Consider the following 144,179-nt stretch of genomic DNA (forward strand, 5'->3'; position numbering starts at 1 on the left):
TAGGAACAGCAAGAGTTAACTGAGAGGGAATTCTACAGGGTTGCTGTAATAGTAAGTGAAGTACCCATTCAGTGACTCAGTTTCAAATCTTCTATACTGTCTCAAGCCAATGTATAAACTCATATCTGCAGATAATTGGTTGGGGAGGTCCAATTGGACCATATGTTTAAAATGTACAGTATCTCTGGTCTGTGCCCCTGCACTATCCCTATTATGTTGGTAATAAATTTATAACCTTATGTCATGGTTTTATGATTTTTGGTCATCAGTATTCCACACCATAACATCATGTAATGCACTGGGGGTGGGGTTTGATATCTGCCGAATGTTTGTCCGTCGGGGAAGAACTACATTTCCCCAGGAGGCTTTGCGGTCAGCAAGGGGATATAACTCCATGCAAGGTCACCTGATCTTTCTTCTTCACCTGCGCTTCGCCGCCTGCGTTTCGCCATCTGCACTTCGCCGTCTGTACTTCAGTCACTCAACTGGACTGCACTTCTCATCCCAGCATTGTGGTGAGGTCTACACAATTCAAACAGACTCTCTCTCTCTCTCTTTGTAGTTTACTAATACTATATTTAGTAAAATCATTTGTTCCACCTCAGATCAGTGCTGTTGTTTTTCAAGTATTTTGGGGTCCCCTGCTTCCCCTTTCCCAGAGGCGCGGATCCGCAGATCCCTCCGCCCTGCTGGTCACGGAACTGGGCCGGACCAGCCCATAAACCGTTGACACCTTAAGAAGCTTTCACTGTACATCATGCAGAACTGCAAAAAGAACTGGTGGGAAAATTAAAAAGAGTGCCAGGAATGTATAATACCAGATCAGAATCCTGCCAGAATCACTACTTTTAGTGACTGAGCATAGCTAATGGTGGTGACTACATTGAAAAATAGTGTTTTCTAGCTGATAAATTGCTCCATCAAATAGCGTTATCATGCTCTTCATAGTTGTTGTAGTTTCCAATGATAGAAATGGCAGACATTACTTGCAGTTCACCCTACAAATATGCTTTCAAATATTAGCCCGAGTGAGAGAAAACAAGATACACATATGAGTCCTGGGCATGAGGGAAATTAGTGTAACAAATTCAAAAATTACACTTGGTAACAAGCAAAATACGGAAAAAAAAAAGTAGAATATATATATTCATATATAGGAGTAAGTATGGTATAGTATAGTGTAGTATAGTATAGTATAGTATATGAGTAAAAGAAATACTGCCATGGAATAGAAGATAAAATAAATAAACTGATGAAAATGGGAAAAGGAATAAATGTAGCACTGTGAATCAATTAATTATGGCTATATTAATATGCGGTTCATACCTAGCAAAAATTTATATTTAGTTTCCTCTTTGATCCACATTTTTTACCAAAATGTAGCTAAGACAGTTAAACAACATCAAACGTAAATAATGAGAGGAAAAAAATGCCTGCAGACTCTTGTAACAGTGTGACCTGAATCAAAGGGAAGTCAAATCAGCAGCTTCAAAGTGCTTACGATTTTCTGCTTGGATGTTCTAGGCTATTCTAGGCAAAAAATGGAACAAGTTGGATTTTATGTTTTCCCAGTCAGCAGATGGCTAAAAGGTACTTGGCTGCCCAGCATTTTGTCCTTCTTCAATCTTTCTCTCTGCAGTAAAGTGAGATACACATCATACAATTTATAATAATCTTTTGTTGGATAACATATTGTAACAGCTGTTAAGAGTTTATATGATGAAATTTTATTTCTGGAAGACAGTCAAGGGAGACATTTAATTCCCAGGCTTCCCTTCCCTAGGATACCTTTCAAAATATAGTTAGGTCCCAGTTAGCAAATAAATGACAAAACAATATATTTATTTGGATTAAATGAAACTATAAGAAATGTGAATCAAGATGAGGCTTCAGATGGGAGAACTCCAAATGATTTATGTGATTTGTAAACTGTATTTTCAAGTGTTAGGATGAAGCAAAACAAAGAAGCGGTCTTTCTACTTGTATGACATGCTCTAGCTTCTGTCAGAAGGCTCTGAGCAATCTGACAATATTAACTATGTTTAACTGGGGAGTAGTCAGTATGCTGGAGGGCATGGATTAATATAATCATTTAGAAGGTTCCCAACACCTAATGAAAATAGAAACTCTTTCACCTACTGTAGGATTTCACCATGTGAACATTTAAGCTGGAAGCTTCTTATTGGCTTGAAGGCAACTTTGCAGATAAGGACCATGGATCCATATTTTTTATACGGTGACTATGTCAGCATAGAGCCCTTGTAATAATGAAGGTCTAGTAATGCCATAACTCAACTGCATTTTGTAAAGACAAAGCAAGAAGGTTGAGAAAAGTGATTATGTCTCACAGCTTAGTATTTGGAAGACTGAATCTCAAGTACTGTGTCTGGGTTTAGACAAACTACATTGAATGCACCAAAGGGACACTAAGATAGTGAGGGACTGGAGTGTATGACACAAGAAAGTTTGTTTATTTAGCCTAACGGAGAGAAGATTAAATGAAAGAATTAATGTCTTTCTTCAGTTAATCAGAAAGCATTTGACCATTCTTCTTACATTAAGAATACAAAGATGGATTCTTCTTGGAAATGTACAGTGAAAGTAAAATAGCACCTACAATTTGCAGCAAAGAAGTTAGATGTAAGAAAAAATTCTTCACAGTGAGGGTAATAAAATATTACACACATTACTTTAAGAGGATGTTGAATCTCCCTTGTTAGAGATCTTTGAAATTTCTAAGGATAAGGCTGTAAGCCTTATATTAGGAAAAGTTTGAACTAGATGACCTCCAAAGGTTTTACTCAAGCTAAGCTGTTCCATAAAGATGTAATTCTCTGATTAAACTTAATCTGATTATCCCTGTGTTATATGTAAAAAAAATATTATTGGATTAACATGTTCAAATCTTTGAGGATGGAATTCATCTCCTTCCATGGTAGAGCTGTACATTTTAGATGCTTTTACATGAACAAGGGATTAGTTATCCCAGACAAAATGAATAATGGTAGTGAATGATAAATTTTGCCACTAAAATGTCTATTTATGAAAACAGAAAAAAATTATATTGTCACAGTTTTGTGTTTTTTGGTTTTCAGTATTCCACATCATAATATCATGTAGTGCACTGGGAGTTAAAGTGTTAATGCTCCAATTGTAGGTACCTATCCCTATACATTACGGAAGTCACAGGATCTGGCCCTTCCAGGTGGGGCAGTCTCTTAGTGCCTTGCAGTGGGTGCTGGAGGGTGCTTTCCCAGCTGTTCCAAACTTTTCAGGTTTGACTTGGTCTCAGGAACTCTCTCTTTTTTTTATCTTATTTGATTTATTAGTCTCAATTTCAATTAAATTGTATTATATTATGTTATCTTACATTCCAATATCATAGTAAAATAAGTTTTCCTCCATAGATCGTTGCCACTGATTTTTTTCCTTCCTTGAGCCCAGCTCCCATCTCCCTATCCCTTTTCCCTTTCCCTTCCCATTTTGTGGGGCTGGGTGGCGGGAGGGGGGCAGGGGCCTACTACCCCCATGTCATGGGCATAGATTGATCTAGCTAACTCCATGATGCATATGAATCATTCTATATGAATAGACTGCTACTAATACTTAATTGAGGCCTAGAATTATTTACTGCTTTATTACTATGATTATGCCAGTAGTCACTGACAGAGATGTTTGCAAAATAAACATATAAATTAAAGCAAGAAATCTCATAAAATGAAAGATGCATTTTATTTCACATTTGAATTTGCCTGTCTTAATCTTCAACACATATGTTATGTTGACCACACTAAGAAATAATCATCCTAACATATTTTTGTGATGTTAAAGATTAATGTGATATTTTTGTGATGTTAAAGATAATTTAATAGAGCTTGTCCAGCAGGTCAAGGGAGGTGATCCTCCCCCTCTACTCTGCCCTGGTAAGGCCTTATCTGGAGTACTGTGTCCAATTCTGGTCTCCCCAGTACAAAAAAAAAGAGAGAGACCTCTTGGAAAGAGTCCAGTGGAGGGCCACAAAAATGGTGAAGGGCCTGGAGCATCTCCTCTATGAAGAAAGGCTGAGTGAACTGGGTCTATTTAGCCTTGAGAAAAGATGACTGAGAGGGGATCTAATCCAGGTTTATAAATATCTGAGGTGTGGGGGCCATAGTGGTGAGGCCAGTCTCTTTTCAGTGGTATATGGAGACAGGACAAGGGGAAACGGACATAAGCTGCAGCATAGGAAGTTCAAATGAAGGCAGTTTTTGAAATACACCTATTATTTTATTTATTTATTTTAATATTTTTTTTCTGTAGTAGTAATGATCATTTAAAAGATATCTAGTAATGTTTATTTTAAAATACCTGATGTTTCATTATTTCTCCCTATTACTCCTTAGAAATTAATTACTTAGGAGGAGAACATATGTTGGATCCCTTACATCGTATCTTTACAAACATTTTTTTTTTTTAATTTAAATTTTAAATATAACTCATTCATATTTATCTTACAAACAATCTCTATTTCCTTCCTAAGTCTTTGATTAGCTGGAAAGAGTATGTGGCTTATTCTGTTTCCAGATGTTTTTAGAAATAGAGTAAATAGAGAAAAAATCTTTAAATTGAAGATTACATCAGATTAATTCTGTTCATGCAGTAGGTTTTAGATTAGATTGGTACAGCACAAAAATAAGCCTGCATTACTCTTTAATGGAAATGCATATATGAATTTATTTTTTTCATTATTCTACATCTGTAAATAGGTGCCTATGAAGTGCTCTAATTAATCTGCAAAGAGAACAAGTTTAATTAAAATGAAATTCTAGAACAACTTCCAACTAAATAAGGCATTTACCACTCGAGGAGACTGGGACTCTTCAGAACTCTTGTTCCTTTCCCCGTGACTCCCAGGCAGTACTTATGGAGACAGGAAGACAAACAATCATCTTCCAAAGCCTTCATGTGAGATCAGCTGATGTGTGAATAGGAAATGGGGGTATGTGTTGGATAGGAATTCAGGAACAGTTTAAGAACTGGAAAACAACTCATCTATCTGGGAGTCATAAACTATATATCAAAGTGACTTCTAGAATTTCTATCTGGGAATAACAGTAGTAATTTAGAGATGAAGGAAACTTTCATTTAATGTATAACCGAGGTATAACTGACTGAAGAAAATGAATGACATTTTTCTGTAGTCCAGAAATAGAATTATCTTAGAGATAATTTTTATAGGGATGCAGACAGAGAAGAAGTAAAACTTCAAAAGACTTCCTTCCAAAATATTAAAAACTGAGATTTTAATATTTTACTGATAACAACTTTTTTTTTTTTTTTTTTTTTTTTTTCCCAGTACTCATTTTAAAAATATCACATCATTGCAGAAAGATTGCCATAAAAAAAATCATGCCCAACCGGACAGGTTTAGAACACTTTTTTTTAAAGTAAATTCCAGCAAAAGAACAAATTACTGAACCTCAAAAAATACAGACTATAACTTTTCCCTATAATATTCTTGTATATGAGAACATGTCAAAGAAGTAAAAAAAATGTAGTACACTATTAATAGAACAGATGGAATATGCTTAACATTTATTTAGTATCGGGACAATGCAATTTGATGTAAATTCATCAACTGTCTATATAGATTTTGCTTTTGCTTATCTTTCTGTTATTTTAGACTGTGCTAGTTAAAATGGCTAACATCATCATATGAGTAGAAAGAAAACTTTCCCTCATTTCAGCACTTAATCAGAGTTTAACTGGAACTAAAACTTCAGCAATGAAACTTTAACTTTCATATTGTAAGCATTTTTCCTCATTGTCTGTGAGTTACAATTTCTGGCAAAATAAATATTTTCTCAAATTAAATTATTATTATTTTTTAAAAACCTTATTTTTTCAATATGCTGTTTTTACTCTCTAGTACAATTATGTTACAAAAATATACAGTGATGATTCCTTAAAAAAATGCATTTTTTAAATATACTTTTATAGTCTTTTTATCATCAAACTGCTTAAAAAGACATAGGCTGTATAATATACATGTAGCAACATGAGTGCCTTGGATATTTTATTTTTTATTTTTTGTCACTTTCATGAATATTGACAAAAATATCTCTGTGTTTTTATTCAAGAGGAGCTTTAGTGGTAGATTAGTGTAGAATGGTTGGACTCTTTTATACTTCATATTCCCCCTTAGAAAGAAGTTGTTTCCATTTTTAGATTCTTTGACCAGAGATATACCTTTGGTGGTGATGAGAAGAACTAATATGTGCCTTTCTCATCCCTTGAAAGGGAGACATGGTCATCATAAGAAGTTTCTGAGAAGTGTTAGTACATGTGACAGGGACTAAAAAATGGATATCAAGAAATGTGTCTCAAAGTATTGTAGCAGTTTCAAGTGGGGAAAAAATAATGGTTATCTGAGTGTTACATTTGTAAAAGCTTAGTGTGAAAGATTATTTTGATATAAATATTATTTATCTATTTCAGTATACCTCATGGTAAACGTTATGCTTGAGTTACAAAAGCCTTCATTGTGTATGCACAACATAATTACTGATTATCTCTTGTAACAAGTTCATAATAGCATAAGGATTTCACTATGTTGATGTTATAAAGAGTTAAATGAATTCTGATGCCATTTCAAGTGTAGATTAACAATCATGACATATTTTGCTGTGGTTTAAAAATATAGTTTTAAAGCATCTGAAAGGTTAAATCAGGACTATAATCTTCATTCAGCCAACACAGATGATAATAAAATTTCTACTGTTGGGCTAAAACAGTCATGCCATAAAGAGTTTTCCTATTAAATTCTAGGGGTAAAGTATTCTATAAAAATGCTAATTAAGGTTTAACAAAATCTGTTTTGCTCTGCATTTACTTTTTAAAAATGTCTGTTCAGCATGGCAAAATAGGAACATGGCAGATGTTGTGGAAAAATCAGCTTCTATTGAGAGATTCAAGTGTTCCTAAAAAAGAAGCTTGTGGCCTTTCTGAATAAGATAAAAAGAAGATATTTTTTCTGGTTAAGAAAGGAAAAGGGAAGTTATTCTAGTGAACAGAAAATCAAATGGCATATGCATCTGTTTTTAAATAATCAACTTGTGAAAGTGATTTTCATTCTATTCTTTTAGGAATAGCTTGAGGAATTATTGAACTTCTGTTTTTACTGTTTTATATTGTAAGGGAAAGAAAAGGAAAAATGGCCAAAAAATTCCTACTGATTCTCAAGAATTAAAAAGATTGAAAATGACGATTAATATTCTGTAGGAATTATATTAAGCACAAAGGGAAAAAGCAAACTGAATTTCTGTGCATTAGAGAAGGTAACAAATATATCTCTGTGCTTACAGAATAAATAGTTGTGGCAAGTAACTGCACAAAAGTACCTTTTCACACTCTCACACACTCTCTCACACACTTTTTCACACTCTCTTACTCTTTCTTTCATTGTCTCTCTCTCTCACACACACACTCTATCCATCTCTCTCTCTTTCATACACATCAATCTCAAACTGTTTCAAATAAAAAAAAGAAAAGGTGAAAACTATTTTGCATCCTCTCATTTGCATTCAAACTAGCACACAAAGATGTATTTGCATAAGTCATTATAAAACTCTGAGCTTCTGGGAGTTTCCATCTCAGAAGTCACTGATATTTTCCGAAGAAACTCAGGAAAAGGGATGGCATTTTCCTGGCTTTGTTTGTTTGATCTTCCAATATTCCCTATACTCCTTACAAGTGTTGAGATAACAGAGACAAAAGCTCTTAGAAGTTTTCCTGCCTTGGTTCTGCTTAGATACACCATTGTGATATTTGCAAGTTATCACCTCTCTGTGGTAGAGATGTGAAGAATCTGAAGATGAATAGTAATCTCCCTTGCTTTTAGTGTTCCTTCTTCTAACTGTGTTTGGTCTATAGTACTCCAGATTTGATTCTGTAGAACCACATGATTTAAGAGAAAAGGCGATGGGAATAAGGATTTTGTTTCCATATAATAATGGAAAAGAAAACCCTAGTGCTTCCAGCTCACCATTTTCTGTACTCTGTTTTCTGCAGATATCTACTGAATTATTGAATTCTTAGTGAGATCACAAATAGAAGACATATTTCCACCCAAGATCCATACTTCTTTGCCTTAAAAGTATAAGTGTATGCAATTCTTTGTGGTGGCGTTATACTTGCTCTTTCTTCTAGCATGTAAAATAATTGAGTCAAATATATTATAGTTGCTGGCAGAAGAATGCACTGGCAGTATAATTTTATTTGTAATGTTCTTAATACATAGAGATTCCCAGATTTCCATTTTACACAGCCTAGAAATCTAACTGAAAGAAAAAAAAAAAAAAAGATATTCCGCTCAGATTTCAAGATAGTGGGACTTTTCTCCCTTAATTTTAATTCAGTACATTTTTTTTTCCCTGCTGCATCATTTACATGTGCATCTGATACTCCTGGATTGATTTTGTTTTTTTGTATTTTATAAAAGAAAAATAAAACTTAACTGTCACATGGATTTCATTCATATTATCTTCTTCTGAATGATCAGCTTGGCATCTGCATTTGGTCTCATCACTCATCTCATGAACTAGTTATCTCTCTTTGCAGAGATGTAAGTATTCTGTTATGCAATTTATCTTGTTGTATGACGAAAATCTAAAATGGAAAACTTTGGCATAGGATTACCAGAATCTGATGGCACATAATGCATTTTTCCATTCAAGAATATTGGAGACTGAGAAAGAGATCATCTCTGCTTTGTCAACCAGTAGTAAAAAACAAAAACAAAAACCACAGTTGTTCGGGAAGCTTTTCTTACGTGAATCAGTGTCATGTTGAAAACATTTGATATTGCAAGTCTTGACAGACTAGATGTGTTTATAAGGAGAAAACCTGCAGTCCCATGATGCAAAAGTCTGAACTAAAAAAACTCAGGTGGAGAAAAAGACTACATATAATTATAAAATCTGTGTTTACTTGCTTAATCTGAAGCACAGACTACTAAAATCGAAGTGTAACTCTTTGGGTTGGATAGTGATCAGTTTAATGCCACTTATCAGCTGCAGACTATGTGTGACTGCTGTTCAGGAAGACAGTTGACAGATCTCTGTGATTTGGCAATTGCAACTGCTTTACTATAAAGTGTTGCAGTTAAGGAACTGTCATGACAAGTAGCTTATCAAAAAATCAGTTATCATTATTTTACATTGAAAATGACATTTGTGATTATCACACAGTATTTTATTTACATACCTATCATCAAATTATTTCCCTCTCTAAAGTAGATATTTGTCTTGATATCTATTTCAGAGTGAATATCAAAACAGTTTATTTTTCTAAGTTTTTGAATAAAGAAAATGATGGTTCTTGAATCACTACTTATAAGTGGCCCTACAAAATTTACCTGTCCTTGGTAACTACCAGTCATGGTTTGACAGAAGAATTACACATTTAGAAAGCCAAATCTAGTGGTAGATTTTTGTATCATGTAAATCTAAAATGAAGTGAAATGAAATCCAAAGAAACAGCTGGGAGAGTGATAAGGGCATGCTTGAAGCAGCTGCACAGCAATATGGTTATGGATCAGAACCCTGCAGAGTACTGTGATGTATGTTAATAAACAAGTGTAGACATGGTCTAAATGCCCAGAAGATGTTGATAAAATCCAGTTCAGATAGTTCTCAAAAAAGCCTTTGGCAGCATATGACAGAGCATTGCACTGAAAGGATAGCAAATATGGTCAGTATTTGTTGTCAGTTCTGGATACTTGTGAGAGAAGAAAACAAAGATATATACAGGAGAAATAAAAGGAGATTGCAAATAATCGTCTCAAAACTGAAGAGATAAAATATCAGTTTTATAAATGTAAGTTTAATCATGCATAAGGTTGTTGAGTAACAATGATTAAAAATACTTACAAAGGTATAATAATGTATCCAGGACATAGAAAATGTGTACAAAACCTTCAGAGAACAGGGCTGAGAAACATCTAGTCCCTGCAATTTCTAGGGAAAACTCCTGATACAGTCTCAATTACCAGTCACTAAAAGCATTTCTGAAACAAACTGATATGGCACTATCAAAATGCCTTGCTCAAGATGCCAGAGACCACTGAAAGGAGAATGCTGTCACGCTGCAGCATCTTGTCACTGTTAGTCTCTCCTTAGAATCTTGTCTAGTACTACAAATTCCAACAGATTTCATAAACACTACTTTATTGAAAAGAAATGTTCACAGAAATTTCAAGAATTTATCTTTTTTGCCAATTTTTCATTTTTGTTAAGCATTAAAACAAACAAATTTGAATGCAATTTTAAAGCATCATCATAAAGATGTTCAGCTTTCACTATCAAATTTATATAAGTCTTAAATTATATTTAGACTCCTATCATATACTAAGAAGACTTGTATTATGAATCTCCAACAAAAATTGTCATGGCTAACAACAGCCTTGTAATATCTGTGCATTTACTTTTCCAAAAGTATGGTTTATATGCTTTTTAAGCTTGAAGCAGAATTATTGGGAATGATGACTGAAGTCAGATTTAATGACTTGATCGTGTCTTTTCCCTGTTTTTTATTCTATTGAGATACTTCATATTTTCTCATGATTTTTCAAGGATCATATTTTGATTTTGACCTCGGCTATCACTCCTTTTGCTCTTAAAGTATCTTCACTATGGTATGACATCCAATCTTGGACTATAATCTTACTTATTGTTTTTAATTATTTGTACCCATATTTGTACTGCCTGAATTCTATCATAGTATCATGGAATCCTGAGAGTTGGAAGGAACATTTAAAGGTCATCAAGTCCCACTCCCCTGTAATGAACAGGGACATGCACAACTAAATCAGGTTGCCCAGGGCCTGATCTAGCGTAGCCTTTAAAGTCTCCAGAGACAGGACACAGAATCATAGAATCATAGAATCACAAGGTTGGAAAGGACCTGCAAGATCATCTAGTCCAACCGCCCTCCCACTATCATTGCTACCATAAGCTACTAAACCATATCTCAGCTTCTCATCCATACATCTCCTCAACACTGCCAGGGATGGCGATTCCACCACCTCTATGGGCAGGCCATTCCCATGTCTGACCACTGTCGAGAGAAAAAGTTTTTCCTTATGCCTAAACTAAATCTCCTCTGGCACAACTTGCAGCCATTTCCTCAGATCTTGTTGGTTGCCTGGCAGAAGAGGACAAATACCTCTTCACCACAACCTCCCTTCAGGAAGTTGTAGAGTGCAATGAGGTCTCTCCTGAGCCTCCTCTTCTCCAGACTGAACAATCCCAGCTCCCTCAGCTGCTCCTCATAAGACTTGTGCTCCAGATCCCTCACCAGTTTCGTTGCCCTTCTCTGGACACGCTCCAGGGCCTCAATGTCTTTCCTTAGTGAGGGGCCCAAAACTGAACACAGTACTCAAGGTGTGGCCTCACCAGTGCTGAGTAGAGGGGGATGATCACCTCCCTGCTCCTGCTGGCCACACCATTTCTAATGCAGGCCAGGATGCCACTGGCCCTCTTGGCCACCTGGGGACACTGTCAGCTCACGTTCAGCCCAGCATCAACCAACACCCCCAGGTCCCTTTCCTCTTTACAATCATCCAGCCATTCATCCCCAAGGCTATAGCACTGCATGAGGGTATTGTGGCCAGAGTGCAGGACGTGGAACTTGGCCTTGTTGAACCTCATCCCATTCATGTCAGCCCAGCGATCCAGCTTATCTAGATCCCTCTGAAGGGCCTCCTTACCCTCAGGCAGATCGACACTACCTCCCAGCTTGGTGTCATCTGCAAACTTACTGAGGGTACATTCAATCCCCTCATCTAGGTCATCAATAAACAACAAGATGGGCCCCAATACCAACCCCTGGGGGACACCACTTGTAACAGATCGCCAGCTGGACTTAACTCCATTAACTACCACATGCTGGGCACAGCCCACTAGTCGGGTTTCTTACCCAAAGAAGGGTATGCCTTTCCAGGCCATAAGCAGCCAATTCCCCAGGAGAATACTGTGCGAGACTGTGTCAAAGGCTTTGCTGAAGTATGAGTAGACTACATCAACAGCCTTTCCCTCATCTACCAGTCTGGTCACCCAGTCATAAAAGGAGATGAGGTTGGTCAAGAATAATCTGCTTTTCATGAAGCCATGCTGGCTGAGCCTGATCCCCTGGATGCCATGCATGTGCTGTGTGATCTCACCCAAGATGATTTGCTCCATAATTTTGCCCTGGTACTGAGGTCAGGCTGACAGGCCTGTAGTTCCCTCGATCCTCCTTACAGCCCTTCTTGTAGATGGGAGTCACATCTTCAAGCCTCCAATCCTCTGAGACCTCTCCACATAACCAGGATGAGTTATGTGGAGAGTGGCTGAGCAGTCACCCTTACCAGCTCCCTCAGCAGCCTAGGGTGGATCTTGTCCAGTCCCACGGAGTTGTGACAGTCCAGATGAGAAGGAGCTCTCTAATCATCTCCACCTGAATCACTGGGGGTGTATTATGCATAGCATCCCGGACTTCCAGATGAGAGCTAAAAAAGGGGGCCCTGAGGATAACTGGTCTGCTTATTAAAGGCAGATGTAAAGAAGGCGTTGAGGACCTCAGCCCTCTCCTTATCCTCAGTGTTCACATTCCCCGCTGCATCAAGTAAAGGATGGAAATTCTCCTTGGTTCTTCTCTTACCATTGATATATTTGTAAAAGGATTTGTTATTTTTTTTTTACTGCAGTAGCCAATCTGAGTTCAAGTTGGGCTTTTGCCTTCCTAACTTCCACCCTGCATACCTTAGCAACTTCCTCCCCAAGTAATCTCCCCAAGCAGCCTGTCTCTTCTTCCAGAGGACATAGACTCTCTTCTTCTTCCAGAGTCTCAACAGTAATTCTTAGATCATCCACAGCAGTCTTCTTCCCCTACAGCTCACTTTACGGCATTCAGGAACAGGCTGATTTAAGATTTTAAGATTTCCATCTTTAAGATTTCCATCTTGAGGTGCATCCAAGCTTCCTGGACCCCTTTACCCTTAAGGAGTGACTCCCAAGGGACCCCTGCAACAAGCATCCTGAACAGGTCAAAGTCCAGCCTCCGGAAGTTCAAGATAGCAGTTTTGCTGGTCACCCTTCTGACATCTCCAAGAATAGAGAATTCTACAATTTCACGGCCGCTCCGCCCAAGACAGTCCCCCACCAGTCCTTCACTGTTAGTGAAGAGCAGGTCTAGCAGGGCATCACCCCCGGTAGGGTCTCGTACCAGCTGCCTAAGGAAGCTATTTTTACACACTCTAGAAACCTCTTAGACTGCTTCCTCTGTGCTGTATTATATTTCCAACATACATAGAATGCCATGTCCTTCTCTTCATCCTGATTAGGTGGTCTATGACAGACCCCCAACAAGATGCCCCCCTAACTGCATTTCTCCCTAATCCTTATCCATAGACACTCAATTTTATCATTCCCATCCCCAAGCTCTTGTCAACGGTTTAAAAGGCTGGTTTGTCCCGGTTCTGTGACGAGCGGGGCAGAGGGATCTGCGGATCCGTGCCTCTGGAAAAAGGGAAAGTGGGGACCCCAAAATAATTAAAAACAGCGACAACAAACAACAGGAGAAACAAACTAATTTACTAAATATAGTATCAGAATGCAAGATAACACACCGTAATACAATATAATCAGAATTGAAGCTAATAAATCAAATATAATGAGAGAGAGAATGTCCGAAAGGGTGGATAGGCCTCACCACAATGTTGAGGTGAGATGCGCAGTCCAGTTGAGTGGCAGGGAGACAGGAGCAGCGCCCACGATGAAGAGCAGATGAAAAAGAGCCCATCAGGTGACCTTGCCAGAAGTTATACCTCCTCTCCCTGACTGCAAAGTCCCCTGGGGAATGTAGTTCTTCTTCTCTTCTGGGCAAGTACCTAGGACTTGAGCATTAACAGTTAAATTCCCAGTGCCCCACATGATGTTATGATATGGAATACCAAAAACCGAAAATCACAAAACCATGACATTCCACCCCTTATTCTACATCACTACATCATGCTTAATATATATACAAACAGTAATTACCAAACATTAAACACGCACACATGCAAACCTATATATATACATGGAATTACTGACTGCACTCCCCTAACATCAAATTCCCTTGTGGTACACACTGAACATCCCTGTTTCTCTGCATCACCCACCAAGAGTACCCAGGTCCCTGGGCAAAAACAGTTCCGCGAAGAGGTTTGCCCTCCCCAGAAACTGGAAAGACCCAAACTGCTTTTCCTAACATGTTCTTTACATGTACTACAGGGACCTTATCTCCCTTGACAGTATGTAGGGAGCGAGCAGGACCATTATGATTGATCGATCCTCTAGTATTGACTAACCAGATGGCTTCTGCCAAATGTTTCTCCCAATGCTTAAATGTTCCGCCATCCATTGCTTTTAACATGGTTTTTAGCAACCCATTGTAGCGTTTGATCTTACCAGAAGCTGGTGCATGACAGGGAATATGATAAATCCACTCGATGCCATGATCTTTGGCCCAAGTATTTACAAGACAATTTTTGAAATGAGTCCCATTATCTGACTCAATTCTTTCTGGAGTGCCATGTCGCCACAGGACTTGTTTCTCCAGACCTAATATGGTATTTCGGGCAGTAGCATGGGGTACTGCGTATGTTTCAAGCCACCCATTGGTTGTCTCTATCATAGTAAGCACATAACACTTTCCATTGCAAGATCGTGGCAAGGTGATATAATCAACCTGCCATGCCTCCCCATATTTGTACTTTTGCCATCGCCCTTCCTCCCAGAGAGGTTTCATCCTCTTGGGGTGATTGATGATGGCACATGTCTCACAGTTATGAATAACCTGTGCAATGGCATCCATAGTTAAGTCTACCCCTCTGTCTCTAGCCCATTTATACGTTGCATCTCCTCCTTGATGGCCCGAGGTCTCATGGGCCCACCAAGCTAGAAATAATTCACCCTTGTTCTGCCAGTCCAGGTCTATTTCAGCCACTTCAATTCTGGCAGCTCGGTCTACCTGATGGTTATTTTGCTGTTCTTCAGTAGCCCTACTCTTGAGCACATGAGCATCTACATGGCACACCTTTACAACCATAATCTTTATTCTGGCAGCAATGTTTTTCCACAGTTCAGCAGCCCAAATAGGTTTACCCCTTCTTTGCCAGTTATTTTGTTCCCACTGCTGTAACCACCCCCATAAGGCATTTGCTACCATCCATGAGTCAGTGTAAAGATAGAGCACTGACCATCTCTCCCGTTCAGCAACATCTAAGGCCAGTTGGACAGCTTTTACATCTGAACCTCTAGTTCATAGGCTTCTCTGAGCAATTTCATTGCTGCCCACCTGAACTATGAGTAATGGAAAGTAATCAATGAACCTAACCATCTTTGGGAGTTTGGGAGATGTGGCATCCACTACATTACTGGACAACCTTTTTCAGTACCTCACCACCCTCAATGTAAAAGACTTTTTCCTTATATCCAACCTAAATTTTGAAGATTGAAATCATTCTCCCTTGTCTTGTCACCACAGACACTGCTAAAGAGCCTGTTCTTCTCTTTCTCTTTCCTGTATCTCCCCTTTAGATACTGAAAGGACACTTTCAGGTTACATGAGAGCCTTCTCTTCTCCACAGTGAACAGCCCAATCTCTTTCAGCCTGTTCTTGTAGAAGAGTTGTTCCATTCCTTAGATCATTAAATAATAATAATAAATAAATAAATAAATAAAATAAAATAACATAAAAAGTAAGAAATTTTGCCAGGAATCAAAATAGCTAGAAGAGTGATGATTTGTACATTTTGTTTCAGTACATCAGGCAAAATCTAACGTAATCAGTACAATTGAACAAAAACATCTTTGCTTGGGGATTACATTTTCTCACCACGGGTGAACAGCAGTGTTTATTCATTTACACTTACTCTACCATCTGCCTCCTGCTGAATTGTGCTTGCTTAGAAAAAGAGAGTTTCTACAGGTAGGGAAAAAGTCTTCTGGGACCGTGTCTGCTGAGAACGATGGAAGGATGTAGGATTAGATACTGTTTCACTTAGGAACACAGACCACACAGAGAAAAATAGACAAAATGAGCAGAGTCACCTGCTAACACCAGGATTATGATGTGATGACCTCATCTTTTCTGAAAGAACAGTACAATTAGTAGCCATGGTGACAAATTCACTGGCTGTGTATGAACATAAACCCTTTTTAAAACAAACTCTACAGTGTTAATTGACCACACATTCATAACAGGATATGTCATGGACTGTCCTTTAGTGAGCTATGCTTGTTTCCTTTTATGCTTTTAATTCATAGGCGAAACTATTTTTAAGATAGTTATTTTAAAATAAAAGGTGCTGACCTTTAAGTTCTTGGCTCAGTAATCACTAAATTGTCAGTAATTGCTAATTTGACTGCTACTTAACAAGAGCAACGCTGCAAGTGGTCCCATTTCATGTGGTGCTTTCCTTTTGATAAGATGATTGAGAACTTTTTTCTGTTTAAGATTCATGTAATGAACCTGGATAAAATATCTTTCTCAAAAATATACTTGTTCAGTTAATCTAGTTTCAAATAAACAACAAACGGAAAAATTAAATTCAAAATTTTTCAAATTTAGTTTTGATTACAGAAAAGAACATGAATCGGTCATTTTATAACTCAATAATAGCATCGACTGACTATTGAAAAATAAAATAATGTCTGTGAGGGTTTATCTGGTACAATTACACTAGAAATCTTCAAAAATTATGACTGTCTTTTTCTGAGACCAAATGAAAAATATTTGTTTCCAGAAGTGAACATAAAATGAAAAAACATTCCAAATGCTTTCAAAAAACTGCATTCCATAAGTAGTTGTAGGGCCATGGTTGTTTGTCTGTAACACTTACTACCTCGAAGATAGGAAAAAAGCACGCCTTAGGAAAATTTAGATACAAAATAGATCTTCTATTTTGCTGATGCTGTTATTTTATTATTTTAAGTAATAACCATCATAATTAATACAGCAGCCAGTCCAAAGAATGACAAATGCTTGATAAAATTTCCCTCAGTTAGTTTGGAAAAAAAGTTTTAGAAAATACTTATTTTTCATTAGAAAGTTAGTGAAAATCCAGATTTATTGAAATATATTTTCATGTTCAGGCTGGAATGGACCTCTGGTGACTTGTGTATAGTTCAACGTCTAGGCTAGGAGCAGGATGCAGATTGTGCAGATTCCTCAAGGACATTTGCAGTCAAATTTTGTATATCTCATAAGATGGAGAATTTACAGCCTTTCTTGGCAATATGTCCCTATAGCGTAAAAAGTGTTCTCCTATGTTTAGGTAGCATTGCCTGTATTTCAAGATGTGCTCATTGCTCCTGTACTGTCATGGGATACTACAGTAAAGAATCACAATCTGTATTCTTACATTATTATGTATTCTTATATTATTCTTATATTCTTATTCTAACATAAATGGTAGATCCTATGAATGGTAGATTCTGTATGACAAAGCTGATTTCATTCTATGACAAGGTGACCCTCTTAGGGGGTGAAGGTAAGGCTGTCAATGTGGTCTATCTGGACTTCAGGAAAGCCCTTGACACTGCCCCCCACAACATTCTCATGGAGAAGCTAGCTGCCCACGGTTTGGATGGGCATATGCTCTGCTGGGTGAAACACTGGCTGGATGGCCAGGCCCAAAGAGTTGTGGTCAATGGAGTTAAATCCAGTTGTCAGCCGGTCACGAGTGGTGTCCCCCAGGGCTCCACTTCTACTTAACATCTTTATTAATAATCTTGATGAGGGGATTGAGTGCACCCGCAGTAAGTTTGCAGACGACACCAAGCTGGGAGGGAGTGTTGATCTGCCTGAGGGGAGAAAGGCACTACAGAGGGATCTGGATAGACTGAATTGATGGGCTAAGGTAAACTGTGAGTTTCAGGAGGGCCAAGCGCCTAGTCCAGCATTGTGGTCACAACAATCCCAGGCAACCTTACAGGCTTGGGGAGGTGTGGCTGGAAAGCTGCCTGATGGAGAGGGACCTTGATGTACTAATGGACAGTCAGCTGAATACAAGCCAGCAGTGTGCCCAGGTGGCCAAGAAGGCCAACGGCATCCTGGCTTGGATCAGGAATGGTGTGGTGAGCAGGACTAGGGAAGTCATCCTGCCCCTGTACTCAGCACTGGTGAAGTCTCACCTCGAGTACTGTGTTTTGGGCACCTCAATACAGGAAGGACATTGAGGTGCTAAAGCAGGTCCAAGGAAGGGCAACAAGGCTTTAAAGAGCTTGGAGAATATGCTCTATGAGGAGACACTGAAGAAACCGGGGCTGTTTAGTCTGGGGAAAAGGAGGCTGAGGGGAAACCTTATTGTTCTCTTCCACTATCTGAAAGTTCTTTCAGCGAGAGTGGGGTTTTCTTCTCACTGGTGACAGGTGATAGGACAAGGGGAAATGGTCTTAAGTTGTGTCAGGGAAGGTTTAGGTTTGGATGCTGTTTGGATGCGGTACTAAGGGACATGATTTAGTGGAGGGCTGTTAGGGTAGTTTGGTTAAGTTGTGGTTACATTCGATATCCTGAAGATATTTTCCAACCTGAAAAATTCTATGATTCTATAATTTTATGATTCTTTTCTCCTTTTTTTTTTTTTTTTTTTCCCTAGAAGAATTGGTAGCATCCCCCTTAATTCTCCCTTAATTCTCCCTGAATAACTAGTTTTCACCAGGATAAATCACTCCAGGCCCTGATATGGTCAAACTCTCAGCAGGGATGAGAGACTTAATTGTACAACAGGCTCCCTCTCACTTGTATGGTATTTTGGTCTCTATATTAAATCCCCTGGTGGCCTCAGAAGTGGGAGTCCAGCAGGCTGCCCAGTTAATAGCTGACTTAGGAGAAAGAGAACACCTGCGGACGAGGAGCAACATTTGGACTTACAAAGAAGCTGAGGTCCTGCTGGTTACTAAAACCAAAATACCTGCTACTCAAGCTCCTCAATTGGGACCCATAAGGGTCTCCTGAAAACAAATGTTTAATGGTTTAATTCAGGCTGGGATTCAATTTGCTAAGATTGACTGCCAGTCCAACTATATCCTTCTCCAGCTTTGGAGACAACTAAAGGACAATCAAAAATTTCAGAACTACCCTAAGAAACCAAGGGTTATAGAGAGAATACCAACAACGACCTGGAACATAGAATATTTCATTGTTCCTAATAGAAAAAAAAAAGAAAAAGAAAAAAAAAAAAAAAAAAAAAAGCCTCCTCAGGCATCTCGGGCCATGATGCCTGAGCCACCAGAAGCTAAAGAATTGGCCGTAGCACAATTCATGGTGTGACAAGGGATGTTAGTTCCCCTAGGGCCTCCAGATGGGACTGGAGGCCCTATGCAGAATTAACAATTTATTGGTCCTGAAAAAATACTCAGAGAGTTATGGCATTAGTGGACACTGGACCAGAAACATCAATTATCTATGGAGATTCGACCAAATTTGATGGAGACAGAGCGATGATTGGTCATTTAAGGGGACAGACTATTCCTGTCACACATACATGGTTGAAATCGGGGGTTGGGCATCTCCCACCCCGGGAATGCAACGTGTCTATTGCCCCAGTCCAGGAATGCATCTTGGGCATAGATATTCTATGGGGTCTGGCTCTCCAGACAACCATGGGAGAGTTTAGACTTCAACAGAGGTGCATTAGTATCTGAGCAGTGCAGGCAATATTAAGAGGCTATCATTGTGTCCTAGATTTAGCAAATGAGTTCTTCAGTATCCCAATTGCTGAGGAATCACAAGATCAGTTCCTGTTTACGTGAGCAGGCAGTGAGTCTTTCAGGTCCTGCCACAGTGGTACGTGCATTCACCAACGTATTGTCACAATCTAGTGGCACATGATCTGGCTAATTGGAAAAAACCTGATGATGTTAATTTGTATCATTATATTGATGACCTCCTGTTGACATCTGACTCACTGGAGGCAGTAGGACAGGCGGCAGATTCATTAACTGCCTATTTACAACAGAGGGGATGGGCTATAAATCCCCAAAAGGTGCAAGGTCCAGGCCTGTCTGTAAAATTCCTGGGGGTGGTTTCATCAGGAAAGACAAAAGTACTTCCCAGTGCAGTCATAGATAAGGTTCAGGTGTTCCCAGTCCCTACAACATCGAAGCAGCTGCAAGAATTTCTAAGTATACTGGATTACTGGTGTTCCTTTATACCTCACCTAGTGCAGCTGCTAAGGCCACTGTACAGACTCAAAAAAAAAGAGGCAACTATGGATTGGGGGAAAACAGAACAGGATGCTTTCTAACAGGCAAAACTTGCAGTTAAACAAGCCCAGGCATTGGATACATTTGATCCTACCCTCCCAGCTGAGTTGGATGTTCATGTTACTCAAGATGGCTTTGGCTTGGGCCTGTGGCAACGCCAGAGTTCTGTTCAGACCCCCATTGGTTTCTGGTCTCAGGTCTGGCATGGAGCAGAAGAAAGATACAGCATGATTGAAAAACAGTTATTGGCTGCCTATGCTGCATTACAGGCAGTAGATCTGATAACTCAAACGGATGAAATTATTGTCAAGACCACTCTGCCAATTCAGGGGTGGGTGAAAGATCTGACCCACCTTCCTAAGACGGGGTGGCCCAAGCACAAACAGTGGCACAAGGTGTCACCCACCTCAGCCAAAGAAGCAGTCTGTCTTCATTACCATTAAAAGAAGAACTTCAGAAGATCCTAGGCTCAGTAACATATCACAGTGATGCTCCAAAAGAAACATTGGTCTCTCCACCAGAGAAGAGTCGCATTCAGGAGGGAAAATACCCTATCCCTGAAGATGCCTGGTACACAGATGGGTCCAGCAAGGGCAATCCGAGCAAGTGGAGAGCAATAGCATACCATCCTTCCACCGAGACAATGTGGTTTGATGAAGGGGATGGTCAGAGCAGCCAATGGGCAGAACTGCAAGCTGTGTGGATGTTTATAACCAAGGAATCCAGTGATAGTATCCTGAATATCTGTACAGATAGTTGGGCTGTGTACCGGGGGCTTGCTCTTTGGATTGTGCAGTGGGCCACCCAGGAATGGACTATCCGCGCCTGACCAATCTGGGGCAAAGGCATGTGGTTAGATATATTATACCTCACCTAGTACAGCTGCTAAGGCCACTGTACAGACCCACAAAAAAAAGGGGCAGCTATGGGACTGGGGGAAAACAGAACAGGATGCTTTCCAACAGGCAAAACTGGCAGTTAAACAAGCCCAAGCATTGTCAAACACAGGACTGTACTTGTCTACCATGTCTGGTCATCAGCCCCAACAGTCACTGGGAAACGATGAAGCTGACTCTCTGATCAGAGTTCGATGGATTGAGAATTCACTATCTGAGAACATTGCCCGCTGGTTACATCAGAAGCTACAGCATGTGGGACAAAAGACAATGTGGACAGCTGCTAAAGCATGAGGACTGCCCATTCAGCTACCTGATGTCGTCCAGGCATGCCAGGGTTGCAATGCTTGCTCTAAGATGAGACTGAGATTGTTGCTCGAAACAACAGCCCATCTGGCTAGAGGACAAAGTGATGGCAGGTCCTTTATACTGGGCCCCTTCCATGGTCTGGGGGGGCAAGATATGCCCTGACCTGCATCGACACTGCAAGTGGGCTACTGCAGGCCTATCCAGTACTGAAAGCAAACCAGGCATATGCCATCAAGGCACTCACTAAACTGATGTCTGCCTATGAGACACCTCAAGTCATCGAGAGTGACCAAGGGACTCATTTAAGGGTGCAACAATACAGTACTGGGCAGAAGAAAATAACATCGAATGGCGATTTCACCTGCCATGTAATCCAGTGGTGCAGGCATCACTGAACATTATAATGGTATTCTTAAGGCTGCCCTGAAGACAGTCTCCCAGTCCCTGCAGAGAAGGACTAAAGGAGTGTATGAAACCTTGTGAGACCTGAATAAAAGACCCCGAGACAGCAGAACCAGTGCCCTGAGAATGTTGCAGACGACATGGGCCACCCCACTTAGGATCCAAATTATGGGCACTGATCATCAGGTAAGACCGCAGATCGGTAATGAAAATAATCTTCTGCTCCCTGCCCCCAAGAATTTAAATCCAAGTACCCATAAAATAAAATGGCCTTGGAAGGTGAAGGTAGGACCCAAGTGGTGTGGCCTACTTGCACCTTGGGGGATTTTATTGGAGGTGGGAGGCTCGGTAGTCCCTCCAGTAATAGGTACATGGCCTAATGATATTGTGGTCAACACTCCAATCTTCTTTGCTAAAGGGACTCCCATCATGTCCCTATGGCAGATCAGGACACCTCCTTTGGTGCCTGATATCATTATGCAGCCACAGACATTCAGCCAGAAGGTGTGGTACAGGCAGCCAGGACGTGCCCCAGTACAAGTGGAAGTGTTGACCCAGGATAGAAATACAGCCTATATCTTGCCCTGAAGAGCAGACCTTCCCCTCCTGGTGCCCCTGAAACATCAGTATTACTCCATGTGAGTCTTTGAGCCTTAAGGATCACTGGAAGGAACAAAATGCCATCAAAGCATTCCAGCATTACTGTCAGATCACGTACAACACCTGGTGATGGTCTACATGGGACTCATGGAACACAGGACGGAGCTGCACCTCATAACCACATGCCTCCAGGAACATCATCGAGCACTGGCCCATGAAGGAATATGAACCCTCACCGATCGTCGCATGTCTTGAATTGTACCAACATGCATCACTATGGAAATTGTGTAAGTATTGCAATATAGCCAATCTCTGTACTAGGAAAGGCTTACCCATTAGTCAACCAGATCATTGGTTTGTACTGTGAAGGGGTGGAGTGGATGGGGACTGCTGAATCACAGCCTGAACCTCTGATTGATCACCTGAGGTGAGCAATGAGTCAGCCGTGGGAGAAGAGGTGAAGGGAATTCACTGTGCTGCAGTAAGGGGTGGAGCCTGGCTCCACCTCTCCTAGACCCATTTAAGAGCTGACTACCATGGGAAAGGATCTCTTCTGGAGATCTCTGTTCTGGAGGTTTGCAGTAAGCCCAGGGTGTGGGTAAGCTTTTTCCCTGTTGTTGTTATAATCTGCTCTGCCAAACTCTCTTGTTTATTTCATAATTATAACTTCTTTATATTAATTGACTGTACAGTTTACCTTATTCATATTATGAGGAAATTAACACTTGTCTAATGTGATTGATCTTGTTTTGTGAGAAGCTAACATGAATTAGATTGATCATTCTGTTAGTGACTGTTTCTTGCCTTTGACAGTAAGGGAAGTCTAGTATGTATAAACAGATTAAGATATCTACATTTTTTTTTACATGTAAAACAAACTGAATTGAACTCTGAGGTTAATTGTTAAGGATGACTATGATCAAGACTCTGAGTTACTTGACCTAGTATCCTGCATCGCTGGTTTACTATGCTTCTAAATATTCTCATGCTAACTAATGTAAGCATGCAGAGTAAAATTCATCTTGCCTATAGCTTTCCATCTGCTTCTTTCTCTAGAGGAAAATTAAAGTATATGAACTAGCCATCTTAATTCGTATTTTACAGTGGGTACCTAATAAGAGCAGATAACAGCTTTTAATCTATGAGGCTTTTGTGATTTATTCCCCACATATCTATCTTTCTAAATCACATAGAGACATATCCTGTTAGTGACATATACTGCATACATCTACTCTTTCTGAAATTGGACAATTGATCTGAAATATTTTGCCCTCAAAACCTAGATATTTTGGGGCCAGATTCTCTTCAGTGGTATGCAGCAATAGGACAAGGGGCAGTGGTTAGAAAAAAACTGGAGCACAGGAAATTCCATATGGGTACGAGTAAGAACTTCTTTACTGTGAGAGTTACAGAGCGCTGGAACAGGCTGCCCACAGAGGTTATATAGGCTTTTTCTCTGGAAATATTCAAGACCTGCTTGGGCACCTTCCTGTGCAACCTGCTGTAGAGAATCTATGTTAGTGGGGGGGGTTGTACTTGATTATCTCCATAGGTCCCTTCTAACATCTACTGTTCTTTAACTCTGTGATTTCTGTGAAATTTTCTGCATGTTGAATTATGAAAGGACTGCAGATTACTTAGAAGAGTTATCCTCACTTTTCAGCCATATGCAAGTTAAATATTTAGTACAATTTATTCATCAAAGTTCCTTAAATTACCATAGAGTAAAAATCATTATTTCCAAAAAGGGGATCAATGTGGAATCATAGAATCACCAAGGCCAGAAAAAGCCTCCAAGATCATTTAGTCCAACTGTCCACCCAGCATCAATATTTTTGCACTAAACAGTATCCCTTGGTACAATATCTAAACGTTTGTTGCAGGAGCAGTGACTCAGCCACCTCTTTGTGCAACCCATTCTAGCACCTGACTGCTCTTCCAGAGAAGAATTTTTTCTTAATATCTGACCTGAATTTCTTCTGGTCCAACTTGAAGCCATTCCTTCTAGTCCTATCACTGAACAGGACTATCAGTAATATGACTATTACCTTATACTTTTTCACAGTTAAAATGAGACAAACCCTAAGCAGGTAAGTACTGTTAATATACATATTGTTTACTGCTCAATAAACTTATTTAAGAGAACAAACAAGCACGCACTGAGTTTCAGATTTCCATTTTCTCTTATCTCAGAATATGTATTTCACGTACAATGGCTATTTGTGTGATACTTTCCTTGTTCGGAAGCCAATATAAAGACTTGTGACTTGTTATGTTTATGATATCAAAATTAATGGTGCATAAAAGGCATTCAGCTGGTAAGAGAAGTTATCTTGCAATGGAATTCTCCTGCCAAAAAGTTAGATGTTTTTTTATTTATGAGAGATATTTTTAAAGTCAGTTAATTACACTTTCACCTTTCTAGCATTAGGACATTTGGTGAAAATGGGGTGTACTTTCATTTTAAGTGTGTTTGTATGCATGTGTGTGTATATATACACATTTGGAAGTATGTTTATTGTGGTATTTTTATATTCAAACTGAAACAATACAAAAACAACCTACAAATAAAGTTAGAAGGTGACCTGATGACCTGACATTTTCATAAGATGAAAAGTAATGGCTAATAACTGTTTCCTTTAGGACTGTCTTCCTTCAATCTGTTTTAGTTATCGCTATCTTAATTGTTATAATTTTGTCATAACGGATACGTTGACAGAAACAGCTGAAAGACCTTGTCTTCTGAATCTGCACAATATTTGTACTTGATTTCCAAAAGATGAAGATCTTAGTCATCAACTAAGATTCATGTATTCCTTGGCTATGACAAGCATGTAGACTCAGCAAATATACTTCAAAGAACGTGTAGATGCTAAAATGGAAATGTTGTGCCTTCAAAGACATTTGTAAAAGAAACTATGCTCACCAAATTGCCACACTGAATTCAAGCAGTTTAAATAGCTTGGTATGAAATTTAGGACCAAAATTATTTGTTTTTGTTTTTTTGTTTTGTCGTCTTTTGTTTCAAACATGGATTTTGTTTGTTCATTTGCTTTTTTACTTATTTCAGGATGAGAGTGGCTAAAAAGTATTTACTGTTGAAATGATGATAATGTACATAAGACTTGTTATTTAAGTGCACAATTAAACAGCAAATTGGAAGCATACATACTTAGTTTGGCATAAATAGTATTGTTAAAGCTCTTTCCCTACATACAAATAATAAGAAAAAACTGGCTTTAGGCAGGGCTGCAATGCAGCCATTTCCCTTTTAGTGCCTGTATAAACATTCTGACCACCAGACCAAAACCCAAAAGTCTTTGAATAGAGTACTAAAGGATCTCTGAAATAAAATTGGATCAGCTGCAAGAGGAAGAAGTCACTAATCTTTACACTGTTGCTAGTTTATTTAGAATCTTCACAAGAGACACTGATTCAAATCCTTTTCTGCAGAGAAGAGACTTTCTACAGTCTGCTGAGTCCTCAAACTGCTGAGCTAACGAAGGGGGGATGAGCTATTTCTTTTTCCTTCCCTGTAGCTCCAAGTTATTTCTTCCCTTTTGTTCTCCCCCACCCCCCCCCAAAAAAAAAAAAAAAAAAAAATCTAGCACATATCTTTGTCATTAAAAAAGACAGAGATTTGTAATTCTTAAATAAATAGATATCAACTTATATCTATACAATTATATATACAGTACCTGTACTGGTTGGGGGGGGGGGGGGGGGGGGGAACCTCAAGTTCCTCAGCAAGTGAGTAAAGGGGGAAGGGCTCACTGGTGTCAGGGTACAGGGATAAAAGAGGGGCTGTGTCCCACAACACTTTGAGAGAACCCGCAGGGGTTTGCCCTTGTGGACTCTCCCTTTATTTGAATGAAGAAAAGGTGAAGATTCTCCTTTGACTCTTTTTGGGATAAAGCAAATCAAGCAAAACTACTGAAGTAGAAATTTTCCTAAAACAATTGATAGTTACACAAATGTTTTGTTCAGTAGTGAGAAATTACACTATGATAGCAGTTTAGATTACTGTTTCTGGCTTGGCTTTTCCTTATATTATTTACAATCAATATTGCAACATGTCAAATATTCACTTTCTACTGAGAACTTTGAGAAATATGAAGATGATTCAAATTTCCTTAATATGTTGAAATTATACTTGAAAAATAATCTCCTGTGCAGATGTTCTAACATGTTCTCATATGAATACATGTACTCAACCATAAAAATTAATTCCATTGTTAGACTCAACAAACACGAATCACTGTAAAAGAGGGAGAAATGTTCTTTTTCCAACTTTTGTAATGATTCATTAAAAAGTAATCTTAAAATCTAAAGATTTTAGATTTTAAAATTCATATTATCTATTTATACACCTTGATAAAAAAGATTGTTATGTTTATGTACTGTTGCTATTTTCTTTAATTCTGCATGATGAAAAGAAAACTTCAATATTCTAGTAAGCTGAATATGTAGGAATTATATGGTTCTGTTTTATGATGCATTTACTTTTTTTTTTCAAATGGCCATGGCATCACTGAAGGTTGAGTCCTGACAGATCCATTGTCAATTGTGGTCTCCGTATTTGCATAAAAGAGAGACAAGCTTTGCTAGTTCGTTACTAGTAAAATGAGATCGTGGATAAAATGTTCTTTGTTTTCAGATTAATTTTTTCCTGTACCATAACATGCCCATTTTAATAGAATTACAACCCTGCTATGTGTCATTCACATAAATTAGGAATTAAATTCCTTCTCTCCTGTCACTTAAATTTTTGGACTGTTACTCAGAAATCAATTTTCAGGAAGTCAGCAGATTTCCCCTGAAGTAATACCTGTGCTTCAGGGAGCAACTGATAGGCACCTGAGACTATCTTCTGTGGGAAAGGCAGCTGAGAATTTTTACTTTTTTCCTCATGTGTTATTGCTTCTCTGCTAATTCCTTGTGTGCACCATATCTGCATAATGAAGACAGTATTGGAAGAGAAATGTGTCCACCAAACAGCAGACTTTTACTCACCTTCTCACTTAGATAACTGTCCTCTCATCCATTCTGTTGGAATGACAATTGAGGGCAATAAAAAGAGAATGCAGTACAATTTCTTCTTTTATTTTCATAGAAAAGTGACTTCAAGTCCATCAAATTCAATTTCCCCTAATTACAAGGAGTATGGGGAAAAAATAATTTACACACTTTGAGAATTGTAATCTGCTTGAATGTTCTGCTTGCTGAACTTTACAATGAGCTACTATTATTCATATGATACTGGAAAACAAAGAATTTTTCTCTGATATTCAAGCCAATTCTGGAAAGCCAAGAGCTGTTGTGTGGATGTAAAGTGGTACAGATATTTGCTATTTCTTTTATTGCAACTATAATAGCATTACTACAGGGATCTAAGGGCCAAGCTGGAGGGAATGGCAGTTATGTATCATAGTATTCCGTCCTCATGGTAAGTATGAAGGAATTGAGTAGGATAAAACTCATCCCACAGGTCACTTCTTGGCTGTATGACTTCTCAGCTTTTGTCACAGGTAAGGATTTCAGTGATCCTGGAGACCTCTCTGAAGAACAAGGACTGCAGCCAAAACACCAGATCCCTCTGAAGTAGGACAAGAATACATTTGACAGCAGACGAGTAGCTTGAATGTACAGATGTTTTGTTCCTACCTAAAAGACATATGAAATGCTGTGAAAACCCTTCTTTGTTTTCTGGAACAATGCTTGCTTCCTGAGATATTTCTTGTGATAAGACTGACTGATTTATTGAGGAGACAGTGATGGGTGCTACCGTGTGACTATTGACATCACTTTGTGGACATTTGGAAGCCCCTTCCTTCAGAGCTGCCTGCCTCCAGAAGAGAGTGCTCAGAATTGTTTACTGGTGGAAGATCTGGACTGTTACTAAGTAGCTTCAGCTTGGTATGGGAAAACTGGGGAATGATACCATTGTGTCCTGTGAAAAACAGGATGCAGGTGGGCATCTTGGCTCCCTCTTATCTGCTGGCAAGGCCTGGAAGGTGGGAACAAAGGAGTTTCTGCTGAGGTTCCAGAGCTGAGAGCTGACTCAACCAATTTAGATTTGAGCTGTCACTCCAAAGGCAGCTAAATTGGCCCCTTTGGACTTATTTATAAGTTGGTACTACCATTGAAAAGTCATCCTTGTCAGTGGAATGACAATGCTAGATGACCTACCACTACTGAAGATCAGTGACTGAACTACAAACCACACTGGATCCATGGTGGTGACTATCTCCCTCTTGCACCCTATAAAGACTCCTCGCTTTTATTTCCCATCTTCTCTATCACTCTTCTCCCCTTACCCATGTCCCTGATTAAGACTTGTAATAAACTGGTCAGACCAACATTTGAACCGTTGTTTCTTAATCTCAGGCAGGGTATACGTATACTAGAAGAACCTTCTCTTGAGTGAGACAAATGCTTGTTGGAAGCTTGTCAGTCAGCATTAGAGATTAGGTCAGTGGTAGAAGGGAGACCATAGTGGACATGTTATCACAGAATCCTTAGAGTTGGAAGGGACATTTAAAGGTCATCTAGTACAGCTCCCACTGAATGAATGGGGGCATGCACTGATAGATCAGATTGTTCAGGGCCTTATCCAGCCTCACCTTGACAGTCTCCAGGGATGGAGCATTCACCACATCACTGGGCAAACTTTTTAGTGCCTCACCACCCTCACTCTATATGACTTTTTCTTTTAATCTAATCTAAATCTACTCTCTTTGATCTTGAAACCATTCCCTATTTTCCTGTCACTACAGACCCGGCTAAAGAGTTTGTCCCCTTTTTTTCCTGTAGCTCCCCTTTAGATACTGAAAGGCTGCTATCCTTCTGGATCATTTTTGTGGCCCTCCTCTGGACACATTTCAACAGGCTAATGTCTCTCCTGTACTGAGGACTCCACATCTGGATGCAGTATTCCTGGTGAGACCTCAGGAGTGTAGAGGGGCAGGATCTCCTCCCTCAGCCTGCTGGCCATACATTTTTTTATGCAGCTCAGGATATGACTGGTTTTCTGGGCTGTGAGGGCACATTGAAGGCCCACATCTGGCTTCACGTCCACCGGTACCATCAGGTCTTTTCTGGAAGGGCTGCACTCAATCATTTCGTTCCTCAGTTGGTATTGGTAATGGAGGTTGCCTTGAAAGGTGAAAGATCTTGCATTTGGATTTGTTGAACCTCATGAAGTTCACCTGAGTGCACTTCAGAAGCCTGTCTAAGTCCTACTGGATTGCATTCCATTCCTCTGGTGTCTTGACTATGTCCTGTAGGTTAGTTTCATTAACAAATTTGCTGAGGGTGCATTTGAGCCCACTGTCAGTGTCATTAATGAAGATACTAAAGAGTATCAGCCCCAGCACCTGACTACTGGGAGACACCACTTATCACCAGTCTCCATCTAGGCATTGAGTCATTGACCACCAGTCTCTGGACTCAATCCTGCAGCCATTGAGGCTGATCCTTCATCTATTGAACTGTCCACCCATCAAATTCTTATCTTTCCAATTTCGAGAGAAGGATGTTGTGGACTACTGTGTCAAAGGCTTTACAGAAGTCCAGGTTGATTATATCAGTGGCTCTTCCCTTGTCTGTTGATGCAGTGAAGATCATTCCAGAGATCACGTTTTTGGTTATGCGATTAAAGCTTCTTGTCACACACAAAAGGATCAAGTAGGAGCCAAGCAAATTGGCCACTTAAGCAGAAATCTGTTTGAAAATCTGGAAATGTATTTATGAATTTGATCTATGCCATCTTTGAAAGGTTTGACAGTTAGGAAGTTGCCTCATAACTGGAAGAATGAGAATGCAGAGTATTGTAAGCCGATCAGGTATACAGTGCAGCAAAGGGAAGATCATGGAAAGGTCCTCCTGGTAGAGATGTTTAGACATATGCAAGATGAGCAAGTGATCCAGGTCATTCAGCATGGCTTCACCAAGCGCAGATCATGCCTGACCAATCTGATGGCCTTCTATGATGCAGTCATTGCATCAATGGACAAAGGAAGAGCAAGTGATATCATCAACCTGGATTTGTGCAAGGCCTTTCATATGGTCCCCATGCTTTATCCCTGTCTCTAAGATGGAGAAATGTGTATTTGAAGGAATATTTGGTGGATAAAGAATTAGTTGCGTGGTCGTAGACAGAGGGTAGTGGTCAATGACCCTATGTCCTAAGGAGGCCAATTACTCTGCTCTTGTAATGCCCCATCTGGAGTACTGTGCCCAAGGGTAAGGTCTCCAGTAGATAAAGGATGTAGAGTTGTTGGAGTGGGTCCACAAATATGTTGAGAGGACTACAACAACTCTCCTATGAGAAAACATTTAGGGAACTGGGCTTGTTCAGCATGAATAAGAGAAGATTCACATAGATGATGGCATCAAGTGCACCCTCAGTGGTGCAGTTGATACATTGGAAGGAAGGGAAGCCATCTAGAGGGACTTGGACTGGCTGAAGAAGTGAGCCCATGGAAACCTAATGAAGTTTCCTAAGGCCAGGTGTAAGGTGCTGCACTTGGGTCAGAGCAATCCCAGGTATTTATACAAACTGGGGGAAGATCTCCTTGAGAGCAGCCCTGCGGAGGACTTGGATTCCTAGTGGAGAATAAGCTAGACATGAACCAGCAGTGTGCTCTTGCAACCCGGAAGGCCAACTATGTCCTGGGCTGCATTGAAAAATGTATGGCCAGCAGGAGAGGGATGTAATTGTCCCCTTCTACTCAGCTCTTGCGAGGACCCATCTTGAGTACTGTGACAAGGCCTGGGGCCCCCAGTACAGGAAGGATGTGGAGCTCCTATAGCAGGTCAAGAGGAGGGCCATTAAGATGATTAGAGGGCTGGAGCAGCTCTCCTTTGAGGAAAGGTTGAGGGAACTGGTCTTGTTTACCTTGGAGAAGAGAAGGCTCCAGGGAGACCTCATTGCGGCCTTTGAGTACTTGAAGGGAGCTTATAAACAGGAGGGAGAATGGCTTTTTATGATGGTGGACAGTGATAGAACAAGGACTGAAATGGGAAATTTAGGTAAAATATTAGGAGGAAATTTTCCACACAGAGGGTGGTGATACACTAGAGTAAGTTGCCTAAGAAGGTTGTGGATGTCCCATCCCTGGAGGCATTGAAGACCAGGCTGGATGTGATTCTGGGCAGCCTAGTCTGGTGGTTGGTGACCTTGCTCTGGGCAGGGGGGTTGAAACTAAATGATCATTGTGGTCCTTTTCAACCCAGGCCATTCTATGATTCTGTGATTTTGTGATTTTATGATTCTATAGAGGCATTCAAGACCAGGTTAGATGGGATCCTGGGCATCCTGATCTAGTGTTTGGCACTAGGTGATCTTTGGTCCCATCCAACCTAAGCTGTTCTGTGATTCTTTGATTCTATTATTCTGTATCCTTCTGGAAATCGTATCTAGACACGCATAAGAAAAAAAAAATTGACTGTGAATACCCAGCACTATTTTAACATCATGTCTGGCCAACAGAGTTGACCTCTATGGTTTATATATATGACTTTATGAAAGTCAGTCCTAGGCTGCATGAAAAGAAGCATGGTCGGCAGGTTGAGAGAGGTTATGCTCCACCTCTGATCCACCCTCATGAGGTCCCATCTGGAGTACAGTGGAGCTCTGGAGCCCTCAACAGAAGGAAAGTATGGACCTGTATGAGTTAGTACAGATAAGCACCACAAGGATTATTAGAGTGCTGAAGCACCTATGCTATGAAGACAGGATGACAGAATTGGAGTCATTCAGTCAAGAGGAAAGAAGGCTCCTAGGAGGCCTTTTAGCACCTTTGCAGGACCTAAAGAGGGACTACAGGAAAGCTGGAGAGATACTCTTTCAGGAGATGTGGAGATAGGAGAAAGCATAATGGTTTTAAACTAAAACAGTGTAGACATATGTCCATTATAAGGAAGGTATTCTTTACTATGAGAATGATGAGGCACTGGAACTGTTTGCCCTAAGAAGCTGTGGTTGTCCCATCACTGGAAGTGTTCAAGGCCAGATTGGATAGGGCTTTGGACAATGTGCTACAGTGAGAGGTGTCTCTGTCTATGATAGCAGGGTTGAAATTAGATGATATTTAATTTATATTTCAAGCCAAGCCAATCTGTGATTCTGTGAAAACGAATGTTGAACACTAGTTGAATCATTAGAAACAAATGTCATCAATTCAAACTACAATTTGCAACAATCAAAGTGCAGTATGTCTCAGTAGCTGAAACTGAGACCAATATTGTCATTACTGGCAAGGGCGATGAGATAGAATGCATACACACTTTGCTAGTTTACAGGTGATAGCTGGAGGACAGGAGTATCATGAAAGGGAACAACAAAGGCTGGAGAAATAGCACAACTGATATCTAATGGTTTTCAGCAAAGTACAAAGAAACAAAACCTAACAGAATCAGAATCACAGAATCACAGAATCACAAGGTTGGAAACGACCTGCAAGATCATCTAGTCCAATCACCCTCCCATTCCTATTAGTACCACAAGCTACTAAACCATATCTCGTAGCTCCTCATCCAGGTGCCTCTTGAACACTACCAGGAAAGGCGACTCCACCACCTCCCTGGGCAGCCATTCCAGTGCCTGACCACTCTTTGAGAGAAAAAGTTTTTCCTAACGTCCAACCTAAACCTCCTCTGGTATAACTTCTGGCCGTTTCCTCGGATCCTACTATTTGCCTTTCTCTTTGGAGAGAACTACTTTCTCTTTGGGAGAAGAAGCCAAACCCCTCCTCACCGCAATCTCCCTTCAGGAAGTTGTAGAGTGCAATGAGGTCTCCCCTGAGCCTCCTCTTCTCCAGACTGAACAATTCCAGCTCCCTCAGCTGCTCCTCATAAGACTTGTGCTCCAGACCCCTCACCAGTTTCATTGCCCTTCTCTGGACACGCTCCAGGGCCTCAATGTCTTTCCTTAGTGAGGGGCCCAAAACTGAACACAGTACTCAAGGTGTGGCCTCACCAGTGCTGAGTAGAGGGGGATGATCACCTCCCTGCTCCTGCTGGCCACACCATTTCTAATGCAGGCCAGCATGCCATTGGCCCTCTTGGCCACCTGGGCACACTGTCGGCTCATGTTCAGCCGAGAAACAACAACAAAACAACAACAAAAGTAGACAACAACAACAACAACAAAACAATAGTTTGGAAGCTTCAAACTTGATAAAGATCTTCAGGGGAAAAAAAAAAGACCTAGGGGTCCTCATGGACAACATCTGAGACAATTGTGCCTGATTGTGATGATGATGACTAATTATAGACTGTACTGTATTTATAAGATTATAACCAAAAGGCTGAGAAAAGTGATTACTTACAACTGGAACTCATGAAATCTTGTCTGGAGTATTGGGCATAATTTTAGGTTCCAACTTCAAAATTGTTAGTTACTTCAGCAGAGGGCCTTCAAGATTGTCAGGAAGCCAATGTATACACAGGGAGACAGTTGACTTTGAGTAGTGTAGAGCAGAGAAGATTTGGGTGAATCTTATATTTGTCTTCAACTACCCAACTGGAGATCAAAGAGAAGTCAGATCCAAACTCTCATTGTAGTGATGCAAATAATAATAATAATAATAAAGACAATAAATATACCTAGTTTACTGCAAGGAAACTTTGACTACATATGACTAGCTGAATACTGAAAGGCTTTAGGCTCTCCAAGTCAGTGTAGCTTTGAAGAAGATTATATGAGACAAACTGCAAAGGTCACTTCCACTCTCATTGTCTAATTATGCTGCAGATTGCATATCACAGAAAGAAGAACTTTAATACTCATTCATCTAAATATAGGATAATAGTTATGATTTTCTGATATTGGATATTGGACAGATAAAATAGATGATGACTTTTCAAGAACTAGTTAATAAGCATTAGAGCATTATAAATTTAAGTCATTAAACTTAGATAATGGTAAATTTACCAATATCTCTCTGGACAAAATATAGGAAAAACTTTTATTTATTATTCCATTTTGGATTCTTAGATATGAAATTATGATTTTAGGTAAAATACTTACGTAGCTCATCTTTACTTTTCTAAGCATTTGTGATGGTTTGGCAATCAATGGGTAGCTCAATTCCACCACACCATTTTCACACCCCTTTTCTTCAGAATGACAGGAACAGAAAATATAATAGAAAAAGAAAACTCATGGCTTGAGATGAGGAGCAGTATAATGAAAAAAAATGCTGTATGGAAGCAAAAGGAGAAAATAATCATTTTCTACTTTCCTTCAGCAAGAAACATTCAGCCACATCTTGGGAAGCAGGACCTCAATATGAAAAGTGGTTGTTTATGAAGACAAGCTCTTTTATGACAAGAGCTCCTGCTCCTGCTCCTGCTCTCTTCCTTGTCTTTCTCTTTCCCCAGTTTTTATTGCTGAATGTGACATACAGAATATTCCTTTAGTTGGTTTAAGACAGCTTTGCTGGTGATGTCCCTGTCCCCTCTTCACATTTTGCCTACCCTCAGTCCACTGGCTTTTGGTGAAAGCTTGCAGCCTTGATGCTGAGCCATCACTGCTCAGCAGTAACTAAAACACTAGTGCAACATAATACTGTTCTATCTACGAGCACAGCATTATATGGGCTGCTGTGGTAAAAGTCAATTATATCCCAGACAGATCCAGAATAGCATCAGAAAGCTACCAATGTAAATGAGAGCTACAATCCTCAAATGCTGTATTTTGAATTGAATGGTAGCAGGAACATAAATTCACATCTTTCACTGCTCAAGGACTAAGGACTTTTATTCAAGCAAATTGTTTCCATATTAATTTTTAGGGGATCTGAAAACACCCAAGAAGCTTCTCTCATGTGTAGACTGAGAAGAAATCTTTAATGTAGATAGAACTTTTACTTGACATAAATCTCAAAATAGCTTCTTAACTGTGGACAAATGTATTTTTCCTACTATGGCTAAGCTGACTTTTTATTCGATTTATTGGTGCTTAGATCTTACTGAACTTGAATATTGATGGTGATTAAGACTTCTTTAAGATTCTCACAATGTCCTAAATATACATAATGTCAAATTGGAAATAGCTTTTAGCCTACATATGTGCTGGTCTTTTTACCTGGAAAATGTAACTAAATTGTTTCTTTTGAGATGGATTTATTGGTGAATACATCTCTTACTGTGAAAACAATAAAAGTTGTTGTTTTTAAATAGCAGTTGTCTGCTGAAAGCCTTCTAAAAAGTCTGTATATTTGGCTTAATTACATCTTCAAATTGACTGAAATAATCCTTCCAAGCATCCCTTCCTTTATCCAGGATCATGAATAAGTCTTTACACAAATTTACAGTCTTTTGAATGCCAGATTCTCAGCTGGTATATATTAGCATACATCCACTGAAATCTGTAAATTGATGTATCCCTGGCATTAGAAGAAGTGTTGTATTTATTTTAGTCAACTGAGAAACTCTCCCATATTCCACAAAGATCTCTTCAATTTTTATTACTTTTTTTTAATATATTTCTTTCATGATAAATTACAGGAATATAAATGTTTCCCTGTGGACATAAAACTTGTTGACATTTCCAAGCTCTTTAAGTATTTAATAAATTAACCACTTTCCATAAGACTTTCTTAATACATAAATTCAGTGTTTTAAGTATGTTATCTTAATGTCTATTTACACAATAGACAATGAAAACAATTTGAAAAAGAAAAAAAAGATTGAAAGTAATTAGAACAATAATTTGTTTACATTTTCTCAGCTTTAAAGATAATCTTTCTGTAAGAATGATTGGATTGCTGCTTATGCCTTTTAAAAACAAATTCTAACTAAATATAATACCTTAAGTGTTTCTATTCCTTGAAACTTTGCTGGTAGTGTTAGAAGCTTCAGTTTCTTGCATTTTTGGTATATTATACTCTACTATACTTGTACTGCCTTTTTTTTTTTCTTTTTCTTTTTTTTTTTTTTTTTTTTTTTTTGAGACAGAGCGAGGGAGAGAAAAAAAAATATATATTTCACACTTTGTTTGTGAACGTTTAACAAGTTGATCCATAAAATATACCAGTGTTCTTCCCATTTATGCTGTAAAGCACATGGAGAAGTGGGTAGGTATTTTGTCAAATTGACACATAGAAGAAGGCTATAACGTCTTCTGCATTCCTGGTCAAATGTGAATACTCCTTAAGATAGGAAGTATATCTTACTAAAATCAGAATGCAGAGGGGAAAATTATGAGATATAGGAAACTATATTCTTCTTTCAAAGCCATTCTTTAATAAAAGCTTTAGCAGCAATAGCCAAAAAGAGAAAAGTATTTGCCCATAATAAAATTTGTTGATTAGACTGCATGAAAAGTCTTAAATGCAGGAAGTATTCAAGTGAAATTGCATAACTAATAGTGATCTGAAGGAAGTACTTACTTCTAACTGAAAACTCATTTAAAGATTATATTAAAATGTTGCCAGAAGTACTTCTAATATTTAAGAAAGAAGAAGAATATCATGTACTAGTTCACCTTTTCAATTATATATCTTAAATTTCCCTGCAGATGGTCATTAGGAAGACCAGAACTGTGTTTTCATAATTTCAAGCAATGTCAGAGAAGTTATATCTTGTTATCTATTTGTGAATATTTCCAGATAAAGACAAAAAAAAAAAAGAAAATATCCTAATCTCAGTACCCTTTTTTTACTATCAGTTCAAGTTATATTTAATATTAGTCAAGTGAGCACTTGACTAGCACTTTTGGTAACACCATGGAGAAAACAACTTTAGTTAAGCATTTCTGTAATTTTACTTTTCTGCTTTTTAATTTCAAAAAGGTCTTTTGAACAAACATATTTTTCTTTGAACATTTTGAATGCACTTAAAAGAATAAGGATGAAAGTTTCAACACATAAATTTTATTTTCCTTTTTATAGTGTCTATTCCATTAAGTACTTCACTTATAGTAAATAGCAGATCTGGAAAAATACATATGTTTCTCTTCACTTAGACAATATTTGATTGCTGTTTGAAAAGTCTGGGAAATGTGACTCTTAAAAAAGTCTGCATAAAATCTGTTTAATAAAAGGATGTCTCTAGATGAGCAAGAACAGAAAACCACACCTGTAAACTCCAAAATCCCAAAAAGGATCTATGAGGAGGCCTGTATAAGGTTTGCATACTTGAGAAAAAAGTGAGACAAACTCTGACTTTTTTAGTCTATTGCCTGGAGGGTCTGATCTTACTAGCAGAAACCCTTGGGACAAATGATATTTCTGTGCTTACATGTGCTTTGGTTTTGGCATTTCTGCCTGCACTAACAGAGATCATGGCAGCTGTGGGGACCAAAGCAGACCTACTGCACGCCAACGGCTCTTACAGAGAAAACAGGATGTCTTGCCCCACACAGCATAGAGCATGAAATGCTGTAAAAGTTGATGGACACTCCGTGGGCACTGAGCTGCACCACAGTAGCATGCTGTATGATGTGTAGGAGATGTAATACCCAGCTTGAGGGTGTAGGATTTCCGAGCCCATGAGAGAACAGTGATCCGGGGGACTGTCCCTGATCATCTTTATACACATAGTGCTTTCTCACTCAGCACAAAGGGCTGAGTAGATTGAGAGTAAGATCTTGGAATGAAAAGATTTTACATGGTCCATAGCAATAAATGTTTAGAAAGCTACAGATCTACAGCAATATGTTCTTAAATGCAGATATAACTGAGCAATGAGATATCTGTCAGAATATACATGTGTGTATCTAGACAACGATAGCTTCAGAAAACATGTTTTATCTAATCTTTTGTAAGAGGGGATAAAAACTTTATTCAAGAGGTGTCTATGGCAGTGGTGCTGGCTGGATAACTGGCAGGGGAAAGGTGGGAATTACAGGAGAGAGAGATGCTCTTAACAGGAAACCTTTGCACAAAAATAACAGACCATTATAATAACCATTATATATACCATAGGTATGTATAATAAACCATGCATATAATAAACCATTCTCCTAATACTGTTGATATTAACAAAAGCAGGCCTGTCAATATTGTATCTGAACTATTGATATTTGTCATCATTTGTCAACACTCACATCTTTCTTAGATCATGGTTGTATTTCTCTCAAATGTCAGGTTTTCAAGTTGAGCTCATTTATAACATTTATAAGGTGAACACAAGGTTGCAGTGAAATGGATTTCCCAGAGTAATTACATCTATGAGCAGTAGTAGTATTTATGATCCAGATTCATTAACAGGACACAGAAGCTGCTCTCTCTGTAGCAGGACACTGTCCATAACCTCAGAATGAATTACTGCTGCTGTAAATTATCAAATGCCCAGAGGCTTTCAGGATTCCCAGCAAGACTGACAACATGCTGGCAGGAAACAAGCAAAAAAGTTGATATTTCCTTGATGCATACCTTTAGCCTAGAGCAGCACAGCATGAGTGGTGTTGCACGATTGCATTTTGAGTGTTAGTTTGATTTCTATACACAACATTTCAAGGCCAGATTGAAATCAGCTATATATAAACATACTTTCAATTTCTCCTCATTCTGTTACCTGGTTTAACTGTCAGCAGAGAACCTGTAATGTCAGAACCTGTAATGTTCATCAGAAAAGATGAACTTCAGATAAGCAATTTCAGTACATCCATAATTTCAACAATGGCAAAAACCATCTTGTTAAGTGACAATTGTAAAGATAGAAATTGTAGGAATTATGACTATCTATTGCAATAGTATTCCACTGAGAAATGATTATCAAAAGCAGAAAAAAATATTCTCTTTATATGTCCTGGCCTCAGATGGGACAGAGTTAATTTTCTTCCTAGTAGAATCAGAACCATTTAAGTCGGAAGGGACCTTTAAAGGTCATCTTCTAGTCCAGCTCTATTGAAATAAACATCTCTATTGAAGTAAACATACATGAAAGGAACATCTACAGCTAGTTCAGGTTGTTCAGAGCTCCATCTAGACTGACCTTGAATATCTCTAAGGATGGAGCATCCATCACATCTCTGGGCAACCTTCTCCACAGCTTCATTAACTAACTAACATGTACTGCAGTTCTTTTTCTCTTATATCCAGTCTGAAACTCCCCTTCTTTAGTTTGAAACACTTTTTTTTATGCAACTCAGGATATGGTTGGTTTTCTGGCCTGTGAGGGCACTTTTATGGGTCATGTCCAGCTTGCCATCCACCAGTGGATCCCCAAGTCCTTTTAAGTAGAACTGCGCTTAATCCACCCCTTAGCTCGTATTGATAGTGGGGATTGCCATAATCCAGTTGCAAGACCTTGCACTTAGATTTACTGAATCTCATGAGATTCTCCTGGGCCCACTGCTCAAGCCTGTCTAGGTCTCTCAGAATGGCATCTCATCCCTTGGACATATCAACTGCATCACAGAGCTTGATGTCATCCACAAGCTTGCTGAGGGTCCACTTGATCCAACTGTTAATGTCACTGATGAAGATATTAAAGGGCATCAAGCCTAGTACTGACTCCTGAGGGACACAACCCACCACTGATTTCCATCTGGACGCTGAACCTTTGACCATGATTCTCTGAGTACAATTTTGCAAGCAATTTTTCATCTATTGAACATACCACCAATCAAATCTATATCTTTCCAATTTAGAAAAAAGGATGTTGTGGAGTACCATGTCAAAGGCCTCTTCGCTTACAACAGGTGGAATACCTCAGTCTCCCCCTTTTGATTCACCTGCTTGAGACCAACACCTCAGTTCAGAGACCAGTAGCTAGTACTGTATTGTACTTAAGATTTAGGATGAAAATAATGCTGATAACAAAGTGATGTTTCAGTTGTGACTGAGCAGTGCTTATGCAGAGACAAGGACTTTTCAGCTTTTCATAGTACCCTGTCAGTGAGGAGGGTGGGGGTACACAGAAAGAACAAGCAAGCAAGATGCATGAGGAGTGGCTGAACACTCTGGTTTTATTCAGCCAAGAGAAGAGGAGGCTGAGGAGAGGCTGCATGGTGATCAACATCTTCCTCACAAGAGGAGTGGGGTGCAAGGTGCTGCTCTCTTCTCTCTAGTGACAACAACAGGACCCAAGGGAATGTCATGAAGGTACATCAGGGGAGAGTCAGGTTGATTCTGAAAGTCTGGGTTTTTTTTATACAGCTATTAAAAATAGGCCATAGTTATTTAATAACTGTTATATATTTATTATTGTTCTCATCAATTTAAATTACCATTTCTATTTTTTTGGTGTTCATATAATTGATTTTCTGCTTAATTTTATTATATCGTAAATACATCAGGATACAGATAGTTCAGTGAAAACAGGGCTCCACTGAGTTAATAAAAAATATATAAATTTAGAGATATATTTTTTAGTCCTTCAGTGGGATTGCTCAAAAGCCAGCTGAAACACAGCATGTTCTGTGGCCTTTCTTCAATCTGTTCATATAGGTGACTTATGATCTCCATAACTCAAGGTGTACATATTGCACCCTTGTCAACTTGTCTGTGTAAGAAAACTTGTAGATTTCCATTAATCACAAAATACTTCTCAAGGCATGCAGAGTATGTGCTGATGGCTTAAAGCAAAGCAGTCAATGCTTGCAAATGGGTTCTTGTTCTCCTAAAACAATGCAGTAAAGTCTTTCCATTTCCACTGTTGAATAATTTTCCAAGAACACTGCATATCAATTCACATACAATAGTTTGTACAGTAAGTATATTTCGGCTGACACACACCCATACTTTAAATGCAGAGTGTAAGTAGTCAAAATGATTTCTGCCATCTACTATCACACTTAATATACATGTATTCGGTCTTATACTTATCTGCTTGGCTACTCTCTTTTGTAAGTAAAGTCTATTGTTCTAAATTTTAGTACTACCTCTACAGATTGGCAACACAGCATATAACTATATTTATACACTGCTTGATGAAAAATGCATTTTTTTTCAATCTGTAAATACAAAGCTGGTTAGGGAGGAAATGTGATAATGGTGCAGAAATATTTACATCAAGTGATGTATATATGAAGAGATCTTCTGCAGGAGAAATACATAAACATGTAACTCAGTTAAAAATATAAGACCTATAAGTTATATTTTACAATAGAAATATGGAACTATTTATATTAAAATTTTGAAATTATTGTTATAAGATACTACTTTTAAACCTTCACTATTGTTAGATAAGACACTGTTTCTGAAAATAAAGTTATTCTTCTCACTACCCAAGTATTTGCATGGTGAAATCAGTATATTTTGTATCTCTCAGAATATTTTCTACTCTTAATGTAACACTTTAGGATAACTGGCAGACCTCACTTTAACATAAATGACACAAATATTTCCTGAGATAATTTAAAAGATGTTGTAAAATCAGAGCATCTTGATCTCAAAAGGATTACTGTTAGAGTATCAACAGTGAGTTAAAAGTTTTTGACACTAACTCAGTCATTTGATCATAACATTATTGCAGAAAGATGGAGGATTTGTGTAAGCTTTATTTGTAAATAATTTTATTGGTTAGGAAAAGAAAAGAAATTCCAAAACTTGAAAATTTTATTGAGGTGGTTATTGAAAACCTTTTCGTCTGTAATAGTTTGTTTCTAAAAATAAAATAAAATAAAATAAAATAAAATAAAGTAAAATAAAATAAAATAAACCCTAATTTTTATTCCATATGCTTCCTATTTTCTTTTATTCTCTTTTTTGATATGTCACTTGGATTTCATCTTCAAAAATCTATTATACTAATGAAAGGTCTATGATGTGCCGTGTCATTTCAACACTAAAGGAGAAGCTGGTATGAAATTATCAAAGCAAGCACTATATTATTAAGGAATCTAGGAAACACATAAATTCCTTTAGTTTTAATTCTATGAGATATCACAGTACCACTTTCAAAATATTTTTTTTAAAGTAAAATGTGATAAGGATGTTTGAAAACTCCTATACATGTGGATTTAGTCAATAATATCTGGATTTACATATTATGTAGTGAGTAGCCATGCTGGAAAGGATGAATAGATAGCCATGATAGTGTACATGGCATATGTAATTTTTCGTATTTGCAAGTAAGGATTAAATATAATATAATGCTTACTGTAAACACTGCTTGTGTTTACTTCCTGTTTTCAGACTAATTTCCGTGTAGTCACAATGTGGAGCTTTTAACAATTTTGCTCAACTTTTTGATAATATCAACGCACATCATCCAGAATTTTTGGAAAAAAAATTGTTTATACAATCATGCAATTATGAAAATAGGGCCAGAGATCTTTACTTAAATAAACTGTAGGCCTTTTGAGCAAGGATATTTCTTTTACATTAAACAATTCTGTCTATATACTGATGATTTAAATATCTGTTAAAATGTTATTTTTCTTGTGCTTGATCAAGTATGTATGATAAAGTCTGCAGCTAATCTACTTTTATCTCTACATCTTCACACCTTCCAACACTGTAACAATGCTGTATGCATAGAACTAGTGGTTTCTCTTACAGCTGGTCAGAAATAACTATACATACGTATGTTGCCATGAAAGTAATGCCTACTATTTGTTTCCATGGAAACTACAACAGATACACTAATACCATTTGATAGAACAAATTCTCACATACAAAGAACTATTTTTCAACATAGTCACCATCATTAGCTATGAATTTTTGCCAGAGATGAACAAGAGCCTGTGTGCTAGACTCATAAAAATCTACTCTAGCGGAGGTGACCTACTGTTTCACAGCTGCTATAGCAACATCATTCCTCAGAAAAGCATTGACCACACAATCCATCTTTCATTGGCCCAAACAGATTAAAGTCAGAAGGCATCAAATCATGAATAAATGGTGTAGTGGATAGAAACAAAGTTGTAGTGGAAATGCTAAGTCGTGGCTTGAAACAGTGATTGAGCACCTGATAGGAAGGCAGGGCCAACCCAGGGGAGTTCAGGCACATGCAATGAGCTTTAGTGACCAGAAGGGGTACAACCAGGATCCACTCCTTCCCAGACCTCATTTACGGGTTGGCAGTGAAAGCAAGGGTCTCTCTCTGGAATTCCTGTCTACTTTAGGTCTTCTGAAGGTATGCAGCCTCTTCCCCTTATTTTTGTGTCTACTGCTTTTGCATTTGAGTGAATCCTTATTTACTGTAGCCTGCGATCTTGTTCTGCTTTATCATTGCACTTTGCATCGCATTACAACAGTCCAGCCAAGTTTGGCACTGTGTTCCATTGTCTAACTAGTATGGGGCTTAGCATTAACACATTGCAGGAGAAAAGTTGTCTTTTTCTCTAGCATGATTCTGCAAGCTAGAGCTTTCAGTTTGTCATGATGTCATGATGCATCTATCAGAGTTGATGGTTTGTTCAGGTTCCCTGAAATCCAGGCAAATTGCCCATAGCCTGTCCCAAAATAATGCACATTACTTAACCCATGGAGGACTGAATCTTGATCTTTTGCACTGCTGTGGAATTCATTTGTTGGCAAGTTAATGGAATTTCATTTTGACTTACACTTGGAAATCCAGGGCCTAACAGGCCAGGGAGCTCAGCCCAGGATCTTCTTCCTGGTATGACTCTCATACTTCCAGCTCAACTGGTATGAAGAAAGAGCCAAAGGAGGCAGTGCGTGCAGCTCCTCCTTAGGACCAGACCACGTGTCTGGAAGGAGATGTTACAGAAGGTCTGTATCATCTTTGATATCTGCTTGGCCTTTCTGAAAGGCTTGTAAGCCCCTGTAAGGGATACTGCTGGTTATCTCTTTTCCAAAAGGCAAAATCCCTTCTCAACAAGAGTAAAGAGTAGAACACATCTAGGATTTATCTGTTTTAGTACACGAGAAAGATCATGGGCCATTGTCAGCATGACACTGTCCACTTCCTTATGATTGAACACTTTTCCCCAAATATCTCTTACGATATCTGATATCAGATATCTCTTATGAGAGTTCACTGGTTGGCATAGACCAAAAAACTCCCAAGATGCATGCTAGCAAATAGATGGCAATACACTTTTACTAGTGTGCCTGTCCTGTTTGGTTTACTAGGGCAGTCATAGCCAGTGTTTTTCTTTTGCAGCTTCTATCTTCCCAATATTATCTTTAACTTTCCCCTGCCTCTTATCTTTTTTCTGTCTTTTTGCCGCAAATCACTGTAATTTGGCCACTTTCTTTCAAACTTGAAAGTAGTTGATCATGAAATAGTTGGGTTAGATGATCTTAAAGGTCTTTTCCAACCTTAATGATTCTCTGAAACATGACAGAGAAAATTACCCTTTCAGCCTTAATTTAGGAATGTGGCTTGCAGTACCATGTGCTTAGAATTTTAGACTCTTTTGGAAGAAGAAAGAAACACACAGTCTTCCAGTGAGCAATTCAAAATAACTGAATTAGATTTTAGTTTGTTTGTTTTCTGAATTCTGCAGGAGTTGGAGAAAATGAGGCATTCAATAGTGATAATTAAAGCATTAGAACATCTTATTCTTCCATCTGCTAATATTTTACTTCATTAGAGTCTAAACACAGCTTTCATAATTACATTCTAGGAGTGTTGATCTGAAAGTCAAAACTCCTGTGGTGTTTCAAAATGACTTGTAACGAACATTTTTGTGTATGGGTTAAATTCTTCTTTTTCTTTCTTTTTTTTTTTTTTTTTTCCTTCGCACATTAGAATAATTGGTCTGGTGAGAGAAGAAGAATGTTTTCTTCTACAAATGTAGACAGAAGAAAAACCTGCAATAAGTACTTCCTGTAAACTGGTGATCTTTTTTCTTCTACTTTCCTTATTAAAATTAGGGATTGACTGATGGTCTGATGACAGGAAAGAAAACTTTTTTGGCTGCTAGCAACATATAGCAGAATTTACAAGGATGTGTATCAGAACATACAACATAATAACTGAAAGAAGACAGGAAGATGACTGTAAGGAAGCTGTTTTAAGAATGCTACAGGAAAATTTTCTGGCTTACTGTATAGAAGAATAAAGGGACTCAGTAGAGAGGAAAAAATATATATTTACTCTAAGCTTTAAAGGCTTTTGAACAGACTCTTATCCAAAAATCTTAGTAAGACAGGATTTTGGGACAAATATATAAATAATAAGCCCTAGTACATTTAATCACAACTGAAAATGAACTATCTCATTTTGGGGGAAAAAAAAAATGGATTCCTCTAAAGAAATGTAATTATGTTAGAGGACTAGAATTGCTTATTGATCCACATAAAATACAGTAGAATGCACTTGGAACAATGTGATTTAAAAGTTGATGTTTTTTATTTTTTTGCAAGCAGATTCTAGTGTATTCTTAAAAATAGATAAAAACAGGGATGATGAGTTATGTTAAATATTTCAAAACTAAAACTATATGTTCTCATTCAAACAGCAGGTTTCATAGGTGAAGATGAAGAAGAGAAAAACTGGAATAAAAGATTTATTTTATGGGTAGTATTTCTGCCATTTGCCATTTGTTAACAGAGATGTTAACTTCTGCCTAAGCCCATGAGCTCCTTTTCAAAACATAAAAACATATCCATATCTCAAAACACTGATATAAAGAGCCTTTAATTTCATTTGCTATGCTTCTGGAGTTAGTCCATCTCAGCTAACCTTCCCTTCTACCTCTAAGTAAGCTGAGAAGTAGAAGAACCTGATGGTGCCTTAAGCCTGCAGCTGTTTAAGACCCAAGTAGAGCTTTGCACACAGAAGCAAGGCCAGTCACAGAATCCAGGGGGCTGGAAGTGATAATCAAGTCCAACCCCCCTGCTAAAGCAGGAGCCCTACAATAGGTCACTCAAATAGGCATCCAGATGAGTCTTGAATATCTCCATACAGAGAGACTATGCAGCCTCTCTGGGCAACCTGTTCCTGTGCTCTGTCATCCTTACCATTAAGAAGTTCTGCATATTAGTACAGAAATTCCTTTGTTAAAGTTTTAGGCCATTATTCCTTCTCCTACTGCTACATACCAGTGAGAAGTGCCTGGCCTCATCCATTTGCCTCCCATGTGTGTTTAGATATTTATTAACATTTGTCAGATCCCCTCTCAGTCTATTTTTCTCCAAGCTGAATGAAACCAGTTTATTCAACATTTCCTCATATGGGTGATGCTCCAGGACCTTAATCATCTTTGTGATCTTTCGTTGGACTCCTTCTAGGAGATCCTTATCTTTTTCAAACTAGGGAAACCAGAACTGAACACAATTTTCTAAATGTGGCCTCATCAGGGCAGGGTAAAGGGGAAGGATCACCTCCCTCCACTTGCTGGCCAGAATTTTTAATGCACTCCAGGATACCATTGGTCTTCCTGGCCAAAAGGCACACTGCTGGCACTTGGCCACTATGTTGTGCACCAGAACCCCCAGGTCTTTCTCTTCCGAACATCATCCCCTAACCTGAACTTATGCTTTTAGTTATTCATCCCTAGTTGTGAGACACTACACTTGCTCTTGCTAAACCTCATCAGTTTCCTGCCTACTTAACTCTCCAGTCTGTTCAGGTCTTGTTGAATGGTAACACAGCCTTCCAATGTGTCAGTCACTCCTGTCAGATTTGCATCACCAGTAAACTTGCTGAGGGTGGATTCTATCCCTTCAGACCATCAGTTGATGAAGATGTTGAGCAAGACCGGACCCAGCACAAACTCGTGGCGAACGCTCCCTGTTACAGACCTCCAATGAGACTCTGAAACACTGATGACAACCTTCTGAGTTTTGTCAGTCAGACAGTTCTCAGCCCAACTCACCATCTACTCATCTGCCACATGCTTTCTAAGTTTCATAGCAAGGACATTGTGGGAAACAGTGTCAAATGCTATGCTGAAGTCAAGGTACACAACATCCATTGCTCTCCTCCCATTTACCCAGCCAGTGGTGATATCTGAAGATATCTGATAGAAGGCTATCAAGTTGGTCAAGCATGATTTCCCCTCCGTGAATCCATGTTGATTAATCCTTATAACCTTCTCTTCCAATTGCTTGGAGAAAGGATCCAAAACAAGTTGTTCCATCACCTTTTCAGAGAAGGAGATGAGGCTTACTGGCCTGTAGTTTCAGGGATAATCCTTGCCTTTTTTGAAGACTGGGGTGACAATGACTGTCCTTAAGTCTTCAGGTGCTCTCCCATTCCCCAAGACCTTTCAAGGATGATAGTGATTCAGTAATCACCTCTGCCAATTCTCTCAGCACATGTGGATGTATCCTATAGGGTCCCATGGATTTGTGTGCATTGATTTTATCTAGACACTCTCTGACCAGATCCTCTTCAACCAATGGAAAGTCTTCCTTTCCTCAGACTCCCTCTCTTATCTCCTGAGTCTGGGATTCCTGAACATTAGTCTTAGCATTAAAGACTGAGGCAAGGCAGGCATTCAGAATCTCTGCCTTCTAAGTATCACCTGTTACCAAGGCATCCACCTCATTTAGTAGGCATTTGCTAGAGGACTTGCATTTTCCCTAGTCTACCTTTTGCTATTGACATAGGTTTGTTTTTTTATTTTGCTTTTTTCTTGTTATCCTTTATCTCCTTTGCAAGATTTAATTCCAATAGGGCCTTAGACATCCTTGTTGCATCCCTACAAGACCTGACAGCATTCTTACATTTTTCCCAGGTGACCAGGCTCCTTTCCCATATTTGATGGACCTTCTTTCCTTTTAATTTAATTTAATTTAATTTTAATTCAGGGCTGCAAGACCAGCCTGGCAATGACCTAGTCAAAGGTGCCCCAAAAATCTTTGGCAAGTGACCCTGCTTCCTGATGCTCTGAAAGGCAAAAATCTTCTGGAGAGCTGTGCCAGCAGGCTGTGGGGAAATAATTATTCTGTTGCAGAGGAAACGAACCTGCAAAAGTGAAGCATGCAGCATCTTAGCCAAATCAGCCTAGAGAAGCTCTGGCAAAAGGCTATCCTCAGTGCTATGAAGGAAGGCAAACATTTCCTCAGTGACCAATGCTAATGTGCATGTAAGCAAAGTAAAGCAAAGAATTCATTCACCATTTCCCACCAGTGGGCAGATTGATAGACATTGGGAAGACAAATATTGTAACTTCATACATTCCCCTCCTCCTTCTGTTCATATCTAGTTTTATAGTTCATCTCAAGTTTTTAGAAGTGCATCTGTGGTTTCCAATTTCTGTTTCACCTGAAATTTATCAAACTCTTCTACACATACACATCAAATTCAAGGAAAAAAAGAAAAAGAAAAAAAAAAGACTGAGAAACAGACCAAAGAAATTATGCTGTTAATTATTTTGTAGGGAAAGTTCCTAATCTGTCCTTTACCTCTCATAGCATATTTGTACCTGCCCTATCTTATTCCTTTGAATGGACCATAATCAGTAAAGTAAAACCTTTAGTCCTTATTTTGCCAGCTCCTCCCTTACAGTTTGATTATTGCTGGTGGATAAACTGTATGAAAGAGAAAACCATCTAACACAGATAATGTTAGAAGAGAAAAGTACAGGTTTCAAGGTATGAAGTTAAGATAGGAAGAGCAAGCAAAAAATACAGGAATAGAGATTAGTTACTGCTGTAAGTAGAACTGAAGATTAACAAAACAAAGTGAGGTTGAAGACAATACATGGAGAAATGAAAAAGTAAAATAAAATCTGGCACTAGCATCTCAGAGATTTATAAGAATGTGTGCCCTAGTTTCTTCTGGAAAAGAGTTAACTTTCTTCTTAGTAGCTGTTATGGTGCTGCACTTTGGATTTAGGATGAGAATAATATTGATAACACACTGATGTAAATATTGCTTGCTCTTAGTGAAGGACTTCTCAGCTTCTCCTATTACCATTCCAGCAAAGAGGCTATGGGTGCACAAGACACTGGAATAGGACAGGACCAGCACAGCTGAACGTGACTCATGAAAGGGCTATCTCGTAACATATCATGTCATGATGAACAATAAAACTGAAGGGCTTTTACTAGGAAGGAGAAGACAGTTTCCTTGGGGACTGGCTGAGCATTGGCCAATGTGTGGTGAGCAATTGTACTGTGCATCACTTGTTCTGTGTATTTTATTTATTATTATTATTATTATTATTTTCCTTTCTTATTCTGTTCCAGAATGCAATCTTTATTTAAAAATCACTGGCTTTTTTTTTTTTTTTTTTTTTCTTTCTTTCTTTCTTTCTTTGTTTATTTATTATTCTTTACCCCATCCCTCTATGGGGGAGTGAGTAAATGGCTGTGTGGTTCTTAGCTGCCTGCCAGATTAAAGCCCAACAATGTGGTTAAAAGGAATAACAGATCCAATAGAAGTCTCAAATTTGAAGTAGGTTACAATCATTACTTGTCTGGGTAAAGGATGAGATGATAGAATAATAAGACAGAACCAGAAAATATTACTGATTTCAAGCTGAACAGGAACTGATTTTTAAGACTGAGCTCCATTTAAGATTAAATTCAAAGTCTCAGTATTTTCCTGAGTTACACTGTCAGGGGCCAGTTTCTCCCTCAGGTCAGATGAGCTGTGAACTAAGGTTAACACCAGTGCTTCTGGTGTTCTGGCTTTGCCATCCATGACAGTGTAAAGTCTTGCTGTTCTGAACATGGTAGAACTGGGGTCTGGCATGACATAGCAGTCAGCATTGATAGTTGGTCTGAGTTTGAGGAAATCCAGAAGAATCACCCATTTCCTATCCAAAAAGAAAGTGTGTTATCACTTTACCCACTGAGTCTTGAAATTTTTCTTCAATGGGGAATTCATATGTTGCTGTTTTGACTCCAGCTCATATTGGTGATACCACATCTTGTCACCAGTAATGATGTGACCCAGGAAGTCATTACCTTCATTTGATTAAATGGGTCCTGACAAACTTGCATACAGTTTTTTTTTTCTATTCCTGTGTGAGCATTCATGGGATCCACCTGGCACAAACTGTGATTTTCCAATGTTCTCACCATCATTGCCAATGTACTGAAGCCAATATTAAGCTCTGTGCCCAGTTCCATGTTTATAATCTGACTATTTGAGCAGATGAACTGATCAAGGAGCTCTACACTTTGTGGTGTGTTAACTGTACATGGCCATTCAGAACATGACTTGTCTTTAATGTTGTCATCACTACTACTGAAATGCACCACCCATCATCTCATTGTCCTCGCATCCACTGTTTGGTCTTCATGAACATTCAGCAAGCAAGCACTGGTGAATGGCAATGGGTGCAATATTTTCTACAAGGGAGAATTCAGTTACACATCTTTGCTTCATGTACATTTCCATGTCAGAGTACAGACTAAAGTCAGACTGCCCCTCTGCTGTCAGCTGTTTCACAGCAACAAAATTTAAACTACATCTGACATTGTGGGCCAAGAGAGAATAAAACAGGAGATATTTCTTTCAGATCTGTCCTTCTAATACAAACAATTAACTATGGCTTTCTAATTTTTACTTTATATTTTTTCCTAATGGAAAGCAATAGTCTACTTCAGAAATTTTTTTGACAACTTACTTTGAACATATAGAATATTTCAGCTCAGTAGTCTGACTTCTCAATTTGTAAAACTAAAGGTAATGCTGTTGGTTCTTTGTAAAATCAGGGCAATAATATCTCTTTTCACAGTTCTGTAGTCAAAATATATTCTGCCTAATTAACGGATTATTCCCATGCTGTTGTATTAAAATAAAAAGAGGAGGAAATGCTAATTTTAAATTTAGAACAGCTCTAGATCAGTCTAAGGTGAAAAAAAAAAAAAAGCCCAAAAACATTTCATTGAGTGTTGGGATATTAAGAATTGGGTAGCAACCTATTACAGAAAAAATGATTTGTTATGGAGAAAAAAAAATTCCTCATGTAAAAAGTAACAGAATTTATACAGATGATCAAATTAAAGTTTCTCAGAGAACTGTTGCAACTGATCTTTTCATTGTTTGACTTTGAAAACATAGCACAGATATTAAAACAAACGAGTGTGCACTTGTAAAGTTTTACAACCACCATCAGTAGATAATATGGAATTATTTTGTTCTAGCATCATAACTGATGCTACAAGCAAAGGGAGTAAATAATTTATTAACAGTTTTACTTCTGGAGAGTATTTCCACAAATCCCTTCAATTAATATAATACTCTTATATTAAATACATATGCAAACCACTTTGTTTTCTTTTTTTCTTTTTTTTTTTTTTCTAAGCAAAAGAATTAACTCTGCTAAGATTTGAAATTGGTTTAATGTTTGCTGAAGTGCTATTGGGAATTCAGCCTATATAAAATAGAGATGTTAGGAAAGTTGCATTTAATTTGAGGGAGAAACCTTGCTAATAGCATATTTAGGATTGAGTACTTCTCAAGTTGTTGACACTAAGCTGTGCGTAATTTTTGAAGTTTAAAGAGTTAGCAACTATCATTGTAACTGCAATAAACATCTACAGTTTTCTTGTTTCAATGCTTTAAAAATTGTATTTATTTTTGTATTCCATTCACTTTAATTCTGAATTCATCTTTTTTAAACTTGCATAAAATCTTTTGCTTTATGAAATGTGTTTCCTGAGACAGAGGAACAGATTATGAATTTAATTCTGCTAGATACTATGTCCTTAGAGTAAGACAGGATTTTCTTAATATTTAATTCAGACATAGATCTGTGAGTATGGTGGCAGATTGCACAATATTTACTGCAGTATCATTTCTTTAAATTTTGCTTTGGAAATCTGTCAAGTAACGAATTTTAACAAACTTTTTAAGATTATTTCAACTTCATGCTTAAAATGATAACTATATTAACTTTTTACTGCGTTTAATGTCCTCTGTCTTCCTAGAAAAGTAGTGATTTATGCCCACTAATATTTTACATGTGATATTGCTATTTTGTTGACTTTTCTGTTGTATAATGGGAAGATTAGGTACCTCAGGAATGTGGATGGGTAGGTGGTTGATGGGAACAGCTCTGCTCTCATCTGCTTTTTACTGAATCTGAAATTATTCAGTAGTCAGATTCAGAAGTAGTTTATGTACCTGTTAAATTTCAAACATTGTTCTCAGAACACATGATCTAAGTAGAGTATTGGTGGTTTCTTCAAAAATTGTATCTAATTGAGAAAACTTAATAACATTTTGCTAAATGCAATTTCAATTGTTGTGCTAGTAAAATTATCATGGTTTAACAGACTGACAGACTGGGGAAAAGGCAAATACGAAGCTGAGGTAACGTGTCCCAAAAAATTCAGTAGACAAATTAAAGACTCTTTAATATGAGTACAAGTTCACTGTTCTGTTCCCCAGGAAACAATACTCTTCAGAAGTACCAGAAATATATATTCAGTACTTTTTCTTCAGCAATTTGTTACAAATAAAGATTTTAATATATTCCCCTTTTTTCTTACTTCACAATGAAAAAACAAATCTCTTTTACCACTGAAATTTACCACATTTAATTCACCTAGTATTTTTAATGGTTTTTCAGATAAGTAAAATTAGCAGCAATGATGGAATAGATAAATAGTATTAAAAGAAATACCTGAGAAATTAAAAACATATGTAAGATTTAAGCCAGAGTTTGTCATGCCCTCCACTACTATTGCACTGCAAACTAAGAAGATTTATCTCAGAAAGACTTCAAGACTTCAAGAGAGGGGAAAAAATGAAGGGAAGGGAAGGGCGAGGGAGGGGAGCAAAAACATAAGATAAAAATACATAAAAAAGGAATGAGTTACAAGTACACAAAAAAATGATAAGTGTGAGAAATCGAGTTTTGTGACCGCAATGAAATTTCATTTATATTTCATCCTTTTACTGAATGAACAATAATATATATTTTTTTTTTTAAGTGACTATTTCATGTGGGCAAGAGAAATTTTTGTTCATAATGCATTTATCTATCTGACATTATATCTAAATTCCTATTCTAATTTTTGATTCTTCACTTGCAAATCATTCACAGGAATATATTTATCATTTTCAACACACTTTGTCTTTAAAATTCCATCTTTGTGACTTGTTCCTGCTTTTATTTCCCCATATGTTTATTTACTGTACTGAAGATTTGTTAAGGGTTCCCTGCTTAGCCAAGCCAATCTCTGATATATTTGAGAGGAAAAAGAATGAGGATTTAAAGGATTTGTTCTTTAGAAGGATAGAACTGTTTTAGAAATTGCCTAAGTTATCATTATATTATTGCCTCCCCATCTTTATTGCAACTCACATGTTTTCCTATCTGATCTTCTCCTCCTAACCTCTTATGGAGCAATGAGAGACTCTCTAGGTGGTCATCCAGCCAGCCAAGTTCAATCCAGTACAACATAAAAAATAGAAAAACTACATAAGAGAATGAATTCTCCTTAATTTTTTTTTAAATGCTCCTGAAATACTAGTTGTAGTAAGAATCAAAAGAAGTGTTTATAAACTGCCTTTTGAAATATTAAATCTCTATAAAAATTCTGACTTCTTATTTTAAGATGCAAGTAGGGGAAAAAGAAAAGAAAAAAAAAAAAAACGTGAGCAAGAGGGCTAAAGTGGTCAGATACCTTTATACAGTATTCAGTTACATGCTGCCAGCTTTTAGGTAGAATCTTACATGCTTTTAAACATTTTCTTATGTCAGAATAAAAAAATTTCTCTCTTGAGAAATAGCTCTCCAAAACCAAAAAACAAAATCACAAAGACAAACCTAAAGCACCTTCAACATTTTATATGTATATATAATTTCAAAGTGGCCAAATTTAAATTCTATTTGATACATCTCATTTTGATCTACATAGGTGGCTAGCTAAAAAAAAAAAAAAAAAAAAAAAAAAAAAAAAAAGGATGAATAGATTTTATATTTTTTCTAAGATACAAACTATCTTACTTGGGATAAAACTTTTTTTACTGTTTTTCCATGATAGTTGGATGGTTGGACTGGATGATCTTGTAGATCTTTTCCAACACTGGTGTTTCTGTGATTCCATCATCAGCATATGTATAATATACAATATTATATATTATATATTATATAATATACATAATACATCCTCCAATATCAAATGTCTCCTAGAAATGCTTCTTTGCTATGGGCAGTCTTTCCTCATCGCAGACAATTTAAATAGAGAAATACTCTCAGAATCTTTACAGTTAGCATTAAGGGTGGGGACAGAAACCCCCTTTTTTCTTTCTCTTTTTCTTTTTCTTTTCCTTTTCCTTTTTCTTTTCCTTTTTCTTTTTCTTTCTCTTTTTTTTTTCTTTCTCTTTCTTTCTTTCTTTCTTTCTTTCTTTCTTTCTTTCTTTCTTTCTTTCTTTCTTTCTTTCTTTCTTTCTTTCTTTCTTTCTTTCTTTCTTTCTTTCTTTCTTTCTTTCTTTCTTTCTTTCTTTCTTTCTTTCTCTCTTTCTCTCTTTCTCTCTTTCTCTCTTTCTCTTTCTCTCTTTCTTTCTTTCTCTCTTTTCTTCCTTTCTTTCTTCCTGCCCTTCTCTTTCTCTGTTATTAATATTCAATTAAGTCTTTTTTTGAAGTGCCAAAAGTCAAAAAATTGCTTAAGACTGATAAGTATTCATGATTACTCATTGAAAACTATGAACATATATATACTTTTTCAAAATTAAAGTAAAAATCAGAAGAGATTCATTAATTGAATAATGTAAGTGACAAAAATGTATACTCTACTGGTGTGACTTGTATTTCAGATGAGAGTTACATATTGAGATTTAATGTCTCCTGCACATGGTTATAAGTGACTTGTGTAGCTCCATAAAATATTAGTATTAATATATTTAAAAAAATAAAAATAAATCAGAAGGTTGATGCATCTGCTTAATTTTAGACATCTAGTGCCATTTAAGATGGCTGACCTACAGGTGCCAATGCAGAAAGGCATTAACATCACCGAGGTTCTTTGGTGCATTTGGCAACACCAGATCCTAAACATAATAGTACGCCTCAAATAATACTGGGGGTTTGTGCACAGGCAACAGTAACAGATCATATTTTTTTTTCATTAAACTGATCTCCAGCTACTTAGAGACAAAAATTAAATGTATCAAAATTAGATGTTGATAAAAAAAAAAAAAAAAAATGAATTTCAGATGCAATAATTTAAAAATATATTTATTTTATTTAGAAAATAAAATTGTTAAGTCAAAAAAATTTTGTCAAGAATCAGTCTGTTGCTGTTCTTGGATTACACTATTTTTAAAAATCTTTCAATTCTAAGTCTTTTTTTGCCTGAAAATATGCTGGAATATAAATATGTATATATATGTATATATATATACGTAATACATATAAATATTTGAGGACCAGATTGACTTGATCACTTAGCTAATCATGTCTTCTTACTCACTTTAAATATTCACTTTAGGTTCTATCCCACAGCATGTCAACCAATTAAATTCCACTGAACATAAAACTTTGAACACAAAACTTTGACTGGACCAAACAGTCATTAGTATTTACTTTTTTTTTTTTTTTTTTTTTTTTTTTCCCCCTATTAATGGAATTTATACTTGCTTATGGGACACTTTTGGAATTTCTTTTTCTCTATTCTTTTCTTCAGATTTATTTGCTGAAGACTGAAAATGTGTGTCTGTAATTTCAGAAGCATTTCCACAGGAAAAGTAATGAACATTTTGTCGCTGAATCAATCACATTAACCTTCTTTTCATGTATCTTAGTATTGAAGATTTTTTCTATACGAGACAGATTTTTTGCAACCAGGGAAGTTTCTTTTTTTTTAGTGTGATTAGTTTGGATTTGCATCCTGTTGCATGATGACTACTTTTTCCTTCAATAAAGAAACAGAATTCACTGGAGTTGATTCTGGATCTTCAGAAACATGAATGTTATTATAATTATGCAATTATGTATAATTGTAATTACACATATGCAATTACAATTATACATAATTTTAATTATATATTATGTAATTGTTCATAATTTTAATTATGTAACTATGCCAGAGAATCAGAGAATTTACAGATGAAAAAACGTCACTGCTTTGGGTTCCCACTCTATTTTGGTGTATATGTAGGATTATTGATTAAGCCTATACCAATATTCTTTACTTGCCTTCTGCAATCTATTTTTGAATGACTTAGAGTTCTTAATGCTGTCTCTTTTGACTGTGTTAAAAAAAAAATACTGTCTTTAATATTTGAATATTTTTTCTTACATTCAATCACTTCCCTAACACCTACTGTTACCATAAATTTCACAATATTAAATATTCAACAAAAAAGGTAAGTATGAAATTATTATAAATGCTCATATACAAATTATCCATATTTTTAACTCTTACGTTCAAAAATTTATATCTAGCTGTTTTTTTTGTTTTTTTTTTTTCCCTTACAGTCATATCTGCTATTTGAAATAGGGGCAGATTCAGTCAGTAGAAGCAAAATAATTGTCCACAAGAATGGCCAGCTTCTACAATCAAGAGCTATTTCCTTCAAGTTCAAGTTCCTGAATAGATATAACTGAAGTTACAGAACATCTCTCCGTGTTCAAAATCCTCAAATATTTGCTAAGAATGATTATTTTTTACTAAACTAGAAACATGAAAAGACAAATTTGTTTTATCTCACTCTTGAATAATATTATTAAAGACAATGACTCTAGCAGTGTGAATACTGGGAATGTTTTCTTAATTATAGTTAAAATCACAGACACAAACCTTTTGTGCCCATCCTCCAAGCAGTTTAGCCAAGCCTGATATACTTCACATTGTTTTTGGAAATGTTGATGTAGTTACAGCTTGTTCTCCATAGTACAATATATGAAATGTCATTTTCCGTTTCTGAATGCCAGGCATATCAACACTGTTTTAACCAGGCATTTGCATTATTTCTGACCAATCTTTGAGCATGTTACAATGTTAATGAATTAATTATCATCACTTTATTCAGTAAGGAAGCACTAACACAATAACAAATAAATGCTTTTCTAGCTTGACATTTTCTTTAGATACACTGAAGACAATGTTTTACATGATCCCAATTCAATAAATAAGTGTGTCGTGTTGTTGTAGAAAAACAACAAAAACAAAGCACAAAACAGGATCTATATTTAACACAACTCATATCTGGACTGCTAAAAGCTAGAAACAGTCTTAAATGGAACTAACTAGCTCTCATCTTGATTGTTCATAGCTACTTCTATTTGCCAAGTTCTGTTGTGTGTAGTTACTATGTTAACAATAAAGAAAAGTGGGCAGTCAGGCCAGACCAGAATTCAGTTAGCGGCCTTTTCTAATTTAGATATAGGCAGGACAATAGGCACATAAATATTACATTTTCAAATTACTTTTTCAGTATCTGAATGATGCTGTTCCAGATCCAAAAATGGAATTCACAAGTTTAATTTAGATCCTTATAAATCTTCACAATGTATATATGGAAGAGCTGGACCTTTAAAATGGCTTAACAAAAATCTAAATGGCAATTGCTTGCAATCTTTTTTTGCTACCATGGTTTGATACATTTGATCTTCTGTATTCTTTGTCAGTAATCTAGCAACGTACATCTATCCACTAAATTTTCATTGTTAAAACTATTGTTTTGGCCCTAGATATCTGAGTCTGTTTATTTTTGTATGAATTCATCTTAAAATAGAGACCACACATTCAGGACTGTGGCATTTGATATACAGAGTTTCTCATGGGTAGCGTAAAACCTATGATTAACACAACTTGGGATGGCTTCCACTCATATAGAAAAGCTGTATTAAGAACAGGCAGTCCTCACATATCCAGTGGAAAACAGATTACTGATAAACAAAGAATACAGAATTTCAGAGTCCAGGAGAATGCAAATCCTGAGAAAATATACCAGTCTGTAACTTCATTTTTTTGAATTACAGACACAATCTAATATGAAATAGTTAAGGAATCAGAAATCAGCTTTTTGTACTTGATTAGGAATCCATCCAGTAGAGTAAGAGTCCTCAGTGTAACAAAAAATCTTATTGCATTCCTTATTTCATTCAGGATTGGCTGTGAAATACAAAAGTGAAGAGGGGGATAGCAGGCTGAGTAAGGGTGTATATCTTTGGAGTACTGAGAATCACAGAATCTTAGATTTGCTTAGGTTTCAAGACAAGTTGCAGAAACTGATGAAGGAGAAGGTGACTCAAGATAATTTTCAAAAGTGAAGTCTGTTATAGGTCAGTGGGTGACCTATGTGATGAGCATAACGTACCTAGCTCATATTTACATATCTGTTCTCATTGCTTTATACTACACAAGGTAGTCTTAAAGTAATGTATCTTACTTATTTCCATGAAAAAAAAAAACAATAGATACAAAGGTCACAATAATGCTACATGATAAAGCAAATTCTCAGCTACAGAACACTATTTTTCAACATAGTCGCCACCATTAGCTATGCATTTTCGCTAACGGTGAACAAGAGCCTGCATGCCACACTCACAAATATCTGCACAAGCAGAAGTGAGCCAGTATTTCAGAGCTGCTTTGACAGTCCAATCAACATTGGCAGTGTGTACCATGACGAATCTGGTGTTATCACGTTGCAAGAGAAACATTGTCTTCTTTTCTGTCCTGGCTCTGGACATTTAAGCCTTCATCTTAAGTCAGTGTCACAATGTAGAAGTCACAGTTGATGGTTTGTCCAAATTTCATGAAATCCAGAAGAATCACCTATTTCCTACTCCAGAAGAAAATGCACATCACTGTACCTGCTGAGTGCTGTGTCTTACTTTTGTTTTGATGGGGAATGCAAATGCTACTAGTCCACAGACTGTCATTTTGACTCTGGCTCACAGTGGTGACACCACATCTCATCACTGGTAATGATATGATCCAGGAAACTGTCACCTTCAGCCTCACATTGGCTCAGTAGGCCCTGATAAGTCTTCATATGGTATTTTTTTTTTCTGTGCCTGTTTGAACATTCATGGGACCAACCTGGCACATTGTAAAATTTCAGCATTCCCACCATTGTTTCTAATGCACTGAAACTGATATTCAGTTCCCTACACACTTTGATGGTTGTAAACTGCATTGATGAGATGATCAACGTGTTCTTCATTTTGCTGTGTGTCAGCTGTGCGTGGCTGTCCAGAAAATGGCTTGTCTTTCACGTTGCTGTCATCTCTGCTGAAATGCGCCGCTCACTGCCTCATTGTGCTAACATAGGGTGTTTGGTCTTCTTAAAAGTTCAGCAAGCATCAGTGAATGTGGATGGAATTCAGAGATACACCTCTAGTTCACACTCATGTCTGATTCATTTTGTCAGATTGCCCCTTTGGAGCCATCTCTCATGTGACAACAAAATTTAATGGCATATTGGCCACAAGATTCAACCTCTACTGCCATACTACAAATAATCAGCTTTGATATCATGTGCCAACGTAATAAAATAGACACTATGTTAGGAGCAGCCCTTGTACATACATTCAAATATTACTTTAGTTCTTAATTTCATTTAACTTATACATCCTTAGTAATGTAGAAATGATTATGCAGACTTTAGGTGGATATTCTCTAACACTTATTGAAATATCTGCAGAATATACCATTTCAAAGCAGAGCCTATGTATTAAATAATAGGATAACACAGTATGTGCAAGAGTTTATGAAACTAAAGAGTTTATAAAACTCGTGTGAACAGAAAGTTAAAGACTTCAGGGAAAGAATATGAAGTAAAAGATGAGAAAGAGGAGAGAGAATAGGACAGGATGAAATATTTAATCTGATTTTAAAATTATTACTGCTTTTAAAATTTTAGAAATAAATTTTACTTGCTGTAAGGAAATTAGTAAGGTTAAAAAAATATGTAAACAAGAGTTAAGTGCCCATGACAAGTTTACTGCTTCTTTGGATATGACATGTGCTGATATCCCATCAAAGAGCCTTTTTTTTTTTTTCATACCAAGAAATAAATGTGAGAAGAAAAAACAAAAGATTATCCCCCCCCCTCCCCCTCACTTCCTCCCTCCTTCCGCCCCCCCTCCTCTCCCCCCCCCCCCCCCAAAAAAAAAAAAAAAGATATGGGTCTAGTCATTTTAAACATATTTACATTTTCTATTTAAAATAATAAAATCATATTCTAATGGAGTGATTGTTCCATTGACATCATTAATTGGTGTACATCTCACCTGCAAGTGGTGAAAAAACATTTTAACTACAGATAAGTGATCATAGCCAAACTGGGGAGGCATTTCAGTTAAGTTTTGCAAAGATCTTTTTTCTGCTTTCACATTTCATATCTCATCTATACTTCCAGTAACCTGCATATTTCAGATATTATAGTCATATGTACTAAAAAGAAAAACTGAGTTATTAATCTGCTAGAGAACTACAGGTAAAACTTTTCCACTTCTGAAATTTACGAAATTTCCCACTGAGGCCCAGGAAGACTTTGTATAATAAAGGGTTAAAAAGTTATTTTGAAAGGTGTTCCTTCAAAGAATATTTAAAATAATGATAAAAATAACACTAGGTACTTGGATACTTTTCACTTTATTGTAGCTATCAGCTGCTACATATCTACTTCCCTCTACCACCCCACTCCATTGGCAGTAAGTAAAAGATCTTAAAGTTAATGAAGAAAAATAAAACAGATTAAAAGTGCCTTTTTTATTTCTTTAAAAAAATCAGTATGCATTAAAAATAAAGAGAAAATAATGCTGATTCTCAAAATCATATATAAGCAGTATTTTTATTTTATACTCACATAAACTTTTCCTGATCAAAAATTTAATTGGACATTTTTAAGCTGAAGAACAATTCTGGTACATTAGTTCACCCTAATAACAATGCCTGGCATCTGTCAAATATTGATTTATTAGATAAGACTAGGATGTAGTTAAATGATCTATTGTTGAATGGAAAGAATACAAATAACTTCAAAAACACTTTTAATGACAGTGTTGTGCATGAAACTTCAGAAGTCTACAAATCCAACTGGCATCTGGTACCTTTTTTTATATGTGTTTTCGAAGATGGAATGAGAAGGGAAATTCAAAATGTGGTCTTGCACCTTTACCTGAATCTTTTCCTGAACTGCATTCCAATGACAGATTTTACGCTGTGTAAAGGTTAATTTTTAGTTAAATAGAAGGAACTAAAGCAAAAAATTCTTAGGGTTCATTGCTTCATTTAAAAATGTGCCCAGTTTGTCTGAAAATTAATTTTTGCCTTCAAACTTTAGAATCTGTTTCTTGAAATTGGAATAGAAGATTACATATTCTACACAACATAAAGTGCACTACTGAAGCAGACATAACCAAAGAATCATAGAATGGTAAGATATCTTGGGCTGAAAAAGACCTTAACAATCATCTAGTTTCAACCTCCCTGCTGCAGGCAAGGTCACCATCAACCAGATGAGGTTGTTCAGTGCCCCATCCAAACTAGCCTTGACTGCTTACAAGGATGGAGCATCCAGAATTTCTCTGGACAGCTTATTCCAGTGCCTCACCACTCTCTAAATTAAAAACCTCTTCCTAACGTCTAATTTAAATCTCTTTTAGTTTAAAACCATTCCTTTTTTGTCCTATCAATATCAGATTGTGTATAACATCAGTCTCCCTTTAAATTCTGGAAGGCTACAATGAGATTTCCCTGGAGCCTTCTTTTTTCCAAACTGAAAAAGCTCAGCTTCCGCAGACTTTCTTCATACGAGAGATGCTTCAGCTCTATGAAGACCTTTGGGGACTTCTTCTGGACCTGCTTCAACAGCTTCTTGTCTGAATATAAAACTCCATATAGGGCCTCAAGAGGGTGTAGAGTCACCTCTCTCTCCCTGATGGTCACTCCTCTTTTAATGTAGCCTTTGGTACAGTTGGCCTTCTGTGTAAAGCTTTTTGTTCACCACAATTCTTAGGGCCTTCTCCTAAGGGCTGCTATCACTGAGTTCTTCTCCCAGTCCATACTCATGTCTGGAATTGATCCAGCTCAGATGCAGCAACTTGCACTTGAACTTCTTGAACCTCATGGGTCCACTCCTCAAGTTTGTCTAGATGTCTCAACAACATACCTTCCTTTTATCATATCAGCTGCACCGCTAGCGTAGTGTCATAAGGAAATTTACTGAAGGTACACTGAATGTCACCATTAGGCACAACTTGCCTTTGGTGAAGCCATGCATTCTCTCTTAGACCACATGCTCATCTCACATGTCTTATAGATTTCACAAGGATCTATTTCATGATCTTCCCAGACACAGATCTGTGGTTATTCATACCTTCCTTTCTCCCTTTATTATGAAAGGAAATGACATTTCCCTTTTTCCAGTCACTGGGGACTTCGCCTGATGGCCATGACTTCTCAGATATGATGAAAAATGTTTTGGCAATCACATCAGTTAGTTCCTGTAGAACCCTGAAATGCGTGTCATCAGGCCCCATAGATTTGTTATTGATCTGTTGTATTTAAATTTACAATCCAGTAACAGTGATTCAGTCAAGTATATAGATGTCAAAGGTAATTTCAAAACATGACCTCATTGCAACCAATAAAGATAAAATAACTAACAAATTTGGTACCTTCTATGGTACCTGTTCAACCTTCAGAAGCTTTGTTATGATGAGTAGTTACCATTAGTTCCTTTCATGATCATGGATATTTCTTCCTAATGCTTCCTGAGCGAGGTGCAGTACTGATGGTGAGGTTTCTTTCTCCTCATTTTTGGTCTTGCTTGCATCATTTCTTAAAAACATTTCCTAAAAGAACTGCTTGCTTCTCCTTTCTTTTCCAATCCACAAACATCACTAACTTGCTCAAATTTTTCATTACAGGTGTGTTTTACAAATACTTCAGATTTCTTCTGTTCAATTTTTAGCCCTGAAAAGGTTTTCACCTAATTCCCAAGAATGTGTTCCTTTAATTACAAGAAGCTAATCACTAATAATTTGTGCCTAGGGCCTTGGCTATTGTCCCATGCTTCTAATTTTAAGGCCATTACTGTTACCTTGTATATGCTTTTCTGAGAGTCCCTGTTATATTCCTGTATTTCTTCAGCAATCTTTAAACTGTCATTTTATTAGTACAACCCAATTATTCATGTATACGCTTCCAAGGTCACTAATATTTTAATAAAAGCATACTATCATTGAGAAGACATGCAGCTAAATGTATACAGACAGTGCTTTTGTAACCACTTGCAACTAATCTTGTAGTAATTACTATCTCACCATTTATTCATGATCAAAACTATTTTAACCATTTTCAAAAAAATAAATACATGAAAACTTAATGTTTTGTTATTGTTGCAATATTTTCTGATTTCATAGAATCACAGAATCCTTGAAACTGGAAGGGACCTCCGAGAGCCATCTTGTCCAACACAACTGCAATGAACAGGGACAGCACAGCTAGATCAAATTGCCTAGTCTTACCTAGCCTCACCTTGAAAATTTCCAGGGATGGGGCACCTTCTATATCACTAAGCAACCAGTGTTCCAGTGGCACTAAGGTCCAGATGAGAGCATTCTCTGAAAATGTTATTCAGCAAATAATCCTTTGTTATTATGTGCAATATTTAGGAAGATATATGAAATAAGTAATTCTAAAATTTGAAACTACAGCAATTTGTTGTGCTAATAGTACAGACCTTCAGTTAAAGCCACTGGATGCTATACATATATATATATATATTTATGGTAAACAATAATTATAAATTCATAATACATATGTTGTATTTTGCCAATAGCATGTGATGGAATCTATTTGCATATCCAGCTTAAAAGTGTACCTTAAAGGTACACTGCAATGTATACTACAGTGTCTTTGAGAAATGATTTCTTCCTCTCCCTGAGACAACAGAAATAATTTTGTGTAAAAGTTATAGCCCATAGGATAAAACTGGGAATGAGAAATAGATCCATGTATCTATATTCGCTAGGAAACTAGTAGGTTTTCTCTGCGTCTAAATTGTATGATTCAACTGCCATTGCATGATTTCACAGAATAAGGCATTTGCAGCTGCAGATAGGACAACTGACATCCTAAATCTTGAATGATTTTAGCTTCAGAGATGTTTCAAAGAGTTTTAGAGCCAGAATTAGTCAGTTTTCAGAACAATGGTGCAATGAGGCTTATGCATAAGCCTCTGCTCATGAAAGATACAGGGTACTTAAAACCACCCCCACAAGAGATGACGCATCACTTTCCAAAATGTCTTATCTAAGTTCATCATTTATGTGAGTATTTTTTGGTACCAGAAAACCAGTCTGTTACTGATGTGATGCTAGCAATTCATGACAACTCAAATTCTGTTAACAGATTTAATCTATTTCCATAGTAACAGTTTCCCATTTCCCTTTCTGTTAGCTGTGGAAAAGAAAACATTAACAAAAAAAGACTGTTAATTCTAGAAAATAAATAGAAGAGGCATTGAATTGAGGAGTGTTTATTTATTCATGTATTTATTCTCCTTTCATGCAGGGGATGAATTTGTGAGTATAATTTCCAGAAATAAGAAGGTTGCAGAAGATTTCAAAAGTATGTATTGCCTGTCACCAGTCTTGGAGAAGGTAAAGCAGCTCTCTCCCAAAAAGCAGGAAGCTGGTTGCATGCTACAGGCTTCTGTGTCACAATGCAAAGGGAGGACACCTGTCACTCAGCCTCAGCAGGATATCCAGAAGGAGTTGGAAGTGAAACATCAGGAGGAGAAAGCAGTGACAAATATCAGTTTCAGCATTACACTCCTCCAAGCTAAACAAACAAGACTCCATTTTAACCTCATGCTCCTCCAGGCAGAGACTTGAATCTTAACTTGAGAATGGGGAAACAGAAGCATTATGAAAAATCTCCAGCATTCTGAGATCTTTGCTTCTTTCAGGTTTCTTGTACCAGATAACAGTTTGAGAACAGACAGACTCCACAGACATAGATTAAAGAATCATTAGAGTTGGAAGGGACCTTAAAAGGTCATCTAGTACAACTCCCCTGCATTGAACAGGGACATCCATCAAAAGATCCAACAGGTTGCCCAAGGCCTGATCCAGCCTCACCTTGAAAGTCTAAGGGACAGGGCATGAAACACATCTCTGGGCAACCTGTTCCAGTGCCTCACCACCTTCACTGTAAAAGACTTCTTTCCTATATCTAATCTAAATCTACCCTCTTTAGGCTTGAAACCATTTCCTCTTGTCCTATCACAACAGACCCTGCTAAAGCGTCTGTCCCCTTCTTTCTTGTAGTCTCCCTTCAGATATTGAAAGGCTCCTATCAGGTTTCCCTGGAGCTCTCTCTTCTTCTGGCTGTAAAGCCTCAACTTTCTCAGCCTGCCCTCTTTGGGGAGGCATTCCATCCCTTGGATCATTTTTGTGGCCCTCCTTTGGATGTGCCCAAACAGGTCTATGTCTCTCCTGTACTGAAGACTTCACACCTGGGTGCAGTACTCCCGATGAGGCCTCAGCACAGAGTAGAGGGGCAGGATCATGCCCCTCAACATGCTGGCCATGCTTCTTTTGATAAAGCCCGAGATACAGTTAATTTACTGGGCTGTGAGGGTACACTGTAGGCTCATGTCCATCCACTAGTACCCTCAGGTCTTTTTTGACAGGGCTGCACTCAATCCTTTCATCCCTTGGCTTGTATTGGTAGTGGATGTGATGTGCGGAATCAAACTCTGTAACCCAAGTAAGATTACAAAGCAGTTATGATTTACTCAGCAGTGTGCATACACTGGGTGCAAGGGGGATAGATCTGCCTGACTTGCACACCATCAGTAAAAAGCGTGCTACAGATATAGGCTGAACTAATACATAATCAATAATTTTCCCAGAATTCGGATACATATTCATTACACCCCCGAGAGTTCACTAGCATGCAGACCCTCCCCTCTTGCGCATGCACAGTGGGTCGTTGAGGGTCTCCTCCTGGTGGTCATGGGATGAAGAATCCTCATCTTCCTTGCTGTAAACTTCTGACCTTTCAGGAGGGCATCCTCCCAAACTGGTTTCTTCTTGCCCTGTGGACACCTAACCACCTCCCTGCCAAACATCCTCAAGCTGTTCTCAAACCCTTATCTTTATGGCCTTCATCCCCCTCACTATCCCAGACCCAGTTTCTGCTATCCCTTATTTTTCTAACAAGCTCTACATTCTTGCTTCTATAAACTATCTCTAACTATTCCCCCTAGGGCCCTTCTCACCTTTCAGATGTTGCCTTCACACAGATGCAAGATCTTGCAGATCAAAACCTAGGCCCTCTGGTCTTGTTAAGATAAGCACTGTGGACCCAGGGGCACAGGGCATTTGCATTAACCAAACCACCTTTTCTAAATGCTTCCTGGTGGCCTGACCATTGGTACAAGGGAACTATCTTTGACACTGTGTCAGATACAAGTGAGGAGACACTCCTGTTCCTGGGGTGAAATTTTAAATATTTACTACTTTCTAATTAGACTGCTGGCATAATCCTCTAATGGAATTCACTAATGTTCACTTATGGCCTCACTAATCACATAATTCAAATGAGTCACTTTTCTTTAGCAGATGTCACTTTGGTTTATAGCACCCTTAGGGTTCCTGCCCCAAATACATGACAGAAGTACAAAGTTACCAGAAAGTGTATAACAAGATTTGTCTGAAACTTTTTTTGTATTTCCAGTTCATTTTGGATTACTTTAGTCAGCTAAAACCATGCAGATATCATCAAGACATCATTTACCTGATCTGTTCCTTTGTGTGAGCTGTGAGCCTTGCCCCATGGCACTTAGGACCAAAGGGTACATTGTAAGGGAGATCATAATGCAACCAAAAAGTAGTAAAATCCAGGAAACCTTTTCTGCATAGCAGTTTTATCCATGTAAGTGAACTTTGATGTATTACTCTAGAACATGATTATATCCTATTGTAATTGGAGGAACAATTTGCATTATTATACTGCTATAATATGGATTGGACTAAGTAGATTCACTCACCTTGGCACTTCGAGTAGCTGTTTCTGGGACACACAGTGCTACCACCCCAGGGAATGCTGTCTAAGGCCCCAGTCCAGTAGCTCACATCAAGGCCCCACTGGCTCCAGTAGCTGACACTATAGGCCAGGGGCATCAACACTAGTTTGGATCCAGTAGCTGGCAGTCCACACACACAGATCTGACCAGTATTAGCCACTTAGTTCCTGCACAAATAAACACATAGGATAGAGTGCAATTACAGAGATAATTAAAAAGAGTTCAATAAGAAGACAGGACAAGTTGCAGTGATCAGGTGTGAGGATCAACCAGAAAAATGTACCGACCAGCTTCATTTTATATGCAGTCAGTGCCTTTTGTACCTTCTAGCTCTATTCCTCCTAGCTCCCTTTTGCCATGAACATGGCCTGATAGCCTGCCAATTAATGACACTGACCAATTTTGTTTCTGGTTGCTGTATTTGATAAAGTTAACTTTTATGTTGTGCATTTCTCTCTCTCTCTCTTTCCTTGACTTAACTGAAAAAAATAAACACTTTCCTTATCATCTAGTACCATTGACCGGGTCTGTTCTTACCATGGCTTTCCTTACAATGCTGGTCAGGTTTGTTTCTGCAAGTTCTAGTTTCTCTAGTTTCTGGCTCTTTTGCCCAGACACCCTCAAAAAAGCAGACAGCTTCCTTCCACGTGTTCCTAAACACTGGAGTTGTTGAAGTCACAAATTAAGAAGATAGTCTATTTTGGAATAATAAAAATGCAAAATATTGACACAAAAATCCTTTAAAATGTAATAAATATGACACAATAACATTTGCATTTTTAACAAAAATATTTTGAACTTCAACTCTTAAAAGTCTTTCTTAAATATGTTCTGGGGGGAAGGAAGGGGGAGGAGGGGGAGGAAAGACCTTGTTATTGTCCTCAAATTGTGTTGTGGAGATAAGGAGTAAAGTATGTCTGTACAAACAGAAACAAGAAGAGTGGAACAACTACAAATTCTGACTAGAAGAGTCTCCTGAGTAATGCCTCTGAAGCTGATTCACACTCCAAGTCCTGCTGCTTCATCTTTTTCAGACAATAAGTCTGAAGAAAATAAGACTCAGTCTACTATATGTTCATATTTGCCAAGATATTTCTTTTCCCTTCTACAAATATATTTTATTCAATTGGAGCTTGAGGAGTTCTGACATACTGTTCAGAATTTCCAGTTTTCAAAAGGCCACAGGACAACCAGAAATGTCAGACATGCTATAGTACACAAATCACTGGCACAATATACTAGAAGTATATCTAGCATGCTTTTTTGTAAGTTAGATCTACTGCTGATGCCAAAAATCTGTATAAATTGAGTAAATCCAGAATGCCCTGAAAATGTCAAACACATGGTACTTATACACACCAAGGGTGAGAGGAGTGAGACCAACAATTTTTGGATAAATTTGGCTCACCAAAAAAAAAAAAAGGGTTACACAGAACACAAACCTGTTTAGATAGATATATGGGATTTATACAATGACAGCTTTTGTCTCTTCATTTAGTATTGTTTCTACTTGATAATCTTGGGGTTCTAACAGGTGAACCAAGCCTTGATGAAACAAAAAAATATAAATTTTTTACTTGTTTTTCAGAAGTAAAAGAAAAAAAGAACATGTTCTGCTGTGGGTTTGTTTGTTTGTTTGTTTGTTTGTCTCAATGACACTAATATTGCTTATGACTAATTACATATCCATATATATTAAAGGAAATTTCTTGAAGACAAACTTTTATTTCCCAAACCATTTTGTTGAAGATGTCTTAGGAATTCACTGCTTTTAGAAGCTCGTCTTAAGAGTATTATAATGATGTTCATGCTTAAAACCCAAGGAAACCATAACAGTTGCATTTGCATGCACAGATTGGTCCTCGTAGTCTATCACTGGCTTTTAAATTTACCTAAATATCTGAAGATCAACAAATTAATAATTTCTTATAATCTGCTTCAGAAACTGAGAAACATCTTCATCAGAAAATTGCAAAAAATGAAGTATTTTCCTAGATTAAAATTTGTCCTTCCTAGAGTACACTGGCTAAAACAATCATCATTGAAAGCTTAAATTCTTTTATCAGCAGTTAATAGAAGAACGATCTCTCTATCTCCACTTACTTCAGAAAAGACTACTGATCTTGGAAATTATCTGAGTCAAAGAAAAGCAAAATCTAACTAATTGTAGAGATGGAAAATAGGTTACTTCAGAAAAAGGAAGGTTGATGTTGATTATTATTATTATTAGTTGTTTCTCCTACTTGCACTATGTACAATTTACTAACAGGAAGACTGGAGAAGAATTTCTAGATTAATTTTATCAGATTATATGCTAAGGAAAAAAGAAAAAAAAGATAAAAAAGAGATCAGAAAAAAATAAGAAAAAAGGAAAAAAGAAAAAAGAAAAAAAGAAGAAAATATGTTAGAGTTTTATTTTGGAAAAGGTCTAAGAGGATTTTAAAAAAAAAAAGTTTATTTCACCATTTCATTTTGGCTAGATAGATGTAAAACTTTTTATATTCGAATAGTTTATAGAAGATATATATATAAATATATAAATACAGTATTATAGATATATATAATATAATATATCAATAATTTATATGTCCACAAATTTGTCTGAAACAGAGATGAAACAGGTTAATTTTCAAATAATCGCTACTATGGAAAATCACATAAAAAAAAGAAAGTTTGCAGATGACACCAAATTGGGAGGAAGTCAATCTGGCTAGGGTTAGGAAGGCACTACAGAGGGTTCTAGACAGACTGGATCACTGGGATGAAGCCAGTGGGAAGAAGTTCAATAAGACCAAGTGCTGTCTCCTGCAATTTGGTCACAACAATCCTATGCGATACAACAAGGCTTCAGGTAGAGTGTCTTGAAGACTGTGCAGAGGAAAATGAACTGAGGATGTTGGTCAGTGCTTGGCTGAACATGAGCCAGAAGTATGTCTAGGTGGTCAAGAAGGCCAGTGACATCCTGGCTTGATTCAGAAATAGCATATCCAGCAAGACCAAGTTGGTGATTCTCCCCCTGTACTCAGCTCTGTTGAAGATGCATACTGAGTATATAGAGGCACTTGAAAGTGTCCAGAAAAAGGCAGCAAAACCAGTGAAGGATCTCGAGCACAGGTCTTATGAGGAATGACCGAGGGAACTGGGATTATTTAGTCTGGAGGAGGCTCGGGAGAGATGTTATCACCCTCTACAACTATCAGAATTGAGGAGGATGTGGTGTGCTGTGAATCAGCCTCTTATTTCATGTGACTAGTGATAAGAATAGAAAGAGCAGCCCTAAGTTTCACCATAGGAGGTTCAGTTTGGATATTAAGAAAAATTACCTGAAAGAGTGATCAGGTGCTGGAACAGGCTGCCAAGGGAGAGGGTATAGTCACTGTTCCTGGAGGTTTTCAAGAAAAATGTAGATGCTGTAATGAGGGACATGATCCAGTGGTAATATTGATGGTAGGGGAATAGTTGTACTAGATGATCTTGGAGGTCTTTTCCAACCTTAATGATTCTATGATTCTATGATACTTCGAATTCAATGACATACCTCATATGTATTTCTGTGTCAGACATCATTTTGTCAGACTGCCATTCTGCTACGTTAGTTTGCCACAAGGCAAAAAAATGTAATGGAATATAGGTGGGAAGATTCAACTTCTACTGCCATACCATCAACATCCACCTCTGATATCATGGTAATTGGAGGAGTTACTTGGAGAATCTCTACTAATATAATCATGTCATATGCTTCATCTATTGAAAGGCTATTCAAAGAATATTTTGATAACCAATAGTGGCTGTGGTACTCAGTGAGCTATTTCCTTTGGTCTTCACTGGAAACCAGGATTCTCATATCCCTGAACCTTAATCTCTAGGACAGAACTTGGGAAGCAAATTGCTACCCACTTTAAGGGCACAGCAAGTCCAATACCGACTCATGGGACTGAGTGAATACAAGTCCATGGAACCAGACGACATGCATACCAGGATCACAGAATCACAGAATGGCCAGGATTGGAAGAGACCTCAAGAATCATCAATCTCCAACCCACCTGCCACATGCCAGGCCACCATCCTCCCCATTTAATATTAGACCAGGCTGCCCAGGGCCCCATCCAATCTGGCCTTCAACACCTCCAGGCATGTGGCATCCACAACCTCTCTGGGCAGCCTGTTTCAGCACCTCACCACTCTCTCTGTAAAGAACTTCCCCCTCATATCCAAGCTAAATCTTCCCTTCTTCAACTTAAAATCATTTCCCCTTGTCCTGCAGTTATCAACCCTTTCTAAGAGTTGATTCCCCTCCTGTTTGTAGGCTCCCTTTAGGTACTGAAAGGCTGCAATGAGGTCACCCCACAGCCTTCTTTTCTCCAGGCTGAACAAGCCCAGCTTCCTCAGCCTGTCTTCATAAGGGAGGTATTCCAAGTCCCTGATCACCTTTGGGGCTCTCCTCTGGACCCTCTCCAACAGCTCCCTGTCTTTCTTGTACTGGGGGCTCCAGACCTGGACACAGTACTCCAGATGGAGCTTCACAAGGGCAGAGTAGAGGGGGACAATCACCTCCCTGTCCCTGATGGCCACCCCTCTTCTGATGAAGCCCAGGATACAATTTGCTTTTCTAGCTGCAAGAGCACACTGCTGGCTCATGTTAAGCTTTTCATCCATCAAGACCCACAGATCTATGTCTCCAGAAATGGGAAAAGGGGGACTCCAAAATAATTTAAAACAGCGCAATGATCTGAGGAGAAACAAACATCTTTGTTTTTAAAGACAGCACCCCAGGGAATCTTAGATAACAGTCTATTGAACAGCTTAAAGTTCACTCTTCCAAAATTTAGGATCCTGACACCATTCTTTGCCAGGCCCACATCCCTCGAGATCACAAACTCAACCAGGGCATGGTCACTGCAGCCCAGGCTGCCTACAACCTTAATGCCTCTAATGATCTCCTCTGCATTGGTGAGCAGCAGGTCCAGCAACGCTTCACCTCTGGTTGGTCTGTCCAATACGTGGACCAGAAAGTTGTCATCAATAAATTCCAGGAGTCTCCAGGACCTCTTGCAGCTCGCCGTGTGGTCTTTCCAACAGATATCTGGATGGTTGAAGTCCCCGATCAGGACAAGAGCCTGAGAGCACGAAGCCTCCCACATCTGAAGCAAGAAAGCCTTGCCAACCTTCTCCTCTTGATCCGGTGTCTTGTAGTATATGCCTGTCACCAGCTGACCTTCGTTAGTCCCATCCCTAATTCTAACCCACAGGCTCTCAACCTATTCCTGACTGTTTCTCACAGGGAGTCTATCCACTCTTTGACATAGAGAGCAAACCCCACCCTTCCTACCTCGCAAATCCCTTCTAAAAAGCCGATATCCCTCAGTGGTGGTATTCCAGTTATGGGAGTCATCCCACCATGTTTCCGTGATAGCAACAAGGTCCTAACTTTCCAAGCGCATCACAGTTTCCAACTCATCTTGCTTATTTCCCAGGATGTGTGCATTGGTATAAAGGTACTTCAGCTGGGCTTTCTGTGTCACGGCCATTATAGAGGATCTAGGATCCCCTAGAACAGCAGCATCCCCAGCATCCCCCTGCCCCCAGCATCCCCCTGCCCCAGTCCATCCCTTTGTACTCCACCCTCTTCACCCATCAAGTTTGATACAAGCCCTTGAACGATCCGCTCAACCCCAGTGGCTCTTGTTTTGTGGCCCCTTCATACCTAGTTTAAAGACCTTTTAATGTATCAGTGGTTTACGAGCTGGTTCAGCCCTCTTCCATGACTAGCGGGGCGGAGGAATCCACAGATCTGTGCCTCCAGAAATGGGAAAAGGGGGACTCCAAAATAGTTTAAAACAGTGGCAATGATCTGAGGAGAAACAAGCTAATTTACTAATATGGTATCGAAATGCAAGATAACACACTATAATACAATATAATTACAATTGAAGCTAATAAATCAAATATAATGAGTGTGTTCAAAAGGTGGATAGGGCTCACCACAACACTGAGGTGAGATGCGCAGTCCAGTTGAGAAGCAGGGAGGAGAGCAGATTAAGAAGAGCACATCAGGTGACCTTGCCAGGGGTTATATCTCCTCTCTGACAGCAAAGCCCCTGGGGAATGTAGTTCTTTTTCTCTTCTGGACAGGTACCCAGAACTTGAGCATTAATACTTTAAGTCCCAGTGCACTACATGATGTTATGATGTGGAATACCGATAACCAAAAATCACAAAACCATGACAAGATCTTACTTTGAAAATATTTGTGTAAAAAAAAATCTTAAATCCGATGAAAAACTTAACATGAGCCACCAGTGTATGCTTGCAGCCTAGAAGACCAGTTGTATCCTGAGTTCCATCAGAAGAGGTGTAGGTGAGGAGGAGCAGGGTGAGTGAGGCGACTGTCCTCTTTTCCGCCCTTGTGAGGCCTCAGCTGGAGTACTGGGTCCAAGCCTGGGGCTTCCAAAACAGGAAAGTTGTTGAGCTTTTGGAGATGGTTTAAAGGTGGGCCACAAAGATGATCCAAGAGCTGGAGCACTGATCCTATGAAGACAGCATGAAGGAATTCAGCTTGTTCAGCCTGTAAAAGAGAAGGCTGTGGGGAGATCTCATTGCGACCTTCCAGTATTTGAAGGGAGCTTATAAACAGGAGGGAAATCAACTTTTTACATTAAATTAGATTCCAGGTGAAATTTGAGAGAGATCAGGTACTGGAACAGGTTGCCCAGAGAGGTTGTAGATGCCCTGTCCCTGGAGGTGTTTAAAGCCAGGTTGGATGTGACCCTGAGAAATTTGGTCTAGTATTTTGATCTAGTGATTGGCAACCCTGCCTGTGGCAGGAGGTTTGGAACTTGACGATCTTTGAGCTCCTTTCCAATCCAAGCCATTCTGTGATTCTATGATTCTATGATTCTCTGTGCTACAAGGAGTTGGGAAGCAGGAACTGTAGAAGACTTGCATCTACTCAGGTATCAGAGTCAGCAACTCCTAATGATCTACTCTGTGTTGTTAGTTTGTTTTTGTTTTGTTTTGTTTTCCTAAATGTCTGCTTAATTATGAGATTATTATGTTTTTTAATTTACCAAAGCTGTTTCATACAATGTAGCATTTTCAAGCAGTGACTTAAAAATAGGAAAAAATACCAGAACAACCTTCAGTTCTGAATTTCTGTGCTATTTAGAAAGTAAACAAGCAAACAAACAACAAACTGAAACAAAAAATAGCAACAACAAAACCCACCAAAAGCCTTACAAATTCTTTTTATAAATTTTCCTTTATGCTATAGAAATATATATATATATATATAGAAATATTTCTATATATATATATATATATATATATATAGAAATAGTACTGAAATCTGTACAAAACTCCAAGAAAAAAGGGGGGATATAAATGATTGTTTGTATGTTTCAGGAAAGTATTCAGAAATTTGTTCAGAAAATTAATTAGTACCTAGGTGCTGAGTACATAAAAGGTCACAAAATTAAATGAGGATAGGAGTTAAAAAATATGGACAGCAAAAATTATGAACATAGATTAAACTCACGTATTTGAAATGATTTATAAGCCAAATTTGCCTTCTAGATTACTCATTAGGGATATTAAATCGTTCAGTAAAAGTTTTGAGAATTTGAACTGATTTGTAGTTAGCAGTAATAAAACTTAAATTTTTTAGGTATCTCCTAAATGAAAAAGATTCAAAATGCCTGAATGCTTCTTTTTCTAAGTACTATGAAAATGTATCTTCCTGCTCTTTAGCAGCTGCAAGTCTGTAAGCTCCCAGCTTCCTAATTCTGCATTAAAAAATCCTGAAAAAGTTTTGTATTAATTTTACAATGTCTGAAACTGAATGCTAGCCTTTCCAGATTGTGCAAAGGCTTCAGATTCAGTAGCTAACATTGCAGATCAACATTAATAGTATGCCAGTGTTGTGACTGTAGTTAGTAGATGAGTGATTTTAAGTGTTTACAAGGCTAGAACATTTGTTTTGTGTGAATATTTAAATGCATTAACCTTCTAATGAATTGTCTGTTTTTATGAGACTTTCAGTGACCTTGGATGTGTATCGGCATGAATAACTGGGTTGGGCTAATAAAACCATAGGTTAAAGTTTACTGAAGAAATACAAGAATGTAACATGGGCTATCAAAAGAGCATGCACAGGGTAACAGCAATGGCATTGAAAGTGAAAGGACAGGACAATAGCCAAGTCCCAAGCTAAAAACACAAATCACTGATGATTAATTACTGATCACTAAAAGAACACAACCTTGGGGAATGAGTGAAATTAATTTTAGAATAAACAAAGAGAATAAAGTAATTTTGAAACACATAATGCAGAAAAAAACTTGAATGAACCATGGTGTCTGTGGATAAGAGAAGAAAGAAAAAGCAAGAAATTTGTTTTAGTGAGCTTTTTTATTTTTGAGAAATTCCTCAGTGTGCCCTTTTGACTTCAGACAATGATATCATTGTAAATAGAGTGTAGATACGTTAAATAGGCCAACAGTAAACTATTGGATTTGTATGCTGTGTGTGTTTGTGCTCTTCAAAATAAATTGTACTTAGAATGTGGTCTGTTACTGTAGTACCTCAACCTTGAAAATTAACTTTAGAAAACTAAATATATTAATATTTAAAAAGGAATTAAGTGACTTAATTTTAACATTACCATTTTAAATACTGTTACAGCAGTTATCTCAGTTTCTAGTCACGATGACCAGATATTCCATTCCTTTTATCTTCTCCAGACGTTTTAAGACAGTTTCTAAGATGGACCTGAGGTAGCAGCAGTGACCATAGTGGCCCTAGTGGGTTTCTGAATTTGTTTGAAAGATGGAGGCTTCAGTGTTTCTGATGTTTAGTAAGACAGTTCAGACTATCTTTTCTGTTACTGTAAAGGTACAAGTTGTGCACAGAGGTTGGGGGTGGTTACACTTGCTAGCAGTTATTTCTCTTTACCACTTTTCACTGTCACATTTTTTCCTGTTCCAGTGTGGTCTGATCCCACAGTCTACAGTTTTTTAGAAGCAAAGGGAAAAGAGAAAAGAAAAAAAAAAGTTGTCTGTGTGTTTTAGGTGGGTTTTTCACAACTTCTTTAGGAAACATTCAGCTATTCCATGGAATATCCGTCTTATTATAGTACAGGGCCCTCCAGGTTCTAGAGTGGATATCTGATGTTGTCTTTCCCATGGGTTGCAGCAGAATCTCTACTCTGACATCTGAGCACCTCCTTTCATCTTTCTTGTCTGGTCTTGCATTTCCCTCTGCTGTTTGCTACTCTCCCTGTCTCATCCTCTCCTTCTAAAGGTTTCTGATCAAGCTTAAATATGTTTTTCAGAAGGTGCCACAAGCTTGGCTGATGGGGCCAGCTGTGTATCCCAAGGTGTGTTTGTTGGAGCAGCCTGGCTTGAACCAGCTATATCCACCATGAGGAAGCCACAGAGGCCATATCTGCAGCTTCCTAAGTGCCTTGCCAAGTAGACACTGTTAGAATACCCTTTTGACTCCCAGATACATTAAATGGTTGTGTTAATACATTTTTTACAAAAATTAATTTGTGCAGCTCATTTATTTTATCTACATACATCGCTTACCTATTTAGCTGTGTACAACTGACTGTTTTACTTGCAAGTATAAGCTGCTACTGACAGCAGTGGCTGCTGCGTGTGCATGTCTGACAGTGTCTACTGCAAATACATGTCTTATCTATTTCATTTTCATTGGTTTTGCAGTAGAAACTGCCTGTAAGTGCAGTAGGGAATTGCTCAACATACTGAAAATATTCAGATTGGACTAGGTACAGCAGCAGCTGGTGTGGAGGAATCTATAGCACAGTTCAAAGTTCCCACCACAAGAGGTTCAGAGCCAATCAGTCCAAACCTTTAATGTGGAGGTGTCTAGGAGCTTTGTTGATCATCTTGTTTTGTATCCATCCATTATACCAAAAAATACATTAACTCATCTGTTTATTTTAATATCTGAGGAATTCCTAGTCTACTGGGAACTAATGACACAAGACCACTGGAAGTGCCCACCGCAGTGATACCCAGTCACATTCCAGTTATAAAATAAACTTCAGTATGAGTCATGTAACTTAATTTTATAATCTTAATAATTTAATAACTAAATTTTATGAATAATGCACACAATTGCTCTTGGAGGAACAGATGAAGTCAAATTTCCCTCCTTTCTTGTATGGATAATCAGCATCTGATGCAGACAAATTTTACTCTTTTAGTAAGGATGCAAATTAGTTTCAAAATCTTAATAAATAAATAAGTAAATAACTGTGATATCCTGTACAGATTGTGAACTGTGTTGGTAGATAGACTTTCTTTAACACCATCATGATGGAATACGCTTTTTTTTTTTTTTTTCTTTTCTTGAAGGAGGTTTGTGCTCTATAAGAAAATTTTTGAACAATGCATTCTACCCCAAGTACAGAGCTCAATCTTATAATGTTTATTTATGTAAATATTGCTAAAAATAATATGACTCCACATAAGTAAACACTATTAGTATAAGAAAGACTATTAAAATGAACATTATTATTCATGATGTGTGCATATATCTATACACTGTTATTTTTTTAAATTGTATTCTGTTTTACAGCATAAGATTGAAGAGGGTTCTGTAAATTCCCAGAAGATCCTAAAAAACTTAAAAATGTAATTGATATCCCTGCCTTTTTTAGCAGCTGGAAAACTTCAAGTTTTTGTGATCTTAAAAGATTTTTTCTTTATGTATCCTGGATTAAATTTTGCTATTATCAATATTGCCCATCTGTAATTACATTTACTTTTCCTTTTGAAACATTTTAATGTCACATGTAATACAATTTTAAAGAGGAAATGGCATTGTGTTTTCATGAGCTGAGGACAATGACTAGAAATAGATTATTTGTGGAATACTTATGTTGATCGAACAATTAATGAAACACACACATACAGATGTGTTCTAGGAACTTGATGCTAAAAGCTACTATTTTGTCTTGTTTCCGTGTTAATAACTTCACATAAAGTTAGAAGTGTCTGCAGAAGTCCAATTTGATTTCTGGAAAAAAAAAAAAAAAAAAAAAAAGGCACAGGTCCTTTCTAGATATGACTGTTCTATTTATTCTTATCTCCTTGAGCTAGAATTTAGTATGTTCTACATTTTCATGTAAACAAATACAGGGAAATTAAGAATTTATCTTAAGTGCTGCCAGAAAATTTGTTTCCATGTATTCAGGCACAGAGTAAGGCATTGCGAACTGGTTTCTACTTTCTGTCTCTGGCATTTCATCAAAAGGTGAATGAGTGTGATTTGTCCTCAAAGGCTTGCCATTTAATATACACAGGTTGCTCTGAAAGTAATATCCCCTAATTATTTCCACGGAAACTGCAACAAATGCAAAAGCACAATAACACTCTTTGATGGAGCAAACTCTCGGCTACAAAACATAGTATACACATTTGCATTGATGAGATGATTGAGAACCTCTTGTCATGGAGTGACAGCTGTGTATAGCTGTCTGGAATGTGACTTCTCTTTCACATAATTGCCAGTAGTCTTGAAATACACCATCCATCACACCACTGCACTAGCATCCACTGTTTAGTCTCCATAAATATTCAGCAAATGTCAATTAATGTCAAGGGGCACTATTTTTTCCAGCATGGAGGAATTTAGTCACACACCTTACCTTTGTACATGTTTTCATGACACCATTTTGTCAGACTGACTCTCTGGTGCCATCTACCACACAGCAACAAAATTTAATAGCATATTGCCAAGAAGATTCAATCCCTACTGCCATACTACCAACATCTGCTTCTGACATTGACAGCCAACACAGTAAAATAGGAGGTATTACATTCAAAGGAGGCAATATGGAATTCTATCTCATCCTATTAATTGGATGTATCACTTTATAGCCTTTCTTTTTTGTAGTTTGATCAGGCTTCCTCCTACATTCGTTATTTGTTCCCACGATTGGATTAATAAATGAAGAGTGTCTTTTATTTTGATACTAGCAAGGAAAAATACAGTCATACCATTAGATGATTAGAGTTTGGAGTCTTTTTCTTGAGAACACTGAGCTGTGGAGTTCTAATCACTGCTGCCTGAGTTTTTCATCTAACTTCATTTAAAACACATAACTTGGGAAAATGTTATGGAGCTACAGATCTCCCAGCTATATATATGTCAAGATAACTGAACCTGTTTGTCCTTGACTACTTATCTTCCAGATCAATACATCTTGTTTTCTTAATTGCCTAATTGTTGAATTTAAAGCAGACATACTCATCCAGAATATTACATATATGAGTGGTTGGTGTAATATTCTGAAGGGTATAAACTATGGTTTTGAACTCTTTACTTTTCTTGTTTTGTAGGCATCTGTTACATCTAGTCAAGTGCTTCATAAAATAAAATAAATCCCAAATGCTATATCTTGCATGGTGGGATGGATTTACTTCGTAGTTTGACCATAATTGAATTTTCTGACAAAGTTTGTTGAGTGACTCTTTGTCTAAACCTGGATCACAGTAAAGTTTGAGTTGATATTCTTTTTGCTTTCCAATATTTCAGAAACATAGATTGAAATAAAAAGAGAGAAAAAAAAAAAAAAAAAAAAACAACGAAAGTAGAATCAGTCCACACAATAAAGTTTCAGCTGAGCTAATGGAATTTATACAGTCGATAAAAGATCAGTCACCTAGGTTCTCTGGGACTTAAATAGAGGATGGACATTTAGCTTCCTATCCAGATCTAGATCTTGTTCTACATGACAATGATTAACACTGCTTCTTAGTCCAGTTAAATCTAACCCATTATATTTTAGATTTTGAAAATGTGCTGTATCACCTTCTGATGAAGTAAGATTAGCCAGCCTATGGATTTAATACATTTATCAAATTCTTATTCAAGGCAACTTATTCAAGGCTTCATTCTTATTTAAGGCAACTTTAATGAAGATGTCTATATATGCGCTAGGGGTATTTAAATTCTCATCAGACTGAATGAGAATACTTGTAGTGAATCTAGGTATCAGAGCCTAAAGAGACAGACCCATAACATATTATGGTTAGATGGATTGCTTTCAAGGTTGTCAATATGTATCTATATTGACAATATTGATTATGAAGCCATCTATTTAACAGAGGTAAGTTATATCAATATGAATCTAAATGTTCTTGCTAAGTTTCATTCTATTTAATAATATTTCCTATGTTAGATTTCACTGTAGTTTTCCATACTAAAACTTGTAGACTATGATGGACGGGTCGGAAATCACACTCATTTTGTGAGCCATCCATAACACTACATTAAGGCATTTCACTTTGTGTGGTGTTTGCCTTAGGATTAGCTCTCAGAGCTATTTTTGTTTTAGGTACCATGATTATCTTCTTGAGATGCCCACATATTCACACTGATTTGTCAAGGATGACTAGAGTGCTATCTAGAAATTTTATTGTATAGGCTTCATTTGAATGGATTAAAATCAAGTCTGTAAGAGTATATGTACATATCTGCCTGCCAATTAGAATTAATCTTCTCATTTTAGTGTGATATTGAATGTGTTACTAGAGATAATAGACTTGCTCTAATATTACCTACATGGACAAAACTTTGAATTGAAAGTTTTTGACATAACTATACCACTGTTTTCTGGGATTGGTCTTTTTATATCGCACAAGCTGTAGTGGATACAGTTTAAACATAAACATTAGTAGATGGCAAATTTATTTCATTGCAGAAAATCATTTTTGTCTTGACTGCAAATTTAGGGGAAAAAAAAAAAAAAAAAAAGTTACACAAAACAAATTTGAAAACATTTTCCTGAAGAAAATCACTAAAGTAAGTATGAAAATTAACTAGTCTGGTTACCAGTCAGCACTTGATCTGGCACATGCTACAATAAATGTGGAATTACTTTACAAACTGGCAAGGAAACCACAAAAACTGCAACTGAGCAGAACATCAAAGGCACATAAATAGCATGTTGTAAAAGACTAGTGATTTTACCAGAAGAGACAGAAAAGTTCCCCTTACTTTTTTTTTTAATAATTCTACAGCAAAGTAAAACTGATCGAAGTAGATGAAATTTTAAAAGGAGTGAAATATTTATTCATTAAACTCAGTTAATTTCTTAATTAATTTTGCTTAGCCTTATAGCTCCCTAAATTGCCAGAATGTTACAGAAAATTTCTCATTTTGCTACTGTTTTCTCAATTTTTTTCATCTCATTGTTAGAGTTTTGTGACTTAGAGTTTTTCTGCTAGTACAAATCAGCACATAAATGTTGAGTTCAGAAAACATGCATATAGTTTCTTATTTTCTTTCTTTCAAGTAAGAAGAAAAACCTTTAAAACATTTATAACATTTATAACAAGGTCTAAAAAAATGATGTAAGAACTGGAATTACAAAAAAATTCTGCTTCCTTATATAGTATGTAAAAGAGTTATTGTGCAACTAAAAGAAATGGTCAAATCTTGAGTGATTTGGTTTTTTTCCTATCCATTTTTATCTTTTGTCCAGATAACAGTCATTTTAATTTATATTAGCATCTACACCCATTTCCCTCAAAAATAGTTTCTTAAATTAGAAGTTTTTTGTAAATACCTATTTTAGTTTTTTTTTGTTTGCCTATTTTGTTTTGTGATAGTTCCGTGGTTTTTAATCTGAAATTAAGTAATTTATTATTGCTATAACAAGTGCCACTTATTTCTGCTTTTGTTAATTCCATAGGTACAATATTCAATCTTATTTTATTTATTTCAGCTTTAAACACTGTTAAACACTTTGTTTGTTTATTATGTTTTTCCTCTTATATTATATTCCATGACTGGAAACAAAGTATTACTATGTCCAATATCTGTTATCATATTTTATGGCCCCAGTATCATTCTGTCCCACTTTTTCCATCTGTTCTATATGGATAATAATTCTAGTATTTCCTTGTCCGTTGACTGAATATATGAAGAATGACATAGAGGACAAAAAGACTAGACATCTGAAATAATTAAAGTGTTTCATAAGCTGGCTAAGTACAACAGATATGTACATTACCATCTGTTTGATTACTGATCTGACTAGTATAACTATCCTTGTGTTTTCCAAATAATTTGTAAACAAAGTTAATAATTTATTTCCATACTTATTTGCACATATACACTCAGGATACTGTATCTTTTACAATACATTATTTGACGTAAATCTGGGAAAACATCTCTCCCGCACCAAATTTCATCTCCAAGTCACCAAAACTTATTTTAAATTTCAGGTATCAATGGAAGTTCCTATTCTCCTTATTTCTCAGACTGTTATTTTAGTCCATTGCTTCTTCTTGAGCAGGTTTTTGTTTTTTTTTTTTTTTAATAAACTGGTGCTTGCTTGGTTGGCAGCTTTGCCCTTGGGCAAGGGTTTGACGAGCTACTGAATGGGCATGATGCCATGCAAACAGATGTGATAGAAAATAATAAGCCAACAGGCTCTCTGTATTTGTCAAATATGTTTGCAAAAGGCAAGATTTTAATCTGGAAATATTCAAATCGGTGCTTAAACTACTCAGTGTTTGGAGGACAGACCTACCATTGCTGATGTAATTCTGAAATCTACTTAGGTACTTGGAAGATTTAAGAAAAAATATAAAAAATAGCTTTGAAGTCATGTGAAAACCAAGCTTTATTTGCTAGTAAAGGAGTTCTGCTTTTTTCTTTCTGTGTATGAAATTACATGCTGTGTGCTAAATTTGATGTCTAAATCTTAGTTTCCATTAATAATGAGTTACTTTTATTTTAAGCATAAACATTGAATTAAATCTCATTTAAATTTAGGCAATAAAAAGTCAGTATTGTTTTAGGTTAGACAGATAAAGAAACTTTTGATATTCAGTGGTAAAAGAAGCTTACTCCAGGTGGCTATTAAAACTATTACAGATGTTTAACATGGAAAATAATACCTTCATTTCTAAAGCATTTGATCCTCTCTGTTGAAAGTTTTCTTAGCCTTGATGAGTAAAATGAAACGACAGAATGGCTTTGGTTGGAAGGAAATTTAATAATCATCTAGTTCCCAGCACTGGTGTGAATGAGATTTCCAACTACTAGATGAGGCTATACAGAGCCCCATCCAACCAGGCCTTGAACACCTTGAGAGATGGTGAATCCACAACTTCTCTGGGCTACCTGTTCCAATGCCTCACCACTTTATGAGTGAAGAATTTCCTACTAGCACCTAAACTAAGTCTTCCCTCTGTTAGTTTAAAGCCATTCCTTCTTTTTCTACCACAATTAGATCATATGAAAATCAGTTTCCCATCTCTCTCAACATTCCTTCACAAGAGAAGTGCTCCAGCTCTATGATTGTTCTTGCAGCATTCCTCTAGAACCACTCCAATTGCTTCACATCTTTTTTTGTGCTGGGAGTCCCAGATCTGGACTCAGTACTCCAAATGGGGCTTCAGGAGGGCAGAATAGAGCAGGATAATCACCTCCCTTGTCCTGGCCACCTCTCTTTGGATGCAGCTCAGGATACCGTTGGCCTTCCAGCAAATGTTCATTGATGTACTACGTCAATGTTTTTGTCAACCAGAACTCCCAAGCATTTCTCTGCAGGGCTGTTCTCAGTGAGTTCTTCTCCCTGTCCTACGCTTACCTGGGACTTCCCCAGTCTACATGCAAAACCCTGCATTTGGTCTTGTTGAATCTCATTATGTGCACTACTCAAGACTGTGCAGGCCCCTCTGGATGACATCCTTTACTTCTGTTGCATCGACTACATCACTCAGCTTACTGTCATAAACAAACTTGTTGAGGGTACACTTGATCTATGTCATTGATAAAGATGATGAAGAGCATTGATCTGTTACATTGATCTGATGACTGTTACATGGGGAACACCACTAGTGACAGGCTTCCACTTGAACATATAGCTATTGATGACAATGCTTTGGTTGCAACCATATTACCGATTATTTTTCATTGAATAGTTTCAAATCCATAATTTTCCAGTTTAGAGATAATGATGTGATGTATGAAATCTTTGACCAGTAGCACTATCATTTAAAAAACAAATAAATAAGTTTGATTGGATTAATCATATAAAATAAGATTAATAATTCACATATCATATTTTATGTCTAAATAATCTTAAAGATATTAGTCTTTTTTCAACAAAAAAAAAAAGTGCAGTATTTATGGTACAAACAAAAATGATACTACATCTACTTCCACTAATATGAAACTCTGAATTTCAGTATAAATTTTTTCCTGACATCCTTTTTCTTCTTTCACTGATTCACAGATGCTTCTGCTTACTGTTACTAGACAAGGTGAACTAATATTGCTAACTATTAATAATAAGCCCTAATGCTCTAATTTTTTTCCTTTCAGATGGGAAAAAAAAAAACAACAAAAAACCAACAATTAATAACTGTGGCAAGTTGCATTCATAGCATCACAACAGATGTTACATAGAATGATACATTCACTGATCTTTCACACAAAGTAAATCAACTCAACCTTTAACTGCCTAAGTTAACATTTATAATTAATAAATTATAATTTATAATTTGTTAATAACATTTAATCAGTTTCTCCAGTTTAAAAATGTTACCTGACAGATCTCCTAGATCATTTAATACTTGCTTCAAATAACATGACTGAATGTAACAATTCTATCACTGACTATAACTTCTCTGACTATAGTTTCTGTCCTCAGGGTTGCCATGCAAATCAAATTAAAAAAACACCTACCAAGCTCATCTAATTATTATGTGTCTTATTGCAGTTTTTAATAGAGGACAAGAAGAAAATCCTCCTTTGCCAAGAGATTCCATGGCTGCTTAGACAGGTTTAGTACAAACAGATACATCTCCTATCTCTCTTAGATTACAGCAGAAAATCTATAATGCCTTCATCTCATTAAGAACTGTTAAAATTGCTTTTTGTGCATTTTCGAGGTGATTTCTTTCAGTTGTAAATCATTCTGGCGGGGTTCACTGAAGGGTGCTTCTTGTGTAGATTTGGCATGATTAAAATAGTCAAATGAAATACAACCCTAGACTGAAATGAATACAGCTAAGGAAAAAGGGAGAGTAGAGAGCATGATTACTTTTTTTTTTTTCCCTTTTTATTTTTTTTTTTCCCAATTTTACTCAATCTCTGGTTTTCTGATGGTCTTCTATTTCTTCTAATATGATGACTACTGGTCATAGCCTATATCATCATTCATTTTTTACATGCACTCCCAGAAGTCTCAATCTTTTAACTGGAAATCAATACAAAACAAATAAAGAAGTTAAATGGGAATGCAAAATGAAAATGTCTTTTTTTGACCTAAATTAACAATGGTGCACTTTACAAAGAGATCACTGTAGGAAAGCCTTTAAAAGAAAAGAGATTCACTTAGCAATACATTGAGGTGAGCAGGGATAGCTCAAGGTAGAACAGAAATAAAAACAGGATGGTAGCAGAGCTTTATATGCTCATGTAATTACTACATTTTTTCCTTGAGTTGCATCTATTCAGAATTTTATAATATTATTTATTTAAAATATCATGAAGATTAAAAACTTGATCACCCCTAAAACTGAAACCTTCAGTACATTAATTTTTATTAGAAAGAGCAACTACAGAAGATATATCTCAAAGTGCTTTAACGCAGTGCACATAAAACCGCCTTTTTTCACTGTATAGTTTCTGTACTTGGATATCTTGATGTCATTACTCTTCACAGGTCTGTTAAGACATTATGTTTAAATAACATGAAAACATATTTGTGAGGTAACTCATGACCTCAGGAGTGTGAATATGAAATTTCAGGTTCCATAATATTCTGCGCTTCCTAAATAAGAAATTTGATCGTAAGCTGAGAAGATTTCCAGTGGAAATATGGAAGTTAGCTTAATAAAATTCACTGTATGATTTGTTACAGGAACTTCTAAGTGCCATACTGCTGTTCCATTTAAAAACAAGACATTAGAAATATATATTTTTTGCAAGACTACCAGTTTATTCCTTTTGTCTCATCTCATATTTCTTGTATTCCTGCCCATTATTTTTCCCTAATGTAAACATTAGCAGCTAGCCAGTCGTTGATTTTGTCAAGTGTTAAGTGACCTTATTTAAAGGATGTCACACATGCCTTGTTTCAAGTAGGTTTCAAGTTTCTGACAATCTTCCATTGTTTGCACCTAAAAATAAGTGCATGATAGGCACTGTAATATACACATGGAAGTTCACTTGACAAGTGTTATGACTGAGACTGAGAAGAATGAAAGATTACCCTGAATAAATTCAAACATCACAGCAGAAAATGTTCTTTATTCAAAAAGTACCAATATTCAGCAAAGCATTCTTAGCTCGTTCATCCTGTCAAAGAATTTTCCTTTACTATTTTTCTCCCTTTCCTATGAATATATATTTTTGTTGCAATCATCTGTTTGAAAACAGAAATACATGGACTACACATGAAAGTGTTATAATTAAATTACGGCTGACTGAAAAAAAAACACATGAATACTCATGCTACAGATGTAAATTGATTCTGTTAAATCTGGACAATGTAGTCCAGATTTTACCACTTTCTCAAAATGCATACAACTTTGCACTGCATGGTACTGATGTTGGAGCTCAGTAATTGCATATAATATTTATTTATTATTTAAAAATGTAAAATGTTCTTTAGAAAGAGTCCTCATTTTCTGCAGAATGACAGACAAGGAGAAATAAAGAAAATGATAAATGGCTGCACAATTAGGTTAATTTCAACATATGAACATAAGCCAGTTTTCTCAGTCTCTCTTATCATAATTCAGTCTGCTGACTAATCTCTGGCTTTACAGGAAGAGAACATTCTGTATTTTTTCACACTTTCACATCTGAATATAAACTTGGCTCCATACTTTCCAGACTTAATCTACATATCTATTTTTATTTGTCAGAAATTACAATAAGTGGGCACATTTTTATTTTATTTTATTTTTTTTTAAGACAATGTATTTCCCGATATTTCTTTGTATTTTCTCTCTTTCTTCAACAGTAATTAAGTCAATTCCTTTGTCATGAGCTTATTGCTTGTGTAGCTATAGGATCAGTGCATTTAAGTATATTTGCATGACTTGGCTCAGAAATTGAGATCAATAAAGGGAACGCAAGACAGATGATCAGTCTGAGCTTCATGGATGGTAGGTGCAGAGAATGTTTGGGAATCAATGGTATTAATTTCTATAAGCTGCCAAATGCTGTTGTATGGAAAACAAACACAACAAACATGCATGTACAAAAATCCTATCCTGAATTACACAAGAAAAGATATATACTCAGTTATGTTACACTACTGTAGTTGGTTGTGCCTGCTTCCTAAGAGAGGATGGACAGAAATAACAAATAAGCTTTTGTTATTGCTTCTGAATAACGCAGCATCAATTGTGTATAAAAGAATCAGTGCTTCTGCTACCAGCCTAGATTACTGTACATGTTTTAGATATATGAACATTCTAATTAAACTAAGTACTCCTCCAAAGACTGTTGCAAGAGCAAAAGCAGTTCTCTGCTTACTTGTATAACATGTTTAGATTCTGCCGCTCTTGGAAGGGATTATATTGTTTGACTTAAGTCCTATGTGACTTTTTCCTTTCCCTTGCAAATCTCTTTCCCTTCCCCTATATATTGAGATCAACCAGAAAGACAAAACTTTTAACTCACAAAATCTTTATGTAGTTTTATGAGAATTTCCAGACAAAATTATGGGATTGTTCTCATGCTTTTGTCTAGATTTTCCCCATTGACTACTTATGGATACTAACCTAGATAAACGTTTGCATTCAATCAATATGATTACATTTGTTTCAGGAAGCCAGTTTCAAGAAACATAATATTTTGCTGTGTTTAATTAACTTAGTTTGGATATGCACAGTATTGCTCTCAGTAACTACAATATTCTGAAACAGCTGGAAGGACATTAATTGCTTATCCAAAAATGCAAATAAGTGGAAAGTGATGCATGTAATTGCTTTCTGTATACTCTATATCAGACCTGTCATTGGTATGCTGTTTTCCAGTATGACAGTAACATTTATTTAGATATATGTTAATTATCCTTGACTTTTGCTTAATACTCTTTTTTAGCAAATATTACTTAGAGGTAAGTACACACATATATTTCATTTATTGTATTTCTTCTTCCATCTACTTTAGCTGAGATAAGCACAACATAATGTAAAATAAAGCTTTTTTTTTTCCCTGAACAATTTTATGAAGCTGGTTTCCCATGTCTCTTGCCTACATTAGATTTTGGATACACATGTCACTCAAACCAGTGAGGCATTGTATAATCAATGAATGCTATAATTACAAAATAAACAAGAGAGTTCGGCAAATCAAATTATGATAACAAAAAGAGAATAGATAGAAAGTTTACCCGCATCCTAGGCTCACTTATAAAACTCCAACAGAATGAATCACTAGAAGAGATTCTTCCCTACTGGTAGCCAGCTGTTAAATAGGTCTAGGAGAGGTGGAGCCTGGCTCCACCCCTTCCAGCAGCACAGGTGAATTGCCTTCACCTGTGCTCCTCTGGCTGACTCATTGCTTGCCTCAGGTGATCAGTCAGAGGTTCAGGCTGTGACTCAGCAGTTCCCATAGAGGCATACAGAATTTTGTTTTATTTATTTGTTTCCATACACCTTTTTAGAAAGAATAACTATAGATAAATTCTTACCTCTAGAACAAATCTGAATGATTTATATACCTGCGCTCTCTTATGCTTGCTGGAATTTCAGGTATTCAAGGTTAGGCTGGAGGGTGCCCTGGGCAACCTGATCTATTGCCTGAGCTGGTGGCTGGTAATCCTACTCTCAAAAGGGAGGTTGGATCTAAATGATCTTTAAGGTCCCTTCTAACCCAAGATATTCTATGTTTCTATGGTTCCATGGTTTAATGACCTATAAATTAGAAGTACAAAAATTCTAAACATCTCCATCATGCTACTGTGCGCTTAAGCAAATGTCCGGTAAATGACAAATACAATAAGAATACCAACTTTTCATTTAAATATATAACATGTAAAATTTGTATTTAAAGTACTCATTTTTATTCTAGTTATAACATTCAGGTAAATACTAGATGTTTAGTGATGTGCCTGTGAAAATCTCGTTGGTGTGAAGCAAAACTGTCAAACAAGCAAAAATGTGCATTTGCACATCTGCTAGTGCAACACATCAGGACACATCTGCAAATAAAATGAATTTTGAGACAGAAATTAGGTTAGTTATACCATGCCTTCATGTTAGCAGATGGAAATTGGAACCTTGGATTGTGAAGAAGATGCTAAAAAAAAAAAAGGATATTCAGTACTATTTCAAATGTTGTCTTTCATTCTTGAACTCTTGCCATCCCCATGAGGCTCCAAAAACTTATATCCTCCTGTGCCAGATATATATAGAGAGAAAGAGGTTTCATATAAAGGCTCATGAGTTGATAAATAAATGAGTAGTAACTCATGTTTAGGCAACAGAATGATTCTAACTTCATAGCATCTCAAATTCTAGTAACCTTCAGTGTCTCTGAAATAAACCTTTATTTTTCTTTCTTTTGAGACTTAGTCATAATCAGAATTAAAAAAGGATAAAAAGAGGAAAAAAATCTTTCATGTTCACTTGATATCAGATGCATGTATGTATGTCTACCTTGCGTTTCAGCTATTAACATGTGTTTTTCTATCCATATGGAAAAATGACAGAAGCTTAGCTGTACCTTGTGCTCTTCTATCAGTTTTCATCCCAGTTGAACCAGTGGAAGTTTACTTATGAATCTCAATTTTTTTTTTAATATATATTTCTACATATTTATATATGAAGGGATTGCTGCAGTATTGATAACATTTCAATGAATTTTAAGATCAATTATTTATTAACTCAAATGTTATTACACACAGAATGCAGAGATACATGTTTGCCCATAAATTCCTTGTGGTGTTTTTAGTGTTTTGAAAGGGGTGAATTCATTTGAAAGAAAAAATATTCAAATATTTTACATTGTCTTTCTGAAAAACATGGAGTAAAAAAAAAAAAAAAAAAAAAAAAAAAAAAGAAAAGAAAAAGAAAAAGAAAACATCAAAACTAGAAGAAGCCTGATTCTATTTTTCTTAATTTCCCAAGGAAAATATTCTTGAAACACATCTGAGAAGAAACTCAAAATGACTAATAGTAAAATATGTAAGAAAAGGCTTTGTAGGAGGTTGAAAGAAGTTAACATCTGGAAGTGTGATGAAATACGTTGCTGGAATTTGATCAATCAACTTAACAGTTTTAAGACAAACTGCATAAAGCAACTGCAGTCAATCAGTAGCAAAATGAAAGGGAACCGCATGAATGTATATGTGAGGCATCATCAGAACTACTTTCACATCAGCACAACTTTCATTCTGTGATGAGCAACCAGCAATGCTTAGAGGACTGAATAATACTTATTGAGGACAAACAGTTCTGAGCAGTACAGTTCATATCTGCCTCAGCTCTTTCTTACACTGTATATAAATTAGTTCTGATATGACAGCAGTTTGAAAAAAATCTGTGTTATTTTTAAAATGTTGATACTTGGTTTACATCAAACTTGTCCTTATAAAAAAAAGCTCTATGAAAAGTTGAGTTTTGTTTTAGGTTTCTCTCTTTTGCAATAAATCTTACAAAAAGATTTTTTGGCAAACTAAGAAAAAATCTGTCTTCGTTTAAGAGACAGATTTGGTTCAGTGTTTTTTTTTTTCTTCTTTACTAATACCCTTGTGTGAGTGAGTACTGTGTGAAACTCTTGAAACTTATTCTAATGTCACATTTACACGTACAGTATATTAACTGCAGTAATGAAATTTTTCTGACCTTTTGGCAAAGTAGATTTGAAAAATAGCAATAATATGCTTCCTTCACTTGTCTTACTGTACCTTTTTAACTATAAACTGTCATTCACATGTATGGTACATTGATTGAATTGAGGCAGCAGGGAAGTATTCCGAAGTTTTATGCTGGACAGGACAGTAAAGTTCAGAAAAGTTGGAAGAGCTCTAAAGTTACAGAAATTAAAAATTGTGAGTTTGTATTTTTATAAAAAGGTGCAGGTGACCACCTTTTCCAGAACAAAATGGGAATTATAACACTGGAGGCTTTAGGGGAAATCAGCTTTATTGAAGGAAGTTTAGGGATAAGTCAGGGATAATGGGATGAGTTTCAACAAGGCCAAATGCTGGGTCCTGCACTTTGGCCACAACAACCCCAGGCAATGCTACAGGCTTGGGGAGGAGTGGCTGGAAAACTGCATAGAGAAATGGACCTGGGGGTATTGATTGATCCTCGGCTGAACATGAGCCAGCAGTGTGCTCAGGTGGCCAAGAAGGCCAACGGCATCCAGGCTTGCATCAGGAACAGTGCTGCCAGCAGGAGCAGAGAGGTGATTGTCCACCTGTACTGAGCTCTAGTGAGGCTGCACCTCGAGTACTGTGTCCAGTTTTGGACCCTTCACTGCGAGAAAGACGTTGAGGCCCTGGAGTGGGTTCAAAGAAGGGCAGCAAAGTTGGTGAGGGGTCTGGAGCACAGGTCTTATGAGGAGCGGCTGAGGGAGCTGGGGTTGTTCAGTTTGGAGAAGAGGAGGCTCAGGGGAGACCTTATTGCTCTCTACAACTACCTGAAGGGAGGTTGTAGTGAGCTGGGGGTCAGCCTCTTCTCTCGTGTAACTAGTGATAGAACTAGAGGGAATGGTTTCAAGCTGCACCAGGGGAGATTTAGGCTGGATGTTAGGAAATACTACTTTTCTGAAAGAGTGGTCAGGCACTGGAATGGGCTGCCCAGGGAGGTGGTGGAGTCACCAACCCTGGAGATGTTTGAGGAAGTGTTTGGTGTTCAAGGAGGTGTTCGGATTTTGTGTTGAGGGACATGGTTTAGCGAGGACTGTTAGTGATAGGTGGATGGTTGGACTGGATGATCGTGACGGTTTTTTCCAACCTTGGTGATTCTGTGATAGGGGAGACCTTATAGCACTCTACAACAAACTGAAAGGTGACTGTGATAGGTGGGGCCTCTTCTCCCACAATGTGAGTAGTGATAAACAAGACAGAACGGCCTACATTTTTGATAGAGGAGGTTAGATATTAGGAAAAAAATTATTCTCCAAAAGAGTGTCAGACACTGGAACAGGGTGCCCAGGGACATGGCTGAGTCACAGATCCTGGAGGTGTTCAAGAAACATTTAGATATGGTTCTAAGGTACACGATTTAGAGGGAAATACTGATGGTAGCTGAATGGTTGCAATAGATGAGCTTTTCCAATCTTAATAGTTCTATGATTCTATGATTCTAAGAAAATTTTAATTAAATATTTAGTACAAGCTACATTTTTTTCTCAGTTTGCATGCACACATTAGATAGCACATGATAAAGTTCAAGAACTGATTCCAGAAGATTTTATGTTTGAATACTTTATCTAGATCTCAAGACATCTTTTATTTTAAAAAGAAAAAAAAATAAAAGTTGTTTCTAGAAGAAACAGCAGTAAGAAAATAATAATAAAGAAGAATGCTGCTATTTTTTGTACTGATGTATTGCATTTACTTAGATATATATATATTTTAATATCTAAATAAAAGATGGCTTCTTTAATTTTTAACAGGTTTAATTGCTGCAGACTCTAGTTTCCTTTAGTTTACTTAAACATAGTCAAATTTCTTTATGTCAAAGATGAACCATGATTCATCTTGCTAAATTTGGTTACTACAGGATATACTACATTTTTATCTTTGAAGTATGAGAAATCCTCATATTCTAAGACTTTTCTGCCAACACTGATTTTTAAAAATTACTTGTGCTTGTGTAAATTTAATTATTTCCCATTTTTTGAATGAGCCATCTTTCATCTTATTTTTTAATATACTATTATTATCATTTCATAGAAGATTAGTAAGATGCACACTCAATTTAGCCATTTCTGATAACTTTATTATCAAAGTAAGAAATAGATTTCTTTCTAGCTGTAGTTTTTAGTCTACTTTTATACCTGTATGAAGTCAGTCAACCTCCACATGTACTGTAACTAAAAAACACCCAATAAAACTTTTTCAACATAATTCATTTTGCATTAGAGAAGACTTTTACAGTCTTTCAATTAAGCAGGATGTCATGGCAAAATGAAGAAGTACAGCTCTGTCCTGGAGTATCACAAAATTACAAAATCATAGAATCACAGAATGGTTGAAATTTGAAAGGATCTTAGGTGTTCATGTTGTTATAGTAGGGTCACCTAGACCCCTATGCCCCTGCTCATGTCCTTCATAGCATCTTTGAGGATACTTCTCTGGTAAACCTGTAGCAAACCCTCAGCTGTTGTCACTTAAATGAAATAAAGAGTGAAGCATGCAGCTCTCACTTCTGGTCACTAAACTCGGGACTGTTACCATCCAGCTGCTTGGGCCCATGCTGGTGCCCAGAAATCTAAGGTCTCAGTTCAGTCTGGGGAATGTGACTACTGATTTCCCCTCTGCAGAGTCAACCAGTATCAAAGTTGAGCAAGTAACCCAGAGATAAGAAGACACACACAGGCAAGGACATGATAATGATATGAATAATAACACAGGTTGCCTCAGCCAGGAGCTGTCTTCAACAGGGTTTGCATTAAACATCAAAATAGATACAGACAGCTGACAGCCTTTAGTAGCTGGCACCAGTTCCACACATATACACAGATCCCAGCAGCCTGTGATGCTTAGACCACATGCTCACTCCAGTAGCTGACACCACAGCTTGAGGTGCCCTCTCCCCCAGCCTGACTCCTACTGCTGCCACGAGCCTTCACCCAAACATACATGTCTTACCAGGAGTTGTCATGTATCCCTTGCTGTACAAATACACACAGTTGAGACTGCATGAATATGGAGACAGAGAATTAAGAAAATATATGAGAGAAATAAGGAGATACACCAGATTTCAGTGACCACGCAAGAGGCTCAGACAAACAAGCTTAATGACTGACCCAGTTTTACTCATGACCAGAAGTTTTATACACTTTTCTACCTATCTCCCCTCTTTGTTCTTCCTGCTCCCCTTTCCTACTGCATAACTCCTCAAAGCTTAAAGAGCTCTGCAGTTGCTACACCCCCAATCCAAACCCTTTCCCCACCCCTTCAGAGACTTATCAGATACAAAGTCCAAGCTGATCTTCCTGGCAGTGGGCCTGTTGCTAGCTAGATCAGCTAGTGTGACTGGTAGGTTTGTTTTTTATCAGTGTCTAAATTTCTATTTGGTCAGGACTGTATTGCAGCATTTTTGTTTGTTTTTTCCCCCTTTTTCTGTGTCTTACCACCTTGATTAGAGATTCTCATTCAGATAGCTTGAATAAACACTCCCACATTCTGCCCCTTTGTCAATTAGTACAACTGATCAGATTTCCTGGGTGTTGTCTTACTACTCAGAAGTCTTCAATCAGATAATTATGCCAGAATAAACATTCCTAACTTCTCACATGCCCTCACTGATTAATGTGACTGTCCATACTTCTCATTAATAGTAGTTGCACTGGAAAAGGTCCTTCACCAGACACTCCTATATAAGCAGGCCCTCTCCTTCTACGTATCCTTACACTCACAGTAAATAATTTTCTCCCTTATATTCAGATGGAACCATCAAAAGATCACAGGTTATTTCTTTGAGGTGGTATTCACTTTGAATAAATGCTGAATATTGTTTTCCTACTAAAGAAAGTCTGTCAGGTGTTTTAACAATTGCAATTGTGTGTTGTCAGTAATTTGTGAAAGACTCAAAACTGCTCCCACATAAAACCTGGAGTATGCATTTAAAAGAACACTTTAGAAAATTTCACAGAAACACAGAATCACACAGACTCACCCGGGTTGGAAGGGACCTCAAGGATCATGTAGTTCCAACCCCCCTGCCTAGCAGGGCCACCAAACATACACATTCAGATCAGGTTGCCCAGGACCCCGTCCAACCTGGCCTTGAACACGTCCAAGGACGGGGCATCCACAACCTCCCTGGGCAGCCCGTTCCAGGGCCTAACCACTCTCCTTGTAAAGAACTTCCCCCAACATCCAACCTAAATCTTCCCTCCTTCAACTTGGATCCATTTCCCCTAGTCCTGCTGTTGTCAGCCCTTTTGAAGAGTTTACTCCCCTCCTGGGTGTAGGTTCCCTTCAGGTATTGATAGGCTGCAATGAGGTCACCCCGCAGCCTTCTCTTCTCCAGGCTGAATTTCAAATTTAATGTGCAGATTTGTATTCCATAGCTTTTGATAAATTGATTAAAGATTTAAATATAAAAGAAAAAGCCTAAAGATGAACTTTTCAATGGTCTAGTGCACTGAAAATTCATTGACTTATTGAAAATTCTGCAAAACAAAATCATACATTCCCAAAAAAGAACACGTTTATTTTATGCACCCATGATTGTATGGCATAAGCTAGAGCAACATTTTTTTCAATTCTCTGCCTTCAATCATCATCTTTTACATTTACTGTTATACATTTCTTTCTTTGCTACATCACTTCCAGGAAATACAGTTTAGGGAATTTTATTAGGCAGTATGCCTGGATGATAAGAGTCATGGAAGTCATTTATTTTATAGCAGCCTGTTTAACAAAAATAATGGAAACTGTAATAAGTTAATTTCCTCTGCTTTTTTTACAGTGTCTGTCAAGAATCATTGCTCATGGTAGCTAAATAAAACAGACATGTAGTGTAGTTTTTAGAAAAAGAAATAATAAAACAATCTTAGCAAAAGCATTAAATAAGTTTCTAAAATATTCATAATTAGGCATCATTGCCAATGCTGCTTTAAAAAGCTTTTGTTCACTTGGAAATACAGTAATTTCCAAAACCAAAAAAGTTTGGTTAAAACAGAAAATATATCTACCAGACTTGAAAAAAAGTTGTGTTTTTTACACCTTCATCATTATATGCATCCAGATCAGGGGAACGAAACAGAAGAGAGAAATGGACCCACAAATCACATGGAATTTAACAAATGTAAATGCCTCTGGGTTGGGACAATATATACAATAATAAAAATATACAAATTGGGACATCAGGAGATGGTCAACTTGGATATTAGGGAAATGTTTTTCCCTGAGAGGATGGTTGGGCTCTGGAATAGCCACCTCAGGGCAACAGTCACAGCACCATGCATTCTGGAGTTCAAGAAGCAACACTATTAGACATAGGGTCTGACTTTTGAGTGACCCTGTGTAAAGCCAGGAGTTGTACTCAAGGATCCCTATGGCTCCCTTCTAAATCAGAATATTCTATGATTCTATCAAAGCGAGCCTAAAGGAGAGTCACAAAAATGATCAGATGACCAGAGCACCTATTCTATGAAGAGAGGCTTGAGAGAGTTCAAATTTTTCAAATTCAAGAAGATAAGGTTCCTAGCTCACCTTGTTGTGGTCTTATAATACAAACAAAGGGCCCACAAGAAACACGAGAAGAAAATCTTTAATAGAGTGTGCATTGATAAGATGATGGGTAATGGTTTTACATGAAACCTTTATGAATTGATCGTAAGGTACAAATGCTGCAGAGATAAAAGCACTGCCACCTTGGACTAAACAGTTTCTCTTTTATAGATTCCCTTTTCTTTCTGAAATGCATTTGTTACAGAAATAAAAAGTAGTGTCACATCTGAGTAGCTTCTATTATTCCATGATAATATATGAATTAAAATATCCATGAAATGATAATTTTGCTAACCTTATTTAAAGAAAGATTGATATTAACATGGTATTTTATTACAAGATTTCATTTTCCTGATAATAAGAATACAGAAACTTTATTCAGATTAGGAAAGCATCATTATAGATGAGAGAAGCAGCTGTGATGTAAAAATATCCTTTTTATGTAACAAGTCTTTAAAATAACAAAAATCTGCACATCAAAGTCAAAAAGACAAAATAGGGATCAAAATTAACATCATGATGCCTGTATACTAAAAATATATTTTATTTAAATATTTTAGTTGCTATTTCTATGCCTTCAGAAAGCACAGAATACATCAGAATTTTTATAAACTTATTTTAAAGCATGTCTTAAATGTATTTTATTACTTATTAATTGAATAAATTTTACTTGAATAAATATATATAAATTTATATGTATATATAATATAATGTGTATATATATACTTGAATAAATAAATATATACATTAACTTGAATAAATAATTGATTTGAATAAATTTGTATATTTTGAATAAATATTTGAATAAATTTGAATAAAATTAAATGAAACCAGAAGATAAAAACAAGGAAGAAGAATTCACCAAATACTTATGTTTCATAAGACATAGAATGCCTTAAGGCCCAGAAAATTTTATTATTTACAGTTAAACTATTTTTAAAAATTCAATTCCTATTAAAATGATCTCTAAACATGTCCTTGTATTCTGTATCATACCATGTATGTCAAAATTAATTTATTAAGTGATGTACTTTTTGTATTTCAACACTGAGAAAGGATATGTATTTATGGGCATAATTTCTCTTTCACTTAAAGAATCATTTCATGAGTTGTAAAACAACCAAACTTCAAACCAAAACCATTAGAACAAAGAACAGAATTATACATCTATAAGTGAAATCTCAAAAAATTCCAAGTATATTTTATTTCCAGCACTGTTGGTTAGATATCATTATGATTCTTGATTGCAATCAAATGGCATCCAGCCAGGAGTTGGAGTGTTCATGATTTTTAATTCTGATTGATACATCTCAGCTTAACTGCTTACAGATTGAACATTCACGGAACACAATGTAAGTGAAGTTGGAATATCAGCTTTTTGACTTATGCTTAATGCTAATGGCAAATTTTTGGCTTAACGGAAACAGATTTAAATTGCAGTCAAATTAATGAGCCAGTATCAGTTCAGAACCAAATAGCCTGATTAATGGTTTCTGTACTTTGTATATCATACCTCCACAATACTCCAAGTAAATATTTGAAAACACAAATCATGTTTGAGTTATATGCCAGATTTGCATAAAGACAATGTATCACAGTATGCTGGAAATTTTTATGTCATTATTCAAACATTAAAGCATTACAGAATTCTAAAGTCTTTCATGAAATGATTTTGTTCATCATTCCAATTCAAGTGCTATGAAATGAAAGTAGAAATTTGGTAGAATTTTAGGCATTTTCCTGCTACATTTCTGTCTTAATCAAAATTGCTTATTTCAGAGTTATCAGTGAAACCAAATATTATTACTTGAAGAGCTTGCTGGGGCTGAGTGGAATAAAAGGCATTATATTATTCATTTGAATCCAGTCCATGCAAGTTACTGTTCTCTAATGTCTTTTCCAGTTCTCTGTGAAATGAACTCAAAGTTCGTCAGCCAGTCTGAATGAGTATTAAAGTAAAACTAACATTTTATATTGCCAAAATCAGTTTCTATATTCACTGGAAATATTTGGACTGCTGGCATATTTGCTTGTGTGTAGAGGTGTTTGAAGCAGTGCCTTGCATCAGTTTATGGAAAGAACAAATAGTTAATATTTTTTATATTATATGCCTATGACTGGGTGTCTGTATAGATTATTCTAATTGGAAATTTCACTGTATGTTTGACTTTTTTCTTAAATTATCTACAAAAGTCAATGCAGTAGGATACAATATAAGCAGTACATTTCAATATTTTAATTGAAATGTAAGTATCATGTGCTATTGTGATTGGATGCATCTGAGGTGTTCTTTTGAAGATAATGAAGAAGTTTCCTAATAACTGAGGGTAAAAAAAAAACAATCTCAGTTATTCCTATGATCTTCTAGTTTATGATTTAATATAAATGTTTTCTATGTTGAAGTTCTGAATCCGCAGTCAAGATTTTCCTGATGTCTAATAGTCTAATAGTATGTTTTGAGATTAATCTGTCAAAGAATTTTTCTGATTTAAGAGACAAAAGAATTCTAATTGCAGTGGAAACCTGGAAATCTAGTTCAAAATTATACTAGTCACAAATAATCACTATCACATTCAAAATGGCTGTCTAACACTTCCTCACACAGGATTCTACACAAATATATACATATAAAATAATTATGCAGTTCCTGGTTGGTTTTTTTTTTTCTTTTTAATGTAATAGAAATGATGACTCAGTGAGAAAATTAAAAGATCTAAAAGAAGGGTATTATTCAACACAATTTTCCAAATATCTCCTACAATTTTAGGAGTGTGTTGGTATTTCCTGGGATAAAATGAACTATCTTCGTAGCACCTATAGTTCCATCTTTTGTACTTGTGAGCAAAACAGTGTTGACAATGCCATTGATTTAGCTGTTGCTGAGCAGTTTTTCCATTTCTCACACAGCTCCATCAGTCAGTAGAGTGGTGTGCATAAGAAGCTGGAGGAAACAGAGTAAGGACACCTGATCCCAACTAACCAAAGGAATATTCCAAACCTTAGGACATAGTGCTCAGCTGAAAACACTGGAGAGGAAACTTCAGAGGAAAATTCTTCTTCCGTGTTTGAAAGATAAATCATTAGAAGCATCTTCTAACATGAGAGGAAACTAGTTTCAGGCTTTACAAAAAGTTATATAAAGACAGCACACATTTTGCAAGAGGAATTATAAAGGTGACTGAATTTTTCATATGACTGTTACATTACTGATGTTCACATTTTTGATAGTTCTACACTATTTGATGAGATTTTCAAAGAGATCTTATAAAAACAAGAGTCTATAAAAAACAAGAATTCCTACCCAAATTAAATGCCAAATTTCAGCAGTTTGGCTATTACATGTAGTCTTTCTGAGAGCCATAACTAAAGACAATTGCAAATCTTCTAATAAATGTGCAGACCCAGATTTCATGTCATGTTACATTAAATTTTTAAATTTTGCTTAATCTGTAATAGAAATAATCTACCTTATCATGTTCTATCAATACCATAACAATGGACAAAAGAAAGATTGTTTTTGGCAGGCAGAAAAAAACAAAAACAGAAAAACCAAACAAGCAATAACAAACAAAACAAAACAAACAAACAAAAAAACAAAAAAACAACCCCACAATATTGAAGAACCCAACTTTCAGCTGGAAATAGAAAAGGCTATCCTTCTGCTTTATGTAATAACTGTGTTCTTAGTGATGGTGAGTGCCAAAAACTCTTAAAGAACGAAGATTTAATGTAACAATTCCAGAACTTTACTTGAGATATTACATAAATCATGACTGACATCTAGCTATCACTCCAGAAGTTCATGAATCTCCTGTGTTTTGTTATATCTGCTTCTGTTACGTAAATATGTTTTAAGTTCTAAGTCTGACTAAATGTTAGTAGATAGTGTGAATATTAGCTAGTTTAGATCAGATTTCTATTAAACCTAGGGAAAGTTTAGATAGCCTAATTCACATTCAGACATCTATAATCTGAAGCTGGATGGCAGATGGAAAATCTGAATTAATCTAAGAGAGATGTGGAGACAAAGAAGCAAAACAAAAATAAATAAAAATTTCAAATACAAAATATTTCTAGCAATTCGGATAAACAAGAGGGCATATTTTTCATACATAGTGCATTACATACTAGAAGATATTTGGATTAATGTAAGACTTAGATCTATGAGATGCATCCCAGAGTCCTGAGGAAATTTGCTGATGTAATCACCAAGACATGGAAGACAGACAGGTGATAAGTGAGAACCAGCATGGCTTTACCAAGAACAAATCCTGCTTGACCAAGCTAATGGCCTTCCATGATGGTGTCACTCTATCAATAGATGAGGGAAGAGCCACTGATATCATCTATCTGGACTTCAGTACGGCCTTTGAAGCAGTACCCCTCAACATCCACTACCAATACAAGATGGAGGATGAAAGGATTGAGCAAATCCCTTCCAAAAAAGACCTCGGGGTACTGATGGGAAGCATGGCCAGAAGGTTGATAGAGGTGACCATTATAGATCTTTTCATTCCTACTGCATGATTCGTTCTGTTTTTTCCTACTCTTCTGTACCAACAGTCTAACATAAACTAGTGGGTTAATAGGAGCGATCAAGCATGATCCAAGATTGAAGGAGTAACTAATTGTGAGCTAATGAGATAATGTCTGTATCCTGTCAACAGTACCGTTATTTACCAATTTTAAGTACCAAAACACCATGTTTAATTTAGAATTATTGACTTACTTGATAGAGGATATAAAGAAGTAATTAGCTGATTAACTTCTTTTGAGAGGATTTAGCAGCAACTTTCGCCCAAAGTATTATTTCACCTTTTTTTTAATTATTTTTTTATTTTTAGTGATGAGTAATGAGTTTCTCTCTTTTTTTCTCCACCGAGACATCAGATGAGAATTGCATTGGCACTGTGTGAAGTCTAATAAGTGAATATTTGCCAGCAGATTAAAGGCTTGTTTACCTTTGGATATGCTATTTACGAAAACATGTTTAATCCTACTTCAACTGAAAGATACTGAAGCTTTCATATTCCAAAATATTTTTTGTCATCAAGTGTAACTGTTTGTCATATAATCTCTCTTGATAGTAAACTCTTTTATCCTACTGAAGAAAAAAAACAAAACCAAACAAAAAACTAATAACTATTTGGTTGTTGATTATATACATACATACACAGCTTTACAAATGCAGTATTGTATAGTCAAGATGTTATAATTACAATATAATTGTATAATCAATAGATATCAAGGTGTTATGATTACAATATAATCAAGAGAATTAGGCAAAGTAAACAACGATCACAAAAGAGAATTAGTGGAAGAGCTTACCCTTCAGCTGAGCTCAGCAGAAGACACCAAGAGGGGTGATCTCCAGAAGAGATCCTTCCCCTCTGGTAGCCAGCTCTTAAATAGGTCTAGGAGGGGTGGAGCCAGGCTCCTTCCGGCAGCACAGGTGAATTGCCTTCACCTGTGCTCCTCTGGCTGACTCATGGCTCACCTCAGGTGATCAATCAGAGGTTCAGGCCGTGACTCAGCAGTTCCCATACAAGTATTAAGATGCATTTGAAACCCAGCAACTAATAAATGATTTTTAGGCAAGAGAAAATCTAAAAAAATCAAAAACATTAAAACTGTGTTATTTCTATTATCTTATCCATAGTCTAATGCCTACCCAATTAATAAGAATGAAAACATGCATTTTTAACAGTTTCTGGTTTTCAGCTTTGTCATACATTTGTTCTCATCTCTACCAGCCCTGATTCAATTCACTGATAAAGTGTGATTCTCCTGTGATGCCTATCAAGCATCAAGTTACACATATTGACCGTGGGTGTTTAAAACATATTCACTCTTCTTTCAGTTTTCACCTGTTACCCACAGGGTAACTTTTTACAGCTTGTATGCCAAGGAGATGTTGCATTCTTCCACTCACAATTATATTTTCTTAATTCACAGTCTTTCAAGACAATTATCCTACTTCCTTACTCTTAGTTAGGAACCAGTGAATGTCAAAATTATTAGACTGTATAAATGCTATTGAGATAAAAATATTGATTAAAAAATCTTTGTATATTTGACAACATAATGCCTATAGGAAATGACTAGAAGACATCAAAATATGATATAGTATTATTTTTTAAAAGCAAATATATTTCGATCCACTTCTCAGATGCTTAAGATTTTCAAATCATTTTATCACTATACATTCTGAACACATCAACAGTTGTATCATAATTTCAGTGTTCTCCATTGCCACCATTATTAATTTATTAATTTGTCTAGAGAATGATTCCTGCTTATAAGAAAGAAATTATTTTTAAATAGTTTTATTATTTATTTTTAATCTTCACTGGTTCTCACATTTTAAAATAATTGAAAATCCCAAAAGTGTCTGTGAGTGCACCCATACATCTATAATCTCCATTCTTTTGCTGCACTGAAGTCCTTGAGTATAGAATAGTTATGGCTTTTTCCACATTTATAGTTTCAAATAGTAAACGAGTAATGGTCTGAATCCCTTCCACTTAACACAGAAGAAATGTGGAGAAATTTCATTTAGATCAGAAGAAAAAACAAAACAAAACAAAACAAAAGAAAACAAAACAAAACAAAACAAAAAACCTTGACAAAATGAAAGCTGTTCTCTTTTTTATTTATGATGCCATACATATCCAAATTGGAAATGTAGAACTTCAAGAGAGAAACAAATAAAAGTATTCTAAATACATGTTTTCATATATCTTCCTAAGAAGACAAGTTATCACTTTTTAAAATATTCAAACAAAGCTGTTCCTGGGATGAGCTAAAAACAATTTTGAGAACAAATAGATGTGAAGATAAAATATATTCCTCTGGAAAAATATATATATATATATACTTATATATATATATATATAATATATATATATAAAAATAAAAAAATAATAATGAAAAATACAGCAAAAAATAATACATTAAGAAAAAATAGTTGGAGTGAAAAAATAACATAGTAATAATAATTTAAAAATGATTAGAAATCCTTCACATACAGCAAAATAAGTTAGAAGAACCTGGCAAGATCTATATGACTTATTAATAAAAATAATTTAAGTAAAACAAATAGAAATAAAAACTAAAATAAAGGAATGTCTAGTAACTACGCAAAATGTTCCTACAATACAACAGTATAGCCTTCCCAATATCAAATGTTAAAAATGTTGTCTTGTCTTTTCTATTTGAAATGACAAGTTGTCTTGATCCAATTTGTATGAGGAAGAGGAGGTTCTTGGATGTTTGTATACCCAACATGAGATTAAGAAAAAGCAGTTCAAATTAGGATGATGGGGAAGGGAAATTGGGTGATAGGAAAGATAGGAAAGGAGAAAGAATTACATAAAGCAGGTATAGTCACCACCAACATCCAGCAGTGTCCAATTGCAAGCCTTTCTGATGGTCCAGGACCAAGGAGCAAGAGCACAGGGGAGAGCAACAGCAGAGAGGCCAGACTTAGGCAGCAAGCAGGTACAGTGACAGCAAGTCCAGGAGAAAGAGGCAGGTCTCGGGTAGCAGGCCCAGGAGAGTCTGTCAGCAGGCAGGTATGATGTCATTAGGCATCTGATGTCAGACACAGCCCTCTTGATTGTAGGTTACATTTTTATCCTTCTTCTTCTGCCATTTTGGCCATGTTTATTATCTAAATTCCTGGACATTTAGGTAAGAGTCATGTGGAACATGCCTAAGATTGCTATCTTCCTCAAGATAAATCCACACAAAAAACTGCTTCCCAGCCATTAAGCTGCTATTTATCTCTCTCTCATTGCCCCTGGCCTGCAAATCTTCAGAGAAAAGATTTCTCCAACTTTGACCAGGGCTTGCCTGGACTTGTCCATCTAATTTCCTCAGCAAGCTTTGAGACAAAGATGCAAAAAGAATAATCTCTTACACAAACCCACTTTTAAATTTTTTTCTGACATAATTATAAAACTAGGAATAGATTGCTGATACAAGTCTTCTGTGATGGGGATTATAGCTACAGCAATTGCAATGAGTTTCTTTTAAAATGTTGACTGTAAACTCAGCTTGATGCCATTTGCAGTTTAAACACAGAGCCCTGATGCAGTAAAATATGGGAAAAATATGCTCACATACAAATTGTGCTGTTAATTGTCAAAGAAAGGGCAAGTGGAGTATATCTGTAAGTAGATAAATATACAAACAGAAGCCTACATCTAATTTGGGAACAAAAGAACGATATATTAACACATCTTCATCTATATAAATAGTTGCAACTAATCATTTCACGCAGAGGTTGAAAATGGCTTCAGTTAAAACAAACCAGTACTTTGGTAGCCCATTTCTTGGGAGATGCAAATATATCTATCATACAAAAGGAGGAGATAAGGCTCACAAGATTTCTGGATATTTTAATGCCTCTTCTGTGTGGTTGTACTGTTCTTAGTACGCCAATTGACAGGAATTCCCTAGGAGAGTTGTACGTTGTTCTGTACCTATGCAGCCTGCAGAAGGAGACTAGCATTGTAACAGTATGTTAAGCAGTGTTACCTTGGCAGAAAAAAAACAAACAAGCAAACAACAACAACAAAGCCCACAACCTTATTTAATGTTAGTTAGCTAGTTAGCTCTTGTAATTTGATTATGTTAAACTAACCTGCATACATTCTACTTAATTGGGATTTTCACTGTGTTATTTCCTTCTTGTCACAAAAACAACCCTAGGGAACAATATAGTAAATCAATTGTGTTTTTCTGGATTTAGAGGTTGTGTTTCATGTGGCGTGTAACTAGCTATAGATCATACAGGATTATTTTTTTTTCATGAAAATGATTGGGAGTGGATTGGTTTGCTTGCTTGCTTGCTTTGAGAGGCCTTATATTCCCTGGACCTAATACCCACTCCCCCAGCTAAATCACTAACAAAAGAAATAAAGTAAAAAACAAACAAATGTACAAAAACATGTTTTGCTTAGTTCAGGCTTATGATTTAAAGCTCATTCTTCAGAATAAGTTGAACAGTTAAAAATCAGGAACACAGACTTTTCAAAATCCTTAAAAATAGAAATATTTTAGTGCATTAAATTAAACTCTTTTTATCCTTGCTCACCTTGGTTTCAATTGCATGTCTTGCTAGAAGGTCTGCACATCTGAAATCTCTTACACAAAATAAATGCTTTTACTCTTTCATCCAATTATGTGTCTGAGTCACAGACATGCTTTTACAGCCCTATTAATAGGTTAAAATTCAAATTTATACTCAAGCATTCAGTGTACTGATATGAATTTAGATGAAATTTGTTAGGTTTTTTTCTTTTTTTTTTTTTTTAAGTCAGAAGGGATAGTAGAAATTTAGTCACATTTTATAAAATCATTCAATATTTTTTAGAAATTTAAATGGCTATTTCTCTCTTTAAGGTTTCCAGATGATGGGCTTACATTCAGTACTGTTAAATTATTGTACGTTTTGGGGAAAAGCTTTTCATTTATTTTAATAGTAAATGGGAAAGCTTTGAAAAATGTCACAAGGAAAAAAAAAGAAATCCTAGATTTTCAATAGCAGTATTTGTGAAGGAAAACCAAAAAGGAGTAAATAAAGGAAACAATTTTTTTCTTTTATGATAACACATACATAGATGCACGTATTTAAATTGGTAAAGTAAAAGAATTTCCTGAAAGATCTCTCTCATGTGTGTAAAACTATTTAAATTTTCAGTTAATTATATTGAGCACATGAAATCAAAGAAATAAGCATTATCTGTTTAGGTGCACCACCACTGAGGAGACTTCAGTCTTGGGATGGACTGTGGTGTTTCAGTCTCTCTGGACCATTCTCCCATCTCAGGATGCGCCAGCATTTTGTTCTTCTCTTACTTACTGTGCACTGAGTTGAGACAATTAGGTGCTCGCTATCTGTACCTGGAACTCTGGCTGCCTGGACTGTAGCCAGATATTGACAGGAGCAGAACAGTACAATCTCAGAAGTACTGGAATTCTGCAATTGGTGGACAGTTCCAAAATAACCTCAACTGAATTATGTCCAGAATGAAAATTTATTGAGTGAAGGCAGTCATCTCATGGTCTTGTAAATACTGGTCCTAACTAAAGAGCCCCTTGAATTCTCCAGGATCACAGTGGGCTGTGAACCTTGATCTTCCCATGAGCTGGGACATCTGTCAGAGCAGGTTCTTCAAGGATCAAAACTCATCTGCTGAAAAATGTTGATGAGGGAAAAGGGTGAGTAATATACCAAGGGAAAATTCATTGTGTGCACAACTAAGTTTATAAATTTCTCACTATCCTGTACTGTCTTATGTAAACCTTGCTATTTTCAAATATTTAAGTCACTGTTCTGATTGTAACAAATTCTGTTAAATCATTGTTTTAAACTTGACTGATGATCAAGTGCTGATTAAGTGCTGTTTATATGATCTAATTTTGTGATTTACTGCAGAAGTATTAATAAATCCCAATTTACTGCTAAATCAAACTTGTATAGGAATGTGTTTGCAACAAAAATAAATTTTATTTTAAGCACGAGTCAGACATTTCAATGTTGTTATTTTTTTTTTGGGGGGGTGGAGGGGACTGGTGTGTGCCTAGAATAAGGTAATAAAAATGCTTTGCTGGATCAAGAGTACTTTTGGTCTACTTAATATAAGCTACATGTTCATAATTTATAACTCAAATTCAAATATATGGAATAATTAAAAAAATAAAGTTCCTAAAATTATTATAAAGATTTTGGACCTTATTCATTGGGAACCTCTTCACTGTTGTTACCCAATGTACTTTTAGTTTGTTTCCATAACAGCAGTATATCATTCTTCTTCTCTGAAGCTCAATGGATGTCAAATTCCTGTACAAGGTTTTGGAGGGGCAGGAGGAGGGTCTCAGAAGGGGAGAAATAGTTACTGTTGGGTGAACTTGTTGCTGCGACAATTATTAAAAAAAGGAAAAAATAAAGTTAGGAAGCATAGCTATCAAACACGGATCAAATGAGAAGAGCCTGTGCAGCTAAGTATTTTTATGCTGCACTTGTTTAAAATGAGTTCTATTCCAGGCTGTAATACAGTTGCTGTCACTGTCACTTGATGACAAGCTGCTAAATTAAATTTGTAATTGTAGAAGATGACTGTGCTTGACTGCTTAGTGAAGCAGTCAAGCAATAGCTAGTACCAAGATATACCTTTCAGGAGTATTTCTGGTTTACTTGCTTGCTTATGTGATCGCTGTAATTGAAATTTACTTTATTCTTTCATGAGCTGAATCCAGCCACGATTAGCAATTTAGTTTCCTAAGTAACATAGAAGAAACAAACAAGCGAGTAGATCACACATAAGATGAAGAATAAAAAAATTTGGTCTTAGCCAGAATTCATATTAGCGTCAAAAACAATAGCACAAACAAGCAAACAAAGAAACAAAAACAAAACAAAAAACGAAACAAAAAAAACCTTGGAAAAGGTGTGTGAGGGAAAAAGTAATCAACTTCATTATTTTGTTGTGGTAACTTGTGCAAGTGTTGTGGAAGACTTTTGCCTGCCCATCTCACTTAAGTAAGGTGTCATATGGAATATTTTGTAGATGGATCAACAGTGGAGACTCTGTTGGTTTTCCATGGTAGCCCAATGATTATAAATTAAAAAGAAGAAAATAAAGTTTTCCACCTCAAGAGGCCTTGCTGAGCTTCCAGAATTTGAATGTTATTGTCACAGAATTTCTACTTGATCTATCTTATGTATACTCTTCATGGTTCTAGGTAGCTGATCTTCCTACTAGGGATGTACAATTTTGGTTACTCTTTTTTTTTGTTTTGTTTTTTTCTTACTATCTGTTATAAACTAACACTATGTATAAACCATGTAAATTTCAGTCATGTTAAACTATGATATACTTCCAATTATGCTTTCACATCTTTGTAACAGGAAAACTGCTATTTAAAATAATCGAAAAACATAAAGAATTTACTAAGGAAAGTATTTAAAATAAACATATTCCTTGCAAGTAACATAGATTATGAGATCACATAATATGATATTTCCCAGTTGCAACTTTAAAGATACAATTTTAAGTGTGCAAATTAATAGCATTTTCTTCATGAAGTTTGAGAGAAAATTTCAAAAGGAAAATTATTTCTCAAGGTCTATTAATGCCTTAAAAAGTTTCTGTGTTAAAAACAAACAAACAAACAAACGACAAAAAAGTACTCAAATTCAGTTACAGAAAGGTTTATCTTCCTTGGTATGAGAAAAGCATTAATTACTCAGATTTCCATTATTCTGACTACTTAATGATACTATAATTTTTTTGTGCTTGTTAGGTCTTGTCTGAACACAAAAATAGAAGAACCGGAAACAATGTAGGACTGCTTACCCAGTTCTAGGATTGCAGTGTTGGGAGCTGTACTGTTAACAGGTCTCCAAAACTGACAGGTTATGATTCTGATCTCTTTTACTTCTCCCCACTGAAAATTGTATATAGCAAATACCTTACAGGAGGTGTTTTAGAATCTTCTCAGATCATGATTTCTTTAACTTGGTTCATCTAGATATAAATGGCTATATGCAAACACATATATTTTGAGTCTTGATCTTTAGATTAATTCATAATCTCTTTTACCTTTGTTTCCTTTAGATCAAGAGAACAAATTTTCAACTGGGATAGAGGGTTTATCACTATGCATTATACCTGCATTTGGAACTTGCAAAAAATCCCTGGAGAACATCCCACAATAATGCCATAATGCCCCAGATAGACAATAAGAAGCAAACAAGAACTCACACTATTGGTGAAAGAAGTGCATGTAAATAAGAACCTATGATAAGAAAGAGCATAACTAATTTTTATACTTTTGACCATACGAACAAAATAACTGGTTTCAAGAAAATAATTCTGATATCTGAGGCACTTCAAAGTTTTACATCTAGTTCATCAGCTCTGCTATGCAACTACTGTTTGGCTGTAACAGGGTTCATAATTTAAAAACAAACAAACAAACAAACAAAAACAAACAAAAAAAAAAACCACCATTATTTTGAAAGTCCTTAAATAATTAGCATGAGTCCTCCAGACCTGTGGAATAGTGTGGGCAACAGAAAGATCAGAGAACTGAATAAAATTCTGAGGTCTCTCTCTCAAGATTATCCCACTTAATAACTCCTTGCCTCTAACAAAGGTTACCCATGAATGTTATGAATTGACAGAAGTTCAAATGAGGTGCTCTGTTCAGCACTGATGGGGCCACACTGTGTCCATTTCTGGACTTTTCAGTATAGGAGATGAATGTCTGAGAGAGCTGGGACTCTTCAGCCTAGAAAAAGATCGCAAGGGATCTTGTCAGAGTCAGTAAAGAGGATGAAGCTAGGCTCTTTTCAGCAGCTCTCAGTGGCATGACAAAAAGCAAAGGACACAAACTGTAATACAAGAGGTTCCATCTGAACATAAAGAAGCAGTTATTTAATTATGTGCATGATGAGCACTGGCACAGGTATCCCAGACTGTGGAGTTTACCTCCTTGGAGATATTCAAAAACTCTTTGGACATGGTGCTGAGGAAACTGCCTTAGGTGGTCCTGTTTGAGCAGGGAGTTTGAACTAGGCAACCTCCAGAGGTTCCTTCCAACTGTAACAATTCTGTGATATCTGTAACGCTATAAATACTTCCCTTGTGTTTGTGCTGTTTCAGGATATTCTGCCAACAATCTGTCATTGCAGCTACTGGCAGTGGCTAGAACTTACTGTGTTTGATTTACATACAAGAGACTTCCCAATAATTATGTGTAGCATCACCTCTCCATTCAGACCATACAATAAGCAGCTTCCACATATATAATGACTCTGCTTTTAGCGAGCCTCAAGGATGCAATTTTCTTAAGTTGCACCTTCTAGAGCAAAAAGGAGAAAGAGGATAATGCACATAAAGTTTTCCATTCTAGGAGCAGAAACAAATGAATTTTGGGAAAGAAGCTGTCAGCCCTAACAAGCAATTTGAGATGAAAATGGTGCTAATGAAATGAAAAGTATGTCTAGTATGTCTAGTCTTTCCAGTCTTCAGCATTCATTTACCAAAAAATATAGGAATAGAAATCAATTGAATTAGAAAAATAACAATAGTTCTTATTGTTAAAATTATACACAGTAAACCATGTCTAACCCACTTTAATCTGAATAGAATGCATAGCATCAGAAAAACATGTCAGTAATCCAACATCAAGGAGGGAAAAATACTCTGACTTCCACCAGTGGGACTCTAATGGACACTGTACTCTGGTTATTCAGTTACAAATAGTGACAGGAAAGAGAAAAGAACCAAGGTTTGATTTGTTGTGATCCACTATTGCTTCACACGTTCACAAACACACTTTACCAGCAGTGAAGCTCATGACAGTTGTTGGTAGGAATCATGCATCTCATACACAGAGACAGCTAAATGCTAAACAACCGAAGTTTCCCATTGCAAGACAGATATTTCCAAAGGTTCCTGGGTGCACAGCTTGAACTCTTCATCAGTGGCAAACTTGAGTGCATATAAAATACACAGCAAAGGAAATTAACACCACAACAAAGACTTTATGCGTGCTGCAACTCTGGTGCCGATGGACTCAGGAACTTGTGAGTGCCAGCATTGTAGATCAACTACAGGCATGGTTCACATATCAGCAAATGCCATGGACTGCATAAAGAAAGAGTACTGCTATTAAAGTGATTAGTAGAAAAAGAGGAAATGTCCAGCTTTTAGCCCAGAACTACTCCTGCTAGCACTTCTATCACTCTCCATTTTTATTTGAAAACTGAACTTAAAATAATTCTGCTAATATTTTGTAACTGTCTTTTTGTTTTCCTTTGTTTTGCTTGTTAGGCTTTTTGTTGTTTTTGCTGTTGTTGTTTTCATACAATTGACTCCTTTTCCCAGCCTTAAAGATATTCTTTTTAATACAACTTTTCAATTCAACATCTTTATGCCTATACTGTGGAGATCTATGTATCAGTTCATCTGAGAAATGTTAAAATTATAATCAGGATCTGTTTTCTTCAGAAGGTTCCTGGGGGCATTGAGACTGACAGGTCTGAGATGTATACCTAAAAAAAAAATAAAAATAAAAATAAAAAAAAAGTAGCAATACATTCTACAACTATTTCTCCTTCATGCTTTATTATTGCTGGAAATTTTTAGCCTCAGTTCTTCCCTGGGCTTAGCATTTTTAAGGATCTCTTGTGTTAACTAGAAAGTAAAAGGATATCAAAATAATACACTTGTACAAGTTTTGTTAATAGTTTAATCCCAATAAGTTTTGATAAGTTGTATATATTCCAATTTTGTGAGTCCTTGTTTCTCAAAATCTCTAACCAATAAAGTTTAAATACATTAGAATATATCATCAGCATGAGAGATACTGGAATGCATAACAAAATTTTCTTCGAAAGGACTTAAAACTAAAAAGAAAAAATACTTTTTACTGAAGAAGCTCATGTCTTCTACTGCATGCATTATTGACATCATGCCTTCCATTTACTGCAATCAACAACACACTTTAATGGAAGCTGAAATCAAAATTCCCATGATGAAACTAAGAGTTCAAGATACTACACAGTTGCTTTTCTTCAACAATAAAAAAATAATAATTTCCAGTCCCTTCTCTTACAATGGTTTCTCATTCTACAAATTTATTATAGTTTTTAAATAGTTAACATTCATTACATTTTTTTTTAACATATTTATTTGCTCTAGCTGTGAAGCACTTAAATTTTCAATTCATTTCTAAAATGAATGACATATTGTTATGGTTTCTAAAGCAAAATGACATTTATAGTGCTTTTCTTCCTTCCTGTAATGTTAGTAAAGTGGTCTTTTTTGATTGTCCAAAGAAGTTTTCTAAGTAACATCAGATACTTTTTCTCTCTAAATTTTCAGATTTTAAAGCTGTTTATATTCACTCCACCTCTGTCTCTCCACAAGATTCATATATATTGGCTGTCAGTATTTATTTATTGCTTCAGATTATTTTCCCCAGGATCTTAAAGTGTATATTACACACATTTAATTCGTTTTTTGTTTGGTTTGAGCTTAATTCATTCACGATTGTGCATTTCACTAACTGCCACACTTTAGCATTGTCAGTAACGTGCCATTTTTATGATGCAGTGGTTCTTATAAATAATAATTAACTTATAAAAGATTATTAAGTAACTCATAACTTTGACAGAAGTAGTTAATTGCCCTGCTTTCTTTTTAATGGATTTGGAGCTAATTTGAATGTACAATATTTTTATTTAGAGTCTGTTTATTTTATTTCAGTCAATAAATACCTAAGAAATAACATAGAGCCTTGAGACATGTGAAATATGTTTTGAAATAACCATATTTTCAAATTGTGTTTATAAAATTAAGCAAAATAGATTTCAGGTTGAAACTGACCAAAATGTGGAAAAAAAAAAGAAAAAAAAAGAAAAAGAAAAAAAAAAACAACATATCTAGGAATTTAGTTTCAGACTTTTTTAGAATTAAAGGCGTTTGCATCTGGATTGTGGGAATTGGCCCACAATTTGAATTGCACACATTTGCACCATTAATTAGATTGAGGTGGTATGGCTTTATGAACACAGTTCAGATATAACTTTGTTAAAATTAAATGTGCTTGAACTTTTCAATTAAGGCCTTCTGAGATTCCACAACTTCATTTCATTTCTTTCAAAGTGCAAATGCATACAAAGCTTTTACATTGTAAACTAGTGTAATTGGTTTTCCTTCATGAGCTGTTCTATATTTCAGAGCTGTCTCGCTCCAATTTATAGGAGATGAGGTTCTTTTAATATCTGTATACCCGGCATGAGATTAAGAAACAACGGTTCAAATGTTAGTCCAACCAGTTTATTATAAATCCTAATCAGGGAGACGGGGAAGGGAAGAAGGGTGATAGAAAAGATAGGAAAGAAGCAAGAATTGCATGAAGCGGGGATAGTCACCACCAAGTTCCAGCAGCGGTCCCAATGCACGACGTTTGAAGGTCCAAGGCAGAAGCAGTGGGGGGTGGGAGGAGCACCAGCATGGCGGGCCATGGGCAGCAAGCAGGTAGCAGGAGGCAGTCACAGGGCCAATCTGGGAGGAAGCAGCAGTGCTCAGGCAGCAGGCCCAGGAGAGTTCGTCAGCATGCAGGAATTCCATAATGTGAGGAATCTGATGTCAGACACCTGTCCTCACGGTTTTCAGTTCCTCTTTTATCCTACTTGTTCTCCTGCCTACATGACACCCCTGGGCGCTTGAGCAAGAATCATGTGAGTACCCCCTGAGATGGCCATCATCCTGAGATAAGTCCACACAAAAGACCACAGCTATTAAGCTGCACCTCATCTCTCTCTTGTTGCCCCTGGCCTTGTTCATCTTGTCCCCCAGACAAAGGATTTCACAACCCTTGTCCAGGACTTGCCTGGACTTGTTCATCTGTGTCCCCAGCAAGCTTTGAGACAATGATGTTTTACAGAATAATATCTTACAAGAGCTAATTAGGACTACTACTGTACAAGTTGTGTCACTTGTTTTATTTTCTGATTTGCATGACATGGTGCATCATGTATTGATGAAATTACTCTAAACAGCTTCCGAGAAGCTCCTTCTCATGTAACGTACTTCACATAGCATTATAAATGCTAATGCATTCTCATTGGAATGGGAGAGGATAAGATGTCAGTCAAAAAAGTTTGTGGATGACACAGATGTGCCCTATGAGAATTTATTAAACATGCAGAAAAAAAAAAAAAACTTCTCTGAAAAAATCAATCCGACTTGTGTTGATCAGGTCATAATCTGTCTTTGACCGCATACTGAGATGCTTCATTATGCAAATTCAGTAAAGACTGGGGGTGGGGAAGGGGAGCTGACTTTTCATGCAATAATAAAGTTCACTCTGGGGAGCAGAATCAATTATTTTATTATTACTGAAGAGAACTAACCTATCTTGTCTTTTGCAGAATGAAAAGTAATTCCTATTTTATCTGAAATGATGTTTCAGAATACCCCTGTAATTATTTGAGATATTATACTTTTAAGTAAAAGTGCAGATAAAGATTTTTGATAAAATGTATAGAGAGATAAAGATATTTATTAGCTCTCGGAGATTCTTTGAAGTCTGTTTTCTACACTTTATTTTTTTTAAATGCACTTCCAAATCCCATTTAGTTTAAGAGAGATTTAGTTAAGCATCTCTTTAAATATTAGACAACTTAGTGCAGTCCTCTGATTATGCATTTTTTACTGTCTTCCTTTTCAAAATTAAAATAAAAAGTGCTTTTTAATTATGAATTGCTAAAGGAGTAAATATTTAAAAGTCTTCATCACAATTTAGATCCTGCATTGATTTTTCTTAATTCTTACACTTAGTACTATTTTTTTTTTTCAACTAGAATTATGAGAGCTTTTCTATGGCTGTAAAATTATCAATAGCGTATTATAGTTTGATTTAAAAAAAGAAAAAAGTAAAAAAGAAAAAAAAAAGAAAAAAGAAAAAAAAAGAAGAGGGCACTTTTTAGGTGTTTAAAGTGTAAAAATTTATAGTAAAGGAAACTGTAAGTTATAGCAATTTCCTTTGAAAAACACACTGTTAGTAATGGAATCACAGAATCACAGAACAATTGAGGTTAGAAGAGACTTTTGTAGGTCATCTTGGCCATTCTCCTTGATGAAACAGGGTCATTTAAAGAAGAATTCCCTGGACAATGTCCAGACAGCTTTTTAATATCATCAAGGAGGGAAACTCTGCTACTTATCATTCAGCCTGTGTCAGTGCACTCCATGAAACTCCTGAGCTGCTTTTGTTGTTTTGTCCTGTTTTGTCCCTATGATACATATGGTGGTGATTTAAATCTCTCGTGAGGACCAGGACCTTCAAACATGAGACTGATGGTTTCTGTCTGGAGAGGGACTCCATCTACTTGTTCTTCCCCTGCACCAGACATCTACCAAAAGTACATGGTGTTAGCCTACTATTATCAGTGTTCATTACCCACTTGTTTGGATAACTGTGTTATTGAGAGATACTTTAATGTCCTAAAATGTACAATAGAAGTATTGTTTTAATTTTTAGAACCTGAGCTTTCATTAATATAATTTTATGCATAATTTTCAGCTTTTGTTCAATGAATTGATTGACACACGAGTCTCTATTTCTTCTTTTTGCTAGTTCTCCTAAACAAGCAAATTGATTCTTCTTGCCAGACAAACTTATAAATTGCCTTTTGCTTTCTGGAACTGTAAGACATTTGATCATAAAATGAAAACACTGGCATGTAGCTGGCATTGTTCTTTCTAGTTCAGTTGGCTTTAGTACAACATTCACATTAGCTCTGTGCCTCCAACCTCAAACTGAATAGTATACAAAATGCATGATGCATGGGAGGAAGTTTGAGAGAAAACTGCCAAATGAATATTGTCCTTTCATGTCCTCTGTGGAGTAAATGTGCAAGTTGGATTCAGTTGGAAACAGCTAGATGAATATTAAATATTCTCAAGGCAAAATGAACTATAGTCTTTTAAATTCATTTCTTTAGGGCAAATTCAAGATGTTGATACAGTTCAATTGCTTTTTGAACATCTTAGATTGGAATGATACCGGTTACTATAATAAGAAGTCGTTACTAACACTAATTAGAAAAACAAAGAGTAATTCTGAGGCATAAACACACACACACACATTAGAAATAAAATAAAACAAAATAAAATAAAGGTAACAAAATCTTCAGAAGGAAAAATGCAATATATATACTTTTTTTTTTTCCCACTTATCATAAACTTTGCCTCCCCAGCCTCATGGATAAGTAAGCATGGCCTGTTAGACTTTTTTTCATTCATGGTTATAAATATATGACCTTTTTTTTTTTTTTTTTCCCACTGATCATTAATTTCTGATTGAATGTTTTGATTCTATGAAACAGTTTAGTGCATTAAGCTCATTTGTTTCTGTAATTACCACCTTTTTCTAAATACATGTTTAGAAATGTATACTTTGGATGATTCATTCTCTAAAAAGGATACATGCCAATATACTACCTGAAATGTGTTTTCTTTCCCTTCTTCTGGGATGATCTAACCTCTATTATTATATGATGCTCCACATAAAATAACTGAGATGGAAGGCAGAATGATCCAGCTTTACTTCCAGTAAGTTCTTTTGTTAATAGCTTAAAATAAAAATTCAGTATGTCCCCTTTCCATTTTTTCTGAGCTTTCCTTTTACTGTTCTCCATTGAAAAATCCAGTCAGACTAAAAATTCTTGCCTGACTAGAGATTTGCTGTTACAAAACTGCATTGAACTTACATGACAAGCCTTTGGAGGATATGAGGAGATGCCATAGACTTCTTCATGCTGAACACAGGTGCTTGCAGCCACCTCCAACAGCTTCACCATAAGACAGGACTGAGCCCCACAGCGAAGATAGTGGTGCATCTGGCACAGCGTAGTTAAGGTAAAAAATGCAACACAGCAGCTGTGAGAAGGAGGAAAAAACAGTAAGAATCAACTCTGCAGACACCAAAGTCACAGAATCTTCTCCAAGTAAAGTCTGCTTTGTCTATTATGGCAATTAGCAGGTGACTTTCCTGTCTTTATTTTTGTCCATGAGTTTTAAAATCTTATTTCCCCGTCTAGAGCTGCTGAGAAGAGGCAGTGAGACAAGTGAGTTGGGTGGTCTTCTGATAGCTAGACGGGGTCAACACACCACAAATATATCCCTATTACATAACAAAGAATTGCCAATGCCAAATGAAAGTTCTTTGGAGTAGTAATAATATTGCATATTATAATACAAATACAATGTGATGCAGTCAGGATACAGTTGGCTTTTTGGGCTGTGAGGGTACGTTGCAGGCTCATGTCCATCTCCCCATGCACCAATAACCCCAGGCCTTTTTCAGCAGGGCTGTGCTCAATCCTTTCCTCCCCACCTCTTGTATTAGTAATGGGGCTTTCCTCAACCCAGGTGCATTTGGATTTGTTGAACCTCATGAGGTTTACTGGGGTTCACTACTCAAGCCTGTCTCTGGATGGCATCCCATCCCTTTGGTATGTCGACCACATCCCTCAGCTTTGTGTCATCAGCAAACTTGCTGAGGGTGCACTCCACCCCACTGTCAATTCACTGATGAAGATCAGCACCAACTGCTGGGAGACAGCACTTTTCACCAATCTACGTCCACACAGCGAGCCACTGACTGCCACTCTCTAAATTCAATTCTGCAGCCAGTTCTTCATCTATCAAACAGTCCATTCATCAAATCCTTATCTTTTCAACCTGGAGAGAAGGATGTTGTGGGGTACCATGTCAAAGGCCTTACTGAAATCCAGATAGATGTCTTCAAGTGTCTCTTCCTTTGTTCACTGATGCAGTGACACCATCATAGAAGGCCACTAGGTTGGACAAACAGGACTTGCCCTTGGTGAAGTCGTGCTTGTTCTGCCACATCCCCTCCCTGCCTTCATATACCTTAACATAGTTTCCAGGAGGATCTGTTCCATGATCTCCCGTGGCATAGAGGTGAGACTGACAGGTTGGTATTTCCCAGGGTCATCCTTTTTTATTTTTTTTAGAGGGTATGATGTTACCTTTTTTCCAGTCACCAGGGACTTCACTTGATTGCCACAACTTTTCAGATATCATAGGCAGTGGCTTGGCAATTACACCAGCCAGTTCCCTTAGGATTCTGGCATGCATCACATCAGGACCCACAGATTTGTGATTGTTCTGGTTCCTCAGGTAGTCGCTATTTTTATCTTTGTTTAAGTGGGAAGGGCATTGCCTCCTTTATTCCCTCCTACCAACCAAATGAATGAGGGCTGAGTGGCAAGCATTTATCAGGGAAGACAGATGCAAAAAAATTAAATACCTCAAGTTTCCCCATTTCCCCTCTTTATTGAAGCTACTACTTTGAAGATCTCTGCAGTTTATGAACTCCGTAGACACTCCTGAACAACTGAAGTCTCATTTGGAGGTAGTCATGCTCAGACAGAAAAGGCAGGACTACTCATACACTTTTTTTCAGATAATATGACGCTAATAAGAGTGTCAGAATAAGTGAGAAAGTTACAATTCATATTATAGAGCTTTAGTTGTATATATTTTTGATTTTAAATATGACTATGCACCAGTGCCCAAATGTCAAGGTAGCAACCACAGAAACAAAAGCAAGCATGCATATCTGTAGAATACTTGCAGAACCAATTTCTGTTAGTGGAGATTCAGACTTGTAAAATAAGATTTACACAACACCTATTTTTCTCAAAATCATGAACTCAGTACTAGCATTGAGTTGCACATGAATATTCATATACTTCACTGCTGGGCACTTATTTTAAAAATCTACCTCACACTCAAACCAATTATCTCCTTTTGTAGAACATCTATCACAGTAAATCAGATATGCCATTAAGCTATTGTCCCAATAGAAATGTAGCATATTACTTACTGTAATAAGGAAAACTTGATTAACTGTGTTGTTTATTCAGCATTCACAAATCATAATTTTGTCAACAAGTTGGTTACTATAGTTCTGTGAGTTTCCTTGTCTGTCCAGTGTATAGCTACCTGAAGATAGGTGATATTCATATGTGATATATGATATTCAAAGTTACTTGCTCTAACATACAATAATACTACAATTTGAAATAATCCCAATAAAACATCTGTCACTTTTGTGTATTTTTTCCATGCTGGTGGTAGAAATATACTTATTTGAGTAGCTGAAAGAAAGTTGTGGCAATGAGACTATAGTATCAAGTAAATAATAAATTCATAAATTGAAGTAATTATCAAAGAGGACACACAACTTTTTTCCTATTCTAGACACAGAAGAACCTACATTTGTAGGTGATGTATTATCATGAAAAATATGGGCCTAGTTTAGATGGCTTGGCTGTAACGGGACAAATTTACCATTGTATTTATTGTTTTATATAGAATGCTCATTTATGCACTTTGTATAGATGTTACATTTCAGCTGTTCACATGCAGGCTAGTTGATTAAAATATTGCCTTTTTTTGCATTGTTTTGGAAGAAAGGAGAAAAGAAGGAAAGAGAAAAGAAAGGAGAAAGAAATGGAAATAAAGGGAGGGAGGGAGAGAGAGAGAATTGTTCTGGTAAACTTTGGCAGTTGAAACTGTACTCAAAAAAAACTGAGACATAGGAATAATAGCATGAATTTCTGTCTACTTGTTATAATTAGTAAATGAAAATGATAAAAAAAAAAGGTCAACATAATAAAGTGCACAATGCAAATAAATGTAAAGAACTTTGGAAGACTGATGAAAAAATGTGTCAACTTTTTATGGACCTGTTCAGCCCAGTTCTGTGACTAATGGGGCAGGGGAACCCATGGACCCATGTCTGGGAAGAGGGGGAGGGGAGAAAAAGAGAAAAAGTAGGGAGATGCATCTAAAAACAAAACAGCAGGAACAAGTTAAGGGAGAAAACTAATTTACTAACTATAATATTATAATGCAAGATAACAAAGTATACTACAATATAATTAGAATTGAGGCTAATAAGTCAAATAAAATTAGAGAGTGTCCAAAACCAAATGTCTTGCTCTAATACTGCAGGTGAGATTGCTAGAAAGTGCATGCTTCAGAGATGATCAGTGAAAAAAGAAAGGGGCTCTCTCATGACTTGTGAGCAGTTTTGTCTTTCCCTCTAAACAGAAAACAGAAATGGAACAGTGAAAGTCTTCTGGAAAATGTAGTTCTTCTCTTCTGAGAACCAGGTACTCGGAAATATCAACAATCCACAGAACTGGAGCATTAACTCTTTAACTCCCAGTGCACTACGTGATGTTTTGATGTAGAATATTGATTAAAAAAAATCATAAAACCATTTCCAAGAAGGAAAAAAAAAGAAAGGAGAAGATTTGTGAGCAAATGAAGGGCAAAGTACAAAACCAGGAAATTTATTTCAGTTCAACTCTTGACTTCACACAGAACAGCCCAAAAATCAAACCGTATATCTGTAAGTATAGCCCAAACACTTCTTGAACTCTGGCAGACTTTGTGCCATGACCATTGTTGTGGATAGCTTACTTCACTGCCTAGCCACCCTCTTGGTAAAAAAAAAACACATTTCTTAATTCCCAGAATTAAAATTAAGTTTCAAGCTTAAAGAGAGTAGATTTAGATTAGATATAAGGAAAAAGTCTTTTAGAGTGAGGGTGGTGAGACACTGGAACAGGCTGCCAGGTGTGGATGACCTGCCCTTGGAGACTTTCAAGATGAGGCTGGATCAGGACCTGGGAAACCAAATCTATTGCTGACTGTCCCTGTTCATTGCAGGGGAGTTGGACTATATGACCTTTCAAGGTCCCTATAATCTCTAAGGACTCTATGATTGTAAGATCGATGCTTGTCCCTCCACTCCTCATCATGAGGAAGATGTCAAACACAGTGAGATAATCCCCTCAGCCTTCTCTAACCTGAAAAAGGCAAGTCATTTCAGCAGCTCATGTCTTCCCTGCTAGACTCTTCACCATCCTTCTTGCGTGGAAATACCCGCTATTCTGGAAAATAGAACAGGCAATTGAAATATAGTTAGGTATAAACTAGATGAATAGCATAGATTTAGGTGAACGTTTAGACATTGAGATTTCTGCATCACAGACACTTGACATAAACAGAAAACTTTACCGAAGAGGAACTGGGAGTGAAAAAAGTAGCATTTTATAGTGAAATTTTGAAAACCCTAGTTCTGTTACAGGTTTGATGAGAAGTTCCAAGTAAAACTATAAATCAAAAACAAGATAATCAGTACAGGGTGGCTAATTTTAGAAGATCCAGACAATAAATAAATAAATAAATAAATAAATAAATAAATAAATAAATAAAGTAAATGAGGTATTTATTTTAATAATATAATAGAAAGGATTAGCTAAGTACAGGAATTTAAAATAGTATACTATCCACCAGAAGCCACCTCAATGACTCACAAAAATATTATAGTTGCTGTCTCTCAGATTTTAGCTGTAATGGGTAGAAGTTCTTATTTTGAAAGATGGATGAAGTTCTGAAGAAGGCAACAATTTTAGTTTTTCTTTTAAAGTAAACGTGTAAATGCACTATTGGATAAATATTTAGGTGGCGGTGTTCATAAAATAACTGAGTTAAGTACTGTGAGACAAGAAACATAAGGCACAAAACGAAGACACTGAACTGCAAAATAAAATTCAGCAAACTTAAAAAATAGTCTTTCAGAAATATAATGAAAACAATAAGGAAAGCTAGAACAGATATCAATTACTGTTTGAGTAATAAGCTGCTCTTTAAGAACTTAGCTATATATTAATTAAAGATAGAAAGTATACAGAAAAATTTATGAATGAATGACCCAAATTTCAAAATAAAAGCATGCAAGAAAATTAAGTAGAAAAAAAGAAAACTGAATGAAAAAGAATTACCACAGTGGTAACATGATGAATATTATTGTGCAAGGTGCATTTTAACTAATGGGAATGTAAAGAATAGCAACAAAATAATCAATCAATGAATTGTAATTATGAAGGGAACAATATAAAGAAGCAATAAGAAAAATTATTGATCAGAAATATAGAACATACATCAATTAAAGGCTGCAGCATCAATACCCTTCTTTGCTTTTATCTTCACTAAAATCAGACTAATCACGATTAGGTCCTTAACAATACTAACAGGAATACTGTCTGTACTAGGGAAAGAATAGATGTCTTTATAGGATATATACATGAAGTATATTATATCTTCGTATACTGAGGACACTGACCCTTTAAATTTTAAGAAATGCTAGTCTTAGAATTCTGTACATGATAAATTATTTTCTTCTTTAATTTTTAGAGGATGAAAGAGATCCTAGAGAAGTGGAAAACAGAAATATGCTCTTAGAAAGTGAGAAAAAAAAAAGAAAAAAGAAAAAAGATACAAAGGGGAACTGTAAACTGTTTATTATTATGTAATAATTTGGAATAAATTACTATAGAATCATTAAAAAAGAAAAAAAAAAACCTTTAGTGGATATAATAAACCTAGTTAACTTGGTGGCCAAGAAAAACTCATATCAAAACAACTTAATTGTCTTCTCTGACAAATTAACTACTTCAGAGGATGAGGAAAAGCAGAGTTAACAATACCTACATTTGATAATGTGCCTCAAGCACTTTTTCCCAATTAATAATTTAATATACATACAAAATAGAAGAGCACAAGAAGAAGAAATTGAGAATCAGGTATTCCAAAACAGTCAAGGGTTTTCTACCTGAAGAAAATAAATCAGAGAGAACAGAGGCAAAGTGCAGCTGAACATCCTAATCACACTGCTGCTAGTAACTCTTGAGCCTGCTCTCAAGTCAGCTCAACTTTCTTTTCAGTACTTCTTTAACTGAAGGTTAACTCAGACTGCCACGTTCCCAGAACAACTTTCACATTTAGTTTTCTGGTCTTAGCAAAATAAATACATAACTCAATCCTAGCATTTTTTATCATGCTCTACATAGTTCAGTATTTCCCTTGATCAACATTATTCATATCACAGAATCACAGAATTGTAGGGGCTGGAAGGGACTTCCGGAGGTCATCGAGCACAGTCCCCCTGCAAAGCAGGCCCCCTACAGCAGGCTACACAAGTAGGCATCTAGGCAGGTCTTGAATATCTCCAGATGAAGGTGAATCCACAATCTCCCTGGGCAAACAACAATGCATCATCATATTCTTCCTATAGATTGGTGGACCATACAAGAAATAGTATTCCTCTTAAGTGGTCAAATGACATCACTTCAAAAAGAGAAAGATCAGTTTATATATTTACTGATGAGGAAAAGTAAACATCAGACACTCTCCAACTGAGTAAGTATAAGTATTGAAAAGCAACAAAGAGGTATCCCTGGAGCCTTTTCTCCAAGGTGAACAAGCCTCCCTCCACATACCCTAGTTGGGAGGTCAGAGTTTGAAGTGGATGTGAGTAGACTTTCTCACAATGAGAATCTCAATGAAGACTAAAAAAACTTTTAAAATAAAACTGAAAGGAAAAAGTGGAATGAAAAGCATACTACAATAATAATAAAGTACTTGATAAATCATGAAAATTGGAAGCAATGTAATTCCCCCTGATCTCCAAAAAAACTATCCATCTGTTTTCTGTCCCCTCCTGACAATCATACTGTTAAAGTTTAAGGCTTGCAATTCTTTGTTTTCCTGCTCCACTGTAGCCTGGAGTTGTTGCGTCAACTGGGTGCAGCTACCAGGACAGCAGCATGCTTCCAAAATTAATGCTGGAAATCTATTCAATCTGCCCTTAAAATAAATAAGTATATAAATAACTCACATACTCTAAGGACTTAAAAAGACACAATGTCAGATACTGCTGAGTAGTGTCTCGCTCCAATTTATAGGAGGGAGAGGAGGTTCTTTTATTATCTATATACCCAGCGTGAGATTAAGAAACAACAGTTCAAATGTTGGTCCGACCAGTTTATTACAAATCTTAATCAGGGAAATGGGGAAGGGGAGGGCGGACACTATTATGAATTAGGGTAATGGGGAAGGGAAGGAGGGCGATAGAAAAGATAGAAAAGAAGAAGCAAGGAGTCTTTATAGGCAGCAAGAGGGACATAGTCACCACCATGGATCCAGCGTGGTTTGCAGTTCCATCTTTGATCCTCAGTAGTGGTGGGTCGTCGGGCATTGTTGTTCTATTGACGATGACGACGAAGGACGACCACGACCATGGTGATGATGGCCCTTTTTCAATGCTTCAAAGTGGTTGAGTCAGCTATCTTTGGAGTGACAGCTCAAATCCAAAGTGGTCGAGTCACCTCTCCTTTGAGTGACAGCTCAAACCCAAGGTGGTTGAGTCAGCTCTCCTTGCGGTGGCTGCTTCTGGCTCTGGGATCTCAGCAGGAACCTCCTTTGTTCTTATCTTTCTGGCCTTGCCAGCAGATAAGAGGAAGCAGGGAGGCACCAACTTGTATCTTGCCTTCGCAGGATACAATGGTATCATCCCCCAGCCTCCCATACTAAGCTGGAGCTGTTTAGTCACAGGCCAGATCTTCTGCCAGTGAACACTGCTGAGCACTCTCTTCCGCTCTTCTACAGAGCAAGCAGCTCTGGGGGAAGGGGCTTTCAAATGTTCCCAAAGCGATATCGATTATCACACAGTTAGCACCCATCAGTTGCCTCCTTGACAAGTCACTCAGAGTCTTATCACAAGAAAAACCTCAGGAAGCAAGCTTTGAGCCAAAAAAAAAAACAAAGAAGGATTCTCACAAGTAGTGCTTGCACAACATACAGAGTTTCTTTTCTTTTTTTTCTTTTTTTTCCCCTTTTCCCTACTCTCCTCCACAGCAAGAGGGCTAGGGGAAGGCAAGAAGTTGTGAAGGGACACAGCCAGGACAATCTGTCCAAAGCAACAGTCCCTCCTCTCGTGCTCAACAACAAAAACTTCAGGGCATCAGTGGGAGGTTGTCTTCCAAGGTAGTTTTTGCTTTGAAAGTGACTGGGTGCTGCTCTGCCTGTGGAGGTGGTGAGAGACTGTCTTTGGATTGCTTATTTCACTACATCTTTCCTTCACTAATTAAGTTGTCTTTTTGACTCATGGGTTTTCTGTTCCCTCTCCTGCTGGGGAGGGAGTGAATGAATCTCTGTATAAGTGCTTAGTTGCTAACACAGGAAAAAATGAGAAATTGAGTTTATTACAAAGACAGGATGAGCTGTGAGCATCACGCATAGATGTCAGTCAGATGAGCACACTGACTAGCATTCTGCTTATGAGTAATCAAACTCTTTTTATTCCTTTCTGTTCTACATGTTACTGTATTTGTTCTTTCCAGATTGGCCTTGATCCTTCACATCTTAATAAATCCTTTCCTAAACATTTTATAAAGTTTTCTCAGTTCCTAAATACTTCCTATGCCAGAGTTACTTATTAGGTCCTATTACATCTTTATGTAGTAGCATCCCCTTATTCTGTATAACGTTCAAGACACTTTCAATCTTGTTCATGTGTTTCTCATTGCAGAAAAAAAGCTTAACTGTCTGACTTCTGTGACTGGCTCATTTAGATGGGACTGTGGAGGTCTTACCCTAGTAGGTGTTGTAGCAATTATCTTTGCTAATCTTCAGATGGTGTATGTAGCCCTTCAAATTCCAGGCTATAAGGGAGTGAGGGAGTGCCTGGGGTCTCTCTCTGATGTCAGGAGAAATAGTCCTGTGTTGTTGGAGATGTGCTGTCTTGGATGAGTGCTGCTATCAGATGAAGGATTTACAGGAAGAACTGTTAAAGCTGTGCAGCTTTCCCAGAGAAGTAGAATCTTCCCAGAGAAGTAGAAGGCGAAGGCTCAGAGGAGACTTCATCAGTGTCTGTAAATACCTAAAGGGAAAGGACAAAGAGCATGCAGCCAGGTTCTTTTCAAGAATGCCCAGTGACAGGAATTGGGGAAATCGTACAAGCTGAAACACAGGAGGTTCCCTCTAAACATCATGAAAAACTTTCTTACTATCTAGGTGAGTGAGCACTAGCACAGGATTCCTAGAGAGGTTGTGGATTGTCTTCTTGGAGACATTCAGAAGGTATCAGTATGTAACGCTAGGCAACCTGGAGTTAGATGACCTGACCTGATTGGGAGCTGGACCAGATGAAATCCAGAGTTCCCTTCCAACCTCAGCTACTCAGTGGTAGTTGATTTCAGTTTGTATAAGTAAAACCTAAATGGTGTGCATAATAGAGCCTGGACAAAATAGTGGTATTAAATCAGTTTTTCAGGTAACAATTAGAATGTTAAAAGAGTAAGTGACAACTTTTACAAGCTGGTGAATGACAAGAAACATCTATGAGAAATAACACTGATGCTTCTGAAGTCCTTTTTTGAAAGTCTAATTTCATTTCAATAGAACAGGAATTAAAAATACGTACTGAAAAGGACTTTTTTTTTTTTTTTTCCCTGCCTTTCTCTTACACCATATACTTAAACCTTAGTTTACCACCTCTTTGGATAAATGGTCTGAATAATGAACTCCATGCCACTTAAAGGTACACGTTCATCTACGTAATCCAAGTCTGGAAATTTTACCTGTGTCAAAGAAGGAAGTTGAGGTTTATGCATGATCACAGAAGGCTGCTGCTCCTATTTAAATATATAAAATATTTTATCAAACTTAAAAAGTATCCTTTTATGTGTCATCAGGTATTTACTTTTCAAATTTTTGAAGATGAAGATATCAGCCTTGACTGTAGAAGTTCAAATAAGAACCGTACAAGAATATTCATTAAAAAAATAATAAAAATAAAAAATAAAAAAAAAACAAGAAATAGGTTTCTTCCATTCTTCAACAGACTCATAGTTTGTTTGTTTTCATATTATGAATTTTTACTGTCTCTATATTCAGCATATTGCTATGTGATTTTATGAGTCTTTTCTGTTTCAGAAAGCCAAAGCTCAATTAAGTAACTGAAATACAAAACATCATTAACTTGGAAAATATAAATGTGAATCTGTATAGTATAGTATAATTTGTAGCTATCTCATGAAATTAATAATCTAAATATTAGCTTATAATAAATAAGAAGGTATGACAAACATTCTAACATTTAACTGAGGTCTCCACAAAGAGCAACACAATTGTTGTATATTTAGTATATATTTACAGGTGTTATGTATTTATGGGTGTTATATTAGAAATGTAGGCTATAAGTCAAGGGTTAAAAACATTTCCTGCTTAAAATATCTGAAATTAATATTTTATTATAAAAATCTAAGTAATTATGTAATGAGGAATATGTTAGTTAGCTGTTACATTATATACTACTAAGCAACAGTGAGCCTTTTCAGTCATTATGTGTTGTATGTTTCCATTTGAAATTCTTACATCCTCAGGACCACTAAAAGATAAATATCTTATTTTATTAAGCTCAAAAAAAAAATTCCAGAAGGTGAAATTCATGAAAAATTTCATTACTTACTTACCTTACAAATAATTCTCATAAGAAAAATATCATGAATTTTACTTGTTGTTGCTGATCTAAATCAGTTGCAATAACTCTGCCACTACACAGTGTTCATTACCTTCATCACCCTGCTCATGTTGTTCACATTTGGTTGTTCACATTTAAAAAGTTTAGTATCTGCATGAATTTTCACTTAGGTTTCAGTTGGGTTTCCATACATGATAATACAGAATTATTTTGATAATTTAGAATTTTTTTAGTTCTCTGGAAAATAAGTAACTCTGTTTAGCTGTTCTGATAGTTAATTTTAACATTTTTGGTTTGTTCCCTTCAATTTTTGTTGTTGTTGTTTTGGTTTGGTTTGGTTTTGTTATTTCCAATTCACAGCACTGAAATATGGTGAAGAAAATACTTTTTGCTTAAAGTAATTCTAAATATGATTTAGATGCGTGCAAGTATATGACTAGAAACTGATCACAGTGAAAAGTGCTACAGGGAGAACTACCCACAGGTTACATTTTAAGCCCTGCAAGATATTATTACTATATCATCTGTTGTGTGCTACCTCCTTTTATACCTAAGAAACTAATGTAAGGCTGCAGATCCAGGTCAGTCTTGGCTAAAGAGAAATTTACCCACTTGTTAGGGAAAAAGAAAAAGAAAAAAGAAAAAAGAAAAAAGAAAAAAGAAAAAAGAAAAAACAAAACAAAATAAAACAAAAAAAAAAAAAAAAAACAAAAAAAAACCCTGCTTCCAGAGTACAGGTAGGTCTTTCAGAGTTTTGGATTTTCCGTGGTGATATCTTCAGGAGATATGCACTACAATGTCACCTTGTCCAGGGAAACAATTTATTTCTCCCCGTAAAATAAAAATATTTTATCTTGTTTAATTCTGTCAATACATTTTTCTGTCATTTTATTACTGCTTTTTTAAATAAGTACAATTTTAAAATATAAATATGTCGTACTTTGTCACTGAGTCTTAAAGGGTATGACAGTATGTCACAACATATCTCTTAATTTTCGATTATCGTGAATAGTACTTTTGTTTGGTCATAATAATAGGTACTCTGAAAACAATGTATATGCTATTTATATTGTTTAATATGTAAATAATTTTATGTAGAGTTTAGAAAATATTTATTTATATATTTATTTATTTACTGATAACTGTTCTTCTCCCGACATCTTTGCTTCTGTTAGAGGGGTTATCAATGTTTGCTGAGAGTGACAGTGTCATCTAAGAAGAAAGGAAGAAACAGAAAGATTCTAACAGAGTAGGTACATTGAGAAATACTTCTGATAAGAACTAGACAGCAGTTCACAGCAGCTGGATCATGAAACCCATTTATGTAGCTATGTAAAGCAGTATTCAAGAGTAGTTAAAGGTGATTTTGGAGTTTTGGGTTTTATAACAGTTGTGGATCTGATTTCACCTCAGGGCATAGAGTAAGCTTTCATGTTGCAACATAAAACTGAATGTATGTCTGCAAAATACAAACCATGTCTCAGGAAAATGAATACTTTGTTTTGTTTTGTTTTGTTTTTATGCTCAGCATACAATAAAAAGTAACAGCAAACAATCAATATGCCAGTTGATGTTTTTCATGGATAATAGATGCATGCTGTGCAGACCCTTCAGGTCAAAAATCAATGAGGATAGAATGTTTTACCTCCAGGTTTTACTCCACTATTGCTATCCCTCTGAAGTGACAATACTAAAGCCATCCAAATAGGGTCTTGGCACCAGTTTGACATTTTAAAAGAATAAAAAAAAAAAAAAACACAAAGAAACCCCAACAAACTACCATGTTAAGTGTCTTGGGAGGCTCAGACAGCAGTAATACCAAAAAGGAAAGTAATAAAGAAGGAAGCACATGGCATGTAGTTGCATTTCTTGGTATTGATTCTGAAACTGCTGAAGTGGAACTTCTTTATCACCAGCTGCATAATCAGCAAGTCAAAGCAATGCATCTCTGTCTGAAAATGCAGTAGAACGACTGTGTCAATTTAATCAAAAGTTATCAGTTAGAGAAACCTGTGGAATTACATCACATTACGTACTGATGGATGTAAGATTGTTGAATTTGATAATCAACAATTTGGTAACTACAAAGACAAAAAATGCCTGGAGAAATGGTGTTCTTAAATTATTGGACAGGTTTTCTTACACAGTCATACATTTGAGTAGAGATCTCATATACAGATTTAACTTGCTGAACATGGAGACAAAATTAGATACTAGTAAAGATATGGCCAATATGTAGAAAACATAGTCATACAGCAACTAAGAAGTAAATAATACTATTATTTTGCTAGTAAAACTACTTGTAAAATACTACTAAGATTGTTAGTAAGATGCTAAAATTATAATGATAGGTAAGGTATTACCATTAAAGTCTTTTCCAACCTGTGCAGTTCTATGAGTCTAACATGGAGAATGGGAAATATCCCTAAGTCTTACTAATCTTGTATTTTCAACATTAGGGCATTCAGTAACAGGACTGTTAAAAGACAATTTTAAAATGTATTGGAGATGCTGGGCCCCTACACGAAATTAATGCTATGCAACTAATCTATGATTGATCTATCTGAAACTGTACCCAATATCAGAGGAAAGACATTAAATGTGCTGTTCTGTGTGTGTCAGTGGTTTATGGGCTGGTTCGGCTCAGTTCCGTGACTAGCAGGATGGAGGGGTTTTGCAAAAAATCTGCACCTCCAGAAAGGGGAAACAGGGGACCCCAAAATAACTGAAAACAGAGGCAATGATCTGAGGAGAAACAAACTAATTTACCAAATATAGTATCGGAATGCAAGATAACACACTATAATACAATATAACTAGAATTGAAGCTAATAAATCAAATATAATGAGTGTCTGAAGTGTGGATAGGCCTCACCATAACACTAAGGAGAGATGTGCAGTTCTGGTTGAGTAGCAGGGAGGAGAGCCTGACGAAGGCTCTGACAAAGGGGGCTTCGGGTGACCTTGCCAGGTGTTATATCTCCTCTCTGACCGCAAAACCCTGTGGGGTATGTAGTTCTTCCCTTCTGAACAGATGCCCGAATCTTGAGCTTCAATACTTTAACTCACAGTGCACTGTATGTTATGATGTGGAATATTGATATCCAAAAACCATGAAACCATAACAGTGTGTTGTGTCACTGATGAGAAGCTTTTATTGAAGGACCACTGCAAGTATCCAGTTAGTAGCATTTGGAATAATCTGTGGCCTTAGCAGATGTGAAATATAAAAATGCCAAGAAAGTTTTGAGAAAATTTGTCAAGTCTTTCTAAAATACTTTAGATCTCATAAATTGTGCACATAACCAGATATAATTCCAGTAATTTTCTTTAATTCTTTGACATTGATGGTGTTTACCTCCTTCTAAGTCATATGCATTAACAGATTATAACAGAAACAGTGCAGTCCAAAATCAATTTATAGTTAACAAAAAAACATAAACTTTATTTAGCAGTGTATTTAAATATGTTGCTATGTGTTATTATTCCATGTCCATAGCAAAACAGACCCATCAACACTGCATCAGAAAAAGTAGCTCCCTCTAGTCATCATGGAGGAAAAGCACTATTCTGTTATGTATGTAATAATGCTGAGAGGCTGTACTGTGTACCATGCAGCTGTACTATATACAGATGAGGTCCTAAGGCAGAAAAGTTACCCCCACTTCATTGCATTTCCAGAGAATCACACAGAGATTAACACATCAACAATACCATAATTAATTGCATTTCTTAAAAGATGTGTTAGCTCCGTCTAGTTCCATCCTCAAAAGCCTTTAGTCTGAAAGACGCTTTGATTTTGCATTATATTATGGATAAAGTACACAGATTAATTTTCAGGTCAGGAATGTTTTCATTTACTCATTTTTTAAGCAAATGTACTGTAAAACCTCATTCCATCTACTGGTACTGTTCACACTGGATTTATTCAATCATTCCAGCAGGACTGTTTTAAATGACAGTATTTTCTTAAATGTAATCACAATTCCTATTCAAAAGGTCAAAATTGAAGAATCAAAAGAGAAAAAAAGTCATTTATAGAATCACAGAATCGCAGAATCACAGAATCACAGAATCACAGAATCACCAAGGTTGGAAAAGACCTGCAAGATCATCCAGTCCAACCATCCACCTATCACTAACAGTCCTCACTAAACCATGTCCCTCAACACAAAATCTGAACACCTCCTTGAACACCAAACACTTCCTTGAACACCTCCAGGGTCAGTGACTCCAGCACTTCCCTGGGCAGCCCATTCCAGTGCCTGACCACTCTTTCAGAAAAGTAGTATTTCCTAACGTCCAGCCTAAATCTTCCCTGGTGCAGCTTGAAACCATTCCCTCTAGTTCTGTCACAATGAGAGAAGAGGCCGACCCCCAGCTCACTACAACCTCCCTTCAGGTAGTTATAGAGAGCAATAAGGTCTCCCTCGAGCCTTCTCTTCTCCAGATTTCCCAGCTCCTTCAGCTGCTCTTCTTAAGCCCTGTGCTCCAGACCCCTCACCAGCTTTGTTGTCCTTCTTTGAACCCACTCCAGGGCCTCAATGTCTTTCTTGCAATGAGGAGCCCAAAACTGGACACAGTACTCGAGCTGTGGCCTCACCAGAGCTGAGTACAGGGGGACAATCACTTCCCTGTTCCTGCTGGCAACACCATTCCTGATGCAAGCCAGGATGCCATTGGCCTTCTTGGCCACCTGAGCACACTGCTGGCTCATGTTCAGCCGAGGATCAATCAATACCCCCAGGTCCATTTCTCTATGCAGTTTTCCAGCCACTCCTCCCCAAGCCTGTAGGATTGCCTGGAGTTGTTGCGGCCAAAGTGCAGGACCTGGCATTTGGCCTTGTTGAACTTCATCCCATTGGGCTCAGCCCAACTATCTAGCCTGTCCAGATCCCTCTGTAGGGCCTCGCTACTCCCAGACAGTTCGACACTTCCAGCCAACTTGCTGTCATTTGCAAACTTACTGAGGGTGTGCTCAATGCCATCATCCAGGTCAATAAAGATATTGAAGAGGACAGGCCCCAGCACCAATCCCTGGGGAACACCACTCATGACAGTTCACAAGCTGGATTTAGCTCAATTCGCTATCACTTTCTGGGCCCAGCCTTCCAACCAGTTCCTTACTCAGCCAAGAGTGTACCTGTCCAAGCCATGGGCTGCCAGCTTCTGCAGGAGAATACTGTGGGAGACAGTGTCAAAGGCTTTACTGAAGACTACATCAACAGCCTTTCCCTCATCTATCAGACGGGTTGCTAGATCATCAAAGGAGATCAGGTTGGTCAAGCAGGACCTGCCTTTGGTGAACCCATGCTGGCTAAGCCTGATCCCCTGGTTGTCCCACGTGTGCTGAAAGGTTAGATAGGCCCCATAAGTGAAAGTAAAAAGGCAAGAAGGCTTCACAGTGACTGAGAATAAGGGGGGTGAAGGAGAACAGTTAGAGACAGTTTTTAGAAGCAAGAATGTAGAGCTTGTTAGAAAATAAGGGATGGCAGACACTGGGTCTGGGATAGTGAGCGGGAGGAAAGCCATAAAGATAAGTGTTTGAGAAAAGCCCGAGGACATTTGGCAGGGAGATGATTAGATGTCCACAGGGCAAGAAGAAACCGGTTTTGGGTGACGCTCTCCCGCAAAAGGTCAGAAGTTTACAGTCAGAAAGGTCAGAAGTCTTCGCAAGGAAGACAACAAATCTTCATCCCATGACCCACTACGCACGCGCAAGAGGGGGGGGGGGTCTGCATGCTAACGAACTCTCGAAGGTGTAATGAATATGTATCCAAATTCCTGGAAAACTATTGATTATGTATTAGTTTTGCCTGTACCTGTAGCACAATTTTTCCAGATGGTGTGCAAGGTAGGCGGATCTATCCCCCTTGCACCCAGCGTCTGTGCAGCACTGAATAAATCGTACCTGCTTTGTAATCTTATTTGGGTTACAGAGTTTGATTCTGCATGTCAATTTGGCACCCCAGATGAGATACCCTCTACTCAGCTGCAGGACTGGTTGAGAAGAGGAATGCCTTAGGTACGTCCCGAGATTTCTCGCAAGGACTCCCCTTCCTCACATCCGATCACTGCGGGAGCAGACAAGAACCATCCATTGGCGGACCAGGTATGTGTATGGAATAAGGGAATCCCTAAGCCATATGGAGACATCCTACGCAGGGTATAGCCTTGTTGCTGCCCCTGGGAAGTGAGCTCACAGGTTTGGTAGGTTGCTGGCTGGGGTGAGCAGGCTCTGGTGAGCAGCTCCTTGGGGGAGAACTCACAAACGGATCTTCTAAGTCTTACACAGGGTAAGGGGACAGGATATAGTGGGTATCCTATTAAATGGTTATCTGGGTTTTCCTGGTAGAGATAACTTGGAACTTTTATTTTGACTAAGCCGGTATTGTGTGAGTGTGAGGAGAGTGAGCTGTAGGTGAGCTACGGAGCGACAGCGGAGTCTCAATCCTCCATTTTGTTCTCCTACAAGGAAAACGGCTGGAGATGGATGAAGCAAAAGTTGTTTTGTTCTCTGCGTTACTTGTTCATGCATATGTATTTTGTCCATTTAAATGACATGAGATTGGAATGATGATATAAATACATATGTTATAGATCATAGTAAAGGAATACAGAGGGAAGGCTGGGCCCTAAAGGGAGGCAGAGAGAGGAAGTATCCTGAGGATAAATTGTACTGATTATTGTCACTGTCTTTGTTGTTGTTAAATGTTTACGTAATGAAAGTGTTACCTCTGAGGCTGTTATGGAACAAGGGGTGTCTAAAGTGATACCAAGAAGACCCCCTGTATTGTATTTTGTCTCACTGGAGAAACATTGCTGGTGAGCCAGAGGGGGAATATTGAATAAGAAACCAGAACATAAATGGAATAATGGGACCAGTTTTATAATTGAGTACCCTAATCATGAGAGACCAAGTGCTGGGTGTTTGTGGAAGTTGAAGAATGGTTTGGTCTGTGGATTTTGAAAGGAATGGGAAAAATTGTTTTGATGGTATAAGAAAGGTAATTGTTAATGGTGTACAGAAATAGAATTGAGGGTATGTGGAAGTGTAACTTAGGATATGAATAGTGGAATAATGTACAAAGGAAAAGGGGTTAAAGAGAAAGTGAGTTTACCTGAGCTGGCATGAGAGCAACCCCCACGCATTATTCCCCCCAGAGGTGTGAGAGAGTGAGCAGCAGGTGGAGACTGCTGCTGTAAACATTACTTGCAAAGTGGGAGGTGGAGAGGATAGGGAACTGGAAGTGAGAATAGCCCCTGCAGAGATCTATGAAACCCAAAATCCCAGTGTTAGCACTGGAAGCCTCCGGAGATGAGGAGGAAAAACTGAAATATGATGTTAGTAGTTAATGTAATGATGAGAGTTTGGAAAGTGAAAAGTTTGGAAAGGACACAGTCTGAGGAAGGCAAAGATGAGCGGGGTGTGATATGGATGTCAGAACTGAAAAGAGGGGAGCAGGATAAAGAGGTTTATCTTTTGGTGGATATGGGTGTCTCTCAACACCCGCAGGCGATTTTGTAACAAAAGGAAGCTAGGGATTTTGTAACAAAAAAAGGAAGCTAAGGTTATTTGCCATTGAATAGGAAAACCCCAAGATGGGGTGAAAAGACTCGATCTGAACAGTGTTACTCAGGGTTGTGAGAACAGCTCAATGATTTTTTGAGAGCTGGTCAACTTGTGAACCTGAGACTTGGCTTCCTCCATCCCAGGGTGGAATCTTACTGCAGTACATGGATGTCACAAAAACAAAAGAGGACTGCATGCAATGGACTGTGAGTTTGCTGAATTTCTTGGCTTAAATGACTATCAAGTTTCTCAACAGAAAGCACAAATAACTCATCAGCAAGTGTCATATTTGGGATATGAGACCACAGCTGCACTTCAGACCTTAAGGACTGTCAGGAAAGAAACCATCTTCCAAACCCCTGAGCCACAAACTCAATTATCAAAACATTCTAATAATATCAGTAGTACTTCAAAGGTAGTGAAACCGTATGAAGTTAATCATGTAATGAGTTTAATTTATCATGTACTACATTTTATTGTGGTGTTTTTACATCAGTAGGTAGTTTATCTCCATCATGCTGCTTTCTCACTCCCCTTCTCGAAAGAATTCAGAGAAAAAATAAGGAAACAAAGCTTATAGGTATGTTGGTATGAACATACCTTTTTACAGTACCATTACTGCACCTTTTTACAGTAGCCAGAGGCATTCCCCTGTAGAACTAATAAGGCATGTGGAGTAACTACAGTACTGGTATAGCAGGTTATTCCAAGATGCTGAGGAACTATTTGGTCTGTCAATGAAAGTGTACCATCAAAGGTTAAACTCATAAGGAAAAGATGAGTTGGTTACGAATTTTCTTTATTTCAGTGTGGTGTCTGTGGCAAGCTGATGTTGTGTGCTGTTACATTTTGTATTTTGGTTGCAATAGTACTATGTTTTGTGTTATATTTATTTATTTGTTATTGTTAAATGTGTGATTGTCACTCTTCTCCCTTTTATTTGAATCAACTTCTCATTAGTTGGGCATGAATGTCATAGTGGAAGTAATGTGATGAGCAGGTGTCGATTGAGAAAAGGTTTGGTTGGGCAGAGATGGGAGAACTCCAACTCCCACCAGGCATAGTGAGAAATATTTGGAGCCAGTATCAAAATCCAAGCAGGGTTAAAAGAGTAAATAACCCATTGGTAAGGTATAAGAAAGGACACCATAGCTTTGTGAGAGCCCTTATCCCGATATTAGGAGTAGCTCAGTGGGAAAAGGCTATTGTGAATATCTCTGCAACTCTACAAATAGTAGAAAATGCCAAAACATCTGTTTTAAATTAGATCTCTAAACAAACCACCACAAACTATTTCCATACAACAAAATCATTTAGTTTTCTACAATACTTAGGTTTTGTAATTTTAAAGCCTAAAATCTGCTTTGATTTTTGAAACTTCTTATTACAAATAATTTTAAAAATTCCCTGTCTGTGATGAAGAAACTTTGGTCATTTGTATAAGTGAATGTATTAGTTACTGCTTGCATATGGCATTAATTAAAATTTAGAATAACCTTCAGTATGATAGATCGGAAAAAATAACCACATAAATATGATGCTAATATAGAACTGAACAAATCATTTCATTTTATAAAGGAATTAACTTTCTGTTGAATGGTTTAAGTACAGAGGTTAGAAAACAGATTTTTTTTTCCTGGCATTAACTAGGAATAATCCTATACATTAGTTATAAATAAGCTTAATAAACAGTACCAATAAGAAGAGTTATAATTTCAAAGGTTTTCCTTCTGCAGATTGGTTCTATACCTAAACACAGAAATAATAAGTAAAAAAACAAACAAACAAACAAAAACCCTCATAAACAATTCTATTATTTGATTTTTGTACTTCATTTAAACTACAATACAAACAAGTAGGCTTTACCTACATACATTTTCTCTTTAGTTTCTGCTGAACGTTAGGCAATTCTTGTCTTAATTTACTGCCTAATGGTACTAAGACCTATTAAACAGCTGGCATATTTCAAAAGAAAGCCGTCTGCATTTAAGTTGCAACATAAAATGATTCCTCTATTTCATTCCTTCCACGTGAGATTACTGTGACGATTACTGTTTAATTAATTCAAGTTTGTAAACCATTCTCATATCCTTGGATGAATTGCATAATAGAAATGCCAAATATTGTAGTTTGGCAGCAGAATTAAACTGGTTTTACATTCCATGTTATTTTAAATAATTGATACTTATGCAACTTATTTCTCATGAAAAGAATATCTTTTTATCGTGTTCATTTCTCAACAAAATGTACTTTTAAAATAAATTTATTTACTACCTTTTTTGCAAGATTTTAAAGTTCTGTAGTATGTAATCTCACTATGACATAGAGTTTGATGCTGGAGATTTCAATTATCAAAACATTCTAATAATATCAGTAGTACTTCAAAGGTAGTGAAACCGTATGAGGTTAATCATGTAATGAGTTTAATTTATCATGTACTACATTTTATTGTGGTGTTTTTACATCAGTAGGTAGTTTATCTCCATCATGCTGCTTTCTCACTCCCCTTCTCGAAAGAATTCAGAGAAAAAATAAGGAAACAAAGCTTATAGGTTTGTATATGGACAGAGATCACTCACCATCTACCATCATGGGCAAAACAGATTCAGCATACAGGAGATTAATGTGTTTTATTCCCTACTGATGACAGACTACAGCACTGAGAGCTAATAGCAAAGTAAAAACACCTCTCCAGTGCCTCCACCTTATTCTACCTTCCTCCACCCAAGCAGTTAAGTCCATAACACTTACTCTTCTCCAGCTTCTGGACACTTCTCACAAAGGCTCCAATACTACCACTACCAAAACCTTGCCATATAAACTCAATAATATTATGTTTATACGGAAATACCTGTAGCAGCTCAAACTGTGTGTTCAATATAGAAAAGTGAGACATTCTTATGGAATTCTTAATAGAAAAAATAGCATGCTAATTTTCATTATTACATGACCCCAGATAATTTCTTTGATATGAACTTCTAATCTCCATGCTAAGGCAGCTTCCCTAGAATAAGCTGCATGGGAAAGCATCCAGGCAAGTTTTGAATGCCTCCAGAGAAGAAGACCACACAGCCTCTCTGAGCAGCTTGTTCTGGTGCTGTCACCCTCACGATAAAGAATTTTTTTTCTTGCTATATTATGGAACTTTCTGTGTTACTGTTTGTGCCTATTGCCCCTTGTTCTGTTGCTGGATATTGCTGAAAAAGAGCCTGGCCCTTTCGTCTAACTTCTTCCTTTTAGATATTTATAAGCATTAATAAGATCCCCCTCAATCTTCTTCAGGCTGAACAGATCAAGGACTTAGCCTTTTGTCTTATGGGAGATGCTTCACACCCCTAATCATCCATGTGGCCCTCTGCTGGACTTCCTCCAGTAGTACTCTGTCTTTCTTGAGCTGGGGAGCCCAGAACTGGACACAGTACTCCAGATGTGGCCTCGTCAGGGCAAAGCAGAGAGGGAGGATCACCTTCTTTGGTCTGCTGGACACACTCTTTTTAATGAACCCCAGAACACCTTTGGCCTTCTTGGCCACAAGGGCACAATGCTGGTTCATTCCACCCAAGCCTTCTCTTCCCTAGGCAGGAGTCCTAGCTCTCTGAGCTTTTTTTCATAGTAGATATACTATAATCCCCTATTATGCAAGGCTTGCTGAATGAGGTGGGCAGTGTTTTTTGTGGTCATCCATCTACCTCTGTATATTGTTTCTTGAAGTTTCTCGAATTCCTTTGAATCTCTGCCAGTCTTCCCATTTTCTAGGACACAAGTCCCTAAATAAGTTTCGTTTGGTGGTTTTTGTTTGTTTGTTTGTTTGTTAAATACCATGACTACAGGTCATTAGAATATCTCAAAAGTAGTTTTTGTGAGCATTTCATATTTATATGAAATAAATATATTTTTATATATATATGATTATCTTCTCCATGGTTATATCTACACTTCAAGATAATGTTTCCTTAAATATCTGAATGGTCTCCTAGATTTCATGTCTGAAAGTATGTGTATCATCTATATAATGTTTTGCATTACTATTTTAAGTTTAATTCCAGGGTCTCATGTGAGATTGAACAGTCAATTAGTGCTTGAAAGATATTAGAATTTTGCTAAGATTTCCCAGTTTATAAATGATTTGTTAGATCAGAAAACTTTTCAGCTGTAGAAATCTTCTCTGTGCATGTTGACTCCCCTTACATATTGACCCTTCTGCACTTACTCATAAGAAATTCTGTTGCAGAATACTAAACAGGATGCTCTAGGATTTTCATGCTTGAATAAACTGATGCAGTTACCTTTCTATCTGTTTTTGGCTATATTCAATCAATATACTTGGTGAAACAATTTATAAAGACATCTGACCTTTGAACTGCCTTTAACCTAGTTAATTTTACTGTAATTAATTTCTGCAAGGAGTATTCTTAGTAATATTAAGAATAAATAGATGTTTTCAGGAGTACGGCCTGTCTTCCTCAATTTTTAGAAGCTAGCAAGAGAAAACACCTTCAGCCTACAGATGCTCATTAAATGCTGGAGTTCACTTCCACTCCAAGACAAAACTTTTTCTTAGCATGTTTTTTGACAATTTATGCTACAGATCTCCCATATGCAAGTTAACACATAGACAGCTACTGTACAACTGCCAAAGTGCAATTGGAAGAATGCTATGGAATAAAATAAAACTAAAAACGTTGCCTGATTTTGAGTGAGAAAAGAAAGAAAAAAAAAGTCTGTATTATAAAGAGATCAGCATGGTACTTGATGTAAAATACCTAGCAATACTATACATCATAGTTTTTCTGAATCTTTCTCTCTGATATCTTATATTTGAACAAGTCTCTGTGACCAAGCAAATAAGAATTTCAGCAGGACGTTAGCATCCAAATCTTTGCTTTGGAAACTGCTGTTTTGCTGTGTTTTTTGTTGTTGTTTTTTGTTTGTTTCTTTGTTTGTTGTTTTTTTTTTTTTCCCTTCATCAATTTCATGAGTTGGGTTAGAAAAGACAGAAGACATTGTCAATTAAAAGCATTGTGTAATTTATAAAGACAACAAAAAATATTCTGTCACAGAAACAGAGAAAAATCTAGAGATTTTGTTTAATATGTTTTGTTTCAAAATAAGCTGTCCTGGCTTGAGCTGACAGAGTTCATTCCCTCCCTAGAAGCTGATAAAGTGCTGTGTTTTAGATCTGAGATGAGAATGATGTTGATAACACTGATATTTTAGTTATTGCTGAGGAGTGAGGACACTAAGTCAAGGGCTTTTCAGTTTCTCACACTGCCATCCCAGCATGGGTACAGGGAATGTACAAGATGTTGGAGTAGGACAGAATCAGGACAGCTGACTCAGATTGGCCAAGGGGATATCTCACAACATATGATGCTATGCTGAACAGTAAAACTGGGAGAGTTTTTGTTGCCTGGGGATGGGCTTGGAGGGTGGTGCGTAATTGCATTGTGCATCATTTGTTTTGAGTATTCCTCTATCATGGTGATCTTTTTTCTGATCTTCATCTGTCTTACTAAACTGTCTTTATCTTAATCCAAAATTTAACTTTTTTTTCCAATTCTGGCCCCTATGCCACTGAGGGAGAGTGAATGAATGTCTGGTGGTTAGCTGTCTACAAGGCGAAGCCACAATACAAGCTTTTAAAAATCATCACAAATTTGAAAAAAAATTGTTTGTTTGTTTGTTTTTTGATCTTTAAGTGCACATAAATGATTTTGAACTCCTACAATAAATATTTACATATACAACACTCTGGATGTAATGTCAGATACTTATTTCCATGGAAACTATAACAGATACAAAGAGCACAATAACACTATTTCTTAAAGAAAATTCTCAGCTACAGAACACAATTTTCAACATAGTCACCACGATTAGCAATACATTTTCAGCAGTGATGAACCGTATTCCTATCTGCTGTGCTTGTAAAACTCTGCACCAGCAGAGATGACCTACTGTTTCACAGCTGCTATGACAGAATGATAGAATTGTAGAATAGCTCAGGTTGGTAAAGATGTTAAAGATCATAAAATCCAATCACAACCTAACCATACTACCCTAACTCTAACAACCCTCCTCTAAATCATGTCCCTGCGCACCACATCCAAATGGTTCTTAAACACATTCTGAGATGGTGACTCAACCACCTCTTTGGGGAGCCTATTCCAGGGCTTAACAACCCTTTCTGTAAAGGTTTTCCTGATATCCAAACTAAATTTCCTCTGGCTCAACTTGAGCCCATTTCCCCTGGTCTCATCACCTGTCACCAGTGAGAAAAGACCAACCCCATTCTCGCTGTAAGTACCTTTCAGGTGTTTGAAGAAAGTAATAAGGTCTCCCCTCAGTCTCCTCTTCCCCAGACTAAGCAGCCCCAGTTCCTTTAGTCACTTCTCCTATACATGTTCTCCAAGCCTTTAGCAAACCTTTTTGCCCTCTTTTGGACCTGCTCAAGCACCTCACCTTTCTGTTTTTAGGTGCCCAAAACTGAGCATAGTACTCGAGATGAGGCCTCATTAGTGCTGAGTACAGAGGTAGGATTACTTTTCTAGCCCTGCTCACCATACCATTCCTGATACAAGCCAGGATGCCATTGGTCTTCTTCCGTTCCATAACCTTCCTTGGCACCGAGTTGAAACTGATAGGCCTGTGGAAGAGAAGGTTATCAGTTAACATGGATTCACTTGCTGGAAATTAGCTCTTTGAAGAAGGACCTGGTTGTGCTCATGGAGAACAGGTTGAACATTTGTTAGCAGTGTGCCCTTGTGGTGAAGAAGGCCAGTGGTATCCTGGGATGCATTAAAAAGTGTGTGGCCCTAGTCAGGGTACACCCTCGTAGACTTTCCTTTTCCCGTTGCTGTATCTGATAATCCTTTCTTCTTTGCACCCCTTGCCAAGTCTAATTCCACTTGGGCCTTGACTTTCCTGATCCCATCCCTACACAGGCTATCAGCATTCCTATTTTAGCTCCCAGGATACCTATCCCTGCTTCCTCTGACTATGCAATTTCTTCTTGCTCTCTGATTTGACGAGCAAGTCCCAGGTCAGACATGTCAGTCTCTTGCCTTCAATTTCTCTGAACACATTCAAAGCCTGACTGGATGATTTCCTGTGCTACCTATTCTAGGGAACTTGGGAACGTCTATGCTAACAGGGAGCATAGAGCTATAATTCTGTGATCCATCTTCATCTCCTTCACAGCAAAGTAATATAGAGAGCACAGAAAAATGAAATGCAATAGGTTGAATGTTGGTACAGTCCTTCCAACCTAGTCAAAATTGGATATTTTCAATAGGGACATTTTTTATTCTGACATCTGGGGTGGGGAGGAGGGGAGAAATAAAGATTATGAAAGGATAAACTAATGTGAAAGAGTTCTGATTTTAGAAAACACAGTTTGGATTCTTACCAGAAGCAAATAAGAGAGAAAATGACTAACTACAAATGCAGAATTATAATTAATGTGAGTACTTAAGATTTATTAAATTTTACAAAAAAAAAAAAAAAAAAAAAACAACTATTTTAAGAAGAAGAAATTCTGACAGCAGATACTAAATAAATACTTTAAAAACTCTGCTTATTGCTCCTAGTATAGCAAAGTCATTTAGGAAATTTCAGTTATTCCAGCTATTTTGTGTCTGAAGCCTGGAGCAGTACGAAGTGAGAAAATTTGCCACAGGGTTTCTACTATAGATTCTATCTTTGTATATGTATGAGATGATAATGCTGTGATGGTAAAGGTTTTACTGAGGAATCATGAGTTAAATTTCACGTCAGTTTGTTCTAATGCAGTTATTTTTATGGAATAAATAACTTCTTTTGCTTTTTAAGAAATGATGTTCTAAAATAAATCACAATAATAATAAACAGGAACAAGTATAAGTACTGTGAATGAAAAAATCTCCTTACTTTCCTGTATGACCTAAAATTTGAGGTTCTTCTATCACAGAATCACAGAATCTAAGAGTGGCCAGGGTTGGAAGGGACCTCAAGGATCATCAAGTTCTAACCCCCCTGCCACAGGCAGAGCCACCAACCTCCACATTTAATTCTAAACCAGGCTGCCCAGGGCCCCATCCAATCTGGCCTTGAACAACTCCAAGGACGGGTCATCCACAACCTCTCTGGGCAGCCTGTTCCAGCACCTCGCTGCTCTCTCTGTAAAGAATTTCCCTCTGACATCCAACCTAAATCTTCCCTCCCTCAACTTAAAACCATTTCCCCTTGTCCTGCAGTTATCTACCCTTTCAAAGAGTTGATTCCCCTCCTCTTTGTAGGCTCCCTTTAAGTATTTAAATGCTGCATGAGGTTGCCCTGCAACCTTCTTTTCTCAAGGCTGAACAAGCCCAGCTCCCTCAGCTTGTCTTCCTAAGGGAGGTGCTCCAGTCCCCTGATCATCTTTGTGGCTCCCCTCTGGATCCTCTCCAACAGCTCCCTGTCTTTTTTGTACTGGGGGCTCTACACTTGAACACAGCACTCCAGATGGGGCCTCACAAGAACAGAGTAGAGGGGGACAATCACCTCCCTGTCCCTGCTGGCCACCCCTCTTTTGATGGAGCCCAGTATACCATTTGCCTTCCAAGCCACAAGAGCACACTGCTGGCTCACGTTAAGTTTTTCTTTTATCAAGACCCCCATGTCCTTCTCTGCAGGGCTGCTCTCAAGAACTGCTCCTTCCAGTCTGTATGGATGCCTGGGATTCCTCCAGCCCAGGTGCAAAACTCTGCACTTTGCAGTGTTCAACCTCATTAGGTTCACCTGGGCCCACCTTTCAAGTCTGTCAAGAGCCCTCTGAATGGCATCCCTTCCTTCCAATGTATCAACCGCATCACTCAGCTTGGTGTCATCAGCAAACTTGCTGAAGGTTCTATCTGTCGATGTTTACCAACTAGTGTTTATCTAGTGGACATTTGCTTTGCAGTACTCTAAAAGCAGTGCATTAGGCTTGTTCAAATATAAAATTAGAAAAT

The sequence above is a fragment of the Tympanuchus pallidicinctus genome, unplaced genomic scaffold (assembly GCF_026119805.1).
Source record: "Tympanuchus pallidicinctus isolate F22 unplaced genomic scaffold, pur_lepc_1.0 scaffold6, whole genome shotgun sequence".
Lineage (NCBI taxonomy): Eukaryota > Metazoa > Chordata > Aves > Galliformes > Phasianidae > Tympanuchus > Tympanuchus pallidicinctus.